This window comes from Pogona vitticeps, chromosome 3, assembly GCF_051106095.1.
Source record: "Pogona vitticeps strain Pit_001003342236 chromosome 3, PviZW2.1, whole genome shotgun sequence".
In the NCBI taxonomy this organism is placed as follows: domain Eukaryota; kingdom Metazoa; phylum Chordata; class Lepidosauria; order Squamata; family Agamidae; genus Pogona; species Pogona vitticeps.
Window position 1 is genome coordinate 67,523,697 of NC_135785.1, and position 144,179 is coordinate 67,667,875.

Sequence of the window (144,179 nt, forward strand, 5' to 3'; positions counted from 1 at the left end):
TAGATCTTACATTCCAGGTTCCTATGCAGTATTTTTCTTTGCAGCATTGGACTTTCCTTTCACTTCCAGGCATGTCCACAGCTGAGCGTCCTTTTGGCTTTGGCCCAACCACTTCATTAGCTCTGGAGCTACTTGTACTTGTCCTCTGCTCTTCCTCAGTAGCATGTTGGACGCCTTCCGACCTGAGGGTCCCATCTTCCAGCGTCATATCTTTTAGCCTTTTGTTTCTGATCATGGGGCGTTCTTGGCAAAGATACTGGAGTGGCATTGCCATTTCCTACTCCAGGTGGATTGCGTTTAGTCGGAACTCCACTATGTCTTGTCCGTCTTGGGTGTCCCTGCATGGCATAGCCCATAGCTTCTCTGAGTTACTCAAGCCCCTTTGCCACGACAAGGCAGCAATCCATGAAGGAGATTTTCTGCATTAGGAATGAGCAAACATCAAGCTTGGGAGGTCTACTTTGGCTTTCTTTTTTGACTAGAGATCCACCAACTGGAGCCTGAAAGAGAACTCTTAGGCCAGAATACTTCCACCTATTCATTAAATCAATGAGATTTGTGGAAGTGTTGACTCCTTATCCAACAACCGATTCAACGAGCCTGCTCTACATGAACCTAGCAATAAGATTCTGGCCTAACTAAAGAATTCTAAAGTGAAGACTGTAGTAAAGACCACAAAATGTGAATGGAATTCACAGTCCTTTCCAACAGAAGTGCACTCCTTCCTTCATTTCAGGATGGCAATGCAAATAATTTGGGGTGGGGGAGGGTTATCTGCTGTTGTTTAGCAACTGAAAGATTAAAATAATTTTTATCTACTGCAGATTATTCAAGTCTATCCAGTAGATCTATCTTCTGTCCACTCTGTCTCCATGTGGTATTTTACTCACATTTTAGTTATGCAGCCCAAAGTACTTTGGAAGGGAGGGAATAAAAATGCCACAAACAAAACACTAATAAACTTGGGCACGCAGGGATTTTTAAAAAAAATTAACAGGACTAGTGACATCATCTTCTTTTACTTCTTTAGCGAGCTGCAATGTAACTAGTTAAAATAATGTAGTTACCTGTATCTAGACATTTTGGGGAAAACAGACAATGTAAGTAACTAACAGCTACAGTGCTGAGTTTTTAGCTTTAACATTATATATAATATTATATCTAATAGTACTTACATGCAGTTATTTTTAAAGAATATTTTCAGGAATGTTAAGGGGCAGAATCTGGAATTTTCCAGTTTCATGCATTCTGACATCAATCCTAAATAAAAGAGAAGTATTGTTTAATCTATGATGTTTCCATACTTCAGTTGATGGTTTTCTTCTTGAGCTATGTATGTTACACTTTAAGAATTTTTTTTTCAAAATCACTTGAAGTGCTGTTGTCCTATATATAGACAGCACCGGACAGGTCCTCTAACTAGAAGCTGACATTTATGCATTGTCCTTGTTAGGCTCAAATATTTATAGCAAACCTTTTTATAAAATTCCCAAAGCAGTAACAAATCTCAGGTAAAGAATATTTGAAGAGCACTTCCTCATCACAAGAGATGCCTGTTAGTAGAATCAAGTGTTCCATTCCTTTGGATGATTTCATGTAGAATTAATTAATTAAGTCCCATTTGTTTCTGTTCAGCAATAACTATGACCTTCAGGGATTACAAGACTTTAGATGATCAGAAGAGACTATAAAATAACTTCACATCTTTCAATTTCCTTGCTACACTCTGTTGTGCTATTTCCCAAGACAATGCCTATGTCTGTCATTCACATGCTTTAATGGCAGAGTTGGCAGGTTTTATTAAGTGTTCACAAAGAGATGTGACATTGTAACATGGCTCTGTAAACCACAAAGGTGTTTCAGGCCCTCTTCTTGCTTTATGGGCTGCCATTTTTTTCCCAGATCAATTTCAAAGTGTTGGTTATGGACTAGAAAGGCCTGCATGGCTTGGGTTTCAGTCATCTGAAGGACCACATTTCCCCCATTTTTTATTTTTATTTTTTGTGCCAAACAGTGCCATCAGAGATCCATATTTCATAATTGTATGTCAGTGTGGACAGGCTCTAAGCCTCCCCAGGTTTAAGATATTTCAGGGAAGTCTTCCTGTCAGTTCTGCAACCATGTCTGGTAAGGACAACACCTTGCTGAAGGAGGCTAGATTAGGTTCTCCCAGTTCCCCTCTCCACTAGTAAACAAAGCCCTTTCTCTTCAGACGGGTGTTTGGTAACAAAGTGTGCGTCTGAACAAGGGAATGTTGTTCTCTTCTGATGGGCTTTTAAATTGCTTGAAGTCAGTACTTCTTTCAATATGACAATAGCCAATATCCAATTGCTTAGTCCCAAATAAAGTAGATCACTTGACCCAATGAAATTTACATAACTTTTGACTTACCATTTGGCAAGTGATTCAAAAAGTCTACTCTTTAACTAAAACTATCATTACTATATTAATACGTTTAGCTGAGTTTTAAAGCTATAACATATTGTGGGCTGAGCTGTATCTATTGCTAACCATTATGCAAGTCAAATTGAGTACCCATACTGGGAGAAAAGCTTAATGTTAAATAATTATACATATATATAATTCAGTGTTGGGGGCATGGTATTTACGCCTACCAGTTCGTGGAATAAGGAGAGAGCTGAATGCTAGACAATGTCCTGTTGTATAGCCCCACCTGTGCAACAAAAATTATGTCACCAGCCACAGCAGATTTCCACTAATTAAAGAGTTCCTTTTTTAATTTGGGTGCTTGCAACTTTGCATCATTGCATACAGGTTCTGCATACACTGAAATGGACAAATGTTTGTATGGCTGTTTGCTGCAGTCAGTGACATCACTCCCATCGCGTTACAATAGGACAGTAACTATTGTGTTTTAGAAGAGGTAGCCATGTTAATATGTGCAAGCATATCAGGCCAAAAAAAAAAAAAAAAGACAAAAATTTAGGTGTCTGTAAAGTCTGAGTCCAACACCTGTAACTCCCAGAAAGGTGAATTATGGGATTTGTGGCCCAAAAAATCCAAAATGCACATTCCCCAGTAAGTATGCTCACACAGTGCTAATATATCTGTGGAACTGAGTCAAGAGGTAAAGTGACATGTCATGTTATACTAATAGATATAAATTATGCAGCTTTCTTTCATTTTTCATTATTTTAAGTTTATTATTTCTTTGACCAGTCTCCTCACACACATGTACAAAAATTGCCCCTCCACACAAACACAAATAGTGCAATTGCTACAGTAATAATGATCATCATCATCATCATCAAGGTGGCTTTCATGTCCCTTCTCAGTATCATCTTCTCCAGGCTTAACATATACTGTCATTTCAACACTTCCCCATGAGACTTATTTTCCATACTTCTGACAATCTCTCTTGATCTCTTGCGATTTGCATTAGGATGGGCAAAGTGCAGCTCTCCAGATATTATGGAACTGCAATTTTTTAAGCCCTAGCCCTTATAGATGATGAAGAAGACTGCTAAAAGTTATCATGCATCATTTGGCCAACCGTTGTTTGCCTATCCCAGTTTCACATTCTTCTTAAACTGTGATACTGTAAACTGAAAGCAGTACTCCAGATGATTTTTGGCTATTGCAGCATAAACAGTTGATTTTTCTACTTAGAAACTATACTTCTGTTAATATAGTATCTTGTTTTTGCTACCTTCTATTGCAGAGTTTTGCATTTCTGAGCACAAAGATCCACAGAGAAGAATAGCTACAGGTTCTCCAGAGTCCACCTCTTTAACTTCTTAGTAACTCACTCAAATACATTCGTCAGAGAAAGAATTTTAAAAAATTCTTTTAATTACAGCTCCTTGAAATGACAGATTTGTGAATGCTGCTTTCTTTACTGTACATATATTAGCAACCAACTAAACAGATCAACAGCAACAAACAGCTGCCACCAACTGGCAAAAGAGAAGGACAGAACACTCAGCAGAAAGGCTCTGTTTGAATTTCAAAAGCTGGAAGGAATGATTGGATAATGCTGGATAAATAATCAACGCAGCCCAGAGAAATCCCTCCCAGTCACTGAGACTAAAGCATGTGAGCTGTAAATAAAATTCCAACACTTTCTACATGCCTTACTGCTAAGAGGCACTCTGTAGTCCAAGGAGGAGGGTAGAAGGCAACTTTCACCCCCACATTAGTGAGGGAACTTGCCCCCAGCTTAAACCATAAATCTCCTTATATGTCTGTTGGTCTATCTAATCTATCTTTAATTCATAAATTATGTGTCATCAAGAAATTTCCAACTTAGAGTGATCTTTTCCAGGGTTTTCTACATTCAGAGTACTCAGAAGTGGTTTACCGTTCCCTGGAATGGTGCTGCTTCCCCGAGGCTGCACAGCCCGGCTCTTCTCCTGGAAGTCACAATGAGAAACGAACTCCCAACCTTTTTCCCACAGACAGACACCTAACTCACTGAGCTATCCAAAGTGTACATAACTATCCAAAGCCTATATACACAGACATAAATACACGTGGCTAATTTACCCTGAACATAGAGCATTGCATTTGTCTTTACTGAATCAGCCCAGCTTTTGTCTATATGGATCTAGTGAAGTCATATATATTAACAGGCCTTCTGGCTCTCAAGAACTCTTTTGGTTATACTTTTAAACAATGAATTCCAAGTCTATTTGTGCCTGAGATCTTTTACCTTGACTGGTTCCACTTGGAGCATCACAAGAGTCCCCGTGGAACCCAAACGGTCATGTTACACTGATAGAATCTTTACCACGACCCCACCACACGTGGGGCATTTGAATTAGCATCCACAGAGGTCTGAAATGAACAGCAGCAATTGCTCCCACTTTAAGCATTAAACTTCCCAGAAATACTCCAAGGGTCTCGTTTTCACAGAGGACAAATCAATAAAATGAAATTCGGAGTTTATTGCCCAATTTCTTTTTCCATTTAGTCTTTTTAAAGAGGATTTCCAAAGACTTTTTAAAAAGCAAACTTAAACAGCCAAAGTGAGAAGATAAAAGGGGGGGGGGGGAAGAGAAGGGATTAAGACTAGAGCATTCATTGTTCTAAGGATTTTGGGGGTTATAAATTTTGAGTGCCTTGAACACTTTGAAACTGGGGGCCAAACTGCACACTACATTAGAAGAGGGAATTCCTGATTGTCACTGCAGGAACCTTTCTCACCTTCTTTAATCTGCAAATGTTGTGTTTTCTGACTGCTCATCAGGAGCTAAATACAGGCCACATTTGATTTAGATGTGGGCACAAACCGCCAGTCTGATGACTTCTGCCAGTCTGGCAGATGGCCAAACAGCTGTTCTGCGGTTTGGTGCCCCGCCCCCTCCAGCACATGCCCACCCCGAGGAGGTGAGACAGGGGAGCTGGGTGCTGCTTCCAAATGGATGCCTGCCAGAGGGGGCAGGGCACTGAACCACGGCACACCTGTTCGGACACTTGACAAACCAGCATGAACCACTGAACTGGCAGTTCATGCCCATCTCTAGTTTGATTGCTCAGTCATAAGGTCTGCCTGAATCACATCTCTGGAATACTAATATTTCAGCGTCTTATAATGATCTGTAATGTATAATGTGACCCTAAAACACTGTAGAAACCATCTCTGTTGCATTTATGATTTAAAATATGGATGGCAACCTGTTGGGTGTGAAGAAGGCCCCTATTATAGCTGCACGATCTTTTGGGGACCACACAGCAGGGCAGGGCTCCCAGTGGGTGTGGCCAGTACATATGTCATCCATTCATTCATACAGTACCTTTGCTTGAAGGATTACTAGAATGCAGAGCAGAGTTAGTCTCCAATCTGTCTAGCAAGATCCCCTTTTCCCCACTGCCAATGGCAGAACAGAAACAACTTCAGGGATCAGCAGAGGAAAGTGGGTGGGTCTCTGAGGAATGCCCTGTGTTATATGGTAATGGTAAGCTCACTCATACCTGCCTTCATACTGAGGCCTCCACGAGTGCACATGTGACTGCTGCTGGGTGTGTATGTATAACATTCTAGAGGTTGTTAGGTGGTTAAGCCAGGTCTGGAGGCCATCCACATGTCAATTGGGGCCAGGGATGGTATTGGGATCTTGCTGGATTACCGCGCTTTCTGCAACCCAGCCATTTCCCTACCAGAGCTGGCCGACTTTGTCTCCGCAGCATTGCTGGGGTCCCCGAGGCCGCCATTTTGTCTAGCGGAATGCCTCGTCCCACTTAGATCTACTTGACTCACTCATTCTAACCAGGAAGGGTGGCTGAGGGGCCTAACGCCGAGGGAGGCCCGGAGAGAAAGAACAAGAAACCGGGACTTCTCGGCAGTGGCCCCTCGCCTTTGGAACAGCCTCCCTTCAGAGATCTGTCTGGCTCCCTCGCTGGGTGTTTTCAAGAGCAAACTGAAGACCTGGCTCTTTAGCCAGGCTTTCCCTCCTGTTATCACTTGAATATCTTTTCCCCATCTTGAACTATATTACTATTTTTTTAAAAAAAATATTATATTGTTTTTATTCTGTTTAGCCACCCAGAGTAGACTTTGGTCTAGATGGGCGGGGTATAAATAAATAAATAAAATAATAAAGTAAGTAAGTAAGTAAGTATGCCCCTGTGATGTGAACACCCATTTTTGTTCTAGCTCCACCCTATATTTGTTGATATGTTTTTTGCTCCACCAGCTGCAACAGACATCAGCCACCACATCCTTCCATACAAGGTAGCATCAGATTTAAGCCCAGGACTGGGGAGACACAGGTTCAAACCTCTACTCCACCTTGAGGTTCATAGATGATTGGAGGTCACTCATCAGAGCCTGGAAAAGTTACATTCTTGGGACTACACATCCTAGAATCCCACAGTCGGTGATGAGCATTGAACCTGCTGCCTGGGGCATTCTGGGAATTGCAGTCTCAAATGTAACCTTTTAAAACTATGGCAATATTCCACAGCCTATCCCACCCCACAGGGTTATTGTGAGGCTGAAATGGAGGGATGGAGAAGAGGATAATATGCCTGTCCTTTTTGGAAGGAAGAAGAGGTTGGGATGTAATCAGTAAAATAAAACGGAGCTGCTGCAGGCCAGAGCCCATACAGACCACTGTGGTAGACCAGCAGAGACCTGAAATCCCCTGTTTTGAGCTAGTTGGTCTGATCGGCTTTCTTGTAACAGGACGGTCTTTTTTCCCCACATTTGTGGACTGACATCCACATATAGAACTTGTCACCCAGCTGCGCTCCAGCTATGTTTGTGAAATAAATCCACAACAACTGGCTCTTAAATAAAGGATGCCTTTGGAATTTCAATTTCTGAAAGCCTACTTGGGGTTTCATCTCAACAGAATACAGTATATGAATATCTCTGCCACTTCCACTTTATCCCTCAAGCTATCTGAGTTATAATATCCTCTAGGATTTTTTTTTTAAAAAAGAGTATTTTCATGACAAACATTAGTTTCTAGGTTGCAGTCATTTCACAACAATGTTGCTCAGACTGATAAGATGAAATTCCATTAACCTTTTAAAACCTATGTTTGTGGCTTTCATTTATAAGGCAGCAAATTGGATCAGCTATAAAACAGATGCAGTGGTGTGTGTTGAAAAACAAATACACTTTTGTTATGTATCTGGGAAGTGAGTTGAACTTAATTGGGCTCAACATTCCTTTTTACTTGTGAGAATTTATTTTAAAAATTATCTACATTTGCATTAGGAACTGATTACTAGGAATGAACAAGTCTAGTTTGTCTAGATTCCTTTAAAAGAATTCAGGGTACGAAAAGAATTGAATACAATTAAACAGGAAATATTAAAAAATGAGTTTTTCATATATTGAAATGAAACAAAAATATAATTTTTATTCCACGTATAAAGCTTCCTTCTGTATGTTTGTGTGTGTGTTTGCATGCATGCTGTCATGTCAATTCTGACTTTTGGCAACCCTTTCCAGGGTTTTCTAGGTACAGAATGCACAGAAGTGGTTTACCATTCCTTTCTTCTGGAGGCACCCTAGGTCTGTGCAGCTTGCCCATGACCACACAGGCTGGCTTTTCTCTCTGGAGGCACAGTGGGGTATTGAACCCCCAACCTCTGGCTCCGCAGCCAGATACCTAAACCACTGACCTAAGCCTTTGTTACCAATCTGCAATTACAGGTTGCCAGTGTGATGATGACAGCCATATAGGGCTATTGAAATTTCAGGGTAGGATTTGGGGGCAGGTGTGTGTTATATATATGCTGCCAAGTTGAAACCAACTAATAGCAACTGCAAGAGAGCTTTCCAGGTAACGGAGATATTTAAAGTGTGACTTTACCGGTGCCACACACACAGCCTACCAATGAGTTTTCATGGCTGAATGGGGATTTCAATCTAGATCTCTTGAGTTCTAGTCTGTCCCTCTGCCCACTAAATCACATTGAACAGGAGTTCATTCAACAGAACAAGACGGAAAGCTCTTGAAAACAGCAGACATATTTCGAAGTAAGGGAAATAATGTACACCACCATCAAAGGCCAGTGGGCTGTACCCAATCATGTCTATCTATTCACCATCAGAATAGACATTGCTTGAGAATAGACATTGCATTCCTGCCTCTTGGTAACTCCTCCAGGGGAGATTTTGTGGGTCAAGAGATATGGGAGAGGAGAGGCAGGGGAATCCTATTACAATATACAAGATGGCATTGGATGTAGCTAATAAAATCCAGAGTCTAAAATTACTTAGCTTTAACATTGATGAGCTACACTAATAAACAGCAACTGAAATGGGGCAGATTACCCAGTGGTGCTGTTAGCAATGTGGCAGTAGAGAGGCTTTCAGGGGCTTGTTTCAATGAAAGTTCATCATCACAATACCTAAGCAGCAGAGACCATGTCCTCCTCTCATGGTCCTTGGTGCTATGTTATAGTCTTCAACAGTTGACATCTCCTCCTCCTCCTCCTCCTTTATTAGCCCATCAACATCTAGTGTTGGATATAGGCTTCCCCTTTTTGCCTCCATAAATTCCTGTTTCATACTATTCTGCTCTTTTCTGATCCATTTGGCAGTGGGGACGGATGAATAAACGAAACAGCTCTCCTCTCCATTCAGCACTTTTGGTGGCACCCAATAATTGCACTGTAACCTCTTTTGAACCAAGAAAGTGAAAGCAAGGAAGCTTGTTTCTTCATCTACATGGACTGTTCAGCCGCAACTGAAGTAAGACATCCAGGCAACACTCAGAGAAGCCCAAACAGTGTTGTCATTTCCTGGTTGTCTCCAACTCAATACAAAATTGGAATGCTAAAGTGGCAGTGGAACTCATCAGTTCAAAGTCAGAAGGAATCACTATCCAAGTTAAGCAGCATTGATGCCCATTGGCTTTATTGGGAAAGTATCCGTGAGGAACTCTCTTGACTACCCACAAAAAGAAAAGAAGTGGAAGCAGAAGCATTGTGTCTCTATAACTCTCTGTTGTTGTTTAGTTGTTAAGTCGTGTCCGACTCTTCGTGAACCCATGGACCAGAGCACGCCAGGTCCTCCTGTCTTCCACTGCCTCCCAGAGTTGGGTCAAATTCATGTTGGTCGCTTCGTTGACACTGTCCGGCCATCTCGTCCTCTGTTGTCCCCTTCTTCTCTTGCCTTCATACTTTCCCAATATCAGGGTCTTTTCCAGGGAGTCTTACCATGTTTTAAGCTTAGTCTGTACACCACTGATACTCAGTGGGTGTGTTATCAACAGCTCCCATCTTCTCCAGACACCAAACACTATTGGTCATGTTTGCTGAAAACAGTGGGAGTTATAATATCACACATGAGTTTGGAGAATGCTGCTTTGAGCTGCAGCAAACCAAATCTTCACTTAAGCTAAAACACAGCCCATTGCTTGTAATGGGCTACATATTCCCCTCCCCCCCCCCAGTTTGTTGACCTTGGAAGGATAGAAGGCTGAGTCAACCTTGAGCCGGCTACCTGGGATTGAACCCCAGGTCGTGAGCACAGTTTTGGCTGAAGTACAGAAGTTTAACCACTGTGCCATGAGGCTCCTCACAAGGTCTTCCTTTAATTTCTCAATAACATGCAATGCCCCTTTCTTAATACATAATTGATCTGCTTTTGAAACTTGCACATTCATTTTGTATAAATTTATCTACTGGATGGATAGCTCAATGGTTTAGGTATCTGGCTGTGGAGCCAGAGATTGGGAATTTCGTTCCCCACTGGGCCTCCTGGGAGAAGACCCAGCCTGTGTGGCCTTGGGCAAGCTGTACAATCCCAGGACACCCCAGAAGAAAGGAATGGCAAACTATTTCTGTGTATTGTCTACCTAGGAAAACCTGAAAAGGATCACCATAGGTCATAAATGACTTGACACAATTATTAATTCATCTATTTGTCCTTAATGTTCTTTATGTCTACATTTAACAAGGCACTGAGTCAAAAGAAAACGTCTGATGACGTTTGAGTTGGTCCAATATCTGTAAGTCTCATTTTTCGTCCCATTTCCAGCATAATCAGCTTGGACACACTACATTCTCTATGGGATTCACTAACACAAGACCACCAACTCTGCATCAAACTAGACAAAACAGACAGTGTATCATCCAAAGCTGAAAGGAAGTTAGTATCCCAGTGGCCCAGTGCTCACCAACCTTTGCGCTTGAGCAATCAAGCTTGCAATCAACCCATCTGTTTACCTCCCACTGACCCATTACAAAAAACCCAAGCTCATTTGTAAGCTATAGGAGATGAGAAAAGCTTGTTATGGGACAACCAGTCCTCTATCAGCACTTAAGAAATACTTACCACTAATTACAAGCTAACTATATTGTCTAGATCAGTTTTTAGATGGCTTTAAAAAGAGTTTAGACAATATAGTGGAAGATAAGGCTATTCATAACTACTAGTCATTCTGATTTCATGCTTCTGGGTTCAGAGACACCATTTCGCTGAATTAATGGGGAGCAATAGCAATGGAACTGCCATGTCCTCCTTGTGGACTTCCCACAGACATCTGGATGGCCTATCAATATTCTGGACTAATCAGGTCTTCGTTGTGGTCCATCAAATCTCTTTGTATGTCTAAGTCCTTATGCATCTCATTTACCATATGTCAGCTTATTAATTTAGAATATGGGCATAGAAAAGTAGTGGAATAATATTCTTTAATATTCCCGTATGCCCATATGCCCACCTACTTTTTTTGTCCCTGCACATCAGCAGTCCTACAACTATCAGTATTAATGACCTATTTATATTTCTTAGACAGGTGTTTCATTATGATGAATCTTTAAGTTACTGTATATTCTTTACACTGCTTCTCATGTATCAGAAAAGATCCTGGAACAAATCTTTATTTTCTTAACTCTGCTACTATTATGCCAAAGTTCATTCACTTCCCAATAGACTGTAAATCAATACTTATGTAAATGGAAAAAGACAGTAGGACAAGTGCAGCTGTAACATATTCAGGCTAACAAAAGAACAGAGATAATTCCAGAGACTTCTGTTTACATTGGCATGGGCACAATTGGGGAACAAGGATCATCTCCAATATGAGTGCATGAATGCTGTCTGATTCTATCTGTATCCTAATATTTGGAATAGAGAGGGGAACCCATCCATGTCAAGCTGATTTAAAAATGACCTGAACCTATTTGTTCTCAGGCTGATGCAGAGATTTATATACATATATATGGTTCCAATTTGTGAGCAACCCCCCACCTCACCCCGAAAACATGGAAAATAATGGCCTGTGACCTGGGACAGGGTGTGCTAAACAACACCACCAATTTCTAGAATGTGAGAGACCTTTAGTTTGTAAACAGCCTCCTACCAACCCCTTGTTTGTGTGGAGAAGAAATAGACCCCAGTGAGTTCATTGCAGCGTTCCCAAAGGTTTAATGATTGGAGTTTTCCAGGAGACATTTTGCTTTCATTGGGGTTCCAGCTGTCAATCTTCTTCTGCTTTGGCACATCCTTCTTTTGCTACCACAACTGGTGCCAAGTATTCTTGTTTAAATCTCAGCATTGTCTACCTCCAAAATGCCGGAGAAAACTTCAGTGGATTGTAGGGACACGTAACCCATCTGAATGCAAGAACCACTTTTTGAACCACCTTGTATTTGCCCATCAAATCCAAGTTAAAGAAAATCTTACATTGCTCTTCCTTTCCAAGTGGTTGATTCTACTCAGGATAGCTCTGCTTATTTTGGACAACAGCTTCTGGAGGAATCAACCTATAACTGAAGAGTGTGTTTCAGTATACAGGCACATGTACACAGATATGCACATGCACACAAGTACACCCAAATAACATGCACTGTTAAAGTAACGTGAATCTATTCTAATGTTTTTACTGTGGAGCAGGGCAACTTGTGGTCTTCTAGTTATCACTGGCTTGCAAGCCCCATTATCGCCCACTACTGATGGGAGCTGCAGTCCATGAGCATCTGGAGGACCACGGACTGACTGTCCCCATTTAACTGCACAGTTCCTTCTATTTTCAGCAGAGGCAGGATGGTTTCGCCTCTGCTCTCTCTTCTCTAAGTACTTCTTTTACATTGTTTGATATTTCAGTTGATTAAAGCTCAATAGCACACAGTAATCTGTATTTAATTACAAGGGCCACTTGTGTCAAGGCTTGGAATCAAGGTTGTCCTAGCAACAGAAAATTTCACCTCTGAAAGAGAAGTCTGAGCCCACTCTGCACTGGAAGGCAACCAGTTGATCATAGTATTTTTGTATATATTGTAAATGGCCTTTACAATAGATATAAATGTTTCAGAACTGTTTTGGCCTTCTTGGTCTCTGATATGCTGCATCCTAGAAAGCTGCACAGTTTCAAAGTATCCCCAGAAGAATGGAATGGAAAAGCACTTTATACCTAGAAACCCCTAGCAAAAGTCACCCTAGGTCAGAATCAACTCGACAGCACATGATTATTCATTATTAAGGAGGAAACAGGGAGCACTCCAGTATTGCGGGGTACAGTGGAGTTAGCCACAGGGCCCTTGATTCTGTGCTCTATCTCATCCAGCAAGCATGTTTGTTATCTCTGTGCCATGTTCCGGAAACTACATACACCTATATTACAAAACAATTAAGTGGAATTAAAATAAAAGCTTTTGCCATGTTTGGAATATAGAAAGTGGCTTGATACTTGAAATAATTGTTTCTTTAACATAAGAGAAGGTATAATTTTAAACCAGTAATTGTTAAATTAGCATTAAGGCAAGTTTTTTTAAAAAAAACACTAAAAACCTAAGCAACTGGTAGAGAGGAAAAGTCTTACTTTGTCGCAAGTAGGTTGTAAGACTGATTGCATTGATTAAGGCTGCAATTCCCTGCATGCTTAACAGGGAGGAAAAACCCATTCAACACAGCAGGAATTCTTCTGGAGTAAAATGCACAGGCCTGTGTTGTCCCTTCACGGCCATTTCAGAGGTTCGTCAAAGCCAGATACACTGCCAGTGATTTGGAGCACAAAGGGCACCAGGACAAGCAAACTGGAGTAAGCAGTTTCTCATCTAGACCAAGCCTTTTCTTGGGGTGGAAGGAAGGCAAACTAGGCTCTAATTCCAGATTTCCCAGTGCTTCTAGTAGATCAGCTAGTAGATTTTGAACAGCGAGTAACTGAACAATAGCAGCAACAAAATGGCTCCTGAAAGCACTGTCTTCACTAGAAAATATGCTGCTAGAATGAAGAAAGCTTGCATTGACTGTCTGTGTCTGTGTGAGCTGCATTCAGTTCTAATATGTTACTCAAAATAAACCCCTAGATTCAGAAGTAGGCAAAGTGTGATTCTGGGGAACACACAGCCCCCAGGTTGTTTTTTGTGGCTTTCAGCCTCCCCTATTCTGTCCCACCTTTTGTGTGTGTGTGTGCGTGTGTGTAAAAATAGGTAAATTACACCTCAAGGATGCCTTCATTCATCACAATTCACCTTCCGGATTGGTCGCAGATTCCTCGGCTTTCAAGTATTCTTGGCATTTTAGGCTTTTTATGTGGAGTGACTAGGGGCAGAAAAAAAGGCCCCCGGGCTTGTAAGTTGCAATCTAAGTGTATGGCCTTTTGCCAGTAGTTCCAGTTTTAAAAAAAATCCAAGGAAACCCGGTAAGTAGATCCCATAAGCTTGACATCTATGAACCCTGCCCACCCCCAAAAATACCACTCTAAATGATGTGGCTCTGGCTTATACAGTCATAAAACACAAGTTGTAATGTTCATATTTATTTGCCTCAGGTCAGGTACACTGAATCACCAAAGGAAAAAAATGATAGACCTGTAGTCATTGTGCCTGTGAAACTGAAAATGTCTTTACAGGCCTAAGATTGTAAGAAATATATCTGGAATGTATTTATATTTGCAGTATGTATTGTGTGAGAGAACTACACACACAGTTCACCAACCCTTTGGAAAGATAAAGGTTCTCCCAGTGCAGTTTGAGATCAAGTTGCATTGACTTCTGTGAAGGTGTACATTTGGACTGGGGAATTATGGGAAATTATAACACAAACACAGCCTGACGTGATCACTTTTTAGCAGTGGTCCATCAGATCCACTCTGTGTCTGAATCAAGTGGGCTAGTTTATCCTCACTGATGCTGATTTGACGCGGCCCTTCTGCTGAGAAAACTCCACAGTCAGGGATAAGAGGGCAGGACTTCTTATGAATTGAGAATTGGTTGAGAACCAAGAAACGGAGAGTAGGTCTCAATGGGCAATTTTCAAAATGGAGAGAGATAAAAAGCGGTGTGCCCCAGGGATCTGTCCTGGGACTGATGCCTTTCAACCTGTTTATAAATGACCTGGAAACAAGGATAAGCAGTGAGGTGGCCAAGTTTGCAGATGACCCAAAACTTTTCCGGGTGGTGAAGGCCTGAAGGGATTGTGAACAATTCCAGAAGCATCACTCCAAACTGGGAGAATGGGTGGCAAAATGGCAAGTGTGTTTCAATATAAGAAAATGTAAAGTAAAATTGGGGCAAAAAATTCAAAGCTTTAGTTATCGGCTAATGGGTTCTGAGCTGTCCGTGAAGGATCAGGAAAGAGATCTTGGTGTGCTGGTGGACAGCTTGATGAAAGTGTCAACCCAGTGTGCAGTGGCAGTGAAGAAGGCCAATGCCATGCTCGTCGTCGTTTAGTCGTGTCTGACTCTTCGTGATCCCATGGACCGGAGCATGCCAGGCCCTCCTATCTTCCACTGCCTCCCGTAGTTGTGTCAACTTCATGTTGGTTGCTTCAATGACACTGTCCAGCCATCTCATCCTCTGTCGTCCCCTTCTCCTCTTGCCTTCACACTTTCCTAACATTAGGGTCTTTTCCAAGGAGTCTTCTCTTCTCATGAGATGGCCAAAGCATTGGAGCCTCAGCTTCAGGATCTGTCCTTCCAGTGAGCACTCAGGGTTGATTTCCTTTAGAATTGATAGGTTTGTTCTCCTTGCAGTCCAACTGAGTGTTGGGAGAGTGAGAATAGACCAAAAAAAGTATTTCTTTACCCAGACAGTTGCTCGTCTGTGGAACTCCTTGCCACAGGATGTGGTGAGGGAGTCTGGCCTAGATGCCTTCAAAAGGGGAAGGAAGGTACCTCCAAATGCCAGATACAGGGGAGAGGCATCAGGAGACAAGTGTCTAGTTGTCTCATGTGGTCCCAGAGGCATCTGGTGGGGCCACTGTGAGACACAGGAAACTGGGCTAAATGGGCGCTTGGCCTGACCCAGCAGGGCTCTTCTTAAATTCTTAATTTATGCTAGGTGCCACCAGTCAAATGTAGAATAATATCCCAGCTGTCATGAACTGGAAAAGGTACGGTACTGACAATGACATGCAAGAGGACTACCTTTTATTACAAAGCATCACTTTTCTCAACATGAGCAAAGAGGCCTAAATTGATCAAGCAATCCTCTCATCTGCATAACCTGGTACTCCAGGTGTGTGTGCAATCATATGGAAATACTTTTTATTTACTTTAGATAAATACTTTTTATTTACTTTAGATAAATATCTTCATGAGTAGGCAGATGCTGGTAGGGCAAGGTTTTGACTAAATGTAAAAGAACACAGGATTCTGGTACCTTTAAATAAGCATGTAGAACAGGTTGAGCTGGCTGAATAGCTCAGTGAGTTGGACATCTGACTACAGAGGAGATTAGGCGTTCAGTTCTCCACTGTGCATCCTAGAAGAGCCAACTTCCATGGCCTTGGGCAAGCTGCATAGTCCCACGCCACCCCGAGAAGAAGGGAATGGGAAACCACTTCTGAATACTCTACCTAAAAAAAAAACCCTATTCTAATAATAATTGTGTACCAACATGTCAATTCTGACTTACAGCAGACAATTGTTATTAGAACAGGATGGGTAACCATCACACGCCGCTCTCTGACCAATTGTGAAAATTCTCTGCAAGCAATCACTTCAGATATTCAGCGTGATTTGGTCTCCTCCAGCAGCCTCTTGCACTAGAAGGGAAAACAGAGAAGGGAAAAAAGAGACAGTAAGGTGAAGAGGGAGAGAGGAAAAGAGAGGGGAGGAGAAAGAGAAAGGGATGCTTCACTCACTGTTGGCTGTGGCTCCACACATCCCTAATTCAAGCTTTTCAACGTGTGGTTTTGCTGACAGAGCTCAGTTGGTTGGAGTGCCAGTCCAAGAGTTAGGAGTTAGGAATTCCTGTGCCTCCTGGAAGAAGGGCCAGAGGAGATCACCCAGGGCATGTGTGGTTGATGAGATGATGTGCCCTTCTACCTGTGTGGCTTTGAGCAAGCTGAACCCTCCCAAGGACCAATGACTGATATACCACTCCTGTGTACTTTATACCTAGGTTCTATAGATTTTATACCTAAATTCAAACTATGAGTTAGAATCAACTTGATGGTATCTAGCTATTATTTGTCCAGTGCACAACCAACATATTGTCCCAATGGAAAAGAGATCCTACTGCTGTAGAAGGTTTTAATGTAGTTTCCAATTTGTCATGTGAAAAAGGAAAGCGACCTAAAAGGAAGTCACGGAGTGAACTGCAGAAGATGAGAGACAAGGAGAACCAAGTCTCAAAGGATCAGTTGTATTTTATCATGTCCAGCACGTTTGAAATTTAGAGTACTTTCCCTCAGGCTGTTCTTACCACAAATTTATGATAATTCCTTCATCATTTCTTGCTCTCGCTAGGTTGTGATAACAGAGGAAAGTGTGGTGAAGGAATTATAAAAAGAGTTGTGGGCTCTCGTGTAATGAAGCCTGTACCTGACGAAATTCCATCTCGAATATAGTGGTTTGAAAACAATAGAGTCTTGATCAGACCTGGCACCGGATTACTTACACTTCTTATTCTTTCTTGTATCTTTGACCATGTTAAATGGTTGAATTGCTGGGGCTGAGGATGCACCTTGATGGCAACTCATGAGGAAGTTTATAAGTAAGAAAATGGGGTGTAGTAAACTGGGGCTCCGTCAGTTAAGAAAAGCAAACATCATCCTCTTGTGCTTCCATTTAACAGACTCTTAATATGTATCGACCGTGCTTGAAAGAGGAGGTAAAAGAATAATACCATAGATACACATCCTCCTTTTTCTAAACAGTGGAACATGATTGTTCTTCTGAATTTTATTTAATTTTGAGAATACATGCTCAGGGCCTGTGTTCCCCAGATTTCCCTCTTGTATTTGCCTCGAACATATAGCTAGTGTGTTTCTCATTAATAAGGGAATAAATGGGGATCATTGTAAGGAGAGCCCTCTCAGCCTTGCAGATCTTGATCTGTATGGGGAGAAACAGAAGTTTCCCTACAAACTTTGCAAACTACACACAAATGAAGTCTGGCACTGCCATAAGATGTAGTAATGCCTTTACATTTGAACATTGGATATGAGAATGTAAAGAGAGCCATCCTGGATTAGACTTTCTGTTCACACTGGTCAGCTAGTATCCAATGGGAAGCCCACAAACGGGACATGAGTATGACTGCACCCACCATCATATTTTTCCCAGCAATCAATATATGCATGTATTTATTTATTTATTTATTTATTTATTTATTTGTTTGTTTGTTTGTTTGTTTGTTTGTTTGTTTGTTTATATTTTATTAGATTTCTACCCCGCCCATCTATACCAAAGGTCTACTCTGGGCAGCATTACAAATTTAAAAACAATAAGACCAATAAACATATACACATTAATCCAAGATGGCAAAAATATAGAATTTAAGATACAGCAGGACGGAAAGCCTGCCCAAATAACCAGGTCTTAACTTTACTCCTGAAGACACCCAAAGAGGGAGCCAGCCACAGGCAAGTTGTTCCAGAGGCAACGGGCCACTGCCAAGAAGGACCTGTTCCTTGTTCTTTCCTTCCAGACCTCCCTCGGCATTAGGCCCCTCAGCCACCCGGCCTGGCTGGAACAAGTGGCTCTGGCAGAAATGGGTGGGAGGAGATGCTCTGCCAGATATCAAGGTCCTAAACCATTTAGGGCTTTATATGTCATTGTTAGGACTTTGAAATCAACATGGAAGCCAATGGGCAGCCAATGCAAGGCAGCCAGAGTGGGGGAAATATGTTAGTACCTTTTCACCCCTGTAAGAAGTCTTGCCACCGTATTCTGCACCATCTGGAGTTTCCACATCAGTCTCAAAGGCAGCCCCACGTAGAGCACATTACAGTAGTCTAGTCTCGAGACTATGAGCACATGGACCAAAGTGGTGAGTGCCCCCACATCAAGATAGGGACACAGTTGGGCAATCCGCTAAAGATGGAAGTGTGCAGAATGGACCACTGATGCCACCTGAGTTTCCATGGTGAATGCCGGGTCCAGATGTACACCCAAGCTGCAAATCTCACTCTTGGTGTAAGAGTCACATACATACCTCCCCCCAAAAGAGGGAATTTCTCAAACCATTGATGTCTGGGTCACCCACCCTCAGGACCTCTGTCTTGCCCGGATTCAGCCTCAGTCCATTCTCCTGCATCCATTGCTGAAGGGCCCCCAGGCAGCGCTCAAGGGACAAAACAGCATCCACTGTTGTTGAAAAAAAGGAGATGTAGAGCTGAGTATCATCTGCATACTGATGACACAAAGAGGCATACTGCCTCTACTCTGTTTCCCCGAAAATAAGACCTATCCTGAAAATAAGCCCTAGTAGGATTTTTCAGGATGCTCGTAATATAAGCCCTACCCCAAAAATAAGCGAAACTCCGCCCTCCACCATTGTGCAGCAACCAGAATATGACATGACTGTATCTGAATAAATGTAGATTGTTGTACATGAGAACAATAAGATATCCCCTGAAAATAAGCCCTACTGTGTTTTCTGGAGCAAAAATTAATATAAGACCCTGTCTTATCTTGGGGAAAACAGGGTATATAGCACAACTGGGGGTGGGTCATCAGGGGGTGTGGAGCGATGTGCCATCAATATGCGGATGACACGCAGCTCTACATCTCCTTTTTTCCAACTGCAGGAGATGCCGTTCTGTCCCTTCAGCGTTGCCTGGGGACCGTATTGGAATGGATGCAGGAGAACGGGCTGAGGCTGAACCCGGACAAGACGGAGGTACTAAGGGTGGGCGCTCCCACAGTTGGGGACTTGGGAAACTCCCTCACTTTTGGGGGTGTGACTCTGCCCGCCAGGGATGGGGTCCGCAGCTTGGGGATCCATCTGGACCCGGCGCTCACTATGGAATCTCAGGTGGCGTCTGTGGTCCGTACCGCTTTTTTCCATCTTAGGCGGATAGCCCAGCTGCGACCCTACCTTGATGTGGGGGCGCTTACTACCTTGGTGCATGCGCTCGTAATCTCAAGATTAGACCACTGTAATGCGCTCTACGTGGGGCTACCTTTGAGGTTGCTGCGGAAACTACAGGTGGTGCAGAATGCTGCGGCCAGATTACTTAGTGGAGTGAGAAGATTCCAACATATCTCGCCCACTCTGGCCGCACTGCATTGGCTGCCCATCCGATTCCGCATCGACTTCAAAGTGTTGATGCTTACCTATAAAGCCCTAAACGGTTTAGGACCTCGATACTTGGTGGAACGCCTTCTCCCACCAAGATCTACCCGTGTCACTCGTGCGAGCCAGGAGGTGAGGCTGAGGAGCCTAACGCCAAGAGAGGCCCGGAAGGAGAAGACCAGAAATCGGGCCTTCTCGGCGGTGGCTCCTCGTCTCTGGAACAACTTACCTCCTGAGATTCGCGTGGCTCCCTCGCTGGACATTTTTAAGAAACAACTAAAAACATTGATGTATAGGCAGGCTTTCCCAACAGAAAACTCCTGACGATTTTTCTTTTCTTATATCTTTCTTTGATTTCTATCTTAGTCTAGGTGCAATGTTTTAAAATTATATTGTTTCTTTTATTGTAAGCCGCCTAGAGTGGGCTAATATGTCCAGATAGGCGGGATAGAAATAAAATAAATAAATAAATAAATAAATAAACTACATGTGCCAGATATTGTGAAGGGAATTTGCAGCAACTTTGGTTGCACAGGACACAAACCTTGATGCAGTTTCTAAAAATATGCAATGGTGCACATCAGGGACGTGGTGGCGCTGTGGGCTAAACCGCAGAAGCCTGTGCTGCAGGGTCAGAAGACCAAGCAGTCGTAAGATCGAATCCACACGACGGAGTGAGCGCCCGTTGCTTGTCCCGGCTCCCGCCAACCTAGCGGTTCGAAAGCATGCAAATGCGAGTAGATAAATAGGTACCATCTCGGTGGGAAGGTAAACAGCGTTCCGTGTCTAAATCACACTGGCCATGTGACCACGGAAAGATTGTCTTCGGACAAACGCTGGCTCTATGGCTTGAAGAGCGGGATGAGCGCCGCCCCCTAGAGTCGGACACGACTGGACAAAAATTGTCAAGGGGAACCTTTACCTTTACCTGCACATCAGGGCTTCCCTCAGCACTGGCCAACTGGTGATATTGTTCTAGCTAGGGGACAGGAGCTCCAGTGGCTCCATTTTTGCCACATGTCAAGTGGACCAGCTGCTGCCCAGTCCTAGCGCTGTTGGTAGGAGTGGGAAACCTCCCCATACGGGCCCACTGGACAGTTGGTGGCTGCTCCATGTCCAGCTCTAATGTGAGGAATCACATTAAAGCAGGTTGTGTAACAGAGGCAGTTTCTGACACATACTGTACATTTTAAATATCAGAGTATTGAACCATGAAGACTGGCCACTCTGATTAGGACTGCCATTCAGTGATGTCCACAGAAATAAACATGCACTCTGTGTGTGTGCAAAGACACCAATCCAATATACAGTGGTGCCTCATTTAGTGATGTTAATTCGTTCCGAAAAAATCGCTGTTAAGCGATTTCATCGCTAAGCGAAACACGGTTTCCCATTGAAATGCATTGAAAACTGGATAATCTGTTCCAATAGGAACAAATTGCCATCCTTAAGTGAAAATCGCCATAGGAAACATCGCTAAGCGAAACGCGGTTCCCCAATTGAAATGCATTGAAACCTATTCAATGCATCTCAATGGGGGGAAAATACAATAACAAATTTAAAAAGAGTCAGAACAAAGTCAAATTTGGTTAACAAAGGGTTTATTAAGTGCACTTTATGATTTCAAACATTTTAAACAGTAAACTTTAACTTTATAAATAACAGAAAAACATTTAAAAAACAGCAAACATGAGGCTGTTTAAGCCATCGTTAAGCAAAACAGGGGACCCAAAATTTAATCGCTATGCGAAGCATGGTCCCAACCATGGCTAAGTGAAAATCGCCCATAGGGACCATCGCTAAACGAAGCGCAAAATGCTCCAAAAAAGTCATCGCTACGCGATTTCGTCACTAAACGGAGCACCTGTTAAGCGAGGCACCACTGTATTTAATATTTTCATGTATTTGGATTGTTATGCTGCTCAATGGGTCTGGGTTTAGGGATAATTCATCTAGGACAGCAAGAACTTCAGGGCAGACCATCCTCGTCCCCTGACGGTATAGTAAGACATACTGTATCACACCGGGATATCTCCAGTAATGGAGTAGAGGGCAATACTGTCTCTGTCCCCCCCCCCCCCGAGCAGACTTCTGTGCCTTCTTCTTTGAGGCCGAGCCCAAGGGAGGCTTCAGTGTTGATATCGTAGCCATCAACCTCGAGCCCAAGGAAGACACATGGGGCTTAGGTGCCATTTTAGAAGATTTTGAAGTATTCGAAGGAGGCGGCGAATGTGAAAGTGGAGACCAACCCACTGCCTGAGAGGACTCCATAGTGATCCCTTAAGAAGGAGATAGAGATTCTCCCAGAGAAAGGAGCAGAGATGTTGAAGCCTCAACTTCAAGGCAGGTTTAGTAAAATTTTTGCATACTGAATAGAGAGCGGGTTGGTGTTCTTTCCCTAAGCAGAACAAACAGTGAGAATGCCTGTCGGAGAGAGCTATCTTATTGGGGCAGGTCTCACACCTCTTGAAGAGGCCTGAAGTGGCCATAAACAATGCTCCGGTTCACAAAAAGGAGAACTAACAGTCCAGTTTTATTCTTTTCTTTTAAACTCATAGTTGAGATTATATGTCACGCGGTCAGAGTCAGAAGCCAGGGAGGTCCAGAAATTAAGGTATGGGTTTGTTTGTTTCTTGGTTTGTTTTGAAAGAAGCACGGAAGTTCCTAATGAAGCTGCTGCAGTGGTAGCAAGAAAGGAACTGAGGCATTCGGTGCCAGGGGCGGGGTTATAGCCAGCATGTGGGAGGTCCCGGGCCCATGTGCTCGAGTTCTGGAAAGTTCCGAGGTTGCTCTGTGCAGGAGCAGATTAACCAATTAGTGTGCATTCACAGAGACCATGAAGAAGAACCAAAGATGTGTTTGGATTGTTACGCTGCTCATCAAATAACAAGAAGTGTCTGGGTATAGGGATAACTCATCTAGGACAGCAAGAACTCCTGGACCAACACTGTACAGACATTTGCAAATGAGTACAGACATTTGCAAATGCACACCTAATACCTGAGAATCCCATATCTCTCCCATTCAACCCACAGAGATTTTCCAGGCACCTCCACAGCAAATGCATAGGGAAAACTGGGAGCTGGAGGGAGTATTCCCAACACAGACAAGAGAAGCTGCACTCCTGGTGGTATGTGTATGCATGTCTGCATATGCAAACTCTTTGCTTTGTGTGTATTGCTTTTCTCTCCCATTTTAAATATCAGAGTACTGAACCATGAAGAGTGGCTGCTCTGATTAGGACTGCCATTCAGTGATGTCCCCTGAAATAAACATGCACGGGGTGGGTGCCTGTGCAAAATCTATTGGCTTGTTGGTGATATCCAGTGTGGTGCAATGAATGGAGTGACAGACTAGGACTCAGGAGACTTGGGTCCAAATGCCTGGCAATGAAGAATTGGTAAAACCACTCTTTGAATAAAACCACTCCTTGAATATCTTTGAATAAAACCACTCCTTGAATATCTTTCATTGAAACCCGTTATGGTCATTGCATGTTGATTCGCACTTGATGGGAAAACACTAGCATTGTTGACCTTTCTCCAGTTTTTATCTGGGTACATTTTAAAAGAAATACCAAGCTTTGGATGTAGGGTAGGGTGCTCTCCCTTGCTCTCACCAGCAGACGCCATAGCTGCCACCCTTTTATAAGGTGAAAAAAAAAGTGTTGTGGCTTTAAGAGCCGTATAAAAGGAAGTGATCCACAGGTGATGTTTTTTTCTCCATCCCGTTTCTTCCAGGGCAGGACGCTTCACCTGTTGATTTCCACCTGTCATAACGGAGGTGGGTAGGTCCATTTCTGCCCTGAGGCGATGAATACTGAGGGAGCTCGCGCCCTGCGCCTTCTCTGACTGACTACTCTGGGAAGGACCAGAAGGGTACAGGAAAAGTCAACCGCGCCAAACCTCGACGCCCTCGAGTTTGTGGCTCCTCAACAGCAAAAAGAAAACAAACCCTGCCACTAGCACCATCCTCTCCCGCCCCGTCGTCCCCAAAAGTTGAGCCTTTATTTTTTCACTTTGCAAAAAACAACAACAACAACAAAAACAAGAGGCAATGGGGGTAACGACCAGCTTGCCGGCGATGCCTCCCAAACCCTGGCAGCCCTTCTCTCCCCCGGACTCGGGATCAAAGCCTCTCTCTCCGAATCTCCGCCATCAGCGCCCAGCTGTCAGGCATGAAAAGTTCATAAACCTCAACCAGCCAATACCAGGCGGCGGGGACGGCGGGCCAGCTTTGGCTGCTGGCCAATTAGAGCGCAGCCTTTCCCCCCCCCTCCCCGTTTTTCCCTCCCGCCTCTCCTCTGGTGTATCTATTTCAGCAGCTGCAAGCCCTAAAAGCCTGGCAGAAGAGGAGGAGTCGGGCGGGGGTGGCTTCGGCCGGCGGCTGGTTCGCTCGCTCGCTCGCTCGCTCTCCCTTTTGCGCTGCAAGTGCGGGCGGGCGGGCGCTCGCTTTCTCCTTCCTTGCCTGCCTAGAGGACAGGGCGCGCGCTCCTGGGGGTGGTTTGGAGGCGCGGGAGCGTTGTTGTTTTCCCCCCCATGGAGACTTTCCACCCCAGCAAGCTGGAGAAGCATCACCCGCATCACTACCATCACCACCACCACCACCAGCCCGTGGAGTTCTTGCCAGGCGCCAGCCGGTACGGCGCGAAGGGTCACCACCACCACGGCGGCGGCGGCGCTTACGGGAACGCGTTTAATTCCTGGAACGACTACCTGGGGCTGGCCACCCTGATCACCAAGGCGGTCGGCCAGGACAAGGGCTACCGGAGCGGGCCCTCCTCGGTGGTGGTGGCGGCCACGGTCCAGCAAGTCCAGGCTGCCGAGGAAGGGGAGGACGACGAGGAGGAGGAAGAGGAGGAGGAGGAAGAAGAGGAAGAGGAGGAAGGGACCCCTTATTTTGAAAACTCTCTGGATTTGCACGACTTCGCCTTGTGCGGCCACCACCATCACCACCACCTCAGCCCCGGCGAGAGCCTGCTGGAGGAGCGCTTCGCCGATTTCAGCCCCTTCTCGGGCCGTTCCAGCCCGGCCTCGGTGGTGTTCAATTGCTCGCCCGAGCATCTGGAGCGAGACCGGTCCCCCCACGCTTGGGGCGGCCCACGCTTGGTGGTGGATGGCCGGCTGCAGGCGGCCCCGAGGAGCGGCGGCTCGCGGCTCTTGAAGCCAGAATTGCAAGTCTGCGTCTTCTGCCGGAATAATAAGGAAGCCGTGGCTCTGTACACCACGCACATCCTCAAGGGACCCGACGGCCGCGTCTTGTGCCCGGTGCTGCGGAGATACACGTGCCCGCTGTGCGGCGCGAGCGGGGACAACGCGCACACGATCAAATATTGCCCCTTGTCCAAAATGCACGGCGGCGCCCCCGCCAAACAGCCGCTCAAAAATGCCCGGCACATCCTCGGCAAGAAGCTCCGCTAGGGGGCGCTGTCGGGTTTGGCCGGCCTGCGGACAACGGGGGGGGGGGGGAGCAAGACGCACTCGTTCGTTCCCTTTAATTTTGGTGGGTGGGTTTTTCTTTGCGCGCACGTGTGCCCCCTACCGGGGGAAAAAGGCGCTTCCTGGGATTTTTTTTTTTAAAAAAACAACAACTAATAATGACGTTTAATTGAATGATGTTTCCTCTTAATATATTTGAACACGAAGACGGTAGAATGTATAGCGAGAAATGTTCTTGATTTATGTATCAGAATTACCGAGTATAGTTTCTAGTTTGTATAAGTAGTAGCCAGGAAGCCTGGCCCCTGAATTAACTCTATTAAGAATTATAACATACCGTTTAGAGGTACTGTATTTGTCTACTGTAAAACATATCTAATTTTTAAATGGAATTAAGGATATATCCTTTAAGAGTCTGCTCCAACTGATGTAGCTTTCTTTAAGATTAATTCTTGGCTGGGAAGGGAGCACTCTTTTAAAAGAGAACTTTTAAACAGAGCCAGAATAGAACCATGCAACGTGACTTCGGCTTGATGTATCATACCTAAATGAAGATTATTATTATTATTATTATTGCTCTTATTATTTAGGTGTGTTTCAATAGGGCAGTGCTTTCGTGGCTAAGCAGAAAGACTTGAAAGGGCACCAATGAACGCAATGTACCGAACTGGTGTTTGTTTTTTCACTGAGGTCTTCACTTGTCTTCAAGCAATATTACTTTCTAAAAGTTGACCATGGGAGTTTACAGTCTATGTTGAAAAGATTTCCTATGATATAGAATCACTTTTGTTTAACCTCTTTATATTCAAGTTTTGTTTGGAGTGCTTGTTTGTATGTTTTGCCATTCAAAAAAAGTTTTAATACATTACCTCCTTATCTTTGCCTTTCTTTAAATGCGAATTATCTCCCTGTAGCCCAGCCGAGATGACTTGGTTGGTTTTATAAAGTGAAAGTAAAGATGTTGCAAAGACCTGGACTTTCAGCCTATTTTTTCCTCCTGTGCCTCGTACACTCTTGTGTCTCTAAGACCAATGCGGAGCAAACTAAGTACTGAGTAGTAATGGTCTTGATGGCTTGTTTTGATTGGTAAAGTGTGTGTCTTTGAAACAACAATCATTATGGCCTACTGTGGATGTCTTTCAGGTGAGTGATCAGTTTTCCTTCCTGTTTGTTTATGGACATATAGCAAAAATTAACTTTCTAACAAAAACAAGTTGATTTGACCCTTCTTGCCCAATCTCTTTAACACTAAGAAGAGTCAGTTATTCACTGCAAAAAGTAAGAGTGCATAGAATGTACTTGTGAATCTTAAAGCATTTAAATTATGCTTGTAACATTCTAAGATACCTAAACATAGTAGCCCAAAGCATACTGGAAGAAGGCTTACGATGGAACTGTTTCATCCCATGCATGTCAGCCAACCCATGCATCTCAATAAGATGAAAGATACTTGTTTAAATATTGAGACAAAACAAAGTGTACATTCTACTAAAACTTATGATTATAGCATTACGAAGTTCACTGTTTGTGTGTATGTGTGATAATCCTGCCACTTGAATGGCTTTATGAGAGTAAACCTCTAGCTGCTGTGTTCAGCCTTCTAGTAGTGTGGTTCATGGCCTGGTTCTCCTAATGTTTTGGAAGGCTGCTTATAGACAGTGTGCTCATTTTAAATTCACATGCTCCTGTCCCAATGACTAAAAGTTCATCTATAAGTGAATACATACATGACAATCAAAATGAAAACCAATGCTTAAGTAGTGAAGTTGCAAAAATGTGAGAGGAACAGCACTTTACTGTAGGAGATAATAAAATCTTCCCTTCCCAATTTGCAAAGGTGCTCTAAAAGCTGCTTTTTAATGTGGTGGTAAGAAAACAGACAGAATTTTCAGAGAAATTCTAGAACATCTGGATTTCTACTGCAAAGTCCTTAGTAGAGATTTTTAAGTTTCTGCATGAAAGATTTTGAGGGCAACTCAGAATGAGAGGCTTCTTGCAATAATTGAAAAACGGCTCTGACAATTGCTTTGTGCTTGGGTGAAGATTAGTTAATGGATGAAGAAAGGAGTCTGCTTTTGAGATTTTCCTTTGCATACTGTCACATTGTGAATGGTAGTGAGAAGTGGAAGGTATCCACTTTGACTGCTGCCATTGGTGTTATCAACATTCAGGCTGCCCTTTGCTATGTAAAGCTTGGCATCCTTTTTCTGCTGGCAATGTGGACATGAAATTGTACAGCTATATCAGGCCGTTTCCTCACATCTTTGAATCATGGATGCAGAAGCACAATATCCCACATAAACTGGAGGTGTTTTTTTTTAAAGAATTGAATATGTGATTTCATCAAATGCTTTGATGGTTGGATAACTGGGGTTTCTTCTCCATTTTTTTCCAGAAGTATTCTTTCTTTAATTCAACTGGCAAGAAATTTTTTAATTTATTTATTAAATTTATACCCCACCCATCTAGACCAAAGTCTACTCTGAGCAGCTTTCTCTGGTGATGCTTTCAACGCAGATGTTTTCTCAACTCAGTGGAGATTAATGCCCTGTTTAGATACAGGCATCATGAGGTGATGTCTCTTCACCCTAGTTATGTATTCACAAAAGGGGAAGAAAGCTTGAAATAACTCTTAAGTCCACCCTCACTTGAAATTCAAGTTTTTGTTTTTTAAAAAATAACCCAAAGTATTCAAGAAACGCATATCATCACTATAGCACATGCACAACTGGATGATTACATGAATTACCAGAATCCTATTACATGTTTATACTGCTGTAGGTCCATTAGCATTGATTTCAGTAGTGATTTGTCAAGAATGAAGAACTCTGTATAGGTCTTTGCTTTTGCAGACTGATTCACACATGTGACAGCAAATGCCCACGCCAATTTATCTTGCCTGCAGTTTGCTGCACAAATTCATCTGTTTTGATAGGCAAAATGAATAGGATTCTGGCTGCTTTTTGAAAGAAGTCAGTGATCAAATAGCCACCTGCTACCTCACTAGCAACAAGTCAGCTGATCTGCATTCTTCAATTTCATGATCAGTAACTATGGTAACTTGACTATCCTCAGGACCTTCCATTACAGCTGCAGTTTATATAGTGCTGAAGTTCAAATGTCTTGGTTTGCAAAATGAGTGTGATACAGTACTGGCAGTAACTATTTCCTAAAGGATTTCAAATCTTGTCCAGCTGAACAGATTAAAGGGTTTCACTATCTGGTTGAATAACTCGGTAGTTCTAAGAATCTAGCTGAGGAGCACAGTCCCCAGGTGCCCCCAGGAGAAGGGAATGATACATCATTTCTGAGAATTCTCTACCAAGGAAAACATGAAAAGGGTTGCCATGAGTCAGAATTAACTTGACGGCACATTATGATCATTGATGATAATGTAGTATTACACATCGCAAACCTGACCTGTTTTCCTCTTCTTCACTGGTTGACAGTTGTAAAAAAGCAAATCCCACTATATCATGTCTGGTAGCATTTGTCCAGTACATATCAAAGCAGCTGTGTGTATATTCAGATCTTTACAATGGACTTCATGAAGTTGAGGCACCAAGTCCTTTAGAACTAATTCTGATGCAGTTTGTTCAGGTGTTTCTTTTTAGCATTTTATAATCAGGAGAATGCTAATCTTTCATCCATTTTAAGAGCTAGTTTAGCACTGTGTCTGTTTGCATCAAATAATATATAGGGAAGACAGCGATTCTTAGTTATTCTCATCTTTTGCTGTGTGTATGAAACATTGTTCAGTAGCAAGAACAGTCTTTTTCAATAAACATACAATTTTGTTATGTTTTTTCTTCACAGCTTGTTGCACTTATGCATAAGGAAAGGTTGACAACTTTTGTCAGATTTTTGCATGAATAAAGCCCATCTCATATGGGCTTCATTTGTAAATAAAGCTCATATGAGCATGACATCCAAGTTTTAGAAATAATTTATTTTCTTTCAGAAATACACCCAAGCAGCAAACCTGTTTTCAGGGAGAGTGTAGCCCCATCGAACATTATTCCCAGACTTGCCTTATGACTAGCCACTTCTGTCTTATCAAGATTTACTTCAAATTAATCCTAATCCACTCCATTACAGAGATGAGGCACCAGTTTGGAGACAAGAGAGCTTCCTTTGAATTAAATGGAAAAAGAGAGCTGTGCGTCATCTGCACGCTGATAACATTGAATCCTGAAACTCCAGATGACCTCTCCCAGGGGTTTGGAAGGAAAGGCCTTACTGCCTCTCTTAGTACACATTAGCTAATGTACTAAAGTTGGATTTAATGGATGGTGTCTACAGATTTTTGTCTACGTATCTGTGAACACACAGCCCTATATGCAGGGGCTATGTAGTCACATCATTCACACTGAGAGGTTGCTTTGCATTTTGTGTCAGTAGACCCCAAAACTTTAGAGCAAACATTTATTGCCACAATATTAAGATTTTAGTTCTTACTCAGTTACACATCTGTTGACCAGTCTGACCAATGATTACTTGGGACTCTTTTGTAGACACCTTGATGTATACTATAGGTAATCAATTAATTCTGATGAATTCAGAAAAACGGAGAGACCCTGTATTGCTTGTAAAAACCCATTCAAGTATCAATTTTTGGTTGTTCTGAGGTTTCCAAGATGGTGGACAAGCTGGAAGAACCCATTCTAGCACCTACACATTTCTTAATTATGGAATCTCCTGTAAAATTCATTTCCCAAGTTTCAGCAGTCATTTCCTGACAGTAGAGCTCAATGATAGGATATATTTCACCTTGAGACCATCATATAGTGGCTGTTCTTCCTAATCAAATTCTACAGCTTTTAGCCCAAATAAAGAAATAAATTGCCATTATCTATTATAGTCTAGGAGCTATAATAGTAACTGTGTACTATCAAATATTTCTGACTCCTGGTGACCTTTTTCAGTTTTTTTTTTAAAGAGTACTCAGAAGTGGTTTACCATTTCCTTTTTCTGGTGGCATCCTGGGACTGTGCATCTTGCCAAGGCCACTCAGACTAGCTCTTCTGAGGTGCACAGTGGGCCACTGAAACTCTTAACCTTCGAGTCCACAGCTTAACTCACTGAGCTATCCAGTCAGCACAAGAGCTGTATCTTCATGGGTATTTTTTTCAGTCTTAATTCCAGAAATCAACATTTGCTAATCCAGTATCTCCTGTCATAATGCTGGGACTGTTTTCCAAGCCTATTAAGTATTCATGTTATGTTTATAGTCATCCAAGTAAGATGTATCAAGAGTGCAAAGGCAGCCATTTGATGATAAAGCAGCCTTCCAGGTTCTGTACTGCAAGTCTTGTATACTAAGGTGTTTCTGACATTCTTTATGGAACAAAAGGTTAACTTAAGTTTTGAGCAGGATCTATGGTAAGATGACTAGTAGAAGCTTTATTCAACTGCTGCTACGTCAGGCTCTCTCTGTATACTGGCCTATTTTCCCTATTAGAGGGACACTGGAAGTACCAGAGAGATCAAGAGTAGAAGGGCAATGTTTCCAACTATTTTTACCATGGCTTACCCTTCAAGACTCCTCACTGCTACATATGAACAAATACAATTGTAGCATCATGCCTGCTTTTGCCTTCAAGCTAAAACCTAATAACACGGTACTCCCTTTGACCTTGAGGGTAGAAAATGAGCAAACCTGAATTAACCCACTTTATAAGCAGAAGCAAAGTTCCCAGCTGTAGGCAAAACTCTTATTTTAAAGTCATTTAATTTGTACTTCAAGCTAAACTTAACATAATGTCAGCTGTGGTTAATAAAATGGGTTAGCTTGGTGAAAACAGCAGATCTACAGCAACCTAGGGCAATCTGAGTTCATTTAGTCTCTATCCAAACATTAACCCAGCTATTCAAGAGAGCACTGATTCTCTGAATTACAGGAAATCAGCAGGTCATGATTCCTTCCACTTCCTATAAGTTTGGAAGTCATGTGTCCTTAAATCACGCCAATGTAATGGATTGGAAACTACTCCAGATAGATTACATTTACACAAGGCTGCAATGAAGAAACCACCACAACAAAATCGTCTTATTTTGTTAAGTTTATTTATCACTGAAATTTAACACATAGCAGCAAGTCCTGTGTTGGCTTCAATTGAAAACAATCACTAACTTTACTAATTCAATCCCCCAAATTGAAGTCAACCAGCCCTTACTACAAAGCACTTGGTTTAAAGGTAAAGCACTTACTCTGAAGACAAGAAATTGGGAAATAAAGGAAGAGTGAGCATTTCCTCCAACCACACACTTGAAATAGGACATTATAATATAAATGCTTGGAAAAGGCATGAATTATCCGTAACAGAAAAAAGCAGAGTCTATATGCAGTGGGGGGGGGGAGCCCTCAGTGGTGTTCATTCAAATGCTTTCAAATTGTCATTGGTTGTTTTGACACTGCAGTAGCATTCACTGTGAAAACTGGTATTGTAAAATGGCTTGATAAGTATATGAATTCAAGTAGAGTCTACAAAAATGTCCCAGTGTAGCTGAACATCAGTAATATTTACTGTATGTAATTCAAATTAAAACATACTGAATTCACAGAATACTAGCAGTGAAAACCTCTTGCCAACAAAATACCCCAAGTAGGAAGTGTTTATGCTTACCACTATGGCCTCACAAAATTATCATTTTTAAGTACTAAAAATGTAATTCCAAACATACTTATTTCCAGATGAAAAGCTACTTAAAATAAATTTCAATTGTGTTTTTAACAGAGATATACTTGCCACTCAAACAGAAGTACAGAGTCCAATGTTTTATTTCTTACCACCAAGTGATCTGTGACATACACAACATTTGAAATTTCAGATAACCAGTATTTAATTTCCAACTTTTAGTTGCAAGTTCTATGCATGATCAGGTTACATACAAGTAAGAGTTTCATGCCTTCACATTACCTAGAAAATTTTGTTAAAGAATTCCAATTCAGAGTGTTAAAGCACCAATATTATAATCTGTTATCAAACTGATGCTAAACACCAACTTAAAACCATTTAGGCTTTGAACTTAACGCCGCACGGTGGTCCAACCATCTTCATCTGTTTCATTTTTAGTGCGACGAAGGGCTTCCCGTTCTTTTTCTGTTCTCCAGGCACCTTTCTCCTTCTCACCATCTTTTTCTCGCTCTTTGGAAACAGAAGTTGCAGAAGGAGGAGCTACAGCAAGTGGTCTTCGAACAGTTTCACGTTCTTCACGTTCCTCCTTTCTTTCCTCACCACGTCTCCAAGAGCTCACTGAAAAACAAGCAAGGGTATTGTTTCAACTGTGGCTTATTTGCTTCCTTGTACCATGATCCAATACAGAACAATTGAGTTATATTGGAATGCAAAACAATCTTAGGGCAAATCAGAAGAAACAGACACTTTAGCATATTATTTTTTGCACTGTATAAACTCACAGTCCTAAAATAGAGCATTTTATTTTTTTAAAAGGTCACCAAGTACAAATCTTGGAACAGAACTACAGAATGAGAAGCAAATAGGACATATATGTTTGATTAGGTGGTACATTTTGGAATTTAAGACTAGAATGGAAAAAATACTTTTTGAAGCCAACAGTATTTAAAGATTGAGGCTACATAGCCGGTACACAACTAAAAGACATACACTTTGTATTGCTGTAACTATAAAAGTACTTTGGAAGTAAAACAGCAAAAGTACGAGGGGATGCTGGTAAGTATTGAGCCTTTCCCAGAAAAAAATGAGCTAGGAAGCTATAAATTGAGGGCATATTGGCCAATGTGTCTGTATTCAATGGTGAAAAAAATCAATTACCTATGATTTTAACTTTCATTTTCTGGTCCAAAGTGAACATGGTGGCACCTTCAGAAAAGTTCAATGTGGAAGAGCATAGGACCATAATCAACTTCCTGTTTCTCCAAGGGAAAGGTGCAAAGCAGATCCATGATGAAATGTCACAAACTCTGGGAAACAGTGGCCCTTCATATCAACAGTTAAATGTTGAGTTGTCAATTTTTAAACTGGCCATTTCGGTGTTGAAAGTGAGAAACCCAGTGGAAGGCCTGTTTGTCTCTGTGCTTGCAAATGTGAAAGCCATCCATGACATGATCATGGAGGACCGCCTAATATCAGCCAAAAGTATTGCTATATATCTGAGAATATCATGTGAGAGAGTTGGTGCCATTATCCACAACTACTTGGAAATGAGAAAGCTGACAGCAAAGTGGATCCCCAAAGTTTGGACAACCAAACAAAAGAGGAAACGTGTGGAGTCATCGGTGGCTATTTTGGAACATTTTTCAAGAAATAAGTCAGATTTCCTGGGCAAAGTGGTAACTGATGATGTTAGTTATCAGTCTAAAGGAACAGCCTAAGGGATGGAGGCACAGTGATTTCCCCAGGCCAAAGGACTTCCACGTGCAAAGGTCAGTGCAGAAGCAAATGGCAACAGTTTTTTTGGGATAAGAAGGGAGTTCTGCTGGTGGACTACATCCAACAGAGTTCAACCATCAATGCAAAATATTACTGTGCTTTATTGACAAAGCTGAAGCAAAACATCAAGGAAAAATGTCGAGGAAAGCTCTCCAAAGGTGTCATCCTGTTGTATGACAATGCCTAGTCACACACTGCAGGCGGAACAATGGCAAAACTGATGTCCTTAGGCTTTCAAGTGATGCCCCATCCACCCTATTCTCCTGACCTGGCTCCTTCTGACTATTATCTATTCCCCAAACTCAAAAAAACACCTAAAGGGACAACGATTTGGGAGTGTTCTGGAGGCAACTAATGCTGCAAATGAGTGGTTACACCAGCAGTTGGAAGAATTTTATTTGCAGGGACTTAAGAAGCTGCAGGACAGATGTTGCATGTGAATTGACTTCCTGGGGGAATATGTAGAATACTGTGGCACTTACAGCTTCCTAGCTCAATTTTTTCTGGGAAAGGCTCAATACTAATCAGCACCCCCTCGTATTCACATCTGCAAAGAACTATCAAGCACTAAATAGTCTAACTCCACAATGGAAGAACATCCTACTTGGATATTCCTTAGCATAGTACTGACTTACATTTTAAAAGTATACGGTTAAAAGGCCGAAAGTTCTATAGATTTACAGGCCAACTATATATTTAGATAAAAGATAATCCTTCTTAATGTTTTCCTGAAAGGGTGTTATGATTGAGGAAAAGAATAGTAGAACTCCAGTTTACCTTCCTCTCTGTCTGCCCTGGGAGGTGGCCCTCTTCTTTCCCTTTCTTCGCCACGCCGATCTCGAAGATCACGACCCCGGTCATCTCTAGAGTCACGGCCACCTCTGTCCCATTCATCACGACGGCCGGAGTCCCTCCAGCTTGAAGCCTCCTCAGCTGGTCCTCTTCTCCAGCCACCATCATCCCTTTAGTAACAGAAGCATATTTTAGTAATAAGAAAAAGCTGTAACTGTAGCCTTTGCTGCAAGGGAAATGCAAAATAAAATTCAGACCAAGCCATTTTATTGCAAACTCACCACAACCTGATTTTAAAACAAAAACTGCTATTCTTTCTGAATGTACTAAAAGCACTCTTAAATGTTTATGGTTACATAAACTGCCAACTCTTCTATGACTTCTTCTTGCAATAATCAATGTACTCTTTAATTTAAATCTGTGACAGAATTAACAAAAATTAATTCTGTGTTAAAAATGGTAACCAACTAGAAACTACATCTGCATTTCAAAATACAGTACTGATGTCGTATATCTCACAATCGTACTGAAGTGAAATACCTAATCCCACAATAATTTAAGACATTTTATTAAGATGTATGAAAAATATTTTTATATGGAGAAAAACAGAGAGGGAGACATTAAAATCCAACCTAGAACGCCTGAAACGGTCTTCCCGATCAAAATCACGGTCTTTGTCAAATTCTCGGTCCTTTTCATTCTCATCACGATCTTTATCTCTATCCCATTCACGATCTTCTGAAGGTCTGGAGTCTCTGGGAGGTCCCCAGCTGTCCTCTCGAGCCTTTTCTCGTTCTCTCCATCCACCTGCCAAAAGAAAATAATTCCATTTTTCTAAATAAAAATTTCAACAGTAAAAAAAAATGCAGAGCTTCCATTTATTCAGTTATTTCTGTCCAATGTCATCTAGTCATCAGAACAGTATTCCATATAGGAATGGGACTTTTGTATTTAATGGTCTTCCTACCTGATAATTCAGGGGGAACTCCCCAAGCCGAATTATGGGAGTGAAACCCCAAAACAGCGTAAGGTAAAACAGCTCCTCTACTTGTGTTCAGTTCCCACAACGATCCTCTGGTAAGCAGGGGGAAAAGCATCCTGCTGCGCAGCAGGAACAATTTCCAGAGTGCAACAGGATGCTCTTCTCCCCATCAAATTACAGGGATAAAGTCCATTAAATACAAAAAGTCCCAGCTGTAATCCCTTATGATATCCACACATTTGCAGAAGCTGTCAGATTTGTTTTGATGGGCACAGAGGGATGCTTAGAAAGAAAGGGAGGAAAAGTGTCCTTTATCCAGTTTCAAGTCTGCATCTGAGCAACTCTATCTTTATAGACAGCAGTTAAAATAATGTTTATACATACTGGCAGAATGCAAGATGTAAGAAGTTAGAGATTTGGGGGGAAAAGTAACATAAATTAAACAAAGCACATGAAGCAGATTTTACTGAGCTCCCTGGGGAAAAAAAACATTTTGTAATGTAATGTGAACATTACAATCTGTGGAGGACAATCACAATGAACACTACTGAAGAAACCCTAACTACTAAGCTGCTTAGAAATTTGATGTCGGTGTTGAAGAATGCAAAATACTTGCTATCTCTGGCGAAGCTGAACTCTACCCACAAAAAGCAGGTGTTCCTAGAAAGCATGAATGGCAACTTGTTTCAAGTGGCCACATATTATATAACTTGCTGAGACCTTTTCGTGTCAGGAAATGATATATTTCTTCCAATTAGCACACTTACATTCAACTCATTTTGGTATAACTGAGTTATATTACTATTTTGATCATCTTCATTTAAGAATCTTTGTTCACACATCTCTTTACTCACCAACAGAAATCAAAGTACACAAATTTCACTTTGGCAAACTCCTTATCAGGTTCACATCAATTTGATACAGAAATTTTATAAATTAACATATTTTTTTCAATACAGACTTATACAGAATAAATGCTGACTATTAGACATGGGCATTTGCTATTCATTTCCCCATTCCACTTCTACATTGAAGTGGATGGCTATGTGGGGAGGTGGAGAAGGGCCAGCTGGGCTCCTTCCAGGATTGGTGCAACAAGGATGATGACAGAGCCGAGTGCTGTGCGAGTCCAGTAAGTGCCCTACCCATTTCTGGGGGCGGGACTGAGTCACCACAGCACCCGTGAGACCTCTGGGTAGAGTGGGTGGCATATAAGTTAAATAAATAAATAAAATAAAATAAATAAATTTGTTTCTCCAGGGAAACGAATACAATGTGCCCAGGTATAATGGCTACTCTTCAGAAATACAGAGTGAACAGTTCCAATCTATGTGAATCAGCTTACCTGGTTTACCAAATGGTCTCCAAGGACCAGGTCTGGAATCATCTCCCCGTCTAGGACCTCTATCATCATCAACACGTCTCAGTCCACGATCATCATCACGCCTTGACATTCTGTCATCGTCTAAGCCACGCTTTGGACCCCTATCTTCATCTGTGGTTCTCCAACTTGGCCTGTCATCATCCAAGCCACGCCTGGGGCCCCGGTCGTCATCCAAGCCACGCCTGGGACCCCTGTCGTCATCCAAGCCACGCCTGGGACCCCTGTCGTCATCCAAGCCACGCCTGGGACCCCTGTCGTCATCCAAGCCACGCCTGGGACCCCGGTCGTCATCCAAGCCACGCCTGGGACCCCTGTCATCATCCAAGCCACGCCTAGGACCCCTATCTTCATCCAAGCCACGCCTGGGACCCCTGTCATCATCCAATCCACGCCTGGGAGCCCTGTCATCGTCTGTGTTGCGCCAACTGGGTCTGTCATCGTCCAGGCCGCGCCTGGGTCCCCGGTCGTCATCCAGGCCGCGCCTGGGTCCCCGGTCGTCATCCAGGCCGCGCCTGGGCCCCCGGTCGTCGTCCAGGCCACGCCTGGGCCCCCGGTCGTCGTCCAGGCCGCGCCTGAGTCCCCGGTCGTCGTCCAGGCCTCGTCTGGGCCCCCGGTCGTCGTCCAGGCCACGCCTGGGCCCCCTGTCGTCGTCCAGGCCACGTCTGGGCCCCCTGTCGTCGTCCAGGCCGCGCCTGGGGCCTCTGCTATCTTCCAGGCTGCGCTTGGGGACCCTATCTTCGTCTAGGCCACGCCTGGGGCCCCTGTCATCACCTGGTGAGCGCCAACTTGTTCTATCATCATCTAGGATTTTTCTAGGACCTTTATCTTCATCAAGATCATGCTTCAAGGCTTTGTCATCTGGTGCTTCATCAGGAGACTGATCTCTGTCTTCTGATGTAGCCCGTGTATTCGAATCATCTTTTTGAATAGGTTTTTCATCATCCTGTGCTTCTCCACGACGCCACTCTCTATTAAGGCATAAACACCATGAATGCTGAATAAATAAATTTTTCAGTTGTCTAAAAGCCAGCTGATACTGTACATTATTCTCATACATATGCACTACTAATATACCAGTTCACATTATTTCCTGCATAGCAAGTGTACAAAGCAGTCCTGCTGGTGGTACAGATTTTATGAAACTCAGTGAGATGAACTATCCAATATGAACATCACGAAAGTATTGAAATCAACTGCTAAGTTTAATATCTCAGCACATTCCATATCCAAACGGAGTATTTTGTTATTGCAGATATATACTTGCAAAGTATTTAGAATACAGATATGCACCCCCATTACTACCATGGAGTTAGTCTGAACCAAATGCCAACGGATCAGAACTCACACCTAAGGTTTTTTCACTTTGATGCTCAGCAACTAGCATTCTGCTTGCTGAGCCCATACCCATCAAACGTGGAGTTTACTGTTGCTTGCTTTCAACTCTCACTCAACTCCCACAGAACAGCAAGACATGTTCTGGGGAAATGAATATTTGCCCAGAATTAGAGAGATGTCCACATATTTACCAGGTGAGCTTCTCTATGAATGGAATTCCAACTGGGCACCCTTACCAAAATCAACATTTTATTTGCTTATTATGTAATGAATAAGAGAGCAAAGGATCAGATGTAATTCATAGGACTGATTTATTACAAGATGATCCTCTGAGCAATTAAGTTCTTATCAACTTAAAAGTATTTAGAAAGAGACCAGCAAACAGTGAAGGCAAATAAATATTGCTAAAATAAGATTCCCACTGCTAATATCAATTGCTAATTGATCAACTGAAGTTTAAGAGCCTTTAAAGCAGGGGTGTCCAACCTTTCACCTTCCCTGGGCCACATTAGAAGATGAAAATTTGGTTTGGGCCACACATACATTTGGTTTGGGCTGCATGGGGGGGCAGCCCTAGCCATCCTCCGCAGCCCCGCTCCAAGCGCGCTTACCAGCAGCTGCGATCTCAGACAGCAGAGGCTGCCAGCTTCAACTCCGGCGGCTTTATGGGGCCGGGAGGCGGTCCACCTATTGACGGCGACAGCACAATGTAGTCACGCAGCCCCCCTCTCCCCTACCCTCCCACTCCTTCCTTCCTTCCCTCTCTCCCCCTCTACTGTTGTGACATGCCCCGGCCACATTCCGGCCACACGCGCCGGCAGTGTAACTTGAAACTTTGGAATTTCTTAAAAAATAAAAAATTGCACTGGGCTGCATTGCGAGCTGACCTGGGCCGCATGCGGCCCTTGGGCCGCAGGTTGGACAAGCCTGCTTTAAAGGAAGACATATCACAACGGTACAACTTACTAGATATATATCAGGGTACAAATATATGTGGCTGTGTTATTTTCAAGTGGAGATGCAACTGATGCATCAAGTTTAGCTATAAAATTCCATCTTGGCCTCCACTAATGGTGATGGACTTATCACTAGCTTTTGACCAGTTCAATTGCTTACAAAATAGACAGAATCTTGTCTCCTGATTCAAATGAAGCCTCCTCAAATGTATTTATTATTAATTTATTTAAAGTATTTTTATCCCACCTTTCTCCTAAAAGGTAAAGGTTCCCCTTGACAATTTTTGTCCAGTCGTGTTCGACTCTAGGGGGCGGTGCTCATCCCAGTTTCCAAGCCACAGAGCCAGCGTTTGTCCGAAGACAATCTTCTGTGGTCACATGGCCAGTGCAACTTAGACACGGAACGCTGTTACCTTCCCACCGAGATGGTCCCTATTTATCTACTTGTATTTGCATGCTTTCGAACTGCTAGGTTGGCGGGAGCTGGGACAAGTGACGGGCACTCACTCCGTCACGTGGATTCGATCTTACAGCTGAAGATCTTCAGGCCTTACAGCACAGAGGCTTCTGTGGTTTAACTCACAGCGCCACCACATCTCCTAAGAAACACCCAAAGTGGCTTACACATAATTAAAACACAAAATTAAAGCTAGAGCAGTACTAATGCATTCGAAGAAGTCTAAAACTTTAAATATATGAAAGCAACAATATTACAGTACTGTTTCCTAGACTGAGCTTTAGGTACTGGCCTTCAGCCAATCAACTACTGCTTCCAAACACACTCATCACTTCCCAGACACCCAATAAAAAGATGACCTCATATCCAGCCTCTCAAGGATACACTGGTTAATGATATCAAAAAATTCTGAGAGGTCCATGAAAGTGTCTTCCTGTTAGCACTGGTAATTTATCAGAGCAACCAGGAGGTTGGCAAAGCTGTCCTGGACCAACACTGAGACAGCTGTCAGGCAATGTGAAAGTTTAAATAATTGGTTATTTAGCCAAATAATCAGTGATCACTGAATTCCCCATATCTAATGGCAGAATCTTCTATATTTCCATTCATAATGTCCTCTTGCCTGCATGTCATAGTTCTAAACCAGGACTAAGTGACATGAATGAGTCTGAAGACCATTTTTCCAGATTCTGTGGCCGTGAAAGGGCCACAAATTGGAGGAAAATGTCCAAAGAAGTAAATTTTTAAAATTGTTTTAAGATATATGAAAAAACTAGTGCAACTTTTTAAATGAATTTTTAATTAATAAAAAATTGAAGTTGCTTTGTTATAGTTCGACTTTGTTATAGTTTGCCTCGCCTCTGGAACAATCTCCCTGCGGAGGTTTGTGCAGCCCTTTCACTGCGTATTTTAAAAAATCAATTAAAAACATGGATGTCCAGGCAGGCCTTCCGTCCAGTTAATATCTGATTCTTTTCTATTTATTTTTATTTGCTTTTTATTTTCTCTTTGCCATCTTGAAGAACTGGTTATTTAATGTAATAATTTATTTTTGTTTATATTTATTTGTTGTTTTATGTGTCTGTAAGCCGCCTAGAGTGGTCGCAAGACCAGATAGGCGGGATATGAGTAGAATAAATAAATAAATAAATAAAGTTAATTTTGTATTATGTATATTTTATATTATTATTATTATTATTATTATTATTATTATTATTAGTAGTAGTAGTAGTAGTAGTAGTAGTAGTAGTAGTAGTAATACTAATACTAATACTAATAATACTAATACTAATAATACTAATAATAATACTAATACTAATAATAATACTAATACTACTACTACTACTACTACTACTACTACTACTACTACTACTACTAATAATAATAATAATAATAATAATAATAATAATAATAATAATAATAATAATAATAATAATAATTTGTTGTCATTGTAAGTATATACACATACAACGAAATTCACAGACACCCAGAGACCAGACAGATGAACACACATAAAATTCCCCAAACACTCCCCACCCACTAAAAGTCCCCCACTAAAAATACAAACATCTACACCGCAGGCCAAGTAACACAGTCCAACTAATTATTCACTACTGGTGGTCTTTAAGCTCATTATTAATTGCAATTATAGCTCTGGGATAAAAACTATTGAGAAAATGTGTGGTCCAAGTCTTAATAGTTCTACATCTTCTGCCAGATGGTAACAGTTCAAAAAAGTTATAAGCAGGATGGGAAGAGTCTCTCAGGATGCTATGTGATTTCCTTAGACAGCGGGATGTGAAGATGTCATCCAGGGTTGGTAGCTGGAGCCCTATGATATTCTGGGCAATTTTAATGGTTCTCTGTAGAGCTTTTTTATCCGCTACAGAGCTACTCCCAAACCATGCCAGAATGCCATAGGTTAGGACACTCTCAATGGTGCTACGATAGTATGACAGAAGTAAATGCTGAGATAAATGTAACTTGCCGAGCATTCTCAGGAAATACAGCCTCTTCTGTGCCTTCTTCATTACCATGTTGGCATTTATAGTCCATGAGAGGTCCTCTGAGATGTAAGTACCCAGAAATTTAAAACTACCAACTCTCTCCACTTCCTCACCGTTTATGTACAGTGGTAAATGTACATTTCTCTTCCTCCAAAAATCAATTATGAGTTCTTTAGTTTTTTTATGTTAAGTGTGAGATGATTTTCTTTACACCAAAGTATCAACCTTTGTACTTCCTTTCTATAAGCAGACTCATTTTTCTTATTTATGAGCCCCACCACTGTCGTATCATCCGCAAATTTAATAATTGCATTGGTGTTATACAGTGGGGTGCAATCATGTGTGTACAGGGAATAGAGGAAGGGACTTAGCACACAGCCCTGGGGAGCTCCTGTATTTTGCTTTAACAGCAATTTTGATCAGGCGCTCTCTCTTGTTAAAGAGAAACTATGGGAGTCCGAGTATATCCATCTGGTCTCCAGTATCAACCAAATATGCTCTCCTATCCACTATGGTATCTTCCCTACCTTTGGCTCTGGATATTTTTACTTACAGTCCCTGCTGAACCCCCTAACCAGGAGGGCTTTTATGCTAGCGCGGCTGAATATTTTCCCCTCCGAGGTCCTCAAGGGGAGATATGCCCGAGTACCCTACGAAAAAAGAACTTGTAACCTCTGCGGATTAGAACCCGATTCAGTTTCGCATATTCTGTGTCACTGCCCCAAGTTTAGAGCTCTCCGAGACCGAATTCTAGGTCCAATCATCTCAGGCTTCTCTGGTCCCCCCCAGCTTCTGACAGGTTTCCTCCTCCATGACTTTTCTCTGGAAACTATGACTCCAGTAGCTGAGTTCCTCGCTAAGGTGCTCACTCTTCAAACCTCAAAAAAACTAACCTAACTTCTCCTACTACTTTAATTTATTATCGGATTGTATGTTTTAACTGTTTTATGCCAATAAAGGTTGCTTTGCTTTGTATTTAGTACCAGGGTACAAGAATGGTGAGATCCCATCCTTACTGACTGTGGCCTATCTGTCAGAAAATCCTTTATCCACATGCAGATCTTCTGAGGTAATCCCAGGTTGATCATAAATAAATAAATCATAAATAAAATATACATTCATAAATAAATTTATATTTTATATAAAATTTGGTTTTTTTAAAATACTTTGTTGTAGTTAATTTCATATTATTTATATTTTATATAAATTAAAAATAAATAATTTATAAATAAAATATAAACTCATTAAAATATATATTTTATATAAAATTTGGGTTTTTAAAATTTCTGTTGAACACTGCCCAGAATAGCAATTTGCAAGATGGGTGGTACACAAAACAAATAAATAGTTTCAAGTTAAGAAAAATTATTTTAACAGAATAAGCCTCCTTAATACTCTGCAGTGACCAACATTTTTGTAAAAAAGAATCATACGCAGGGATAATGTGGCATCCTGAAATCCTGGCAAAATCTCCCCCACCTCTCCTTAGGGGGCACAAGGAGGCTTTAAAAGGGAAAAAAAGGGATGCAGGCAGAGTTAGAGAGCACCAGAGGTGCTTAGAGCACACAAATGCTTGGTGGTGGGGGAGGAGGAACATTTTGCCTTCTCTTATTCAAAACCTTTTAAATCCTGAAGCAACTCAATTTCCTTAGATATACTGCTCTCCTGTCCTAATCAAAACAGAAAGAAGAAACGAGTGCAAAGCCAAGAATGCTAGAAATAAAAATAGCTTCTAATGAGGCTGTATTGCTTTTGTAGGAATAACTTTCCTTCTTTTAACCTACACTTGAAAGAACCATACACTGCACCTCCCAATTAAATACAAGAAGATTAGTAACTGAAGATTTGAATAAGAGCCCAAGTGGCGCAGAAATCCATAGTCAAACCGGAGCGCAACGTCTGTATTTTCAATCTCTAGGCATGAGGGTTCCGCAGATATGAAATCTGTAACAGTAGTACACTCTGAATTGGCTGTTATATACTGCCCTTTAGGAGACATGTATGTACTGTGATAAAATAATAGGCCTATTTTAATGTGACTTACTATGCTCAGCAACAGGATTTCAGCCATTGTCTTCGTGATGCATTTATTACCATCACAAATATACTTCACTTTGGTATTCAGTTTTGATGATATGTATACCATATAAGCTCTCTGGCTTTCCCTTTGCAGATCCTAGAACATATGTGCACAGAAGCACCAAACACTAATCTTGTGTCCGTGCTCTGTATATTAATCTCTACCATAAAGGAAAGATGGGCCAAGCTTCTGGGATTATTCTTTTTACTAGAACCCCAACATCCACCAATCTCAATCAAGAGCCCCATAGAGGCTGAGCAGAAGGTCAGAGGAATATACTTGAAATTAAGAAACATTTGTAAAGCATCAAGAACATGAATAAGTGATTTCTCAGTATCTCAAGATAACAAAAAAGTATAATAATCTTTAGACTATGCAATTAAATACCAAAGAGAGAAAAGAGAATGGGGAAGTTGAGAGATAAAAGCGACTGATTTCCACAAGTGTGTTTCACCCTGCCACCAGCCTAGTTTAGAATGAAAATGTATGCTAGACATTTAATTTGGGTTGAAAAAAACTATTTCAAACACAGAACAATTTGATTTTGAATGTATAAACAACTGGATCCGGCATTGCACAAACTGTCACCTAAACAGTTCTTATCACTTTTGTTGATGTTTAGTTGTTAAGTCATGTCCGACTCTTCGTGACCCCATGGACCAGAGCATGCCAGGCCCTCCTGTCTTCTTACCACTAACAACGGTGTTTTAAAGTCTGTTGCATTCTTACACAAGGCACCCAAATATTGGGGAAAATATTAACTACTTTAAACTTTATTGTAATAATTACCTTTCAGGCGCTGGGCGTCTCCATTCTGACTCCGGTTCAGCACTTCTTCTCCAGGTACTTTCACCATCTCGATCACCCCAACGGGATTCCTACATTTAAAGAAAAGTTTTTTAAAAAGCAAACAAACCTTACAAGCCATTATGCAACTGGATATGATTCATGTTTTCACTTCCATACATTATAATAGCACAACTGTAACATCCACACCTGACTTTAAGAAAATTTCCAACATCCAATTTTAATATTTGGGAGATTTTTCAGTTCGGCCATCCATCCAACTGATGCAACTAGAGATTTTTATGTTTTGAACTGATCTTGTCCCTTTCTTTTCATCCCTGGAAATTTGTGCTTTCATCCTAGTTTTGTTCCTTCAAATACATGCCAGTATTAGCTTTCACCATTTATTTAAAGATTCACTTATTGTGACTGGAAGAAGCTAAACTAATTTTTTTTCACTTTCAATAGATTCAGTTCCACCATTGGTCTATTACAGAACTAGTTTCCTACACAATGGTTCACAGCATTTGGCAAAATATTTTTCAGATTTGCTTCTGTTAGGTGCCTAACTAGTTTTGTAACTCAATAACCACCTTGTAGAGTGTCTTGGTTACCTTTATAATTTTAAATATTTTTTAAACAGCTCTGAACTTTGTAATATTTGTTTTGAACTAATAACTGATCCTAAACATCTAGTTTTTCAAAGATGGTAAAGGCCTTGTCACTATAATGGCAGTATCATATGCATACGAACACTTACAAATCTATTTATTTATAAATATTTTTAAAATTTTAGTCCAGTGATGACATTATTGATTATATGGGCAAGAAAACAAGTGGCAAATATGCCAAGAACAGTACATGTACAGTCGTGCCCCGCTTAACGATTACCCCGTATAACGACGAATCCACTTCATGACGATGTTTTTGCGATTGCAAAACTATGTTTTAATGGTGTTTTTTTTTTTTTTTTTTTTTTTTTTTTTTTTTTTTGCTTTGCGACGATCGGTTCCCTGCTTCGGGAACCGATTCTTCCCATTACGATGATCAAAACAGCTGATTGTCCGGTTTTCAAAATGGCAGCCGGCTGCACAAAATGGATCCCTGCTGTGTTTTGGGACGGATTCCTCACTTTACAGGCACCGAAAATGGCTGCCCCTATGGAGGATCTTCGCTGGATGGTGAGTTATTCAGCCCATTGGAACACATTGAATGGTTTTCAATGCATTTCAATGGGCTTTTTTATTTCGCTTTATGACGTTTTCACTCTACAGTGATTTCGCTGGAACGAATTAACTTCGTCAAGCGAGGCACCACTGTATCATAGTTCAGAAATCCTAACACAATTTCAAATGTTTGCTTGTATCTATATACTTTTAAAACAAATACAGAAAAGGTAAACAGACTTTTAATTTTTTGCCATAATTTACATCTGAGGACTTGACTGCATTTTTCCCCTTCACACAAGGAAGGCATTTACCTTCCTTGACAGTGGATCATCAAGATGTCTCCTCTCTTCTTCTCGGCGACGTTCTCTCTCTTCAATCTCCAGTTCTCTTTGCCGCTTCTTTCTCTCCACCTCTTCTAATTTTCTGACACGTTCCTGATATTCACGCATTTCTTGCTCACGTTTTTCACGTTCAGCACGTTCTTTTTCTTCTTGTTCTGTTCAAATAATTTAAGTAGATATATAAAGCATCATTCTATATTGGCTTTGAAAAGCTAACTACTTCCCCACATTTTTTCACTCTTTACAAACAACATTTTGTGCAAGTAAAATCTACTATTATTTTCAGGCTCAGTAAACCCAGTTCTACTGGTTACAGTCACAGCATACCTCAGAGGAGAAAAGCTCCTCATCCACTATTTGGGATGAGGAGTCTTATTTGGGAACATAAAGGTAAAGGTTCCCCTTGACAATTTTTTGTCCAGTTGTGTTCGACTCTAGGGGGCAGTGCTCATCTCTGTTTCCAAGACATAGAGCCAGCATTTTGTCCGAAGACAATCTTCCATGGTCACATGGCCAGTGCGACTTAGAAACGGAACGCCGAGGTGGTCCCTATTTATCTACTCGCATTTGCATGCTTTCGAACCGCTAGGTTGGCGGGAATTTGGGAACATAAGACTATACAATTAAGAATGAAACATCAGCATATGCTTTCATTAAGAGGCTCCCATTATGTACCTTTAAGCAACTTTTCCTCTCGCAATCGTTGTTCTTCCTCCTCTTTCTCCTGATAATAAGCAATGCGCCTTTCCTCTTTGCGCTGTCTCTTGCGTTCCTCTAAACGGTTATGCTTTTCCTCTGCTAGTCTTTCTTCGAACTGTTTAAGTTTTTCCTATAACACATGTATACATGTACACATGAACGGTAATACTAACAGTGAACTCCAGAGATAGTAAAAGAACTGACAGACCAGTGGTCAGACATGGGCCTTGAAATACCTGGACACTCGGACAAGATTTGTACATTTAACGCTTCCTCTAATCCTAAATCCCTTATTAACATCCAATACACTAGAATTCCAATGGGATCAGAAAATACCATGGAGCTCAATGAATCCACATTTTTATCCATATATATGACAGTCAGAGGACTACAGCCTGTCAGCTCATTCATAAGTCAACACACAAGAAGCTCTATTTACATGGGAAGCTGGTCATTGGCCAAACAGAAAGATAAATATTATATATATATTATTGCACCAACATACAAATATAAAGTAGCAGTTACATAGCAAAGCATGGTCAGATGCTATGGACCTCTGTACACATGTGGAGGCTTTTAAGAAACTAACATGCTATGAATAGCCTTATGTGGTAGTGGTAAGAATATAGTAGCCTTGTCTTTCAAATTTGCACAAACATTACAATAAATAAGTGCATTGCACATGTAGTTTCACATTCTGTTTTTATGAAGTTCTATCCTATAATCCAGGGGTTTCCAAATTATGGCCCTCGGGCTACATCCAGCCTGCATGGCCTTTTTATCCAGCCCATGCCTCTGTGTCTGCGTGCATATGCGCGCTCTTCTTCAGCCCTTGAAAATACCACAAGTATATTATGTGGCGCTCTGTGTGAAAAGCTTGGAGATCACTGCTATAATCAAACAGGCACAATCCTACATGTGCAAGTGTGAACAACAGAAAAATCTGATTTACCTCATAAACAGATCGTCTTGCTGTTTTGAGCTTAGTTATAAATGTATGACGGTCCTCTACCATCCTTGACAACCTTTTCTTATGTTCAAGGGCCTTTTCTCGTTCCATCTGCATATTTGTGATCTGAAATATATGCAAAAAACCAAGTCAACATCAGACTGATCTGTACGACTTATGTTTTGAATGTTTTTAATAGGCCTCAAACCCTTTTTCTTTCTTGTTTAGATAACAGTACTAGCTAAAATCAGCCAAGCCAGTTAAAAACTGAAGAAAACAACAGTGAGCCTATTACTGTATTTGTTACACAGTAATATGAAGAAATATGACAGTTTGCAAAGCAAGCCTTAATTACAGTAACTGATGCGCCCTGCCACAGCCTCAGTCCTGCCCGTCCTGCCAATGGCACCCGGAACTCCACTCTCTTCCTGCTCAGCTGGCCACTCCAGGCAGGAGGACAAGTCTCCCCGCATGGTTGCTGAGTGGTCAGCTAAGCATGAAGTCAGCAGAGCTCCAGGCGCCATTGTCAGGATGAGTGGAACCGATGCTGCGCAGGACATGTGAGTGGACGTTCTGGTTCTGGCAGCCAAACCCTTGTTGGGTCCAGCTGCATTAGGGATATTCATATACAAATACAAATATCCCAATTTCTACTCTGCATCAATTACATAATTTTCCAGTTAAAAACTTGTTCTCTGACTGCAAAACTCGTAAGTAGCAAAGACTGGAATTATTTGATAGCTATGTTTCTAAACACCGTTCATTATTCATTACCACATATACAATAACTTTTGCCCTCAAAAAGATTATTAAATACACTGCCTATAAAAAGAATTACAATAAGCTGAATCTTACTTTAAAAACAAATGGAGAGGAAAAAAATGAACAAAATTACTTTTATACCAATTTCTTCCAAATACCTTACCCTTTCTTCTTCTTGCTGTTCCCAAAGATCCATATCTCTGATTCTTTGCTCTTCATAGGCACTCTTAATCAATGGAATTTCTTCTAAACGTTTTGCTCGTTCAAAATAGTCAATCTAAATAAAATTGAAAATGTTCATTTTTCTAACTGAAGTGGAAAGGGGGAAAAATCTTTATTAGAAAAACGTATTATCTTTTTCTTATACCTTTTTCTCCTGATTCTTCAAACGTTCTTGGAGTTCTTTTTTTTCTTTTTCCAGCTGTTCAACTTGTTTTGCCATAATGAAATCTGGGTCCAATTCTTCAAGATCCTGCAATCAAACAATCCTGTTAATCCTGTTTTGAAATATTCCACAACTTCCCATTGGATGAAAATCTACTTTTTTCTCAGTCCTTTGGAGCATTTTTGAAATCTTTTAATATTCAGAAACTGACTACATTTATTCCAATAAGTTTAGGAAAAACTGTTAAACTTAGGATGGTCATTCAAGACAAGATAAAGGTGTATGATTGTTCAACTGGGATTGACCATTCACTCATAAATCAGGTTTTTAGACTAGGCATGCTTTCACTCTTGACTACGAATACCTAAGGAGCACTGATGGCTTGAAGTTACTTTCACCAAGTAAGAACTAATGTGCCAGCTGCAGCCAATCAGATATAGAAATGCCTAGCCAGTTCTTTCTTGTTCCGTTAATATGAATGAGAGCAACACAAAGAATTTCCACTGTCTCTGATAACAAATAAAAATGGCTAAAAAGCCCACAGAGAAAAGGAACATGTTTCTTACTTCAATATCAATATCTTTGAAGGCCTTTGCTCCCAGCTCAGTTTTCTTGATCTGCTCCAAACGTTCACGAACAGTTTTCTTTTTGATTTGCTCATGTTCCTGAAGAATGCGCTCTTTTTCTCGCTCTTTTGCTTCCTGCCGCAATCTCTCCTCTTCAGCTTTGCGAACCTTTTGGAGTTCAGCTTCACGCTGTTCTAACTCTTCTTTTTCACGCTGAATGTTCAGACTTTCAAGACGTTCTTTCCTTTCCTCAATAGTTTGCCGGCGAGCAAGAATACGCAGATGTTCTTTCCTTGAATTTTTTAAGTAAGCTGTAACAGCCTGTTGGTGTTGCTCTTCCTTCTCTAGCTATATAAAATGAGAGGCACAATATTATACTCTGTAAAATGCAAATGTCAGGAGAAATAAAACCACAGAACTACTAAAGCAGTTTTTTGTGATGTACTCATGGCTGAATAGGTACCCAGTGTGATGTAGTGGATAGAGTGATGGAGTAGGACTCTGTGGAGACCAGGGTCTGAATCTTCACTTGGCCACAGAAATTCACTAAGGAAGTGGAACTGGTAAAACCACTCCTTAAATATCTCACTTTGGAAGCACTATTAGGATCACTATAAGTTGGTTCTGACTTGATAGCACAAAACCATGGCTGATTATTACGACAAATTAAATAGTTATAATATCCCAGAACAAAGAAATACTTCAACATTTATTTAAGACGGCAACATCAAAAATTGTGACTTCGAAGAAACTGGAACATACTGCAATAAATCTGTCAGTTTATTTGTTTATTTGTTTATTTATTAAATTTTTACCCCACCCCTCTAGACCACGTCTACTCGGGGCGGCTTACAGCATAAAATAGATCAATATAAAAAATGTAAAAATACAATTACAATATTAATTAAGGCAATTAATTTAAAAAAGGAGTACCAAAATGGGATAGAATAAGAGGAGAAAAAAAAAGACTTAGCTGACTGGAGGGAAGGCCTGCTTAAATAGCCAAGTTTTTAACTGGCTTTTAAAAACACCCAGCGAGGGTGCCAGCCGAATTTCTGTTGGGAGGGCATTTCACAGCCGAGGGGCCACTGCCGAGAAGGCCCGGTTTCTAGTTTTTTCCTTCCGAGCCTCTCTCGGCGTCAGACCCCTCAGCCGTCCCTGCTGGCAATGATGGGTGATTCGGGTAGATCTGGGTGGAAGAAGACGATCTGCCAAATATTGAGGTCCCAAACCGTTTAGGGCTTTATAAGTGATCATTAGCACTTTGAAGTCGACGCGGAAACGGATGGGCAACCAGTGCAGAGCAGCCAGAGTAGGGGAGATATGTTGGTGTTTTCTCACCCCACTAAGGAGCCTGGCTGCCGCATTCTGGACCATCTGAAGTTTCCGCGTCAGCCTCGAAGGCAGCTCCATGTAGAATGCGTTACAATGGTCTAATCTCGAGATTACGAGCGCATGGACTATAGTGAGGGCCCCCCGATCAAGATATGGATGCAGCTGGGCAATCTGTCATAGATGAAAATAGGCGGAGCGGACCACGGACGCCACCTGGGTTTCCATGGTTAGCGGCGGGTCCAGATGTACCCCCAAGCTGCGGACCTCATTCTTTGCGGCAAGGGTCGTCCCCCCGAAAGAAAGGGAGTTACCTATACCACTGACGGAAGGCCCACCCACCCTCAAGACCTCCGTCTTGTCCGGGTTAAATTACAATACAAAAGTGACAAGTATACTAGGAGATAGCAGGGTTCTCATACCCAGAAAAACCCATACATTAGTATCTAGAAGTGACGAGGAATGCAAACATAATTTTTTAAATGTCTGGTAAATTTCTCTGTGGAATTAATAGAGAACATGTGGGAATTCATGCTAGATTATACACATTGAGAAACCTCAAAATGGGATCAGTACTTTTTATCAGTATGCAAAACTTCTAAAAACCCTACTTACATAAGACTCAGCATAGATACTCTCTCTCTCTCTCTCTCTCTCCAATGTTTCTCTGAAGAGTTTTTTGTTTAAAAGTAAAAAACTGTCATGTCAGAACTGAAGCTAAAATGTCACATTGAAAAGAAAATGTATTTCTCCAACAAGGCATCTTTCAATTGCTTTATTCCTTCAAATATTCCTCTTAATCAGCTGAACAGAGAAAAAAGAGGCCTCAGTGCCAGAAACAATATAAACTAGAGAACTTGATTACACTTCATGCCATTTGTCCCTTTCTCTCCTCTCTGCTAGTGACAAAGCCCTACTACTTTTGTTATTCAGGAGTCACAACTGATAGGGACGGTTATGGTTAAAGAGGAAAAAACATTTTGTATATGCTCTACAGATAATTTTTTATATAACTGAATGTGCAATTGCTCATGAAGACATTTCTTGTATTTTGGTGCAACTGTTATGTAGGAAATAAAGTGAAACAGAACTTGTAACAATAAAAATTCAATACCTTTGAAGTAATTATAAGAATAAGAAATATATTCAGAAATAAAGTATGATGATTAATAACAGTTGCTCTTTTCAATTATTATTATAATATATATTCAATACAAAAATTACTTTGCAGTATATGAACTGTAAGATTTAAGAAGACCTCTGTTAACTGTCTCATAAGAGTTTTGAACAACTTAGAAAGTATATTGAAGCATTCTGAAATGTGTTCTCAATTTAGTTCAGTGACAAAATGACTCACAACAGCCCTCACTGGCATAACACAATGTTCAATGGGTTCAGATTATGATATCTGCACCCAACACTTCTCTTTTAATCATCATACATCTCCTTCATAAAATCTTCTCCATTTCTTCTTTTAAAAATGATGCATTTCAACAAGATGGGAGTTAAATATACCATGGAGGAAAAAAGGAGTACTTTAAATCATGACTAAATATACAAGGCTTCTGGTGTGGTGCAATGGCTAGTGATGAACTAGGACTCTGGAGAATAGGGTCTGAATCCTCGCTCCACCATGGAAACTGCCTAGGGGAGCAAAACTGGTAAAACCACTCCTTAAATATCTCACTTACCTTGGAAACTCTGTTAGGGTCACTGTATGTCAGTTCCAACTTGACAGAACATAACGGCAACAAAAGTACATTAAAGAGCCCCAAGAAGCATCAATATTCTTTGAAGGTATACCTAAAGGCTGTAACTTACCAACAAGTGAGGTGGTTTAATCACTTCAAGTGCTTTAGCAAGGGCTGAAGACATAGCTGTCAATTGGTTCCTAATCTGCTCCGAAGGCATGCTTTGCAACTGAGGCCCAAGAGGAGCATCTTCCCGAGTACAGTAATTCAAATCTGATCCAAAACTCAATGTTCGTGTGGTATGATCAATACGAACCTTTTAAAATGAAAGGCAAATTAAATTCAGTACATTATTTATTCTCGAGGACATGTGGAACATTTTTATTCTTTTTTATATACTTTCCCCAATCAATTATTATCCTTTTATACTACTGCAACTAAACTCTGAAAGTAATAGTATGGCCAGCATCCTGTTGAAATCCTGATGGCAATGCTAGCAGTAAGCTGCTGTTTTTCTATTTGGAGGTCAGCAAGACTCATGATAAAATAAAGTCACATGCATGCTGAAATTGAAGAAGGAAGTTATTAAGTTATTCATCTACTGCTGACAGATAAGTCATCCCAGTGAAGATTCAGAGCTGTGCAAAAAATACTGGTCAATATACAATTGAAGAGTTCTTCTGAAATGAAATTATAAAGTGTAAGATAAAGTAATACCTACATGAAACAAGAAAACGATTTCCCTTCTACTGGAAAGCTCTTGTCTAAAGACATCTTAGATGGTTAATCATGAAGTTTCATTCATGAAATCACAAATATCTACATAAAACTGAACTAGAGAAAAAAGGGATTCTAAAACACAAGATACAATCTATTTTAAAGTCCCATCTTTTAGATTAGGCATCCTTCAGTTTCGAGAGACGATGGTAACATGCTCTGAACAGAGGACTTGGAACAGTGTCTAGTGTGGCTGAGAAGGCCAATTAGAGAGAGACAATCCTTTTCACACTGAAGACAAATACAATCTGTCCCCTGTCCAGCTTTTAAAGTCCGATCTAATAAATGGTATTTCACTTTTCCTACATATAAATAGAATGTCTGTTCTAAGACAGAGCTTGTCATCTGTAGTACAGTATCCGTCAATCAACTGTACTATAAGCAATGTTTTAAGAATCTATCATCAAGTTAACAGGCAGCACATATTAACTGATCAATCAAATAAATGTTGGGACTCCCACTTCTAGCAGTATTGCCAGAAATGTAGCTTTCGTACACCAACAGTCAACTTGGAAAAGAAAAGCAATTGTTCCACAAAAGGAAGTGTCAGGTTTTAAGGGCAAAAGTCAGGTTGATATTGACATGAGTATATATAAACAACAGTAACTTCACTGTGGTGCTTACTTGTAAATCGCAATGTCTAGCCGCATCTACTATTGCACGTTCCAGTTGGAAAGCATCCACAAAAGGAACCAGAGTAGTGAGATGAGAAAATTCAATGCTTTGGTAAATCTGAGCCACCTGCATAACACATGAATATACAACTGTTTTCAATCAATTAAATGGGTGAAGTATTAAGAACTCTGGACTACTTAATCAACAGCTGAAACCATGTTAATGTTTATGGAAAATTTAGTACCTTCTGTCAATATTTATTCAAATGAACTGTTCATTGCTGAGGAACAGCTATGTATGAAGGAGACTGGCAGCAATCACTACATACAGCAAAGCTGCTAATTAGCCTTCAGCAGTTTATTTAGCACACGAGAAATAACGCTGCTTACTAATACAAAAGTAGCAGGTCAATGTTATGTGCACAAGGAAAAACCTAAACACCTTTAAATGAAATACATCTGCATAGGCAAAGCATGAACGGTTTCAATAATAAGATATTTAGCCCTACAACTAGATAAAGCCTATCATCTCCTACAAGTTGTTCAGAATACAACACAGTTGCTTAATCAGTTTATACCATTTACCATTATGTGTTAGAAGCACTGTTCAGGTAACTGATACACCCAAAACATGGAAAAAGGATAAACATGGCAGCAGGCACCCTCACACAATTTAACTATATTCACTGTTTCGTATGTACAATTCCAAAAAAAGTGTATATTAGCTGCAAATGCTTCATGGAAGCTTGGTTATTCAGCTTTGCCAGCAGCCATATACAAAGCCTATGCTTGCAACCATATGCAAGTAGAAAGACTGTAGAAATAGTATAATGAGCATATAGATGGGGAAGAGAGATTTTTAAGGCAAACCACATTCCCTCCCACTGTTGTTCACTTGTTAGTTAGGCATCCTTCAGTCTCGAAAGACTATAGTAACTTGCTCTGTATGGAGGACTTGGAACAGCTTCTAGTGTGGCTGAGTAGTGTGGCTCAAATACAATCTGTATCCCGCCTAGCTCCCTGATTTTGCTGCTTTCGTGACTGCCTCTTTGCCTCGGCCTGCTGGACAAGTATCTCTTCAATTTGGGAGAGGCCGTGATGCACTGCCTGCCTCCAGGCTGAATGCTCAGATGCCAGGGTTTGCCATCTGTTGATGTCCATTCCTAAGGCCTTCAGATCCCGCTTGCAGATGTCCTTGTTCACTTGTATATGCTACAAAAGCAGCTTGTAGCAGTCATTCATTACTGTGGCATTATCCACAGTGGCAAAAATGCTATCAAAACACTCCCTAATGCTGCCTAAAACATATGTTAATTACAGGGAAAACCGTGTAATTACGTTACTTTACTAAGGAAAAAAGCAGAGAAGGGGCTTTCAGATTTGCAGAACTCCAATTCCCAGATTTCACCATGAATTTCTACAACCAGAAACCTGGGAGATACAACCAAAATCTAGAAGTTTACAGACTGGCTTTTCTTACCTACATAGGTGCCTCTACCTGCATGATTTTCCTTTTCAAAAAATAGGAAACTACTTCCTGGGTGTTGCAAAGGTTCCTGGGATTTGTGGGGCTTTATGGGAAAGGTAGTTTTGGGGGAGCCTAAGCAACAGCAAGACTACTCCCCCCCCCGAAGCTGCTTGATATCCTAAGCAATTAGCAAGAGAAGGCTGACTGTCAGGATCTCCTGTATAGAAATACAGTTAAAACAAGGCCATCCTTTAGGTTTCACTAACATTTAACACAGATAAAGGGAAAAAATCTCACAGCACTTTACTGATTAAAAAGCTGAAGAATTCAGGAAGATTTACTGTAAAAGTACATTCTACTTCGAAGTATTTGTTTTATAACAATACCTGCTGAAGCAATCTAAGGATGGTGTTGTTTTGCAGATGAGGAATATACAGCTGCAGTTCTGGTTCCTTTTCAGACTGGTCTCTTACCCAGTTTAAAACCTGTACAGAACAACAAATACAGACAAACTGGTTTCTACAAACTATAATATCAAACTTCCCAGAAGTAAAGTTGCAAAAGCTGGTATAACTTGTCAGAAATGTTAACTCTAATAAAAATTTCCAAATAAGAGATACATTTTTTGATTTACAATAAAATGAGAATGTCTGCTGTCAAGAAATGTAAGTTTTTTATTTGATACACTACAGTGACTTGTATAAACATTCAATGTATTAGATATATTCATTAAGAAATACATGGCAAAGCTCCTACAACTGAAATATAATCTAAAATACTTTTTTCAACTTCAGATATTCCCAAGCCCTTACATTACATTCAATGGTTAATGTGCTCCTTTTCAATATTTAACAAGGCATATATCAAGTTAAATATTGTTTGAAGATAACTGACAATGATTATGTTTGTCACACTGTTAATTTACCTTCCTGTATTATTAACACATGAGAAGTACCTTCTCTCACACAGGTATATAAACTACAATGACACATGTCTCAGTTAGTACAATGCAGAAGAATTACTTCCACTGACATTACAATACTAAACAAATTTGCTAAGATATATGATCCCAAATACTTCTCAGTAAACATGCACAGAACTGCACTGCAACAGTCAAGTTATTCTTTTTACCGGATTTACACACCACCTCAATAAACAAAATTCAAACTGAGACACTTCTTGTTATTCTTTCTTATGAAGTACCAATATAGGGGACCCACTATGGGGCAGCTTTTAATTTATGCAAACAGGCCATTTTAAATTTACAGAGTTTAAATACAATGACCAAAATCATATTAGTTACATATGCCAACATAACATAATCAGTATAAATCTTGGCACTCAAACAATCACAAGGTAAGAAGTCATTTTTGCAGATGCACAATGATCTGCATGACTGAGCCTACAACAGAAAATACAGTACTGGCTCAACTTGATATAATTCGCTGCTGTGATTTACACCAACTCTATTATGTTAGCAATAGGATTTTGACTAATATGAATAGACACAGATGGGAATGCTAGTCCATGATACAAACTTGTATATGAAGCACATGTTCAGAAGAGTTAGCATTTCATCAGCAGCTTCACTAGTACTGTAAAAGATTTCACAAAGTTCCCCCGAAATTCCAATCAAGAACTGAGGGAGGGAGGGAGGGAGGAAGATCTCACAGAAATAATCAACATACAACTGCTTAACATTTTAAAAAATCACATTTGCTATGGAATATTTATATATGTGTACCTTGCATACACGACCACATAACTTCAGGGGATGAAAATCTACTTCAAGCCAGTTATAAAGCTCCTTTACTTCTGGAACAACGTGCTGTACCACATTAAATCTCACCTAGGAGACAGGATATTTTTTTAAAAAACGTAACTAAACAATCTGCAGGACTAATAATTAATTCCAACAGATTTGCTTAAACATAAAGACTGCAACTTAAAATAGCCAAAATAAATGGCTAAGAAATACAGAAACATACTTCTCATGTGCAACCAATGTAACACAGCATATATCTCCACAAGCTGTAATAGCTGCAATGCCACACTGTAACAACATGTATTATTGGGAATTGCTAGACAAAAATCATTAAATCAAAAGCATGAAGTGCACCCCTTGCAGGTAGATAACATTAAAGGATCGGAATGATATTGCAGGAAGAAAATAGCATCTGTGAGGTAATGAATGAAACATTCAGCTTCCACTGGTATTATATACTCCGCACATTTTACAGTACTTGTTTCTTTCAACCAAGGATATTAGGCTGTCTTGCTCTGACCCAAATAAACAAACAAAACCCTGTACGTTTATAAAATTTTGTAAATAAAGCGATGCCAACTACAAAAAAGGTACACAAAATATTATTTACCATATCATTAATAAGAGTTATCCGTGTAGGTGGGGCTTGGAGGCCCAACAGTGTTGCCAATCGCCGCTGCTTCTCAACAATTATGCCATCCATGTCCAGAAGTCGAGCAATGTCAGTTCTTTCAGGAGTTATTGGAATCGAGAGAGTGGCCAAAAGAACTCTTGTTGACATCCTTTGGACAGAAGATTGGAAGCAATAAACTCTGAATATTATCCCTTTGGCCATTTTTAAACAATCACCTTACTCTCCATTCAACATGGCCTAACTTTTAACTTATAAATACAACTCCCAAACTACTATCTGTAACACTCAATGTATTTCAAACATTAAGGCAAAACCATACATTTGCTCACCTCTGCATCTCTTCCTGTGTGAGGTTCTTTCGCATTTCCCTTGAAAGGTGATATAGACGATGAAGTGTGGATGCATGAAAAAGTGCATTTCCTGATTTCCAAAATACAGTAGAAACTTTATGATAATAGTTTGCCATCAACTGGGGCTTGGGTGGCTTTTTTGATAAGGAGAACAATCCATGTATATCCTCCACAGCTTTGAAGGCTTCCTGAAAGGAAATAATTATATGTTATACCATAAATAAGAAAACATTGGCAAATACAAATTACTGACCTGTTTGAGACATACAGTGGTGCTCCGCATAGCGAGGATAATCCATTTCGGAAAAATCGTCGCTATCTGGATTCATCGCTATCCGGGGCAAAAAAAAGCCCATAGGAATGCATTAAAACGCAGGTCAAAAACTCACCTTATGCGAAAATCCTCCATAGGCACGGCCATTTTCAGTGCCTCTAAATCGAGGCAACACAGCGGGCGGCCATTTTGGAACCGCCAATTAGCTGTGCGAAAATGGGGCCTTTGGGAGGACTGTGGGGGTGGGCTCCCCCGCGGTCCTCCCAAAGCCCCCGCCGGCATTTTTGCCCAGCTGACCAGCGGAGGCTTCGGAAGGACCTCGGGGGAGCCCTCCCCCGCGGTCCTCGCAAAGCCCCAGCCGGCATTTCCCTCAGCTGACCGGCGGGAGCTTCGGAAGGATGGCGCAGGGAACACCCGGGCCTTGACTTGCCTCCCGTCTCTTCCCCAGCCACCCCCTCAACCCCGTTGCCGCCACTGCCGGCGGGAGGAGGGCCGCCAGGAACACCCACGCCTTGCCCTGCCTCCCGGCTCTCCCCCAGCCACCCCCTCACCCCCATTGCCGCCGCCAGGAGGAGGGCCGCCGGGAACACCCGGGCCTAACCCTGCCTCCCGGCTCTCCCCCAGCCACCCTCTCACCCCCGTCGCTGCCGGGAGGAGGGCCGCCAGGAACACCCGGGCCTAGCCCTGCCTCCAGGCTCTCCCCCAGCCACCCCTTCACCCCCGTCGCCATCGCTGGGAGGGCCGCCGGGAACACCCGGGCCTAGCCCTGCCTCCAGGCTCTCCCCCAGCCACCCCTTCACCCCCATCGCCAGGAGGAGGGCCGCCGGGAACACCCGGGCCTTGCCCTGCCTCCCGGCTCTCCCCCAGCCACCCCCTCACCCCCGTCGCTGCTGGGAGGAGGGCCGCCGGGAACACCTGGTCCTTCCAAAGCCCCTGCCGGTCAGCTGGGGGAAAATGGGGCCTATGGGGAAAAATCGCTTTGCGATTTTTCCCCATAGGGAACATCGCAATGCGATCACAAAATCTTCATCGCTATGCGGATTTGTCGTTAAACGGGGCGCCCGTTAAGCGAGGCACCACTGTATAAGTATATATTCACTACACCAACTTATAAACCAACTGTACTAAATAGCAAGGCTGCACTAAGTACATCAAAGTGTATTCATCACTGTTGTACAAACATACCACAAACCCCTAAGATTAGTGAAAGCTTAATGAATGTGAAAGAGGAAACTGGGGAAAATAGCAGATGATGATTGTGTAAGTACATACCTGCCATAGTTCCATGCTAATAGCACTATCTAACTGTACAAGCCTGGTCTCCAAATGCATTGATTGACTCTCTGGATTATTGAGGTTGATAGCCGTACTTTGATTGTGATGACGCTGGATCTGTCCCAAATGCATTCTTAAGTTGTCACAGAGTTTGCGAAACTCAGCCTTACGGGTATATTGCAAACAGAACTTGAAAGCTGGAAGATTATATTATGTTATATTCTTATGTTAAAGATTACAGTCAATAACGAATAAATTATTCTAAAATTCCAAGCCTACTAATATCTAAAAACTTAAGTTATCTTGATGCTGGTGAAGAGTTCAGTGTTTCCATCTAGTCCCTTAATAGGAAGTCAGGTATAACTCAAGTTGATGTTATTTTCAGCATATTTTTAAAACTAAGAAGCATCCTGATTTGATTCGAGGGAGAAAATATTCACCTATTTAGCCCTCAGAAACAGATAGCCAATAAGAGATTCCAACATTTTAAATTTATTGCTTAGAAATACTGTACAAGTCTCACAGTAATTACAATTTTACCTTGCTGTGCAATATCATGGTAAAGTCGTTCCACTCTAGAATTGTTCCTAAGAAGATCCAAACACTGTCTGTATGATTCCCACAGAAATTTAACCCAAGGAGTCAGAAGTAACCGATCAGTACGATCCTGGGTGTCTTCCCCACTTACAGCACTTAGAAGAACACTACAGTAAAAAACAACAAAATAGAAAACAAAAAAAGGGTTGTTACTCTGTACCATGTTTTCTCATGTTTCTTTTGAAAGGATGGCACAATGAGTATTAATGAGAAACATAACATAGTTTGGGAGCATCTTTCAAGGTCATGTGAATGCTCCTTTCTTCTTTTAACTACATCCATGTTACACTGAAAGCTGATCAAAGCTAAACACAACACTAAAGAAGACTCAACTTGGTAAACATTTTCATAAGTTAGGACATAGACTATGAATTAGCTGGACCATTTTTCCCAATATGTACTTAAGCAATATTTTTTTAAAATTTAAAAAAATTAAAGAAAAGTCCTTTTTACCTCTCTGGAGTCTGAATATTATCCAGGTCCTCTATATCTAGTACCATCTGTTGGGACTCTTCTTTAGCAGCTTCAGTTTTCTCTTCTGCCAATTTTAAATAAGCCCGAACTACATCCTCCAGTGACTTGATATTCACCTGTATCAAAATAAGAACAGCTAAAGTTGTTTTTCTTAAAATACAGAATAGCATTTATATAGTTTATTGAAAAATTATTTCAAATAACAGAATGTAGCAATATATTTGAGAGCAAACATGTTTCCTTCTATTATTTTGTTTCTGGAAGGATCTACTGGCATTACAAAAATTTATTACACTAAAGTTGTCTAATTAGCTGAGAACTACCTTGTAGCTGAGTGACAATCCCACATATAGTGAGGGAGCAGCAAGCATACTTTTTCCCCAAAATGCACAACATTTTAAAAATTATTATTAAGATACTGGCTTTTAATTTCCTACTATTCAGATTTTCCAAAAAATTTACCTGTTGGCAGATGTTCTTGTACTGATATAGTCCTTCCTTTGCCAGGTGGCTCTTGCGAAGGTCCACACAGAGCTCCAAATACTTTAGCATAATTGGTTCGTGTATCTTTTGCCATGTTCGGTGTTTTTTACTTTTCATAACATCGTAGAGAACATCAAGAGCAGGTTGCTTCTTCCCAACCTCCAGAAATTCTGAAAAAAAAAAGTTAATTGGGATATAAGACTCACTCTAAAAAATTACAAGACATTACTTTTATGTAAAGAAAAGTCTTGACAAAGGAAAACTATAATATTCAAGTTCAGGCTTTGAAACAGCCACTCAAACAACCCACTGGGGACCAAAGGCCACTTACGACAATTAAAATCATGCAATAATAAGTTTAAAATGTCACACAAAATCAAACATTAGTCAGGATTAAAAATCAAAATTGAAAACATTTTAAAAAACATTTTAAAATATTGTAATTTCAAAAGATAAGTGTTCCCTAGACATTTATCACATAAAGGACTGCCTGAAAAGAAAGGTCTTTACCTGACAATGGAAAAAAAGGGAGAAGGCAATCTGGCTTCTTAGGGCAACACATTCTGAAGCCTGGATGAAGCCACTAAGAAAGACCCTCTTTCATTTCCTCACCAAACAAGCTTAGGAAACCGGTGGAACTGAGAAACGGGCCTCTCCAGGAGATCTTCGAAGCCTAGTAGGCTCATATGGGGTGATACAGTCCTTCAAACAGACTGAACTGAACCATCAACAACCCCCCCAAACTATCTCACCCAGTGGTTTCGTGTAAATGTTGAATAATATGGGGGACAGAGCTGAACCTTAGGGAACACCACAGGCCAGTGGCTGGTGTATCGAACTGGAATTTCCCAATACCACCTTCTGAGCTGAGCCATCCAGGAAGGATTGAAACCACTGTAAGAGCCATCCCAGAAAGGTAACCCAGATAGATACCACAGTTAATGCTAACAAAAGCTGCTGAGAGATCAGCAGAACCAACAAGGGCACACTTTCCCAATCCCAGCACAGGTTGTCTACCAAGGTGACCAAAGCTATCACTGTTCCATAATCAGGCCTGAAGCCAGATTGAAATGGCTATAGATTATCTGCTTCATCCAGAAACCTCTGGAGATGCAACAGCATGTTCCAAGACCTTGCCCAAAACTGAAAGATTGGAAATTGGTCAGTAATGATCCAAGACAGTGGGATTCAATTAGGGCTTTTAAAAACAAAGATCTTACTATTGACTCTTTTACACATTATGGTACCTTGCCTTGTTGCAAGGAGGCATTCACCACTTCCATAGCCAATTCAGACAGACCCCCCTCTGGCTGCTTTTATAACCCAGGAAGGCCAAGTGTTCAGCACATGTGAAATGGCTTTCACCTGTCCAAAGATCCTGTCCACTTCTTCAGGCTGCACCAACTGAAACATATCCATTATAACAGGATACACAAGGGCCAAAGTTACCTCAAGATGACTTGCATCAATCACAGCCTTTAAGTCAGAACAGATCTGAGCGACTTTCTCTGAAAAGTGCCATGAAAAATCTTCACAGTGGACAGCGGTCTTCTCTTGGGGCCATCTGTGCAACAGGCCTTTGACCACCCAGAAGAGCTCTGCTGGACTGCACTGTTTAGATGCAATGGTGGTGCAGAATAGTTTCTCCAGATTACACATACAAATGGACTCTAGCCTGTGTTTGATCAGAGCTACTCTGGGTTTTCCACCATTATTGCTCTAGTCTCCATTCCACTCGTTTCACTATCCTCAGCTCCTTAGTAAACCAACGAGCAGGTGTGACTGCGCTCCATGGGTAGGGACGTTTAGGAGAGCATTTTAACAGCTCCATGTTCCAGAGATCACCAAGGGCTCGAGAGGACTGTCTGCCAAGTTAGCCAGAAATTCCCCAAGAAACCATTTGGATCCACCAGTTCTAGGGCAGACCATTTTAACTGACCTTCCAACCCTGCAGACGCTCGGTTCTAATAAGCCTAAATCCTACCAGGAAGTAATCTGTCCATGACAATGGAACTACTGAGTATTTCTCCACACCCAGATCACCATCATCCTACCCAATTCAGAAAACCAGGTCAAGAGTATGTCCTGCAACGTGAGGCCAGATACCACTTGGGATAGCCTCATGATTGTCATGATAAACATGAAATCCTGAGCTGCTTCTGATAAACTGGTCTCTATATGTTGAAGAACTTTTTTCCTTTATAGTCCTTTTTTCCTTCATAAGATACAATCTATCACGTAGGTCTATGCCTCTTTCATTCTATCCTTGCAACAACCCTGCAATGTAGCTGACAGTGACTGGCCTAGCTTTCCAAGCTAACCAAAATTACATATTACCGTTACTCATTACAGTTGAGTAATGATTTCAAGCTGGGTCTCCGAAATCTTAGTCCAGAAGATTTGGACTAGGCTGTCCAAATCACACAGGCTGTCAATAACTCACATTGGATACTCATTAGTCTATTTGCGTGTGTGGGGGGGGGGACCAGAAAAATCTGACTCACCCCTAACCAGAAATAATACAGTGGAACCTTAACTTATGAACATCTCTACTTATGAGCATTTCAACTTATGAACAGTTCTGTTCGCAAAATTTTGCATCAACTTGTGAACTTCGACATACGAACGGAAAAAGGCAGGGGAAAAGGGTGGGAAATTCAAACCGTTAGTGGCGAAGAGGCTGCTTCTTTGTAGGTCTTTTGCCCCAACGGTTAGAGCAGGGCATCAAGGAACTTTTCTACTCCTGGAGTGCAGGAGGAAGGAGAGGTGGGGTGGCTCCGGATCGCTGCTGGGCGCGGGAAGATGGTGCGCTCCTTACATATCCCTGGCAGAGGTCTACTTCGTGAGTCTACTCACGGATAAGTGCCACCAAAAGCACGGGTCAACTCATGAGTAAGCGCCACTGAAGGTCCTGGGCAGGACACGCAGGTCGGAGAGGCTCCATGGACAGGGGTGTGGGAGGAGAAGGAAAGAGAAATGCTTTGGAAGCCCAGGAATACTCCGCAGAGGCTTCAGACTGGCAAGGTGCTGCTTTTTCCTTTTAAAAAAGTTGTTCTGGGTGGGTTTTGAAGGGTAGGTTTGGGCTGTGGGGGTTATGTTTCTGTGTTGTTTTGTCTTTTGGCAACTTTCTTTTTTGCAGTCCCAGCGTGGAATTTGCTCCAATGTTTATTTTTGGGTGTGTGGTGGTTTTTTTTTTGGTTTTTTTTTGCAGTCTCAGCGTGGGACTTGCAGTGTTTTATTTTTAATTTTTTAGGTATTTTTTTCTTTGGCCAGAACGGATTAATTGGTTTTCAATGTATTCCTATGGGAAATGGTGCTTCGACTTATGAACATTTCAACTTACAAACAACATTCCAATATGGATTAAGTTCGTAAGTCAAGGTACCACTGTATTTTGTTGCTAAAGACATACAGATTCCAATGCTAAAGGTTTTTAATTATTGTATGCTTTTTTAGTTGTGTAACAATCCTAGGTAAAGGTTCCCCTTGACATTGTCCCCTTTTCCAGCTGTGTCCGACTCATCTCTGTTTCCAAGTCATAGACCCAGTGTTTGTCCGAAGACAGTTTCCGTGGTCATGTGGCCAGCGCGACTAGACACAGAACGCTGTTACCTTCCCACTGAGGTGGTACCTATTTATCTACTAATATTTTTACATGCTTTCGAACTGCTAGGTTGGCAGGAGCTGGGACAAGCAGCGGGATCTCACTCCGTTGCGTGGATTCGATCTTATGATTGCTGGTCTTCTGACCTTGTAGCACAGAGGCTTCTGCAGTTTAACCCACAGTGCCAGTACGTAGTAAAGATCCTATTTAACTGTAACTCAATAGGACAGACCTAGAAAATCATATGAAAGAGCAAACTTCTTAAAATCAAATATCTGATCAGAAGATGTATTGAACATGGCCAAGTCTATATTTACAGTGGTGCCTCACATAGCGATTGTTTCGGATAATGATGAAATCGCTTTGCGATGAAGATTTTGAGATCGCTTTTGCGATCACTTTGCGATGTTCCCTATGGGGGAATTTCGCTTTCCGATGATCAGTTCCCTGCTTGGGGAACCGATCATAGCAAAGCAATGCTTGTAAAATATCTGATCGGCGCCACAAGCAAGGCTTTTTAAACAGCTGATAGGTGCTGCACTACCCCCCCAGCTCCTGCATAAATAGGGGACAGAGGGAGGGGGGAGCGGGGGCGCTCTGGATAGGTGCCTCGGGAGGAGGGAGAGAAGGAGGGGTGAAGGGCCTGGCCCGATCCCCGCACGCACCCCTGGGGCGCCGAGCCAGAGCAGTCGCGCCGGGGATCGGGATCAGGGCGGCAGCAGCTGGACGGGGGGACGGTGCACCAGAGACCCCCTCCTCACCCCATCTGCGCCCCACCAAGGAGACCGGGCATCCAGGGTTGGCTAGCTGGTGGTGGATGGCCCGCCCCTTCCCGCCCTGGGCGGTTGCCTCCGAGCCCTTGCTCGCCCGCCGCCCAAGGACACCCGGTGTCTCCCGGGCTGGCTGGCTGGTGGTGCTTTGCCATGATCAGTTCCCTGCTTGGGGAACCAATCATGGCAAAGCAATGATTTTTAACAGCTGATCGGCGGTTTCAAAATGGCCACCCGCTGTTTTCTGGACAGATTCTTCGCTTAAGAGGAACCGAAAATGGCCGCCCTTATGGAGGATCTTCGCTGAACGGTGAGTTTTTGCCCCATAGGAACACATTAAACAGGGTTTAATGCGTTCCTATGGGGTTTTTTGTTCTGTTTAGAGATGTTTCTGGATAGCAACGTTAATCCTGGAACAGATTAACGTCGCTATGCGGGGCACCACTGTATGTTATAATACATATTTTTCTGTAGAAGATTAAGAAACTGAAAATGGAAAAAATTAATGCAAGCCAATGAATCTTTTTCTTGATTTTTAAGTCACATATCTCATTTTGAAATTCTGTTTATATTTATTTAATGTGTGTTACTTAAATGTATCTACTTAAGATATTCTGTCTCAACAAAAATGAGCATAATAAAACTGGATTTCATGATAACTTCAAGATATAGCAATTTATTCTTGAAAGTAATTTGTAGTATCAATTAGCATTTAAAACAACATACTGTTGCTGTAAATTCTATCAATCTATACAAATAACTTCTGATCAGCTACTGGGAACCTATAGCACTTCCCATAAGTTCTGTAATCTCTGACCCAATCATCCTATACCAGTATTTCTCCATCAGTTAACTGCACTGCACTTTCTTGTATTAACTATGTAATTTTGCACTATTTAACATTTTATTATTATTTTAAAGAATTGTTAATTTAAAAAATTAGGATATGAATGTGAATAATACGAAGCACTATACAAATGCTATAAATAAATAAGCAAAAAATGTCTGTAGTTCAGACTCCGCAGGCCAACAGATTTGCCATTATTTCCTAGAGTTTAAATGGCAGTTGTGTTTAAACCCCTGGAGGAGTGGAGACTCCCAGGAAATTCTAATTTTTCCAACAGAAAAATATAGATATGTAAGGGAGCAATTTGTATCAGAAGGAGGGAATCATATGTTCCATTTAATATTTTGGAAATGTGAAATGCTTTTTGAAAATGCTGTTACTCAGTCAAAATGATTACAATTCATGTAAAAATCTATATCATAAGAAAATGATAATTCTGGTATATGCTACAGATTCCACCTCAATAATGATGGTGGTGGTATCAGTAACTGCATGCCATCAAATTGTTTCCAACTTATGGCAACCCTTTCCAGAGTTTTCTAAGCAGACAATACTCAGAAGAGGTTTATCATTCCCTTCTTCTGAGGATTCTTTGGGACTATGCAGTTTGCCCAAAACCACAGAAGCAAACTATTCTGCCAGGAAGCAAAGTGGGGAATTGAACATTCAACCAGATACTTATACTACTAAGCAATACAGTGGGGTCTTGACTTAAGAACGGCCCGAGTTAAGAACATTTTGACTTAAGAACTCCTCTCATAGGAAAATATTGACTTGACTTAAGTACTTAGATTTGAGTTACAAACTGAAAAAAACCCACGTGGGAGGCAGGGAAAGTGCAAAATGTGAACTTTCAGTTAACTGTTGGCCAGTGAAAAGAGTGCCTGTCTGCTTCCTCACTCCTCCCAGCGTTTAGAGAGTGGATTGGGAGACAGTCTTCGGACTGCCTGGTACTGTACTGCCTGGACTGTATTTTCCCTGCCTTCCCTGAACCTTTCTTGACCTAAGAAAAAAAGAAACAAAATATCCCCCTCTAGTGGTCGACGGCGGAATAGCAGCTTCCCATTAGTTTCTATGGACGGAAAAGAGCAGATACAGATCAAATGGTTTTCAATGCATTCCTATGGGAAATGCAGATTTGACCTGAGAACTTTTTGACTTGAGAACCGCCTTCCAATACGGATTCAGTTCTCAAGTCAAGACCCCACTGTACAGCTAGCCACCTCATATATGGATGTTATAAATTTCCAAAGTAGGTATTTTAGGGTGTCCCATCATGTTAGCAAAATTAAAGGGACAAAAAAAGAAAACAAGATTGAATATTGTGATAATTTAAAAATCTGCTTATTTATTTTATTCTAAGCTTCCATGGATCAAAATCCATTTCTTCAGACACTTTGAGTAAAAATACTATCTTTTGCCTTTATTTATGTCCCTTGTTGGTAGGAGTCTGACTGTGGCGGAAATACAGACAAAAAATTAACAATGCATAGTTAATACAAGACAACTACCTCAATGCCAAATACTTGAAATTTCAAACCATAAATGCAATAAGTTGCATGGCAGATAGACTACTAATCCATATAAAACCTCTGTATAAACACACATTATGTGATTCACTCCTTCACTGAAATCCAGTAACATAAATTTATGCTGTGCAAGTCTGATTTTGTCATCAGCTATGGCCATATTTTGCTAATTCAACATTTTCTATTCCCACCCTCTAAGTTCCCAGGCTGTCTTAGGATCCCTTTGATCCTGAGGAAAGCCTTTGGAGGGCTGCAGAATGGGGTGGGAAATCTTAAATATCTGAAAATCGCTGTCAGCACTTCCTTTTAATTTTGACAGCATGACATTATAGTCTTGTTTGTATCTGTATTCATCAGTACTCTAACCCAACAATAAGATATTGCTGAAATAAACACCTGGCTGGGTTTCTACAAAAAAACCCGAGTTTGATTTTCAACTTTCATTTCCCTCAGTATCTCAGATAACATTAACCAGGATTCATTTACTTCAGCACATAGCATGAAGATGTCTGAAACTTTCCCTCCTCTGCAGTACCAGGTATATTCACAATTTTGTATTTATAACACTTGACACTGAAGTCATATATCCACTTACTCAGAAATAAGCCCAATCTAAATTCTATGCACTTTCTTTCTGAGTATGTATATATAGAGCTGTACTGTTAGATGTTATGTTTATGGGGACATAGGTCTATACAAATTGGATAAAAATCTAAAAATCAATGATTTTTTAAAAATCAATTTGATTTAAATCAAATTTACTCTGGTCCTATGTGGCTTATCTACGATCATGCAACACTAAATGAAGATACTCTACTTCTATTTTATGCAAATTACAAATACTTAAATAAAACCATTCTGTAAATTCCTCAAATATGTCAAATAGTACAATTTTATAAGTGAAAAAATTTAAAATGATATATTTTGTTGGTAAAATAAGTCTATTTTATAAGAAAGTACTCTGTAGATAGGTGAGAAGCAAAAGTGAAAGGGGACAGAAATAGGATCAGAATCTTGGATATAGCTTTTTAACACTAAACCATATATTGGTGTACGTTCAAATTCTCTTAGCACTAGACTCTCTTAGGTCCTACTGTTCCACTTAGAACATGGTTTAACCAGCAATTTTGTTTATTAAGCTGACTTTGAAAAGTAGGTGTGTTTGCTTCAGTACTTATAAGTTGTGCTACTGGAATTGTCAGTACTTCATATAAGAGTGGCAGGAAGGCAGCAATGCACTTTCTAGCTACTGTATAATTAAACTTATATTACTGAATTCTGTCTTCCTCGTCTATTATGCACTTGAAGAACACAATGGCTGAAATTGTGTTACTTGTTGTAGTAAGTCACAACTAGAGAAGGCCCATTTCAATCAATGGAACTTATGGATGAGTTGACTCACCAAATCCCCACTGATTCAATAGGTCTACTCTAGTGCAATTTACTACACCAAGCAAGAAGATGTCAGCCAATGTATTTCACATTACCAGATACATAATGTCAAGACTGTATCAATCAGCCCAGGTTTCTGAGTCTTAAAAAAATGTTTCAAGATTTCAAAATGGGGGCAAGGGTGGCGAGAAAGAATCCTTCCTTTCTTTCCCACTATCGCTGAGAAAATTAAGGGCGAGCACACTACAAACCAGCACAGGTCAAAAGGACGTGTATGTTTTAAAGGTGACTGCTCGAACGTGTTTTGCAGATGAATACAGAATGGGATTTTATTTCTTCTAGGTATAAATGCTCTCTCTTACACACACACAAACATGTGAGTAGAAGACGCTCCATAAGGGTGGGCGTATGACACGTTTGAACCTTTCCGTATACGTCCTATAACCAGTACAACATTGCTCACGCAAACACAGAAAAAGCAGGTGTTTTATTTGCATCGCTAACAATGCACACGGCTTGCCTAACCCCTCTCCCTTTTTCCAAGGTAACTCGCGAGTTTAACAGGGCAGGACACGAGTTACGAGAGGCACCGGCCATGGTAAGAGGCAAAAACCACCTTATATATATATAAAAATACTGGCGAGGTTCTTGTCCCATCAGAGGGTCTCCTCGGGTAGCCGACTGGGCAGCGAGCACTTCGCTTCCCCATCAAGAAGACGAAGGGAGTGGCTACACGCCGAGCGCGGCGGGAGGGTAGGCCTCAGACTCCATTACGGAGCAGAACGACGCCTCGCCCGGACGTGGGAAGAAGACATAAAAGAAGGAAGGGGGGGAAGGCCTCTCTCCAGGAGACGAGCGGCCCATGAACGCCCGCACTCACCATTCGCCCGCTTTAGGGCGTTCTCGGGCCGCTGGAAATAGACCGGCATGATGGCGACGGGTTCCCCTCACGCGGCAACGAGCCTCAAGGAGCGCCCAGTCAGGCACCAAGCGAAGCCGGAAAGGGAGGCCGCCACGTGACCAGCGCGCACGGACGTGTCCGGAAGTGGAGGCGGCCGCCAGGGGGCGACTTCTGCGCTCCGGCTTGAAGAGCGCTTGCGCCAGAAATCTTCCCCGTAGTCCAAAAGCGTTGCGGTTCGGGGCGGGAGCGGCTTTGACGCTTTCTGCCCGGGGGCTTCGGGAGTCCAGACCCAGCTGCGTACGTGGGCCTGTTTTCCTGTGAAGTACAACCCGCTCTATTCATTTCAGCCTGTTTGTTAGTAAGCGTAGTTTTGGGATCCCAGCTCCAGTTCCTACCTGTTTTCATGAGTGTTCATTTTTTTATTTCGCCTTTGTCCTTGAAAAGGATCCAAGGCGGCTTACGACAGTGAAAGACAATATTTAAAGTTGGGAACAATTAGTATACAACGATGGTTAGCATCATTAAAGCTAAAAACAGAGTAAGGAGACATCCTACATCATTCAAAGACAATGTTTAAGCTAAGAATAAGCAGCGTGACATCAAATTAAAACCCTACTCTAGAGTTTTATTACAGTTGGCCAGTGAGGGAGAGGCACTTTTCTAGCCCTGCCACCAGCCCTCTGGCTTCCCCACATTACTCCAGAAGTGTAACCAGAACAAGCTTAACCAGTTTTTAGTTTTCATATGCTAGAAAACTAAAAACAAGTTGGTCTTAACAGGTGCTCCGTGACTACTGTTTCCTCTTTTGTTCCAACAGACCAGCATGTATTTGACCAGCTAGATCAGTGGTTCTTAACCTTTTTGAAAGAAACGCCCCCTTGAGCCAATGAGGAAGTTATCATCGCCCCCCTCCCCACGGTGATATCTTATTTATTTATTTATTTATTTATTTATTTATTTATTTATTTATTTATTTATTTATTTATTTAAGACACTTAAATCCAATAACCCCTGAAAACAAAATTCAATTCCAAGAAAAAAAGTAACATTTAATGATTTAGTTGCAAACGAATTTTAAGACGCAAAAAGAAATATAAAAAGGGCATAAAAACAATGCAGGAACTAAAAATTTCAAGACAAAAACTCTGAAACTAAATTAAGATTGGAGGAAAATATATATTCATGCACACTGTAAAAAGGCTGCAGCCATCTTCACAGGTTTGGCTTGCTCCAGCGCCCCCCTACCGCCCCCTTCTGCTCCAGCGCCCCCACACCGCCCCTTTTCGTTCTACCACCCCCCTGAAAAATGAAATCACCCCCTGGGGGGCATTATCGCCCACGTTAAGAACCACTGAGCTAGATTACCTCTCAAAGTGTGCAGCCATTGGCAGAAGGAAGGTTCACTATATGTTACTTCTGTTTTCATACAAAGAATTTAAATTAATGGTCTTGAAATTTACCTTGTGTCCACTGATGTATTTAGACTGGGATTGTGGAAAAAAGCCATTTTTTACACAAAACTTTAAAATTGGCGTGTTTTCCCTGTATGTCAGGGGTCTCAAACTCAATTTACCTAGGTGCCAGTGGAAGCAGAATCTGGGTGAGGCTGGGCTGCATCAGATTTTTTGCCAAGTGGAGCAAGAGCCCCAGGAAGCCTCCCAGGAATTTCTTTAGCCCAGCTGGGGCTCCGAGGAGGAGGGGGGCGAGAGCCCTCGTCACCGGCCACAACACCCTCCGTCTCCTCCTTCACTACCACCAGCAGCAGCAGGGAGCGCTGGTGACCGCCTGGGACACCCACTGGCTGGGCTAGTGCTGGGGGTGCCAAGAGAGAAAGAGCCAGAGAGCCGCCTCCCTGGAAGAGGCGGCTGTAGCTGCTGTTGGCGGCGCTATTGGCGGGCCAGCTGGCAGGCTGCAGTTCTGGATGGAGGGTAGAAGAGGCGCTATCTTGGGAGAGAGCTGGCAAGCGAGGCAAGGCTTTTTTTTTACTCTTGACAGCAGTGGATGTGTGGGTGCTTCAAAGGGGGCTGGCAAGGTGGGGGCCGCAAACTATCATTCGGTGGGCCGCAAATGGCCCCCAGGCCGCATGTTTGAGACCCTTGCTGTATGTAGTGTAATCTAAAAGAAACAGTATTTCCACGTTTTTGTGTTACCTTTATGTGTAGTTGTACAAACACATTTTATAGAACAAATTCAACTCCAAAACACAGCAATATATAAATTGCTAACTTCCTTCCTATAATTAAGTTTAATTAGTTATTTAAATAAGCAACAACAAATAGGTAGCTTACTTTGTTAGTTTCATTGGTTATTTAAATAAATAATGATTCTGTATTTCTATTACTGTACAAATGCAAGTAGATAAATAGGTACCACCTCGGTGGGAAGGTAACGGTGTTCCGTGTCTTGTCGCACTGGCCACGTGACAACAGAAACTGTCTTTGGACAAACGCTGGCTTTATGGCTTGGAAACTGAGATGAGCACTGTGCCCTAGAGCCAGACACGACTGAACTAAATGTCAAGGGGAACCTATTTCTATTACACAGATGTAATAATTTCTGTTACACAGATGTAATGATTCTGTATTTCTATTACACAGATTTAATTAACTGTGACTTTAATTCACAGTGAATTAAAAACTCAACTCTTTGAGTGGGCTTGAATGTTTATTTCAACTTATATACTGCCCCATAATTAAACACACTCTGGGCAGTTTAGAGCAAAGCATGCAAAGAAATAATAAATACACAGCAATATACAAATACATATCGACCAACAATAAAATGAATAAAACCACTGAGCTAGTTAATCCATCTTTAGATAAATAATTTAGAATTATATCACAGATAAAATCACTAAATATAGGCAGTGTTAAATGATTCAGTTTTTATTAACTTCATAAAAGCTGCATGTGAAGACCTGGCGAACCTCTGCTGGCAGTTTATTCCAAAGATGAGAGGTTAAAACTGAAAAAGCCCAGTTCTTGATGCTCACTCTTTCAGCCTCCTGTGGTGTTATTGTCTGTGACATCCTGGACTGCAAAGAGTAAGTGGGATGGATAGCTGTTTTGTAGGAGAGATGTTCTGACAGGTATTGAGCTCCTAAACCATTTAGGCCTTTATATGTGATGACCAGCACCTTGAATTGAGCAGAGAAATTAACGGAGCTATGGAGACATGCCACAACTGGAGATATATGGTCATATCTGCTGGTACCTGAGATCAATCTAGCCACCGTATTTTGGACCTGCTGAAGTTTCCATACTGACTTCAAGGGCATTCCTACATAGAGAACATTATAGTCTATTTTGGAGATCACCAAAGCATAAACCACTATTGTTAGGCATGTTTGGTGGATATGCCACCTTGACACACATCTCCGATTTGCCAATAGGATGAAAGAAACAGGTTTTTCACTATCAATTCATTTCTCCTGATTAAGAAATGAAAAGCCAATACAGGTATGACTTTTTGAGTTCTATTTGTTCTCACCAGTGATTGCTACAGGCATGCATTTGAGAACATCATTGTTATGACTGTTACAGACATACATTCTAAAACATCACAGTTTCAACATCAGATGAAAAGCTAAATTGTGTGTCATACTGATTCCCAGTATACTAGATAACTTCCTTTACAGGGTCTGTGTGTTGAAAAGCAAACCCCGAGCACCTTGCAGGATGATTCCCATGGAAAAGAATTACAGTTTTTCTATATCAGATTCTAGAGCCTATTTGAAAAAAAAAATGCAGGCTCTGCCTCAATTCTTCACCTTCAATCCAGAAAACTAGAGGTTATTGTGATGAATGGTATTAAAACGTGTTGAGAGTTAGGAGAATTAATAAAAGCACTCTATCTTTATTCCAAAGCAGAGATCCTCAAACCAGGTACAGTAATCAGTCCTGAAACGAGGCTGAAATGGGCCTAGATCAGAGGTTTGAAGCTTTGGTCCTCTGGATGGTTTGGTCTTCCAACTCTCAGAAACTCCAGTCAGCAATAACAAGTAACAGATTTTGTGAGTTGTCCAGAAATAGTTTGTCATCCAGGTTTCAGATACTGTAATTCATACAGAAAATACCTGGTTCCTTTTTTTATTAAAAAAACAAAAGACAACATACTATTGAATTCCTCTTTTGATGATCAGGTTTACTTTTGGTTATTGTGCTTACAATTACAGTATGTTCCTCAAATTGTCATTTGGTAAGCGAGATGGATGATTTGGTCAAAATGCCAATGGGATCCCTGTGATACTAGAAACCCAATGAGGACTTGTTGAAAGAGTAAGATGTATTTAGCTTGAAGAAGGTGGAGACATAAGAGCACTTTTCAAGTACAGTATTTTAAGGTCTGTGGTGCAGAAGATGGATTGAGTTTGTTCTCTCACGTTCCAGGGGGGCAGGACTGGAGCAAACAGGAGGAACCTGATTTTTCCTAAACATTAGGGGAAACTTCTTAAATGGTAAGAGGTGTTCAACAGCAGAACAGACTGCTTCAGTTTTTTTACTTGAAGACATTCAAGCATTGCAAATCTTGCATCCTGCATTGCAAATCTTGCACCAAGCAAGAAACTGGACTAGGTCAGTGGTTCTCTATCCTGGCTACCACCTAGGCATTCGTGCCCTTCAATTCCCAGAAGCCTCAGGAATTTGATAGGTAAAATTTAATATCTGGGGACCCTACAATGGACACCGCTGGATTACACGACTTCCAATTCTGTAAAAAAAAAAATCCCTCAGGTCTCAAGATGCATCTAGGTTAACGACCACGTCCGTTACCGTTTTTCAAACACTGTAAAGCCCAAAAGCAACTCCTCCCTGCCAAGCTCAGCTGAAAGGAGCCCGCCCGCCCGCCTACGGATACCCTGCTCGGTCTCCACTCTGCAAAATGGAGTTTCCTCGATCAAACCGGAAGCCGGGAGGCGTGTGTTGCTCAATTTTCTTTTCACGAAGAGGGCCTGGATGGGGCCCGGCTGGGCGCTCAGGAAATAGGCGGGGACCGGGAGGAGGGAGCGGAGGAAGATGGCAGAGTCAGAGGCTCAGCTGCTCCTGGGCGTGGGGCTGATCGGTAAGCACACCGCCGGTTGTCCCCTGCTCCGCCCGGCAGGGAAGCGGAGGGGAGGGGCCGCCTCGTCTCCTTCGTTTTCCTCCCCGCCACCCCACTGGAAATGCCCTCTCCCTCCTTTGAGAATAGTGGTTAGTTCGTGCGGTGACGGAGCAACGGGAAAGGGGGACTCTTCTTCCCTGCTCAGGCGGGATGAATAATTTCCAGCCCTTTGCTTTGACTGGGATAATCAAGGATACACAGGCGAGGATGGTTTCATCCTTTTATTTCAATCTGTGCTTAGGGCTGGAGGCTGGTGGAGATTGGAGAGACAGCTGTTCGGGATTAATTAACATTGATTCAGGGGTTGCGAGTTTCTGTATGTTCCGTTATGCTGCCGAAGAATACTCATCAAGACAGCCAGAAGAGATTCCCTCGTATTAATAATCTTAGAACTGCCGAGCTGGAAGGGACCCTATGGATTACCAAATCGAGCCCCTGTCAAGGAGGCACAGTAGGGGATTGAACTCTCAACCTTCTGGCTCTGCAGCCAGAGACCTGAACCACTGACCTATCCAGCAGTTCTGTTGTCAGTCCTACCTGTAATATTTGTTAATGCCTTTCAGACTGCTACCCCACGTCTTCACTGTTGGCTTTCAAAAAACTTCCTTTCTCTATACCTGTTAAGAGTCATTACTTTGTAGAAGTATCTTTTGCACCATTCTTGTGAGCATACTATTTATGTATTAGATTTATTTAATACATTTGTGCATCCTTTTTAGCCAATAAAAGGTCACATGTAACTTAGAATGCAGGCAGTAAAATAGTCCCTGTCCTTAGGAGTGCAGTCTAAAAAGTCAGACAAGGAACAAGGGATGTGGAGAGTGAAAGTAGGAAATGGGTTCCTGTATGTGTAGAATCTGTCTCAGGAGGCTCATAACAGCTGTTCAACAGCAGATCAAAAATAGGCATTAATTCATACAAGCAAAGTTCTTGGTTAGGCAATACCTTGCTTAATTATTGTTAGTTAATTACTGCCTAACCCGTAATTTTGTTTCTAGGAAGGGATCACATGGCCATTTTTATAAAAACAGGCTCATTGGCAGCAGAGCATGGTGACATTTATTGTACACAACAGGGCTGTTTGAGAAACTGTAGTTTGAATTTCACAGGTTTCTGTAGTTTTCAGTGAAGCAGCTGTGTTAATCTTTGTAGGCATGTTGACACAATCAAAGGGGAAGAGAAATGGGGGTGGGAAGCAAAGGGCAAAATGTTGTGACATCTTAAGGAGGAATAGATATGTTTCAGTTTTGCTCAGCCAAAGCTCACACTGAGACAAACCTGTTAGTCTTTAAAGTGCCATAATATTTTGCCCTTTTATTATTATTTTTAGTATGTCCCCCCCCTTAACATTTGTCAGCATAACTATGTTTGTGTAAATAATACATAGAGGTTATAACACAAAACTGTGATGCACAGTGGTTAAAGGGTTTGGACCAGGATCCAGATCTGGAAGTTCACATCCCTACTTGGCCATGAAGTTTGCTTAGTGATTTTGGGGCAGTGACACACTCTCTCAGCCCAACCCAGGGTTGTTGTGAGGATAAAAAGGAAGGAAGAGAGCCACATGCATCCCCTTGAGTGTGTTGGATGAAAGGGGTGATGTATCTTAACAAATACTGTAAGTGTATCCCATTAAATTGCAAGTTTAGGGGGAAAGCAATATCTCTCTGTGTGTAAAATGCAAGTATATTAAGGTGATTCCCACAAATAGATCTGATTAACCAATCAATTTACTTCCTTGCTGCTGTTGGCATTCTCACAGTCAACATCTTTCCACCATAGAAAAAGATACGAATGGAGATGCTCTGTGGGTTTGGTGTTACCCTTCTACAACGATTGAACTAAGGGATCTCTTATTGAGGAAATGCTGCCTTACAGATGAAAGCAAACAGCTGCATACATTCATATTTGGTCAGTACAGACTGACATGGTTTTATATTTCAACCATAGAAGTTCCAGATCCGTCACCCTTGAAAAAGGTAGGTTTGAAACTCAAGGAGGAGGCTGAAATCAAATGCTCTTATCCTGCACATTGTTCAGAAATGGTCCTGATCTTAGTAACATGAGAAAAAATGGGGTTTGTCAATGTTTGCTAAACAAGAGAAATTCAACATTGCCTTAATTCTTTATATGTTTAACTGTTTACTGTATATATCTGTAAGGCAAGGTATATTCTGTAAATGCACAGATAACAGGTTTATTAAAAACACAAAAGGAAGAGTCATGTTATTCCACGTTTGAAATGTACCCCAGTGTTCAAGGTGGGTGAGGGAGGATGCTATTTTTCTAGTCTTTGTTGATTTCAGTGAGTCTGTTGCAAAGCATGATTGTAGCTGGTTCCAACCTGATATATACATCAAAGCACCTTTATTATATGAAGATGGAGCAAAATAAAATCTACTGATACTGTCTTATTTAGTGACTGAAATCCTGTTGCTTAATGTCGTAAGACCCAATTACAGTATTAAATCTGTGGAAATTTAGTCAATTCCTCTGTATTTCCCATTGCTTCACTGGCCCTACTCTAGTTGCATGTAGTTGGTAAGCAACAGGATTTAGTTACTGTATTTCAAAGAGATTTGGTGGATTTTTTTCTTCTGGTATTGGTATGTTTTATATGCTTATACTGTAGTAATAAAGACAGATATTGCCATATAAAGCTATTTTTTTCTTCTTGTGTATTTGATAGGTGACCCATTTTTCTATTATCCTGACTACCAAAGACTTTAATCCAGAGAAATATGCAGCCTTCACTAGGATTCTTTGTAGGTATGTATCACTGATATGTTTTATTGTACACTGGCAAAGGTTAGTGGATGGGTTAAAACCTTTTAAAGAGCCAGAAATATGGTCCCAATTCAAAGGCCCGTTGTCTTCTGCAAAAATAGTTAATTGTCACTGTTTAAAAGATACATACTTTTAAAAAAAATGCACATGGCTGTTACCATCCTGGTAGAGGCATTCTACCTGTTTTCATATAGAAAGTTGTGCAGGAATGTGTCTATAAATATGCAGATGCCAGCTATAATCAAAGGATCTGTTTTCATGAGAACAAATTGCTCTATTTCAATTCAGAATCAGGTTATGACAGTTGATCAGATAAAATCAATATGATTGATCGGTCAATATATTTCTTTTATTTCTCTAATACCAATGATACCAGGAACACTTTTGAGAACATTTGGTTGGTTAATCCACTTGTTGTTCTGAATGGAGAAAGCAGATTTACACATGGTTGTTCATGTCCCTGTAGATATACATTTTGGATTATATTAATATTCCCTGTGTGAAAAAATCTTAGAAGAGTGTTTGAGAACTTCAGTTGGTCTAGAATGGAGCTGAGTATCTAGCATAAGGTGTTATGATCCTATTATTCCTGTTTCAGCTGAGTTGACTACTGATTTGCTTTTAAGTGTAATTAGGAGTGCTGATCTTAGGCTTTTAAACACCTAATGAGAGTTAGGAATTTTTGTCTCTCTGGACCTCCCGCAGACCATACCAGCCTTTCCCCCCCCCACACAAAAAAGCAACAACCTAGAAGTCATTTGAAGTTTCTTGTTGAATGACCTCCCTTCCTTGTGTGGAAGAAGCTTTCTAAGAATAATGCATCTTATTGAAGAAGGAATAATTACTCATGGGCCAGTTCATCCCTACTAAACTAAATGATCTAGATATAGGATATTTTGGGCCAAGCAGAAAGTAGATCAGGATCTAGTGCCAAATGACTGGCTCATTTAAATAGATTTCTGTAAGGAATTTTCATTCTCAGTTGCTTTACAATAGCAGGCAGAAAAGACTCACCCTAAATTGTATTGTTGCAATGAGGAAATTGGGATTTTGTGGGTATGGAAAAAACTGTGAGATCCATTCAGTGCTGATAGTCAAGACAAATTCCTAGGCTCAGGATAATTTAATTCAAATTTTGTTATGAAACCTTTTCCCACCTCTGAGTGTGCTTCATCTTTCTCTTAAACAGTTGAGAGCGTGTTCTATAAAACTAATTTTTTTTTTTGAATTCACGACAGGGTTTCTAAGCTATGGCACCTAGAATGTGGTGTTACTGCCCTGGAATGCCCATAGGATAAATAATTCCTTGCATTAATTTTATTTTCTGTACCAGGCATCTTGTTTGACTGTTTTAAAACTTTTTTGTTGCTGTGCAAACGTATCTTACGAAAATTTTAAAACTGATTGTGTTTACATTTTATGTTGTAAGCTGCCTTGAAGGTCTCTTGACAGAAAGGTGGGAAATAAATGATTTAATAATATTTTGAATCAGCTGTAAAAAACAAGCAAGTTTGTGTAAAAATGTTTTAGGTTTAAATGAACCATGAATGTTTCTTAAATTAGTGGTCCTAGAGAAAACTATTTTCCCTTAATTTTGTTTGCTTTTTTTTTACAAAGTCAAAAGATGGAGACGTGTCATCTTTTTCAGAATATACATGAAGTATGGGAGTCCAGTAAAAATGATGGAGAGTTATATATCCGTCCTTACAAAGGGGATCTGCCAGAGTGAAGAGAATGGCTCTTTCCTGAGCAAAGACTTTGATGTCAGAAAAGCTTACCTTGCAGGCTCAATCAAAGGTGTGGAGATTTTATTTTTCAAAACCTGTTGCTTCTGTTCAACCCCCGGTACAGTGGTGCCTCACTTAATGATGTTAATTCATTCCAGCAAAATCGCTGTAGAGCGAAAACGTCGTAAAGCGAAAATAAAAAACCCATTGAAACACATTAAAACCCGGTTAGGGCATTCCAGTGGGCTAAAAACTCACCGTCCAGCGAAGATCCTCCATATGGCGGCCATTTTCGGTGCCTGTATAGCGAGGAATCCGTCCCTAAGCACAGTGGGGAGCCATTTTGAGCACCCGGTGGCCATTTTGAAAACCCAGTGATCAGCTGTTTTGATTGTCATAATGTGAAGAATCGGTTCCCGAAGCAGGGAACCAATCTTCGCAATGCAAAAAAACCCCATTTAAAACATTGTTTTTCGATTGCAAAAAGATTGTCGTAAAGTGGATTCATCGTAATGCGGGGCAATTGTTAAGCAGGGCATGACTGTACATCGAAGTAAGTGTGAATTGTGCCTAAGTATTTATTAATTTATTCTTTTTGTGTCTCACTCTTTCTGTGGTAAGCTTTGAGGCAATATCCGTGACAGTCCTCCCAATTTTAATCCTCACAACACCCTAATGATGTAGATCAGATTGACTAGCCTAAGCTGCCCTGGCAGCTCAGGGGGATCTTGTGAAATTGATAATGTTGCTACATCCAGCTTCTGTCCCCCTGAAAAGTCCTTGAGAAACTGTTACAGGAGAGAGGGGTCTCCCAATCATAAATCTGGAGTGCTAGCTTCCTGTTTTATCTGCCTCTCAGCCATGAACACCTTTCCTCTCATGCAATAAACAACTCAACAGTATTGCAGCTGCCCATCCTGGCCCTTAAGATGGAAGAGAGACAGCTGCAGCCTTATTCTTCTTAGCATTATTTTAAACTGAACGGTACTCCCATATTTTACGAAGACACAGATGAAACTCATTATTGCTGATTTTAAAATGAAAAATCTGAGAGGATATAAAGGACTTCTTCTACAAATGTAATATAAACTCTATCTTTCCAAACTCCAGAAAAGATTCCACTGTTGCTAAGTGTTGAACAAATTTCCTACCCCTTTGATAAAAGAACTCTCCCATAACATGTTATTCAATTTGAATTACTGCAAATATTTTTTCTTTGTGTTATTGTCACTATCAGCAGTCTGCTGTATTAAAATCCTGCTTCCCCTCCTCCTTTCTGTTCTAGATATAATATCTCAGTTTGGTATGGAAACGGTCATCTTATATACTGCTCTCATGTTAAAGAAAAGAATTGTAGTATACCACCCCAGAATTGAAGCTGTCCAGGAGTTTACAAGGTACAGCACATATCTAGAAATAAAAATTCACCAAATATGCTCAGTTTTCTTTTTTGGTCTCACTTAGCCATACACATTCCTGTACTCAACATATTTAATTCTCGGTTTATAATCCCAACCAGAGGAGATAAATTGGAAAAAATTGTGATTTGTTGCAATTTGTCATTTATCAGAATTGATGAATGGGTGAATCAATGGAGCACCACATTTAGCAATGAATTGACCCTGTTTTCCCTTCCTGCAGGCTGCTTGTCAGTGTCCTGACCATCACCTGGACAATTGACAAGCAGGCTGGCTGCAGGAACTGAAACTCAGGCTTGCCTTCCCACAGCTAGCCTGCTTGTCAATGTCCCAACCATCAGCTGATTGGTGGGACATTAAAAAGCAGGCTGGCTGCAAGTTTCCATTCCAGCAGCCAGCCTGCACAAAGGGACGAATAAAAATGGGTAAATATTTGTCACTTCATATTCTCCAGTCTCCAGACCTGTCAAATACAAAGGGACAAATATCCCATGAGTCAGCAATATTTCATGAATATCATAATTTGTTTTTTATTCATCTCCATATTAGTCACCTATAAGATTCACTGTTATGATGTTTAGATCCTTTGTGCTTGAGGAAATAGTAATAAAAGTGGAATTACTACTACTACTTCCACTTTTATCAGTAAGGTAAAGGTTCCCCTTGACATTTAGTCCAGTCGTGTCCAACTCTAGGGTGTGGTGCTCATCCCCATCTCCAAGCCGTGCTGTTAATGCAAACACTCTGAAAGGATTACAACACATCAAGTAATCATTACTGTATTGCAAGGATATTGGGAAAACTTTAGCTCTGTTCTTGATATCATCGATTCTAGATACTGATTATCCTTAACAAGGAATAAGGTTTTCTGTGTGGCAACCCATTCTTGAAAACTCTATGTCATAAAATCTTGAATTGTTGCTTTTTTGATTTACTAAGCTTTCGTGATTTTTTGTTGTTGCTGCTCCTGCTTTTTTGTTAACGTAAAATTGCGGAAATCAGTAGAATCAGCAGAGTAATGTCCAGTCCAGGCAGTCCAAATAAATCACACACACGCAGACAGCTTCTCCCAACACCAATCATGTATTTACAGGATATATACAGCAGTGCAGTCTGGCAGCATAACAGGATAGCATTCATCACATAACAGGAAGATACATCTACTGTACAGGCTTACACATATATACTTAAACACATCTGCCTGTGGCCAATCACATTAGACGTTGCATCATGTATGTGTCAGCGCTCATTAGTCATCATGACTCAGCATTACTACACACCTGTTCATCATGGCAGCTCATTAATACAGCTTGTTCTGCTCAGGCCTGGAAATTATTCTTGACATTTTTTTCTTTTCTTTCAAATTTATTCAATTGGAAAGGTTGGTCTAATTCACAAATAATGCTAAACTGTGGTTTAGCACTATATGTACGGACTGTGATAATCCCAAATGGACTCTTATGCAGCCTTCTTCCACTCTTCCCACATAGCCAGGTGGAGATCTCTGGCCACTTTCTATTTCTTTCCCATCGAATCCTGCCTTGTTCTTGCACACAAATCAGATATTGAGTTTTTTTAACAAACACTTTGTTTAAAAAGATAGCTATATGACTTGTGATTTTGGCATGTTTTGAAAAATTCAGGTTATCTGCTTCTAGCTTAATTTATGGTGAATTTAAAACATGCCATCTTTAAACCATGACTTTTGAAGCTGTTCTGTTCATCCAACTCACACAATTGCAAACATTTCAGGGGGGAGTACATTAATAATATTCTTGAAAGTAACTACATTGCTAAAAAATAATGTCGATTTTTTTTAAAGGGCTCTACCAGCTTTAGTGTGGCATCGGCAAGACTGGTCAATCCTTCATTCATACGTACATCTGAATGATGGTGAACTGGAAGCATTAAAAATGTGTCCAGGTACTGATAATAAATGGCGCCATTCACCACTACTTAACACAGTGACTATATTTTGTCTTGTTAAGACCACATAGTATCAAATAACAAAGCTATAAGCTTTGTAGCTCATGGAGGTTTAACTGGCACTAGCATTATATGTTTTCCCAGTCATTTTAAACTAAAACTTGCTGTTGATTTACATTCATTTGTTTTTCACGTTTATTGTGGTTTTCCCCCCCTGTGTTTGGATTTTGGGGGAAAAATGTGTACTAACCTGGTATTGCAAGATGAAGGACAGGATAAAAATATTTTTCATAAATAATTTAAAATCTTTCTGCTATATTTTGCAGATGTTCTACTTTTCTAATACACAGTGCAAATATTTTAATCCATAACCACTGAAATAACATTCATCATTTGTGTCCCTTAATTGCACATTGCCAAACAGACTTATGACTCAGTCACTATCCTGTGATTTTCTGAGGTGTACCAAGCCAGCCTCTGGAAATCTCAGTCATGGAGGAATATCTCCTTATCTCTCTATCGTGAAGAGCAATCAATTGTTTTTAACTATATCTCCTCCCCATCCTGGAAGAATTGAGGGGACAGGAAACCTTTCCAAAATATTTTAATGGATGATACATATGACCATAATTGATATATTCCTAGGATCTTCCTGTGGAACAGAGGTTGGCATGATGCAGTCTCTTGAGCCAATTTTTGCATCTTCAAATATTCCTTAACGTCCTTCTCTCTCTCCTCCCACCTCTCTTCCATAAACAGGAGATACAATCCATTGCTGAAAATTAATAGCACCACTTTTCAGTTGGTTTTTGTGCTTTGTGCTATTTTATGTTTATGTTTATTTCTGTTAATTTATGCAGTGGCTAGACATATCATATTTTTCCATGTATAATACCGCCCACTTTTCTAACCCAAACTTTCTTTCATCAGAAGAAAGTGGAGGGGGAAAGCAGGAATCACCAGTGCAGTTCATCAAAGTGATTCCTGCTTTCCCCCTCCACTTTCTTCCAAATAAAGTGGAGGGGGAAAGCACCTTCTTGTGTGGAAAGTGGAGGGGGAAAGCACTTTCCTCACAAGAAAGTAAAGCATTTTCCTTGCAAGAAAGCACTTTATTGTGAGGAAAGTGCTTTCCCAGTTTCCTCACAAGAAAGCACTTTGAAGAAAGTGGAGGGGGAAAGCAGGGATCAAAGTGCTTTGATCCCTCCCCCTCCTTCCGTGTATAAGATGACCCTAAATTTTTAATCTAAATATTTTAGAGAAAAGTATTGTCTTATACATGGAAAAATACAGTAATTTATAGCTTCTTTTTAATGAAGAATTACATTCCTGTATCTTAATTGCCTTAATTGATTAAGGAAAACTTGGCTCAAAATGATTACTTCCTGGTTTCCAACTACCAAATAAATGGGATGGAAGCCAGGAAATACTTAATCGAAGTGAATATGTGTTCATATAATTAAGGCACGGAACTACTGTTTTAAACAAAAATAAAAAGTGTAAACTCTGTTTAACCACTACATAAGATATAAAAACATTTAAATAAGCAATAAATAGGCACAGAGAAATGAGGAAAGCAACTTTAAGAGTGGCTTTGTGGGGGGCAGGTGTGGTTCAGGACTGCAGACCAAATTAGAAGATGGCCATCAGCCAACCTGCAATTTCCCACCTCTGCTGTAGAGTCTATGGTTAGTATCTTTAGGATGGAATTGTATCTATGTATTTCCTCTTCTGAAAGCAGGAATGTCGGTTTTTATTAAAGCACTTCCAGTTAGGATGCTCTTGCTCAGTAATCATGATATTTTGTCCTGATCAGGTTACATTGCTGGATTTACCAATTCAGAAGTGAGCAACAGGCCAGATCTGTATGATGTTTATGTGAATTTGGCTGAAAGTGAAATCACTGTTTCGCAGCAAGCAAAAGGTTTGTTGGCAACGTCCTGTATCTTTTTTCATATTTTCCATTGGTACTTTGACAGAAGTATGTTAAAGAAAAATTTAGTGGAGCTGACTAATCTTAAAGGGGGAAAGTTGCACAGTATAATCTATGATAATCTTGGAACTACAGAGCTGGAAAGGACTCTACGGATCATAAAGTCTAGCCCCTGTTAAGGAGGCAGAGTGGAGAGTTGAACTCCCATCCTCTGGCTCTCCACGCCAGGTGCTGAAACCCCAGAGTTATCCCACTCTTAAACTATCTTGGTCTCAAAATAAGATCTATCCTATTCCTCTCCCCAAACATATTTATCGCATTGCAGTAACAATGCACAGTAAAAGGCAGTTGCTTTTGCTGCCAAAACTAATTCCCAGCTAAAGCGAAAATTGCAAAAGTTGTGTCAGAATGACCCAAGCAAGATGCTTAGAAAAAGATGCAGGTAAACTTAGTAGAAGGCAGAGCTAATGAAGATTACCCCCCAAAAAAGGCGGGGGGCAGGGATTGAGTTTTTTGAAAGTATATTTTTTTCTAATCCTGGTTAGTAACTTAGAAAGCATCACAACTAAGATAGCGTTAGGTGCAAGAAGATGGTAGCGAAAAGGGTTCTGCAAACCTAATTGTATTGGGACACTAAAAGCATGGTGAAACTTTGCAACCGCGTAATTGTGAATTTTCAGACTTGAAAGATTGGAATTAATTACAGCACTGTCTTTCTTTCCTCACCCCCACCCCCAGAGGCAATGACAATGGGGAAACTGCACAAAGACATCGGTCAACTCATTGTTCAGTCTGCAGAAGATCCGGACAAACCTAACAGTCAAGTTGTTAAGGTGAAGTTTCTCATCTTTGGAAAATTTCAATGTTCTGAGGTTTTGTTGCTTAAAATACTGTGATCTTAAGAAAATGCTGATACTAAAGGTGACTGAAGGCAGAGCTAGGGAAACTGCAGTCCCCCAGATGTCAGGAACACAGGAAGTTACCTTGGTCTATCAAGCTCACTATTGTCAATTCTGACTGGCCCCAATTCTGCAGGTTGTCAAGGAGGAATCATTCCTGGCCCTATCTAGAGATTGTTGGGGATCTCCAAGTACAGTGGTGCCTCGCTTAGCGAATGCCTCGTTTAACGATGAATTCGCATAGCGAGGGGTTTTCCCGGGGAAATTGGTGCCTCGTATAGCGAGGCTGTCTATGGAGGAAACTCGCATAGCGATGTTTCCCCCATAGGCCCCCGGCGGGCGCTTCGGAGCGGCCGCGGGAGAGGTCTCCCCGCGGCCGCTCCGAAGCGCCCGCCCAGAGAATGCCTGCAGGCTGGCCGGCGCTTCGGAGGGGCCGCGGGACACCTCTCCCGCGGCCCCTCAGAAGCGCCGGCCAGCCTGCAGGCATTCTCCGGGCGGGCGCTTCGGAGCGGCCGCGGGGAGACTTCTCCCGCGGCCCCTCCGAAGCGCCGGCCAGCCTGCAGGCATTCTCCGGGCGGGCGCTTCGGAGGGGCTGCGGGAGAGGTCTCCCCGCGGCCCCTCCGAAGCGCCAGCCAGCCTGCAGGCATTCTCCGGGCGGGCGCTTCGGAGGGGCTGCGGGAGAGGTCTCCCCGCGGCCCCTCCGAAGCGCCGGCCAGCCTGCAGGCATTCTCCGGGCGGGCGCTTCGGAGGAGCCACGGGGAGACCTCTCCCGCGGCCCCTCCGAAGCGCTGGCCAGCCTGCAGGCATTCTCCGGGCGGGCGCTTCGGAGGGGCTGCGGGAGAGGTCTCCCCGCGGCCCCTCCGAAGCGCCGGCCAGCCTGCAGGCATTCTCCGGGCGGGCGCTTCGGAGGAGCCACGGGGAGACCTCTCCCGCGGCCCCTCCGAAGCGCCAGCCAGCCCCAGCTGGTAGCCTATCCGCGCCGCCTACCCGAGCCGTTCCCAGCAGCGGGGACAGGGTGGGGGGGTATCCGGAAGGTTTCCAGGCAAAAGCCTGGAAACCTTCCGGACACCCCACCCCACCCTGCAGCCGCCGCTTGAAGCCTGCCCGGGCCGCCTACCCGAGCCGTTCTCGGACGCCTGGACGTCCGAGAACGGCTGGGGAAAGCAGCGCAGGGAGGCTTCAAGCGGCGGCTGCAGGGTGGGGGGGGTGTCCGCTCCCAGCGTCCCCCCACGGCTTGGATCCAAGCTGTGGGGGCAGGCTGGGAGGGTGGTGGGATTGGGATGCCTTTCAGGCATCCCGGGCTTGGATCCCACCCGCCGCCGGTTACCCTAACCGGCGGCGGGTGGGATCCAAGCCCGGGATGCCTGAAAGGCATCCCAATCCCACCACCCTCCCCCGTGCGGCTTGGATCCGAGCCGTAGCGGCTACCCCAGCCATGGCCGGACTCTAGGGAGTCCAGCCACGGCTGAGGTAGCCACCGGGGGTCAGATCCAAGCCACGTGGGGGGGGGGGGAGAAAACCAGATAATCCGTTCCTATTGGAACGGATTATCCGGTTTTCAATGCATTCCTATGGGAAATGGTGTTTCGCATAGCGATGGTTTCACATAGCAATGTTTTTTTTTTAACGAATTAACATCGCTATGCGAGGCACCACTGTACTAACGAGGCCTCACCTGGCTTAGGTTCTGAAATCAGAGAAAACCAAGTGTATTGAAGTCAAATCCCATCAGCCCCTACCAGTATGAGCTGTGCTCAAGTATAATGGGAGTTGTAGTTCAACACCATGTGGATTCCTGGCACTGTGTGCATGGTTTTAAAACATAATGCCTGAATAAGGCTACTGCGACAAGAAGCTGGATTGCCATCTTCTTTTCTCAACCTGGTGCTGCAGTGGCTCTATTAAGAAGCTAAAGCTCATCTGTGACATAATGGTGAATGCTTCAAGTTGCCACTATGAATGAGAGGTCTCACTGGAACTGGGAAAAAACAACTCAGTCCTATGTGCAGTTTTCTCGGAGTAAGCACTTTGGGGCTTTTTCTGTGCTTTAGCTGCCTTTCTCTCTTTCTCTCTGTGTTAATCAACTGTTTATGCTTTGTAGTTGTTTCTAGCGGCAAATGAGTTATACAGATTTTTAACTACCGGGGGTCCAGTGCTCCTAACCTCAGCATTGTTGAAGGGTGAAGTAAGGTTCTGTTGCTGTTTTGAGAGCTGAATCTATAAGGTGGTGAAGGTACTTCTGAAAACGTCTTCACATTATGCCTCAAAGAATAATGAGAAGCTTCTTTAGACTTGGTAAGGCAATACTTACCTGCTAATATTTAAATGGTAGGGGAAGTACCTAGCTCTGCCCTTCTTGTCATCACTTTCTTTATGTGGCAAGCAATGTATCTGTAGAGGAGAAGTTCCTGCAGATGTGGTGTCTGTCTGTGTAAACAAGGGCTGTAGCTTTCCAGTGTTCTTGCTTGTATGGAGTCTCCACATGAACAGGAACCTCTCTTCTTCAAACTCAATGCTTTCTATGTGCAGAAAGTAACAATGGAGGAGGCAGGGCTAACATGCTCACATCATTGCATTTTCGCTAAATGAGGTGAGTAATGACATTTGGCATACCAACTTGTTTTTTTAACTTCAACATTGTTCTTATTTGCAGGACATTTCACTGAAGACGAAAGAAATTTTGACAAGCCTAGCCTCATTCACAGAAGTCCTGTGTGATGGTGAGAAGCCATCACTTAACTTTGAAGCACTGAAACAGAAGCGATTTCCACCAGCGACTGAAAATTTCCTTTATCATTTGGCAGCTGCTGAACAAATGCTTAAAATCTGAACAAATGTTTTAAGAGCTGATGTTTTAAATGAACTTCAGTATAATGCATCAAAAGGAACCTTCTGTTTACTGTACTTTAAATTGTCCGAAATCTTTGTAAAGCATTCAGTGAAGTACACAGCTTTTTTAAAAAAACTCTTGGAATGGGCAAGGCTAATACAGAATTGAGATGAAGTCCCTAAGTGTATAGAAGGATTTTTTTACTTAATTTTTTTTACAAATGGGATAGATTTTTAAGATAAAGGATAGCCAACACCTGCTATTCTTTATCTGCAAAGGATGTGAGGGTGAATTTGTTTTGAGCTGGATCTTTGATACATGTAGGTGAAATGTAGTATTTGAGAAACACTTTAAACTTCATAATGGCCACAAACCTGTTGGATATTTACACATGTACAGTAGGAATTGTAAGCTAGTGTGGCTAATTGATGGTGTTGGTCATGCGCTGTATCACATACCCAGGATGTACTGACACTTTGTCAGTTAGCTGCAATTACTCACAGCAACTTCCTTGATTTTGCTTGCAAAAGTATCTAGTAGGATTTTGACCAATATCAACAAACAGAATACTATGAAAATCTGAAAGCCATTAAAATTGAAAAAATAAGTTGCCTTATGCAGTCAAGAGTCAGTCTAAAGCCAAGACACAACTGCTCCTCCAAGTTCCTTTGGCAGTCACTTAATGAAGGGCATGTGCAACTCTATTTATTTAGTAATCACCCACCCACATCCACTTGCAATGTTGTGGGTCTGCTGGCAGCTATAATTTTAGGATTAATGAACAAAAGGACAACTCCTGCCCTGGGCTTCCAGACATAAGAGTAGTCACGTGTCTACAAGTGTACAGTACATGTGTAGTGCACTTTCCAATTAATGCTCTTTGCATGTTTTTTTGGAGTCTGTGAGCATGATCAGACTGGTCTGCCTTGTATGTGGGGGGCAGGGGCGTATATAGGCGTCAACTCTGTACCCAACATTCAGGGCAAACGTCATTGCTAAACTGCATATATGAATATTCCCAATGGCTGATTTCTTGAAGAGGAAACTAGTTCCAAGAGGAAATTAATTCCAAGAGGAAATGTTATTTCTGTCAGCAAGGGGAGGTTCAACTCTTTCCCCTTTCCTGTTGTTTTTCTGTAGCTGCTCCATCTGGCTAGCAAACATGTTTACCAACAATAAGCCTCAGCCTGGACCTGGGGAAAGGAAGAGCATTGTATACACACTCTACATAGCCTACCCCCCCTCCCCGGAATCAACCCAAGTGAAGCCACTTTTCCTTTAAAGCAGCCCTTGAGATTTGCACATATGGTATCGTTTGGCCTGTTGACTCAAAAATAAAGATTTTACAAAGCAAGAGAGTTGAAGAAATCTGAGAGCTATTGAGGAGCTTCTGGTATAGCACTTTGCTATAATTAAAATTCATTTATGATCTTTGCCCTTCATAAATATTTGTCTTGGCATGGGGCAGAGGTTATATACTTTTTAATCAGTAATCCTTATTTCCTTACCCAATAGATATTCAGTTGTTTAATAGAAATAATTGTGTTTTAGCAATATTAACTTGAGAATCATTTGTCTTCTAACTTGTATTATAAAAAATTTGAGTTTTCACTTGCAGTATGGAGAAAATGAGCAACGACTGTAAAAATCAGATTAGCCCGTTTGTGAGCATGACTGCTGTTCCCCTATTTTCCCCCTAAGGGGTCTGTGTGTCATTCTCTTTTGTACATAAATATATGTCAATCTTAACATATGTACGTCAAAAAGTTAATTTGCTACATTTTTCTTACTCAACATTGTTCTGACCTCTTCATTACCATTTGGTGTGTTACTGTGCCAATGCAGATGAAGCATGCATTTCTCCCCTTGTTCCCTGCGTATACACTTATTACAACTGTTCACTCAAACACTTAACTTGGTAGCCCAAGGTGGCAAGAAATGGTTTGTTTGCAACTGAGTGGGGTAGCTTGTGTATTGTTTAAACTAGGACTTTGCTCATGCAGCCATATTTTAAGTGAAACAGCTGACCGTGCTAAGAGCCAGTTGTGTGTGTTTTTTGTTGAATTTGAAAATCCATCCTGCCCAAATATGGCATGGAATTCCTAACAGCACGGTCCATGTCATTTATCTCCTATAGATCTGCAACAGATAACTTTATAGGCATACACAGACAGTACCTTTTATTCAACACGCAGTTTCAGCTTAAAAGGCAACTCTGGATCAAATTTAGTACTCCCCATAACTTACAGTAAGATGTGGAAGAGATCAAAGTCCAACAATGCCAATAGAGCTTGTTCCCTATGTGTCTTGCCTAAACTATTCCACTAGCAACAAACAAAACAACCTCTCTCCTAGCATTACTGGCTGGAAGTGGTAAGGAATGAAGGCCATCTCCATTCCAAACTATTGAGGGTTATACGTATTCATAGAGTTAGCCTATATCACTTTACCTACTTATGAGTAGATCATACAAGACCGCTCAGTACAATTGATTCCTTCTTCAGTGGACACAGCTGCAACATACTCACTTGTGGTTTTGATATCTAGCTTTGGGTAGAATGGACTGTGAGATCAAATGGATAATGCAACACGAGAGTAAATAATAACCAGCACAATCTTCTGTCCCTTGGAAATGAAAGATGACAGGGCAAATTACAACTTTAGAAAGACTGTTGGACATAAAGCTTTCAGGGGTGTTTGCCCACATGTATTACATGTCCCACAATTTAAAAAATTCCTTTTAAAGTCAGCAGTCTCATATCCCACTACGTCTGTACGTACAGTACTACCTTCCCAGAGGAAGTTGCATAATGGTAGTTGGCCATAATTCATATGCCTATCATGCGCCACTACAACACACCCACACATTTTCCATTTTGACACATGCTTTCATCCCTAGTATATTCAGTGACACTGACTGATTGCCAGGCAGTGTGGATAGGAAATCTTCAGAATTTTTCAATACTGACATGGAAAACAAGAGGGATCATTGAGTGGAGTGAACAAACAGAGAACATAATGTGCTGAGTATTTTTCTGGCACCATTGTCCTTATTGTAACACAGATGACAAAATAACATATTAAGATATGACTTGCTTCATTTTGGAACACCCAGTAGAAAGAAGAGGGATATGTGGGCATTATATTTAGCCATGGGAGGAGAAACTGATATGCTTGGACACACTGGGGAGTCTAGGAATGCTTGGACTGTTTAATTTCATCATTATCAACCTGCTTAGATTATTGTAAAATAGCTTTTGCATTACTCGGATACTATTTGTACATACTGTACAACTTTTCAAATTGCATCTTTTGTTTATAAAGAAAACCGCTGGTAGTTCCAGAGGACAAGGCCACCATTTTTGGCAGCCTGGGAACAAGCACCACCAAGACTGGTCAGTTTGATCTCTGCATAATCTATACTAGATTAGTGGTTTCCCAGATAGTAATTCTGATGTCTGGAAGATGTCTTTCTCCTCATCGCCCCAGTTTCCTTCACTACATGTAATGGCACTCCAATTATGCATTTAACAACAATGGATTTCTTTGTTTTTATATCCAAACAAAGGCATATTGCATTGGGTTTATATAATCATATTTCTAAGAGTGTCTACATCTTGTAAAAATTAGGACAAGCAGCATGATTAGAACACATACACACACAAAACCCATTTCTCTGGACTATTTGCTGGGCCAGCAAGACTCTCCTCCAGAACAATGCAGATACACTGAGTCTGGCAATTTGACTCTTCATAGAGTAGTGCTCAATCCAAACCTGTTTGCGTTACAACAAAATACGGATTTCATAGGGGATGAATCTCTTGCAGGCAGCCCTGAAAAGGACTACTCTGGTTTTAGTTTTCCTTATCTTAAGCAGCAGACAGTTGAAGGAAGAGGAAATTATGTTAGTAAGGGGGAAAGCAAGCAAAAGCTGCTTCTTAGAAAAGTAAAAAAGCACAAGTCACCATGAAAACTTTCTCCTCTCCATTGTATTTGGCATAGTATGATTTACATGATGCTTCTGAAGGTTAGCAAGGATTAATTTCAACCTAATTGAATCCTAATTTCAAGGATTAATTTCAATCACAGCAGCTTCAATCCATTCAGAAATTGTGACTGCCTAGTCTTTTCTTCCATTGAAGTTGGAAGAAAACTTTGCAGTCAAGCATCAACATGGGGCAAAACTTCTAATTATCTTTCTTTGTGGATGCTCAATTGCTACAGATAACTGGGTGATGAAATTAAATCCTTTCCCAGTGATAGAATGTGGGGTGGGGATGAATAAAATTCAGTCATTGTCTATATTCACAATTGCATTAAAGTCTAGAGAAATGTACAGAGAATTGGTTTGATTTGATATTTCAGTAAACCATCACATAATCTGGATTTCATTTTGCCAGGAACAGTGTTGACAAATACTCAAATTATTAAATTCCTCTGTAGTAAAACAATTCTGATTCTTCAGTGGAGGAGACTATTTCAGGCTCAAGTTCATTTCGTTTTATCTGAAACATAAAGACAAGACACTTTTACTATATCAGTCCATTATTGGCTTCTTTGTATCACTTTATTCCTTGTATTTATTAATTCACAAATACACATCTAGTAAAGGAAGACAATTTTGCAACAGATTACAGGATGATGTGTTGCCACTCACATGCAAATGTACACACTTTCTGAAGTATTAGCACTAAAGACAAGACTTCCACCAATAAAGCATATTGTAGCCATTCCGACCCCATACTTCAAATATGTAACCAATTACCTTGAAATTAACAAAAATATTTAGGAATTTAGTGATTCTGTACTTAGCACTGTTTTGTGTCTTTCTTTTGGGATGTGTCACATTTTCTACTGGTGATAGTCTTATGCCAAATCTACATGATCACACGGACCCACCCAGGGCCTGTGCATCTCCAGGTTTTCATCTGCCTTCATTCTATAAGAGCCTCCATTCTAATCAAGCAAATTGCAAGCCAATGGTTTCATGCTGGGAGCTGCTATGAGAAATCCCAAGAAATTTTGCATCTGAAAAACCCAGTTTAGGTAGATGTGACTCTTCCTTGGTTGTTGAGCATCCTTGCATTGCCACTGCCCTTAAGATAGCCTGTACACACTCCAAGCAAACACTGAAGACTTACCTTATTAAGTTGTGGCATCCAGCTAAATGAAACAGGTATCATAGTTGCAAGGACTACAACGATTGTAGCCCATCTTATTAGAGTAAAAGAAAATGGATTTTGAAGCAAAATGCTTCTGCTGGAAAAGATAGGAAGGGCAGATTACTGAACAGCAAGGAACAGACTAGTACACATAATCAATCAAGAAAAATTTGGAAGAACAAACTAGTTAGTGCAGGAAAGATTTATGGACTGGTTCCCTAAGCAGAACACTAGAAGAATGGTTGGACGTTTTGGACATATCAGTAGGTATTCTATAAGACATGAAATTTTCACTGAGCCTCCCTCTCCTCACTCTACGTTCTCTGGTTAATTTTGTAGCATTGCTAAAGGCTCAATTCTTTAGTCTCCTAAAAAAAATCCCGTGATTACCTAATGTTGTAGGAATAAAGATGCAGAGGATTTCAAGAAGCACAACCCAGCTTGCAAAATCTCTCTAAAGAGCCATTTGTAGGACCACAGATCATCCTGCAAAATTGTGAGGATTTGTTTGTGGTTCTCATGGTTGCTACACAGAGAGGGATGTCACGTTAAAACATAAAAGTTGTCAAGAGATGAATATACCCATCAGATTTGAATAAATGAATACATAATATTATTTTGATTGCAGATTTTTAAATAGAAGACACATTATGTAGAATCAATCAAATCAAACAGTATTAAAAATCTAAACAAGATAAAATTGGATGGAACTAGTCTTCTGGTTAGCTTCTTATAGTCTGATTGCAAAACATTTTAAACTAGAGATTCAATTATCATAGAAATGCTCAGTTTCACGAGAAAAGGAACATTCTGCAGATGACTATAATCTGCTTTTATAAATGGAGAAATTAAGCTTAGGTTTCCCATGAAAATGAATTTCAAAAGCACATTTATTTATTTAAAATATTTTTACCACACCTTTCTCCTAAAAAAGGATCCAAGGCAGCTTACATCACTAAAAACACAGTAATAAAATCTAAAAACAGTAACCTATTCAAAAATTAAAAAAGAATTAATAAATAATATTATTTTACAACATCAGGTAAAAGCATTATGAAAAGCAGATTTATAAGCAACAAAATGTAAATCATTCCATTTACTGTCTACTAGACAATCCGTCACTAAGGAAAAACCTGCCTGAAGTGAAAGATCTTTGCCTGCTTGCAAAAGGACAGCAAAGATGAGGCCAGTCTGGCCTTCTGTGGGAGGGAGTTCCAGGGGCTGGGAGCAACAAGAGAGAAGGTGCTCTCCCGTGTCATCACCAAGCAAACCTGTGAGGTGGTGGGACACAGAGAAAGGGCTCCCTTAATGATATCCACATCAGGCTCATCAAGGCATGGTCCTTTAGTAGCTTGGACCCAAGCCATTTAGGGCTTTACAGCAGCGGTCCCTAACCTCTTTGGGACCGCAGACTGGCTGAGGAAGGCGGAACACTCCCCCGCGCTCTTGCGCATGGGCTCTTGCGCACGCCAGTGCGCATGCAATCACTCCCCCCTTTGCACATGCGCAGGAGCACCCACGCATGCTCTCCCACCCCTATGTGCATGCGTCAGAGTGCCTGCGCAACCCCACGCCTTCGTACAGGCACTCTGGTGCATGAATGAAGGAGTGGGAAAACGCTCACACCAGTGCTGGCATGCGTGTGTGCATGCAAACAGCTGTGGGGAGGAGTGGGGGGGAGGTCTGTCTTTGCGGCCTGGTCTGGCTCAGGCCACGGGCCACAAACCAGGGGTTGACGACCTCTGCTTTACAGGTTAAAACCAACACTTTGAATTGTGCCTGCAAACAGACTGGCAGCCAGTTGGACTACTGTAATGGGGGTTATGTTATCCTTGTGACCAGCCCCAGTCAGTAATTTCCCTGCCACATTTTGGACCTATTGAAGTTTCTGAGCACTTTCTAAAGGCAGCCCCATGTAGAGTGTGTTACAATGTTCTAGCCAGGATGTAACTGAAGCATATGTCACAGTGGCCAGATCCAATCTCTCAAAAAACAGACATAGCTCATGCACTAGTTTTAACTGTGCAAAGGCACTTCTGGCCACACTGTGCATCCAGGCTTAGAGGCAAATCCAGGAGCACATCCAAGCTGCAATCCTGTGTTTCCAGAGGAAGTGTAACCCCATCCAGTACAAGCTAAATCCCTACCCCTTGATCTGCCTGAAACTTGAATGAGAGTTTCGGTTTACCTCAAAACACAAGCTCAAAGTATTTCAAGGTGTGAAATATTCATAAATCTGCCTTTCACCACTGCAAAGGGAAATACGTTAAAACTGGTACATGAAAAACCCTTCCTTTTTCCTTTTCAGTATTCGTTTTGCTCAGAGACCTACAGTGGCAATGTCTTACCGTTTTAAAAAGTGTAAAGTCAAGTCTGGGACAAACAGTACAGTACCAAAGAGTGCTGCCCTGGATAGTGCTGTCTCATTCACAGCCTAGGGGAATGAAAACAGAACAGACATGCACTGAAACGAAGCTGAGGATAAATTCTGAAAATTCTGTGGCATTCTTTTTAATGATCCTGGATTTTCACACACAAAAAACCCCCAATAATTTAGTTAAGCTTGTTTTAAAAGAGACTCCAAATGGTCCAACCCAGCCTAATGAGAAATGGTTGCCCACCATATCAATTACTGTGGTCTGATTGTTTAAACCATTTAATTCATTCACTTATTGTTACAAATTAATTATCAAGACAGAGGTGGGCATCATGCAGTTTGCAGCCTGCATGTGCCTGCCAGATCACCCTTGAGCTACAAATACTCTCACACCCCTCCCCATGTTATATTTTTTGGGAAAATACTGCCAGCTTGAAAAGTCCCCTTTTGACTTCTAGAAATGTTGGGGGCTCTTTTAACAGCCCCCAACACTTGTACACCTTCCCAAAATTTGTAAAAACATTTATGGCTACTAAAGGGCACAAACAACTATTTAAAAAAACACCTATAAGGAAAAAACCTAATTCGTTTGAAATGTGGTGCTGGAGGTGAGCTTTGAGGATACCCAGGACTGCCAGAAATACAGACGAGTGGGTCCTAGAGCAAATCAAGCCTGAACTATATCTGGAGGCAAACATGTTGAAACTGAGACTGTCCTGCTTCAGGCACATCATGAGAAGGCAGGAATCTCTGGAAAAGACAAGAATGCTGGGGAAGGGGGAAGGCAGCAGGAAAAGAGGAATACTCCCTAAAGGAAATTACAGGTTTGAGTTTACAGGAGCTGAATGAGGCAGTTTAGGGTAGGACATTTTGGAGATTGCTCATTCATAGAGTTGCTGTAAGTTGAAGGCAACTTGATGGCACACAACAACAAAAACAACATAAGAAAAATAATTGCGCTCAAGGTTCCAGAAGTAGCCCTGCAAGCTCCAGAGATTGGTATATATAGCTCCCAAACCTCTGGAAGTTGCCACCCTATCCTAACTTTGGAACTCTTTTGCCATATGTACTGGAATATGAGAGGCCCTGCTACTTAGGCTTCCATTATATAGGTTATATATCATGACTGTTTTGATGTATATGCTGTAATGATTTACTAGATGTTGAAATAGAAAGTTGAAAAGTCACCATATGGGACAGCATTGAAGCTATAATTTCTCTCCCAAACCAGCATGTTTAGCAAATGGCCAACAAAGACCTCCAGGAAAACTACCCCAAAGTCCCAAGCTTCTCATTGGACACTGAGCTCACACAAGACTTCATCCTTGTTGGAAATGCAGGGAAATAATAAGGCAATGAGAAAAAGCGGGCTTCTATTAAAAGCAGGATTGGGGGCAGAGGAAGCTGAGGAAATGTCCCTAGGAACTATGGATGGAAAGAGGAGAACAAACAATCCAGTAAGAGATATTTCCTCAATGATGATATCATAAGGAACAACTCAAAAACAGTAATAAGGAGTATGTTGCTGATTGTGCATGGCAGTTTTGGGGGCTATCTTTCCAACCAAATGAATTAATGAAACAGGAACAAAAATGTGCTGTTTGGTTGGTGATTTACTTCAGTGCAGACAACTGTAGACAGGAGGGAAGGCAGGAATAAAGCTACCAAAAAGAAATGTTGCTTCACTTACCTTTTCTCCGGCCTTCTTAGAAACTCCAACGACGTTACCTTTGCTATCCATTACCTGAATTCCCTCCTCAGCCTCTCTGTTTCTAACAACACACAGGCTAAGTGCACAGACGGTAGCTGTACGTTAAAGAAAGTGTAAGCTTCTTAAAGAATACACATAAATTGCTTATCTAGCAGTAGACCTTTAATTACTTTTACAATCATATGTAATACATACTTGCAGTATCCAACTGAATATTTGATGTAAGTGCAATGGTGAACTATGAATAACCACTAATTAACAATTCCTGACTAGATTGCTAGTCATGCAGTAATTGTGGACACAAACAGACATTCAGATGACTCATTAATTAGCAGCTATTCACTGTTTCAGGTTATTTCACACCACTTCCATGAGCAAAAATATTCAATTGAATTCTAGCCATCTGTTATTGTATCTGATATTCAACAATTCTGGCTACGAATACCAAGTCCTGACATTGTGAGATAAGTGGGGTAAAAATACATTTCCAACAAGATTACAGTACAGTGGTGCCTCGCTTAACGATTGCCTCGTTTAGCGATGAATTCGCATAACGATGTGTTTTTTTAGAAAATAATATGCCCCGTATAACGATGTTTCCTATGGGCGATTTTCGCTTAGCGAAGTTTGGGACCATGCTTCGCATAACGAATGCGATTTTAGGTCCCCTGCTTCACTTAACGATGTTTCTGTTTTCATTTTAAAAAGTGTCTTAGAAGGGTCAAAAACGGTTCTAAATGCTTGGATTCGTTAGCCATGTGCAAACCTGATTTGGCTTTGATCTGACTTTTCGTTAATTTATGGTTAATGTTTTTTTCCGGCCCATAGGAATCAATGGACCTGTCAAAATCTGACAGCTCCATGTTTTCCTATGGGGGAGAAAACAATTCGCCATAAATTAACGAAAGTTCAGATCAAAGCCAAATCAGGTTTGCACACGACTTAGGGGGTCCTCTAACGAACCCAAGCATTTAGAACAGTTGCTGAGTCTTCGCTAATTTTTTGTGAATTTTTTCTTCCCCCATAGGAAAGCATGGACCTGTCAAAATCTGACAGGTCCATGCTTTCCTATGGGGGAAGAATAAATTCACCATAAATTAACGAGGCCTCAGCAACTGTTCTAAATGGTTGGGTTCGTTAGAGGACCCCCTAAGTCGTGTGCAAACCTGATTTGGCTTTGATCAGAACTTTCGTTATTTTTTTGTGAATTTTTTCTTCCCCCATAGGAAAGCATGGACCTGTCAGATTTTGACAGCTGTCAAAAGTTGGGGGGAAAAAATTCACCATTAATTAACGAAAAGTCAGATCAAAGCCAAATTAACTTTTGCATCCGTTTTAGAGGGTGCAGAAGCTAATCCAAGCATTTAAAACCATTTTTGACCCTTTTATGACACACTTAATTTTGCAAAAATTGACTTCGCAAAGCCATTGGAATGTATTGAGTCAGCTACAATACATTCCAATGGAGGAAACATTGTATCGTATAACGATGTTTCCTATGGGTTTTTTCGCTTAAGGACGGCAATCCGTGCCTATTGGAACGGATTAACCGGTTTCCAATGCATTCCTATGGAAAATGGTGTTTCGCATAACGATGTTTCGCATAACGTTTTTTTTTGAACCAATTAAAATCGTTATGCGAGGCACCACTGTACTTGTAGGCTTTAGGCCTACAACCATTAAAAAGCCTGTTGCTGCTACACCTTTCTTCTTTGACCTGGTGGCCCACAGACACGCTGGGCTGAATCCGGTCCGACTGAGGAAGGCTGAGCTACACATTAATAAAATTCATTTTCCCCTTCCACAAATGTATGTGTAGATGTGCACATTCAATTGAACAACTTCTATGGACTACAGTTCTCATTTCATCATATTCAAACTCTTTTGGAGAATCATACAGAATGGAGTATTGTTCACTACTCTGGCTTTTTCCCCACAGAAAAATCCCCCTCTTTTTTTAACAGTTAGGGGATTTGACACTGTTAGGTCTGCCTCTGGCCACAGGAAGAATGGGAGAATGCTGTGTAAACCATGTCATGTTGAACCTTAGCACAATGAAGTGCATAGGAAACTTCTCTTTGTGTAAGAAGGTCTCCACAAAAATAAATCTTTGGCACAGGATAGACTATACATTCATTAAGCAAACCACCACACTGTTAACTTGACTTAAATAACTACACATGCAGAAGAATTCTGGTAAAGATTACCTAAATATGTGATGGTGCATCACTGCTTCCTCAGCAGAAACAGAGACGTACAGAGATTAAAACATATTTTAAAGGATCATGATGCTGACTGGAACTAAGCAAATATCACTGGCAAACACCAATGGTGATTCTTAATCCTAACTGTTCAGGAGAACAGAGTCTGGAAAAATTACTTTTTTTGGAAGCATAATTCCTAGAAGAAAGCAGGCACGCAGAAAGGAAAAAACTGGAACTTGGCCTACAAAAAAATTAACCAACCTAGACCAAAATAATAATCATCTACCTCAAGACACTTGAGTTCATTTAATTCACTTACCTGTGAGTGGACCTGGAATAAGATTCCTGAAGAGAAATTGCACAGAAGGACGCTGTGGTTTATAGCGATTTATAAAAAAGTGAGGAAGTGTCTAGAAAGAACATACATTAAATTTGTTAAATACATTAACAAATTTAAAGGTTTCTCCTGCAAACCGTAAATGTATCTATCTTTTGTATCAATCATTCACTATTCTACAGACTCAGAGCAGCTCATGGCAGTTTTTCTAAATTTTAATAGAGATGTTCCCAGCAGGTTCACAGCTTAAATTAAAATCATTTATTAAAAGAAAAGCTCAGAGAAGATTTAGGAAAGACTGTATTTCCCTTAAAAAATACCTCAGCTCTCTCCATCTCTCAGGCCCCATCATAGATTCTGTGCTGCTTTTGGAATGTTAGCAAATATTTATTTATTTGTCTCATTTATAAGCTGCCTTTCTCCCAACTCAAGGCAGCACACGAGGTTAAAAAATATAATTAAGAATACAATATGTTATACATTTCAAAAGTTAAACTATCATAGTAATTAAAAATCTACTGGTTGAAAACATTTAAAAGATTTGGTTACTTATGTAACTATGGTTTTTTGAGTGGTGATCCATGTATCCACACAAAGGGGTTCTGTGTCTGCACAGACCTCGGTTTGGAAAGTTCCAGAGCCTCAAAGATGAAAATGCCTCTCTATCTATACCGCATGTGCATAGCCCCACTTTCCTCAGTCCCAACTGTCTGCCCCTAGAAAAAAACTGGAAGGGCGAAACAAGACGGACGGTGGGCGGGATGTGTGGATACATAGATCACCACTCAAAGAACCATAGTTACATAAGTAACCAAATCTTCTTCGTTGTGGTGTCTGTGTATGCACACATAGGGTTGATTAGCAAGTTAGAGTTCTGGAGGTAGGAGTTACTCCAGAACAGATGATAGAACAACCCTACCAAAAGCAGAATCTCTCTGAGCCCTGAGGTCTAGTCCAGTGGTGTCCAACCTTGAGCCTCCAGATGTTCTTAGACTGCAGCTCCCAGAAGCCTTCACCACCACTTCTGCTGGCCAGGATTTCTAGGAGTTGAAATCCAAGAACATCTGGAGGGCCAAGGTTGGACACCACTGGTCTAGTCTATAGATCACTATATCTAGTGTGGCAAAGGTTAAGGGCTGGGACCATGCGGCTGCTTGACAGATATCCTGGATTTCTACACCTTGCTTAAAGGCAGTAGAGGAGGAGATTCTTCTAGTAGAGTGGCTGCAGAAAGCCCGAGGAGCGGGGGGGGGGGCTTGCTTGCAAGTTCATAGGCCAAGGCACAGCTAGGGAGATTCATTTGGAGAAGTGCTGGAAGGAAATAGGTTGTCCTTTTGGGGAGGCGAGGGATTGTTCCAGGTCATTCTGCAGAGATAGGTAGAAGATATGTAGGTCATATGATAAGCTGAGACATGTGAAAATGAGACACTACTTTGGGGAGGAAGATAACGTCAGTGTGGAGAGTGACCTTGTTGCAGGAGAAAATTACGTAGGATGAGTCACACTGAAGAGCTGTAAGCTCTGTTGCCCAACGTGCTGATGTGAGCGCTACCAAGAGTGTGACCTTCAAAGATAGAAGGCAGAGATCCATTGTAGCCAGCAGTTCAAAGCGAGGCTTGATAAGTTGGGAAAGAACTAGTGATAGGGATCAGGGGTCCTGTCTATAGAGATTTTTAATTCTGCTAGATGCTAGCAGAATCGAGGACGGGTTTTGCCAAGACTGGCTGATGAGGTCAGTCGAAGTCTCAAGCATGGCCATTTCAACAGGGATGTTTACCTTTTTGTAGATGCAAGCAAAGACGGTGTCCTTTGCTGGTGGCACTGGTTTGAAGACAGGTAACCGCAATTATTTTGCCATTTTCTCTATTCGGTTATTATAAGAAGAGAGGTCTTCTGACAGTGCGAGTAGAGAATCACCCTGGACATCAGAAGTGGGTGAGGATCCGGGTGCAGTTGATGGTACTGTCAGCAAATAATAGGAATTGTGCGGTAACCACAAGATAAGTAAAGCACTGGTATCAGAAGAGTGTAAAAGAGGCGGGGATTATGCTGGTTGAAGAGCCAAAGCTTAAGATGATGACTGAGACAATCCCAGTTGCTGGTGCTGTCCATGTGGGAGGCAAACAGTGGTGGATCAGTGGGGAGACTGAGATCGATTTTGAGAGTCCTGCCTTGGTTGTGGGACCTGCTTTGGTTGTGGGATCGGTATCAACTTCTATACGATTGGGATGGCTATGCCATGTCCCCATACATGAAGCAAGGGGGGGCAGAAGAAATGAGCATAGTAATGGTCCTCATGATACCAGGAGCCCACTGAAGGGGACCACAAGTAATGGTTGGAAATGATGTGTGGAGACTGTGAGATCGATCTCTATGTAGGTCTTCTATCCTCCCTGTAGCATTGTCTTGGTTGCAGAAACTGTTGGGTAAGGGAGAGGGAACTCGATCTCAATATTCGCCCTCCTTCCAATGGAGGACAATAGCTCTTGTAAAGGAGAAGGCAGTCTTTGTGAGTCTTTGGATGACACTCTGCACAGAGGATCTTAAGCATTCACCCCCTGAAACCGAGACTGTGTATGGGGTGTTGGCAGGAGCAGAGGTAGGCTCTCAGATCGGTAGGTGGGGATCCAAGGTAGCTGCAATGACACCACGGGTTGTTGTTATTTTTCTTTCTTTTGGTCACCTTGATATTGGAGGCTACCTGTCGTTTTTTAGCACTGCACTCTGATTTCTTCATCAACTTCAAAGACGTTTTCGAGAAAGACGAGGGCGTGGGCTCGGGTTACAGGGGTTTTCCAGTAGAGTTGTCTGGTCCATCCGTGGACTGAGATTTGCCTTAGAAGGGGGATCCGCAGCTCAGAGGGATTGTTTCCAGAGGAAGGATCAGAGTCGAGACTGCCAATTCTTAAGTGTAAGAGCAGTGAAACTTTTGCAAATTCTGCAAGATTGAACTAAGTGGCTTTCTCCCAGGCAAAAAAGGCAAATGCCGTGTCCATCCAATTGTGGGATCTTCTCACCACAAGTGGAACACTTTTTCATCAAAGCAGCAGTCATAAATTGTTAGGGGCAAAGGGAGCAGCAGAGTGGTGGGGGCTCCCTCTAAGTGCCTAAATCTCCCCTTTTTTAAGGTAAAGGAAGGAAGAAAGGAGGGAGGGAGGGAGCAAGGAAAGTCAGAAAACTTATCAAAATGACAGTAAGTAAGGTGCAGGCTCCAGAGCAGCCCTTTGCAAGCTGTTGCAGTGGCGGACAAAATGGACTGAGGAAAGTGGGGCCACGCACTATAGACAGAGAGGCGCTTTCATTTTTGAGGCTCTAGAACTTTCCAAAGCAAGGTATATGCAGGTGCAGAACCCCTATGTGTGCATACATAGACACTACGGCAAAGAACTTGAAAAACAATGGATTCAATTATGGTTATTAAAATCCACGTATACCAGTGGTGGGCCACTTATGGTTCTTCAGATGTTGGAGTGCAACTTCTGTAATTCCTCACCACTGGTTTATTGGCTAGGGTGGATTAGAGATGCAATACAACAACCTCTGAAGGGCCTGAAGTTGTACACACCTTGACAAATACAAACCATTGCACAACAACATGCTGTGAGATATTTCTTAGTTTTGTAATTAGTGCCACCAACAATTCTTTGTGACATGAGCCATTGTAGGCAAAGGGCATCTATATGTGGCATGTATAGTTTCATTGAGCTAAAAGGAAGCTACGACCATGACAACAAAATATAAAGCTGACACAGAGAAACAGGGTGTGATTGAGTTTAAATTAACTGGCCTAGATCCTTTTATGTGCCAGGTCTCATACTGAGCATTACACACTAAGCAGGAAAACCTGAAGAAGATCCTTGATGAATGCGGGTGAATCCTCCCTGAGACTAACACCCTTCTGTGATCAAGGCTGTTAATCACATGAAAATTCTAAGTGTGTTTCCCACACTAACTCACATAGGCTAAAACCCAGTAAAGGTGCAACCAGAATAGGCCCAATGAATCAATCAGTGGGGACTTGGTGAATCATCTTCTATGTAAGTTTCATTGATTCAGCAGGCCTACTCTAGTTGCAACTTACTACTTAATTTCAGCTGCAGACTCCCTCAGAAGAGGGATATTCAACAAAGAGTGAAGTGAAGCAGCCCCTGCACTCAGGAATGATGATACAGCATTATCTCGCTCCATTGTTAAGAGTACCCTTCAAGAACATAAGAGGAATCAACTTAGTTCTAAATCAAAGCCAAAGTTCATCCTTTCTGTTTACCATTCTGTGGCAGTTAAGATTGGCACTAAAAGATCACAAGGTGACTTTTTTTACTCCTTATCTGGTAAAGTGGTCTTCTCAATACACTTCACATACATTACGATTACTTCTTCCCACATGCCCCGAAGAGGTTCAAAACATCCACTGTACATGAGTAAGTCAAGTTAAAATCACAGAATACTGTCACTGTAAGGTATGCTAATATGCGTATCAAGATAGGCAACCTGTAGTCTTAGGACCACAGCTGTTCTTTGGCCCAATCTCAGGAAGTCTTTGGCCAAATTTCAAAAACCCTCTGAAAGCAACCAGAGCTTCAGATCTTGATAAGTGCAGTCATTCTGTTCCCCAATAGGATGGAAAAAGAAATAATAAAGATATGTTTACATCTGGCTCTGTCCCCATTCATTACTAGTTTCAGCCCCCTCCCTAGATAGTACCTGAGAGATTATCCCCGAAGGAATATGCTCTTCCACAGGGAAAACTAAACAACACACAGTTGCCCACTCCTGGCATATGCGCAGACCACTTGGTGATTCTGCCTCCAGTCCACTAAACCAAGGACAAGTCACCCAGGATAGGAGAAACAAGGAAGAATATCATAGGCCTGAGTCATTACTGAAAAATGCCCACATGGCCCTCCCCAATCTATCCATCAGCATCCCACCTGTTCCCCCTATGGTTTTCAGATTTCCTGAAGTTATATTCCAGTCTAAAATGCAATAATTGAAATACAAACTCAGAGGAGATCCAGAAATACTCACTCCCATAAGACTTGAATAGGTAACTGCCACAAAGACAGGGAAAATATTCTGGACGAAAAGCTTCTGGAAAAAAAATGCAGAGCAAATATGAGTGAGATCATCCTCTACAATGCATAGACTATTCATGACACAATGCTTTAAAAAATTAATATATACCTTGACGTCTTCTGTTCCAGCCTCATTTGTTCTTATTCTGCAGTTCCCATTTTCTAAGCCAAATCCATTAACGTATGCATGGAATGCAGTCTGCAAATTTTTGAGATTGCACAAGCACATAATCTTAGCCTCAGAGAATATATTAACTGTCAAATATGATTGCATTAAAACAAAATGGATTGCTTGGTACCTGTGACAGAAATGTGTGGAGTACGTTTCGGTTCATTAACGTAGAGGTAATCACCTGTGAATGATAATCTCATGAGGGAAAAGTGAATGGCCATGATCACAAAAGTATTATCAACATAAGGAACTGAGACAACGTAGGTGGCAAATTTATTTTTTGCCGTATCATCTAAAAGAGTGCCAAAACCTTCTCGAGCATTGTGGTACAGGGGTTAAACTGCAGTACTGCAGTTAAGACTGCTCCTGACCTGAGTTTGATCCCGACAGGCTCAGATAGCCAGCTCAAGGCTGACTCAGCCTTCCATCCTTCTGAGGTTGGTAAAATAAGTATCCTGATTGTTGTGCGGGGCAATGTGTAGCTTAGAGTACTTTAAGCACTTTGAGGTGGTATATACGAAACCTGCTTTGCTTTGCTTTTTGCCCTAAGGATACATATAATGCTGGCTCAGAGGCAGACAGAGACCCATGGTCCTCTTTCCACACTGGAGAAATTTGTCTCCACTTTATTGCAGAGTGAGAAAAAATTGATCTCCAGGGGAGAGAATGGAAAGCTTTTTCTCCCCAGCTCCACTATCTATCTGGAAACAAATTGCTTTGTTCACTGCAAGCAACTAGGAGAAAAGAGCAAATTGTATGAAATCAATGGGAAATGGGTCGGGTGGGAAATTAATAGGGTCAGGGTATCCATGGAGGGTTGCATTCAAGACCCAGGGGGGAGCAGTTTGTGTAATCCTTGCCTAAAGGGATGAGAATGCAGAAGCAATGGGCAATGCCAGAATCTGTCTCAAGGCCAGTTACAGGACTGCCATGAGACCACTGTGACGCAGCTGCTCCAACACCACTTCTATTAATGTCTGAAGGAAGGAGACCATATGTGTAGGCTGACATGGCTACCCCTCATGTCAGTGACATCTCACCTTGTGGCCCACGGTACTCACTGGCAACACAATGCTACAAGAGTGTTATGTCAGCCACATTGCTTCCAGTAGCAAACAAACTGAATGTCAGCTGTGGCTATTCAGACACTACAAGTGCATGACAGAAATTTGCATAAATCTGGTGCCTATAACTGTTTCGAGTATGCCCAGGCATCCCTATGCTACACAAAGACTCTCAGAGTGAGCTTACAGCTAGTGAAGCCCTAAAGCAAAATACCGATGAGCGGAATTGAGCGGAATGCTTTTATTCTGCAATCCAGACATTTCATTCCACTTCTGCTCTACCTGTCTCCTTTCTTCCCTTCCCCATCCCTATTCCCAATCCCAATCATCAGTCAGTATTCCATACCCAACAATGACAACTGATATTTTGGCAGAGTAGACACTCATCCCTGATCCCAGCTACATGTGTTTTTCTACTGGGATCTATGAACAGCTCTTACATTTACCTCATGGTATGTTTAAAAAAAACATTCCACTGCAGACCTGGAAATAATGTCACCAAACACTGAGATAGCTCAGACTTTGCTTTATGTCTGCAGGTTCACTTTTCTCTTCTTGTTTCCAGTCCCTCTATTACTGCCCCTTTCCTTATGCGGTCATTTCCTCCTCTCTTTGAGCTACTAGCCTTCTGGGCCACTGGATTATCTATCACTAGTCTGGCTGGGAGAGGAGCAACCACTGAGTTTATTTTCATTATATATTTTCATTCCCTACAAATTTTAGGATTATTCCAAATCTGCTAGTATCTGCTTCTTATACAAAGTGGTTCTTTTCTGGCTACATCTGTGGAATGGCAAATACGAATCAGTACAGGAAGAAGTTATGGTGCTGATGGTACAGATATATTGCTGTTGTATTGTTTATGCTACACTGCAGCCATGGACTAATAGATTAAATCTGTTAAACTGGGTCAGGAAAGAGAGTGGTGGGTGCAGTGACTTTTCAGGCAAACGAGTCAGCTAGATTTCTTTCTCAGTCCATTCAAAGTTTTCAGTACAGAATCCTATGGAACTACACATAACACAGGACACCTGGCAACTTCACTGCACACAGACATTCCGGAAACTTTCATCATTACTCACCAAGGGAAAAGTGCAAAGCGTGAAAGCTTTAAAAGAGAGAAAAAGGGGAAAAGAACTGTTTAATAAAAATCAACTGTTCTTGGTAAACTAACAAGAGAAACAAACAATGTCTACTAGAATCTCATATAATAACTGAATACTGATTTCTCTCTAGGCAGAGGTTGATGGAATTTAAATGCACAATTCAGCTCAAAGGCCAACATGACACTTCCAGTCATTCTTAGCAACATATCAAATGGTGAGCTTTGAGGACAATTCTGTTTAATGTGATTTATAGTAAAAGAAACAAAAGGTTATACCAGGTAAGTGAAAAGGAAGGCCTATATAAAAAGTATCCTGTGGACAACTGGGCTCTGAGTTATGTTGGCTCTATATAACTCTGAGATTTGGTGGGTCTATATTTCAAGAACACGAACAAAATTTAACCACCAAAAGTGAATCCAAATGGCATACAGTACAGCAGCAAAATTTGACAGAATGAAGTATCTGGCAGTAAGCCTGTTTCAAGTATAAAATAAATGTAGGAATGTGTAAAGCAAATGCAGTGTCCTAGGAGGAAAAAAAAACCCATTGATTCATCGGAATAGTCTAAACCCAACTGTTAGACCCAACTAGAGCTGACCCACTGAATCAATTTTATGTCGGCTCTATATGCCTATGAGCTAAGTAAATACATAAGGGAATTCTATATGAAATTAAAATATTATTGAAGAAAGGAAAGGATCTTGAAAAATAAAGCACTCTGGCTTATTTGTTCAGATCTACATTAGTTCATTATAAACTAACTGGAACAGTTTATGAGGCTCTATGAAATTATCATATGCAAAAGAAAAAAATGGAAGTGCTTCAGAGAATCAAAACCACATGAAAGTTGCAAGTTTAGAAATGAATTGTTTCTGCAGGGAAACTATTCAACAAAGTGTTGATTCTTTTCTGCAGTCAGTACACTAGAAGGAAATAGCTGCTATTCAAGGACTGGCAACCCCAAATCTTCCAAACAATAGCCAGGCCTTAAAAATCATTATATAGAACTTTTTTTAAAAAAGTTATCCCACGGAAAACAATACAATAACTACATCATTTCAAAACTTGTCATTTCACTGCCTGTGAAATACAGTGCTTTTATATTCTTAATCAATCACAGTAACAACGAAGACCAGAAATGTTTCAATTGAAACACAAATCTTTATATCCTAGTACAGTGGTGCCTCGCAAGACGAACGCCTCACTGGACGAAAAACCTGCAAGACAAATGGTTTTTGCGATCGCTGTGGTGCCTCGCAAGAAGGCTTCTTCTATGGCTGTGCTTCTCAAGATGAAAATAATTCATTCGTCTTGCGAGGTTCCCATAGGAATGCACTGCAATGCATTCCTATGGGAAACTGCTTTTCGCAAGATGAAAATTTTGCAAGACAGCGCTACTCGTGGAACGAATTACTTTCGTCTTGCGAGACACCACTGTATATGTTCCTGGAATGCATCAAAATGCTTCCAGATTGTGTGCTACTCTTCAAAAAGAAGTTTAAGTAACAAACAGCATGACTTCGATTGCTAGGATTCCCCAGCCGACCAGTATTAACATTATTCAGAGTAATGTGTCACACAGGCACATTAGTTTAGTTTTCTGTAAACAATATATGGAAACCTACCTGGTGGTCTAAAGATGGCAGGCATTATCTCACCACTGATAGGATTCACGGAAGCCTTGAGGGAAAACACAATACTCCAAGGGATTAGAAAATCTTCAACAAGATAGGGAAGTGGGATAATAAGCTTTTAAAAGCCAAAGTAATGCATTAAAACTTACCACACTTAGCATCCAGGCTTTTTTCATCTATACAATTGAAAATCAAATTGTCAGAAACATTCCATAATAAGCTTTACAGCTGAATATGTCTTACATGTTTTTGTTGATTAAGATTTTCAAGGAATAACTCTAGAGACTATCTGTAATATTTTCCCAACCATAGCCAACAATCTCTACCATATCATGACCTAACATTCAAGACCAAAACCTGGAAATAACAAGCTGCAAGTACTGTAACTAAGTGCTTTTAAAAAATCACTTTTGAAAAATCACTAGTGTCTATTAAGTCAATTCAAAACAAATTATAACTTATTTACTAGCCATTTAATACAAGGATTTGCTTTTACAACTGGTTATCTTTCCAAGAATAAAGAGGAATGACAGGTTACTCACCTGTAATTGTAGTTCTTCAAGTGGACCTCTGTGATTCACACCCTGGGTATTCTGTGTCTGCGTGGAGCCTTGTCAGAAGATTCTATAGCTTCTGCGGTAGCAAAAACCCACATTCGTGTAGACCCCTCCCCCTCCGTATATGTACCTTGGCGCCAAGACTCTCCCTCCAGTTAGGCCAACTGCCACATATTAGAGCTGCATGGCATGACAGTGGGGAGGCCGGGTCGGGATGTGTGAATCACAGAGGTCCACTTGAAGAACTACAACTACAAATTAGTAACCTGTTGTTCTTCTTTGTGGCCTCTGTGAACCACACCCTGGGTAACTAACAAGCAGTCTTACCCAGAGGAGGGTCTCATGCCAAGGTAGAAGCTAGCACAGCACATCCAAAGGTTGCATCAGATTTTTGTCGGACATCCGACCTATAGTGCTTGATGAATGCGGACGGCTGTGACCAGGTGGCAGAGGCACAGATGTCCAGAAGAGGAACACCGCGAAGAAACACCATGGAAGCTGCCACTGCCCTGGTGGAGTGAGGGTGAATCACCTGAGAAGCTAGCCTTTGAGCAAGCTGGTATGTCTGGTGGATGATAGAAGCAACCCATTTGGAGATTCTTTGTGATGTTACCTGTAAAACCCTTTGTAGGGGGCTGGGAGCGGACAAAAACTCGAGCTGAATGTCCAAAGAGTTGTGTGCAGACTAAATAAAATGCTAAAGCCCATCTGACATCCAGAGTATGGAAGATTCTTTCTTGAGTAGTAGATGGAGATGGAAAAAAGGATTGGAGAACCAACGGTTGGAACATATAAAATTGGGAAACAACCTTGGGGAGAAAGGAAATACCTACAACAATTTGACCTTATCTGGATAAAACTGGAGATAAGAATAATCATGATGCAAGGCTGCAAGTTCACTGGCACGACGAGCAGATGTGATAGCAACGAGGAACGCTGTTTTAAAGGTAAGTAGTTAAGATCAACAAAAGCTAAGGGCTCAAATGGGACCTTGGTGAGTTGCTGCAGGACTATTGTTAAAGACAATTGAGGGGAAAGTGGATGCACATCCTTCAGGAAATGCTTCAGAGTAGGGTATCTGAAGAACTGAGCTGCTAGGGAGGTTGGTGGTTGATAGGAAACAATTGCAGAGAGGTAAACCCTCAAGGAAGAAAGGGAAAGGCCCTTGGCTTTAAGATGAAGCAGAAAATGAAGGACGGTGGAGAGAGAGGCTTCAATAAAGGTAGGGTAGAAGCTTCAGTAAGACTGAATTTTTTTCCACTTGTACAGATAAGCTGTCCTAGTTGAGGGTTTCCTCGCCTGATGGAGGACATTCATCAGGGAGGCAGAATCCTCCACGCTGCCAGGTGCAGAGTAGGAAAGTCCGGGTGAAGAATTTGAGTTTTGCCTTGCATGAGCAGGTGAGGCAGGAGGTGGATATCTGATGACAGATTGTGTAGAACCGGGAACCAGGGCTGTCGTGGCCACCATGGAGCTATCAGGATAGTATTGGGTTTGTCCTGTTGGAGCTGGACTACTATTTGTGGAGGAACGGAAATGGTGGGACAAGGTAAGGAAGGGTCCTGAGCCATCGGCCTACGAATGTGTCTCCACATGAGTGCTTGCCAACTCCTGCGCGGGAGCAGTAACGTTTGCACTTCTGATTTGTCCGGGAGGCAAAGAGGTCGATGGTGGGTGTGCCCCAGCGTTTGCAGGGAAGGAGAAAGACAGAACTGGTCTTGCTCCCATCCATGAGCTTGGGATTCCTTGTGACTGAGGAGATCTGCCAGATTGTTGTTTTGGCTGGCTATGTGTAATGCTGTGAGGCAGATATGATGTGACAGACCACCATTCCCAGAGGTTGACTACGAGATACAGGAGGCTTGGAGAATGGGTGCCTCCTTGCTTGAGAATATAATATATTGCTGTAGTGTTGTCGCTAGCGATTTGCACCATCTTGCTTGCGAGATGGTCTCTGAAAGCCTTGCACGCTTTTATCACTGCTAACAGCTCTAGATCATTGATGTGGAGCAATTTCTCCCTTTCTGACCATTGGGCATGAATTTTTAAGGATTTGCCATGAGCGCCCCAGCCTTTGAGGCTGGTGTTGGTAGTGACTTGTACTTGAGGACGTGGTTGTTGGAAAGGTCATCCCATTGTAAGGTTTTGGGTACAGCACCACCAAGACAGTTGGGGAAAGTAACTGGTTGATAGTTCTTGGCACGCTTTCCTGCTGATCACTGACTGGGGCAAATGGCTACCCGATAATGGTGCTGGGCATGGGTCAACACCGCACGCAGAGGCATGTGCGCTTGATGATGTGTCAGAGGCTAAGGTGGTAGGCCTGCTGGGACGAAGTAGGGCATGGTATCAGGTCACATTTCTATCCCTTGTATATCAGGTGAAGCAACCATAGAGGGCTCACTAGGGGAGCTGGATTGTTGGGGGCTGGCGGGAGAGGATGTAAGTTGATCCACCCGCTCTTCCCATTCTGGTGATTGTGAAAAGTATGGTTGATGGGATGGGGGCCCTTCTTTGTCTGAGGGTGAACCCATGCAAATTAAATCCTCGGACTCCAAGGGCTGCGAAGAAGTAATCTCAGGGGATTTCACCTTCGAAGATTTGGACTTTTTCATTGGCGAGGGATCCGGAACTGAAGAGGTGTTGGTGGGCGGCTTTCTTTTTGTGGTTGCTTTCAATGGCAAAGACTTCAACGACTTAATTTTCTGCCCTTTTGTTTGCTTGGATGACGTTGAGGGGGCATCAGAATGGGGTGGGCTGGCCGAAGGGCGTTGTTTCGCCGTCTCTGAGATAGCTTTTTCCATGGCTTTAGCTTGTGAGGTGGTTTTACAAGAAGGCTGAGCCATAGTTTTTGCAGGTTGAAGGGATTGTTCCCAAAGCTGAAGCTTAAGCCTAGAAAGGCGGAGAACTCCATGCTTGAAGTTCTTATAGTGAGGGCATGAGAAGGTTTGGTGAGCCTCACCAAGACAGAACAAATATTTAGTGTGGCCATCCGAAAGTGGGATCTTATTGTCACACACCACACAATGTTTAAACAGGCCCAAGGGTGTCATGAAATATGGATAAAATAAGAAAAATGGGGGTGGGGCTTAGGCCCTGGGGCTGGAACAAAAAGAAGAAATCTCTTTTTAAAAATCAATAATAAGGTTTAAAGAAAACTTAAAGGAATCAAGATTAAATTCTCTTTCGCTTTTAGACTCACAGAAGCAACAAATGTGAGGCGCTCAACACAGCGGTTGAAAGAAAACTGAAGGGAGAGTCTTGGCGCCAAGGTACATATACAGAGGGGGAGGGGTCTACACAAATGTGTTTTTTTGCTACCGCAGAAGCTCTAGAATCTTCTGATGAGGCTCCACGCAAGCGCAGAATACCCGTGGTCTGATTCACAGAGACATGAAGATCTTAAAATCCTAGCCACCTTTTGAGAATCATTTTCCACTTTGGGGAGTCTAATAGTCTCTTTAGAGATACAGGCACTCCTTTTCCATTCCATACATCCTCACAGTATCACAAGTATATCTATTATTCAAATTCAGACTGCAAGATTTTTACACTTCTAATTTGTCGCCAACTCTTATGTTCTTTTAAAAAAATGCTCCCCCTCAAGAAGCCCAGCTTTTCCCCATATATTAGCTGATGCTTTCCATTCCATAATGATGCAAACACACTTGGCAAGATCAGGTCCATTCATCAACCCTATTTACATTTCTCTGTGCACAAGGCAACCACAGTGAAGGAAAAGAAAGGCCATGTTTCTGGTCTAGCTTCTCATATCTCATACAACACATCTGGGATAGCCTCGCCTTGTACTCAGGAGTTGACAATGGATATCTGAAAAGAAACCCCTCTCTGTGAACAGCAGAATAACTTGAGTCTATGGGTTTCACATGATTGATATATGTGCCTGGTCTAGTAACCTGATCATGTGGAGTCCTCACACATGAGCAGTTGTTGTTCTTTGTGGGTTCCATTTCAGATGTTGGCATTCAACTTGCAGACATAGGGAGGATAGTCCAGGGATGCAATGTGAGGGGTGGCGACACCAGTTTCTACATACAACTGCCCTAAACATAAGTTATGCATGAATAAAAATAGGGTTGAACTTCACCTGTGCAGATATAGCTTCAAAATAATACAGTGGCCAAAATCCTGTTGCTTTGCATAGTAAACCACACTAGAATAAGGCCACTGAATCAAAAGGAATTTGATCAGTCAACTCCTCTCTAGGTTCCATTGATTAGTCATACTCTAACTGTGGCTTACTGAGATACAATTTCTTTGTTTTAATGAGATGGAAAAGCAATCCATAGCAAAATTGCTGGGCCCACTTGACTCTCATAACTTTTTCATATGGGCTGCTGATGTGTAGGTATGTAGCCAACTTGAGGAACAAGATGTTGTTGAATTGGTGCATGTGTGTGCACCAGGAATTGGAAAAATCGTGAGAGCAGAACTGGAAGCTAAGAAATCAGAGTGGGAAGATAAAGGAAGGGAAGGCATAGCCAACATCCTTCAAAAAGTGGGAGGTTATTTTATGTCCCTGCACAGTTGACTAGAAAGTATACAACTTGTTCACAACAAGATAGTGAATAGTGGCAAAATATTTATTTATTTATTTATTTATTTATTTATTTATTTATTTATTTATTTATTTATTTATTTATTTAATTTATATGCCGCCCACACTACCCAAAGGTCTCTGGGCGGCTTACAGCATTTAAAATACAATAAAGATATGTACAATTAAAATACAATTAATATGCTCTCAGGTTCCAGGTTGCTGGTCTGGTAGCAAATCATGTGGATTTAGATAAGATGCTCCAGAAATGGATGAGGATACCACATCTTTGTAGTATGAAGGAATAAGGCATAGTATCAAGTGCACGATGAAGCCAGTGAAAAGGACACAGAATATTGCAGAAGTTCTGGATGAAGCTAAAGGAGCAGAGAGACTTGTACTGCAGAGTAATCATAAGGAAAGAGATAAGAAGCAAAAATGTAAAATAGAGTAGTGAAATCATTCTGTCTGTGTGTGTCTGTGTGTGAGCGAGAGAGAGAGAGAATAAGGAAGGTGTAGTATCTCTCAGAAGGATTAGCCTATTTCATTGTAAAAACTAAAACTTCTCTCAAAATCAAGGCAAGCTAAGGCTTAAAGGCCTCACAGCAGTCAAACTCTGCAAAAGTAAAGATTATATGAGAAAAAATGAACTGAGAAGCATCTGTGTGAGCATGAATATGAATGTGAATAAATGTGACTCTGAGCCCCAAGCAACAATTTTTTTTTTTGCTTCACTGATGCCCCTAGTTTTCCTCCATTCAGGCTGATTACTTTCAGCTCTAAAATTCATTTTTGCATTGGTAGATGGCAAAATGAGAGAAAATGTGCATTACACCATTTTTTCTTTATTCCCAGGAAGTAAATCACCCCTTTGTCCTGAGGCACATGATGTGACCATAGCATTTATCAAAATACATTCTAGGTCTTGAGCCACTGAAAATATTCAACCTTGCAGCCTGTCCATACTGTTCCACTATCTTCCACCTCAGCCAGAGCCTTGCTGCCACAGCAGTCATGTATCTGTCCCTTTTTCATTCAGTCCATCATGCAAAAGTCCAGATTGGAATGACTCCTCAGCCCTTTTTGCCGACAGGAAACAATCAATTGTGCTGTGTATGAAGCAAACCAAAGATTTCCTCAATGACATTCCATAGGCAGGCAATTCCATAGGTCAGTAGTCCATTCCATGGGCCATATATCTGCAGGCCAGTTCAGTCCATATGTTCACAGGCCTTTTGTCCAGTGTACCCTTGTACCATAAATGCAGAACCTGATTAACAGTATACTAAATGAGAGTAGGTTCATTTGAATCAAATGAACTTACATAGGAGGTGACTCACATTGATTCAATGGGTCCACTCCAGTGCAATTTGAGCAACAGGATTTTGGCCTTTATATACGAACTCTTCAGGAAAACATGAAACTAACTGACAGAATGAGAAAAAGAAGAGTCCAAGTATTTGCACACTAAAACCACACTTATTACAATTATATACAAAATACAAAGATGAGAAACACTTGTTTTCCCAACTATACCTACCAGAAAGATAGGTTACGTACCGGAACTATGGTTTTTCGAGTGGATCTCTGTGAATTCACACAAATGGGTTAACTTCCTTGCATGTGAGTCTCGGAACCTTCTGGAGCTTAGAAAAGAGAGGTTGTTCAAGTCCCCACCCTCCCACATTGCTTCCCGGTGCCTCTAACGGTCTTCCCTCAGTTCCTGAGACACCATGTGGACACCTGCGAGGCAGGTGTGTGCATGTGGGAGGGAGAATGCATGTGCACGCCCCTGCTCCTTCGGCCCTCAAAAATGTTGGAAATATCTGGTGTGGCCATCAGGGTCAAAGGTTTGGAGACCCCTGCTGCAGGCTGTCGAAGAGGAGATCACTGTGGTAGAGTGTGCCTATAGTACAGTAGGCCTCTAACAACCTCTCTTTTCTAAGCTCTATAAGATTCTGAGAGTCATGCATGCATGGAAGTTAGCCCATTTGTGTGCATTCATGGAGACCACAAAAAAGAAGTTCACAATAACTATTCTGGTGGTTGTAGATTTTTTTAAACTCTATGTGTGTGTATACACAAATATTTCTCAGCTCTGGCAAAATATTTTTATTAGGACATAAATGTCAGTTACCTTTTCATCCTGTAAGGAGTCTGTATTATTTTTTCTAGCATCCAGCAAAAGCATTCTTGCATTGTCAATTTTCTTCTATATATAAATATGGGAGAAAACAGTGAAAAAACTACGTCATCTTTTTTCTATGAACATCCACAGGTCTTTCCTTATTCAAACCTCCTGCAGCAGTCAATCTTCAGTTTTAGGCTTTGTAAATAGAAAACTTACACCACTCCCATTAACTACCTGTACCACACTTAAATTTGCTTTAAACAGGGGACTAGGAGATTTGAAATAAATTCAGAAAAACAACAGTTTAATCCTCTCGCCTACTACTCAATTCAAAATTATTTCAGTCTTTTTCTAGCATGTTTGTCCAATACTAACTGGATGCTGCTGCTTTCCTCCCAATGGTGCATAGTACTGTACTTGAAACACAGCAAGTGTAGCACTGCACTTCTGAAAACAGTAGTCCCCTCAGACTTACATCCCCTTAAATGTGGATATGATAGTCATGCATTATTCTGACTATATTTCCCAATCGGTATTTAGTGTTCCAGTCTCAAATCAGCCCCATTTTTTGATCAAGATAAATGAGCAAGCTACTTACTTTTGATGTAAATACGTAAAATGGGTTCAAGATGTCTATCCAACAACAAAATCTTTGAAAGCAAGTCTAAAGGAAGAAATGCACTTTTTAAAATATGTTAGATTTACCAGTCCCATGTGGCCATAATCTCCTAAAGTTGAGCATTAATCTAGGTCTACCAAATACTGTACAGCAAACCTTCTTTTATTTCGACACCTTATGTCAGCCTCCCATATAATGAGAGTCTTTTCCACTTGTGAGAAAATTTGGGCATTTCTCTTGCTGAAAGTCATAGTTCTAACAACTTTTCTGAAACACTGTACTCTTCATCCTTTTATCCTGCTGCTGGATCAATGTATACTTTCTGCATGGATACTTGAGTGATTTCAACTTGATTTTCCTCCAGTTCAGGCAACTGCCCTAAGTCCACACTTGTGCGGACATGCTCACAGCAAGCATTATCTCTGGGTCCAAAAATAAGCTAACTCAGGTTAAAGTTTGCAAGCCTGGATGCTAATTCTAAGGAGGCTGGTAGGAGACAGTGAGCTTCATCTCACCCACCATCAAGCAGCCTGCTGCAATTCCAGGTTGGTTTTCAAGAAGGACTGTCCCTCTTCTGGCACCACATCTGGTCTCTACAAGGGAGCAGAGAAAATACTTTCTCTCTCTTCCATCAGCCTGCATGCTCTGCCTGCTTACGATTCCATATGCTTTGTCCCCTGCATGGCTACCATCAGGCTAGTTTCAATACAATGGTGAATTACTTTATATTAGACTTTTGTTTTCAGAATGAACTCAGCTAAATATCTCTTTTAAGGAGCTGTAAGGGAGGAGGCCCGGAGAGAAAGAACAAGAAACCGGGCCCTCTCGGCTGTGGCCCCTCACCTTTGGAACAATCTGTCCCCAGAGATCTGTCTGGCTCCCCTGCTGGGTGTTTTCAAGAGCTCTTTAGGCAGGCTTTCCCTCCTGTCTTCACTTGAATATTTTTCCCATCTTGAGCTATATTACTACTGTTGTTTTTTATTATATTATATTGTTTTATTTTATCTATTATTGTTAGCCGCCCAGAGTAGACTTTGGTTTAGATGGGCGGAGTATTAAATAAATAAATAAATAGATAGATAGATAGATAGATAGATAGATAGATAGATAGATAGATAGATAGACAGACAGACAGACAGACAGACAGACAGACAGACAGACAGACAGAAAGTGCAGCTATACTAAGAACCTCAACACCAAGCAACTTTTAAAGAGTTCTTATAAGGAGGGCAGCAAGGAGAAAAACGACTCATAAAGCAGAGATTCCAAAATATGTGGAGAATCTCATCATGCCTTATCTATCGTCTTGTCAGAAACACGTGGGCTCTATCGTCTTGTCAGAAACACGTGGGCGCAACTGAAGATATCTGTGCTGTAGGCCTTTTTCAAATATTTAGCATCCACTTGTCTCTGAGATGAATGCAAAATCTCACAATCCAAACCCACATTACCTTCCTTTAACTCTGAAAAAGAAAGGCATGAAGGATGCAACTGTATATACCAGAAATGGGAAACCTTTGGCCCTCCAAAGGTTTTGGATGTCACTTCCAATAATCCCTGACAACTGGCAATGTAGAGAGGGGATCTGATGGGAGCTTAAATACAAAACATCAGACCTACCTCCGCTATATCCGCTTACATGCATGTTTATTCCCATTGAAAGCAATGGGAATTTGCAAGGGGAAAATGTACAGTTACACTGCTCAGTCTGAGCTTGGGAAAGTTCGACTTTTTGCACCACACACCCCAGAGACGTATGGTCCAAAAACATACCTTTTTCAAGCCCTGTGATTTATAAAACAGTTGGGCTGGATTTGAGATATATCAGATAAAAAATGAGACAGATCTTTAACGCGCTTGCTGTACGTCCTCCCCCCCCACCCGTATCTAAAAATTAGCTGCACGCACCAAAACAGCGTATTTATGGGGGACTGCAAAGCAGTACAAGCCGGCAAGCAACATTCAGCGGCCGTCCTCCTCCGTTTACAAGTCATTCAGTCCTCCCTGACCTTCGCGGACTCAGCCCCCTTTCCTTTAACCATCGGAGACCTCGGCAGGCCTCCCTTCTCCTCTCTTAGACCTCAGCAAGCAAGCGCCCGCGGCCCGCCCCCCGCCGCCCCATCCCCGCTTGCCCTACGGAGGGCGCTTCTGCAGCCATACTTCGCCCTCGCTGCGCCAGAACTTCAAATTCGGATCCATGACGCTCAGCTTGTGCAGCACCAAAAAGGGGCCGGGCCGGAAAACTCTGGCGGACGCACCCGTTTAAACGTCACGGGAATGGCGTGACGCTCGACTCGTAACGGGTTGCCGCTTTTCCTTAGATGAAAGTGGATGGTTAATGTTCAGTTTCAGGAAAGACCCTTGGAGCGAACCCTCCTGCCTCGTTTCGCTGCTCTTTGCTGAGAGGGAGGGGAGGGGAGGGGAGGGGAGAGGTAGTCAGTCGCCAAATCCGCTTGGCGTCCGAAAAGCCTCCTGTTGCTAAATGCCCTCAAGTCGCCTCCGACTTTAGGGCGACCCTATGAACCAGTGGCCTCCAAAATGTGTTATTTACAGCCCCGCTCGGCTGTTGTGAAGTCAGGGCTCTTACTTGTACTGAGTCAATCCATCTCACATTCTGATCTTCCTCTTTTTCTGCTGCCTTCAACTTTTCCTAGCATTATGCTCTTTTCCAGGAAGACTTGCCTTCTTGTGGTGTAGCCAAATTAGGACAGCCTCAGTTTTGTCATTTTTGCTTCTGGAGTGTTCTCTGAAGCACTAGATATGTTACTTCTCCTGCCTTGATTTTAGAAACGAAGTGGAACCTACTGGCATCCACACAGGTCTGCAATGTTCTACCATTTACATACTTGGGGAGCAAGTCCGCAGCTTCGAATAAGCATGCTGGGCACTTGCTTGCTGATTTCTGCTGATCCTGCAGGCTGAATGGCACTGTGCATCTTCACAAGGACAGGCCAAAATGTTTTCCTGCTGTGAAAGTGCAGAGTAGAGGTTCCTTTCATTTTTGCCATGCAGCAGTTCAAGGCTGCATGGCATCCAGTTGATGCTGGATATCTCAGCCCCAGATTATAAGATTATTAAAGTATTACTGTATATGCTGTCAGTTTATTACATCCTCCAGATGAGTCATTCATGCCAGAGCTGTGCTCTCCGTCATCACCAATGGGTAAGCCTCCAGCAGAGGTTTGCAGGTCTTAGCGGATACATTCCCCCAAACACAAGTTTTTCCAAACCAAACCTGGACTTCTGGCATCTTCCAGGTTTTTTTGGCTCTCCTTGTAATCTCCAGAGGTTTGGTTCTGGATCTGCTAAAGATGCCCACACCAATTTATGCCAAGGATGGGCAAGTTGTGGCCCTTCACATTCTCACTATCATAGTCAATGAAAAGGATATGGGTTGCATTCTACAAAATTGGGTTGGGTTGCATTCTACAAAATTCAGAGCATCACAAGTCATCCACACTTTATGCAATTCACTTTTCCTTTTACACACCTATAGTACACTGAGAAACAGCAGAGGCAGAGGGCAGGTGATTTTGATTTTTTTCCTCTCTGGAAACTTTGCCAAAAGAAGCTAAGATTGCCCCTTCTCTGCTGTCCTTCCACTGGAAGGCAATTACATTTTTTATTTAGGCACACCTCCAGCAATTAACCGTCATCCATGGGGTTGTGGCTGACATGCTAGTTTTCACTATTAAATTTTCAAGTAAGAGATTTTTAAGCTGCTTTAATTATAATTGTATTTTAACAATATAATAAATTTCTATTTTAATATTTGCATTCTTTTTAAAATTACGTAAATTGTAAGCCATTTTAGGTCCCAGTTTGGGAAGAACAGTGGCATATAAAGAAAATATATAAATATATCACTACAGACCACTAGATTGAGACATACTACTAAGAGGAGTTCTGTATTTTAAAAGGACACTTACTAAAGAATACATGGTAGTAATGACACCTTCTCCCAATATATTTCTTCCATGTAATATATACTATTAGGAGCAACAAAGTGCATTAACACTGGAAGGGGACATGGCCTATTTAAATAAACTGATTGACCTGAATGGGGCAGTCATTACAGGGATCGGCACATACGCCGATCAATTCAAATGTTCAAGCATTTCATTCCAAAATACTGCAGTAAGTATCTTTAGCTAACCAGAACTTCGAAATGGTCTATGTCTTTAGACTACAACTCCCAGTATCCCCCCCCAACATGGCTACTAAACTTTTCAAACTCTGTGTCCGATACCTGTCTTTGAGAAACAAAATGATGGATTATAGTAGAACAAAAATGTTTTTTTCTGACACTTCCTTGATTTTAGTTGTGGTTTGATATGGATGCTCAAAGTAGTTTAAGAAATAAACTCTTAATTCACAGGCTCATTAATGAGTCTTCCATGTTTGTGCAGTTACACCGGCATAAATCCACAATAGGATTTGCCCTTTTTTCCCTTATGCAGAATAAATCGTTTCTTTCTTGCAGTTAGGAAAGCCTCCCCCAGCCCAAAAATTATACAGTGGTGCCTCGCTTAACGACGATAATCCGTTCGAGGAAAATCGATGTTAAGCGAAAACATCGTAAAGCAAAAATAAAAACCCAACTGAAACACATTGAAACCCGTTCAATGCGTTCCAATGGGGTAAGATCCTTCATATGGCGGCTATTTTCGCTGCCTGTATAGCAAGGAATACGTCCCTAAACACAGCGGGGAGCCATTTTAATTACCCGGTGGCCATTTTGAAACCGCCGATCAGCTGTTTAAAAAACATCATTTTGCAAAGAATCGGTTCCTGAAGCAGGGAACTGATCATCGCAAAGCACAATTCCCCCATTTAGACCATTGTTTTGTGATCGCAATTGCGATCGCAAAAAGATTGTCATAAAGCAGATTCGTTGTAATGTGGGGCATTCGTAAAACGATGCACCACTGTACTACAACTTCCAGAATCTATCAGCCAATGTATGTATGCCAGGAGCTACAGTCCAACCCCCTTCCCCCCAATATAATAAATTCAGGATCTGACTTCTCGTTTGTACACTTTTTTTTTGAGGCAAAGATGCAATGGAATGGAGTGGAATGGATCTCTCTGCTCACCGGTATACACACACACACTTCATTCCAGGGTGCTAGAGCAGGCGTTATTAGTTGGGATATTTAGAGGAGAATTTACAGCGCAGTCCTATACTTGTACAGTAGTGGGAACCCCCGTGGCAGAAACTTAAGGGTTGGGAGAGACGGAACTATTTGCCAGACAAGTGGCAAGAACTCCACTCTCAGGAGGTTTGGTAGAACAGGTATAACCAACGCCGAATCAGTCTTTCGCTCCCGGCTCCTCTGTTGTAATAAAATCTCATTTCAGGAGTTCAGACAGCCTGGCGGTCCAGAAACTCTCACCCATGATGGCTCAGCCAGCAGTGCAGCTCTGGATGGGGGAGGCGGCACTCACAGAGATTTGAAGACTGTCCCCCGGTCATGCCCAATGATTGAAGCACCATTGAGGACAGCAGTTTCCAACCTTGGCCAACCCAGGTGTTCTTGGACTGCCTTCACCACTGGGATTCTGGGAGTTGCAGTTTAAGAACACCTGGGTTACCCAGGAAACCACCAGTTTAGGGGAAAGGAAATAAAAGGGAGTTTGTTGTACTTAAAACAGATGTTGCAGTTGGTACGATGGAGTCAATGCGGCATCGTGCTTAGATCCATGGTTCCCACCCTTGGATCCCCAGATGTTCTTGGAGTGCAACTCCCAGGAATCCTGGCCAGCACAGCTAGTGGTGAAAGCCTCTGGGAGTTTTAGTTCAAAAGCATCTGGGGATCCAAGGTTGGGAACTGCTCAGTGAGAGCCTTGGACGTGGGAGATCTTAGTTACCCATTCCCACTGGTCTGTGAAATTCGCTTGGTGACCTTTGGCTAGTCCATCTTTTTTTACCTTAACCATCTTCATTTACTACTAGATGTGAAGGTTACTGGTTTATACGAATACTGGTTTATACAATTTCTCAGGCTTGCAGTTCCACAAGCTAAAGATCATCCCATTGAAAGCAATGGAGCTTCTACGTGTACAAGAGAGTGGTGAATATCCAAATGTCAAGAGGAAAAAAAGACAATCACGGACCATTGTTCACAGTGCAAATGAACAAGATTTTGGCTTTCGACCGGTTCAGGCTTTGGGCAATCAACACAGAAACCAGGAAGGTAAAGACTTCCATTTATCAAGACAGGGCATCTCTCCTGCTCAGTTATAGCCATTTGAGAACAACTGTACTGTTAACAGCTCAACCCAATAGAAGCCTGGGATTTATAATGTAATAAATTAATGTAACACTTGTTTAAATCTTTTAATATTTGCATACCTACCTTTTTAGCTTTTAAATATCTTTTTTTAAACGATGTAAGCCACCTTGAGTTCTTTTTAAGGAGAAAGGTGGGATAAAAATACTTTAAACAAACAAACATGTATCTCGCTAGTCTAATATTAGAAAATCTGCATTCAAAGCAGCACTAAACAAAGTCATTGGTAACAAAATTGCAGTAGGCATGGAAGTTGCTGTTGAGCAGTGCCAATAACAAAGGGCTTAATTTAACCATGAATTAATACTTCTATTTTGGGAATAAATACTTTTTTTCTATAAATATTAAAATATGTTTAATAGCCAATATTATGGAAGATGTCCATATATTTTAAAAGCTTCTTCACTGTAATTCGGAAGGACAATGAATTCAGTAGCATAATAGTTTTGCTTGAGGGAGAAGATGGCTGAAATATGTGGACAAAGTATATATACTATACAGTAGGACCTTGACTTACGAAGTCCCTAGCTACGAACATTTCAACTTATGAACAGCTCCGTTCGCAAAATCTGTATCGACTTGTGAACAGAGCCTCGACTTATGAATGAAAAAAAGGCAGGGGAAAAGGGCAGGAAATTCAAATTTCCCCTGCCTTTTTTTCGTTCCGTTCAAACCGTTGGTGGCGAAGATGCTGCTCTTTCGCCCCAACGGTTAGAAAAAGGGACACCCCCAGGAGGTCTCCAATGGCGGCAGGGACACCTTGGGAGCTTCCCCGCCACCATCGGAGACCTCCTGGGGGTCCGATCGTGGCAGTGGGGGAGCAATTTTAAATTTCCCGTGCTTTTCTGCCTCTGGCTTTCCTGGGGGGTAGATCTGTGAACATGATCTATCTGTGAATTTGTTCTACCCTACTAAACTGTGACCAATAAGGAGGAAGCATGGACAATAAAATGGGTAAAGTCTACCTTCATAAGATCAGTTTGTGTGGCCACTAGGTCACATCACATTTTATGAACAGGAATAGAGGGCCAATGCATGTCCGAAACTGGCAGAACATGTAAATGAGCTTTTGTGAAGCAGCCCTTCATTGAATAAGAATACACAGAAGAGATGTGCAAAAACTAGTTTTTCTGGTACTTCTTCCAAGTTATTCTGCCATATATTGAACCTATTAAATATTTTTGAAATGATAACTAGTTTCTCAAAGGAGAGAAACTTCACTATACAACACTATGAGCAAACCAAAAACATTAATACTTTGCAAGCTGAATATGGCAGGCAACAATTATTTCCTTCAGACAGCTGCCTTTTAAAATTTGAAGCATTTTTTTCTAGAGTTATTATACATGGGAACCACAGAAAACGTGAGCAATGCTAAAGTCTTGAGCCTTGAAGATTACTTTTTTATGCAATCCTGCAAAATACAGCAACATTACATCACAACAAATCTTAAAATAGTTGTGCATGTTTATTACAATCATTTGCTCTCACAGGATGTCAGTTGAAGAAATAGATACTATTATTAACTCCTTGTTCATGGCCTTATTTATTCAGTTTTGCAAAATATTCCTTTGATCCTTCTGGACTTGGCTTGATCTGCAAAGCAAAACGATCAAAACAGAAGATTAATACTGAATTATATATTCAATCAAGACCATAATTAAATACTATTAATAATCCACATCTTTCAAAACTAGGATCAGGTAAAGTGCAGCTCTGCAGCTATTTCTGTGCCCTCCCAGCCTCATTTCTCTGGCAAAAACCCCCCACTTTACTGGTTTAATAAATGACATTTTCTACTATCTTCAAAAGCTACTTTTAAGCAGCATCTAGCACTCCGAAGTATTTTAGACGTGTTTTGAGCATAGTTCTATGCCAGTCTCTTATCAGCCTAAACTTCTCCCCCATTCTCTTCTGTAACTGATAGTAATGGAAAAGTAACAAATACCACAATAAGTCATGTAAGACACTACTTTCTCAACAGTGTAATGAGAAAAGATAACCAGTTACTCTTCCAAAAATGCAATGAATAACAGGAATGAAATAATGCTCTATTTTTCTAAAATATTGTTTCAAACTCTGAATGTTCTACATGCACAGCTGAGACTACTGTACAATGATTTCTTTTTAAGTTAATCTCTGTAATCAGCAGTTTTCAGTTTGAATAAGCCCAGAATTGAACCTCTCTCCTATACTAAAAATAAAGGCTTGGAAGTTTTTATAGTTTAAAGACACAACTATCAGCAACATACCGTGGGAGAGTTTGGAGTCCAATTTGCTGGGCAGACTTCTCCATGTGTTTCTACAAACTGGAAGGCTTTTACCAGCCGAAGTGTTTCTTCTACGCTGCGACCAACTGGGAGGTCATTGATGCTCAAATGCTTGATGATGCCATTAGGATCAATGACAAATAGACCCCTTCAAAGAAATAAAGCAAATTATTTTTAAAAAATGTACACAAAAATGGTGAGCAAAGGAACAGGACCAGTTAAAGCTCCTTGTCAGACCTTTACTATCCACACTAGGAAGCCAAGAGAGGAGACCGCAAGGCTTAAGTTTGTGCCCCTGGCTCCCACTACACTCTTTCAGCATGTGACCCTTGAACATTGCATAGAATTGTATACTGCCAACAATACAGATTTTAAACCTGTAGAGAGCTAATACTGATCCTTGTATTTTGTACAACTATTTGTTCTTTTAAAGTAGTTGTTTTATGTTAGTTGGTTATCAACTCCCAAAGACTAACAATAAAAGTGCAATAAACTGGAATAAATATAGATGAGCAAATGATTTTTTATTCTTCAACAACATAAAGACACAGAATGCAGATAACCCCAGAAAAGTCCTTGTCTGAGTGACTCCGCCTCTTACCACACATGTAAAGTTGCTTTGTACTGCCTGACAGCCTTTCTTTAAATTGGTACAAACTAGTAACAAGTACTGTGAATTAAAGCACATTAATTTCTATGATAATATGATTTTATCTCAACCAGATAAAATTCACATTCAGATAGTATTCATGGATTGCACAATTAGGTGCACATAGGCAAGTAAAGGACGTGGTGGTGCTGCGGGTTAAACCACAGAAGCCTGTGCTGCAAGGTCAGAAGATGGAGTGAGCTGCTGTCACTTTTCCCAACTCCTGCCAACCTAACAGTTCGAAGGCATGTAAAAATGCAAGTAGATAAATAGGTACCACCATGGTGGGAAGGGAACAGTGTTACATGTCTAGTCGCGCTGGCTATGTGGCCACAGAAACTGCCTATGGACAAATGCTGGCTCTGCACCTTGGAGACGGGGACGAGCACCATGCCATAGAGTCGGACACGACTAGACTAAATGTCAAGGGGAACCTTTACCTAGGCAAGTATATTATAAAGTGAGCTCAGTTCTTAGAGCATAACACAGTCCTTTCTTTTGCTTATCTGTTTGTTAAAAGTGATTAAAATCACTGTTTCCTTGTTATGCAAGTCTGAATACAGTCCCAGAAGTCTGGATAACCTACAAACAGTTTTGCTGGCTCACATCCTTCCTCATTTCATTGTATTTATGCACGGAGGGTGCTTGCTTTTCCTCACAGGAGGATGCATTGGTTTTTATAATTCCCACAGCTGCAAAGCTAATATGGAAAACGTCATCTAGACAGAAATATCGAACACAGAACACGGCCAAAGAGCCCGAAAAACCCACAACAACCATTTATATCTGGTGCTTATACATTATTCTTACAATAAAGCAAAATAGAAACTCACCTACACCTTCAGTCTAGAGAACCTCAAGTTGTTTCAGTATTTCTATAAAGCTGAGGCTCTGTTGCAGTTCTTCCCTTAATAAAGGGCTTGCGATTATTCCCAAGTGTGCAGTCCTAAAGTGACATGTGTGTTCTAAGCCTTGCATTCTTGAAAGAGAGATGTCCTCAGGTTTATGAAAACCAGCACTGAAGGCATAGGCAAGTTTCTAGTTCGCTTTATTGTAAGAGTAATAACAACATCTAAAAAACTAGTATAAAACTATGTTTCTGTTCAGATAGTTTTCCATATTAGCTGTGCAGCTGTAGGAATTATAAAAACCAATGCATCTTCCTATGAGAAGAAATACATACCCACTCTGGATAGACAACGAAACAGGGACTCAAGCTGGACAAACTGTTGGGAGGTTATCCAGACTTCAGGGAGTGTATCCAAACTCACAAAGCAAGGAAACGACAGCTTTGATCACTTTCAACGAACTGATAAGCAAAATAAAGGACCGTGTAATGCTCTCTTATAAGAACCGAGTTTACTTTATATAAACCTGTGTATGCGTACCTAATTGTAACTGTAAAACATGAATACTATCTGAATGAGGTTAAGGCAAAACAATGTTATCATAGAAACTAATGCACTTTCATTTACGGTATTTATTACTAGTCTATAGAGTATTTCCGTGAATCTCTCTTCTTTCTAGTTAACTCCTTTAAATTGGAACAGGTATTCTGTGGCTCTCTAAATGTTATTAAACTACATATGCCATCAGCTCTAGCCAGCAGAGTCACTGGTGAGGGATTATGGTAGTTAAAGTGCAATATTAGCAGGGTTATATGATGTGCACTGTGGAAAATGCTCATGGAAGACCACCCCAGAAGACCACCTTCTAACACTGAATAATTTAATTTAATTCACCTCAGAAACATTAAAGGAAATAAATGGAAAATAATCTCCCACCTTAATGCAATGCCAGAGGCTTCCAAAAGCACACCATAATCTCGGGAGATCTGTTTTGTTATGTCTGAAAGAAGAGGGATATTCATATGGCCCAAGCCACCATTCTAATGAAAGAGAAAATGGATTAGGCTTTAAGTGGGGAAAGAGCCATATGAAGACTTTTTCTTTAAACAGAAAAAATTTGTGGTGGAAAGCCCATTGAATATAATATTTGAGAAAAACATTTTATGAGCAAGGAAAGATGCAATCAAATTTGGACAGAAGACAAATTTTCGTGACATGTTAACTTAGAATTAATTTACAATTTAACAACAACAACAACAACAATAATAAAGAGAGAAACACAAGGAACATCAGATGAACAAAGATTCTATCATGGTTCTTTAGCTAGTACTAGGACAGTCTTTATATAACTTAAGTTTAGTAAAGTACTCATTTTCTGGATTCCATATCTTTTCAACACTTAGCCCTATCCAGCAACAATGCATGTACGACTCAAAGGGTCCCAAAAATATATATAAGTTCATTCTCCATTTCCCCATCCTATGCTAAAGTCTTACTGACCTTCATGTACCTGTTCATAGATCTGGACAGGTACTATAAAACGCATTTGGCTCAACATTATTTACCACACTTACTGTATATAGAACTCTGAGCTGAACACACAAAGATCTGTGGGAATTCTGGTTGAGGTGCCCACATTTCATTCTGAGGCCTACACATTTTCAGGCTAAACACTTAAACAAGACTGCTGTCCAACTGACTTTTACTGAATGACATGTGAAATATCACGAGTAAAATATGTACAACGTCAAAATATTTACATGGGAATAAATAATAAGTAATGCAAATCTTAGGGTAATGTTTTAATAACCATTTAATAAGTAAATAAAATGTTCACAAATGATAAAACAGGAAGAGAACTTCCAGGTTTTGACAATATGAGAAGACACATAGCATCTGATCAACTACAGTGAAGATCTTCCTTTGAATTTCAGGTAGGCACTAGATTTTATGCCTGGTAAGTAAGAGAAATGCAGTCAATCTATAGAGTGCTATCCTTGCTTTTTGTCTATGACAGATCTAATTTTCAGCAAAAAGTAATACTATTGGGATTTGGTATGTGGCTATTCTAGCACTCTGTTGTGAAATAAAAATAGGAGGGTAACAATAGGTGTTTTTCTTCTAGGTTTAGCGATTCAAACAAATTAGCCAAAAATATAAGGTTTCAGCTGTTTGATTTTATATCTCAAGGGTGAAATCTCAGTATCATACTCTGCATAAGCTTCCCTGGCATTGCAAGGCTAGTTATTAGTATAGGCATGTGGCTCTATTGAATTTCACAGTATCTATTAAGTCAGGAAGATAAATAATCTATCCTTGAAACATGGCTGACAAGTCTCATTAGCCTTCAGAGACTGCCCAGGGTCAGTTTTTGAGCAACCTTGTTGTTAACTTGTACTTCAATTTTGCAAACACTTCCTGCAAGAGTTCACTTATTTCAAGGCTATCAGGCATGACACAAAGTGTAGCCTCATTTAAACTGATGGAATTGCCAAGCTAGTCCCCTCCCCATTAGAAACTAGAGAAATAAAGAATCTCTGCCTAATGGCCAACTCTTCCAAAACATGAGGTTGGATCATTAACACAGCAAAATTGCAAGTCCAATTGCTATAAATGCAATACTAAGTCCAAAGGATCCCTCGTTTAACAGGTCTATAGATGTTTTTTTTACCACAGGAAATATTCACAGATCCCAGGTGAAGGAAGACAATGGGTATGACATGGGAACAAAGATTCAAAGCTCTGGACCAAATTCTTTGAAGGAAGACAAAAACAAAATAAAGCATAGTTGCATCTTAAAGACTATTATATTTCAATGGGGGCTTTTTTGGACACATCTACTTCTTCAACATTTTAAAGGAAAATAAATCTTTCTGTAGTTTTATTTCACTCTAAAATATCTGAACAAGTGAATGTATCCATAAAAGCTTATACTGAAATGTAACAGATAGTCTTTAAGGTGCCACTCTGTTTTTATTTTATTTCCATGTTACATTATGTTTCTGTTTATGTTATATTTCTGTTTCTATCTGGATATTCTTGCACAGACAACACAGCTGTTCCTTTGAAAAAGAGATGGTAACAAGAATGATTAATTACGATGAGGGGAAGAAAAATCAGTGGCCAGAATCCTGCTGGGTTACCCAATTATAGAAAGGAAACTACTTATTCATTTTGCCAGCTGTCCAAAGTGCAATGCCTGTCTGCACAACAGCCAGTCAGTGAAATGTCAAAACTGGTTGTGTGACTGGCCAAAATGATTGATTTTCACCATGTGTGAATGCCAATGCCTTAAATCAACAAAAGGCAAAAATAATTCATATTCCCCCCACTAATATGTCTTCATGCACTTCATAAACGATTTCAATCTTAAGCTAACTTATAAGATTACTATTAAACTGCATTAATTTGCAAGTAAAATATTATTTACAGTTTTATTCTTACCATAAGGCCTCACATTTCCTTTAGAAAGGCATCCATTAACTCAGTATATGTAGCAAAGGTATTGCTTTGGTCACTAAAAAGAACTGTTGAGCTAATATACATACTGTATATCTAGATTTAATGGTAAGATAGCCATTATCTAAGAGAAATGTCATATTTATAATTTTAAAGCAATTTTAAAAATCAGATTTTATTTTTAAACAATCAATTATGAGCTATTTTTTCCCCAAATAAACTATTCCATTTATTTATTTTTTTTGTCAAATTCTCCCTTCTGAATAGCAGAGTTCCTCTGAAAGACAAATACTTTTTCTAAAAAAAAAAAAAGAAAAAAAAAAGTCCATCCTCTACCTTTCGTGGTGTATTTATCCAGGCCAGGTGACAAAAGTGTGAATCCACAGACACACCAACAACCTCACAGTTCACATCATGGAATTCATTTGCTTTGTCGCTGAAAGCAATAATTTCTGTTGGGCATACGAAAGTGCTAGTGGAAAGAAATGCAACCAGAATGTAAAGGAGGAAACATACAACCCTATTTTAAAAATATAATTCCTTCCCCGACACAACTGGTTTCAGTAGAGAAACCTGGGTCACAGGCTATTTCACCTGGAAAGTACACAGAGAAATGGAGCATCAAAACTGGAACTCTTACTTCCCAGTTTCCATTTCAGAGGATCTGTCATCTCCTTTTTTAGGAACCTTGAACTCATATTCCAAAGGAACCCCATGAGATCCAGGCACCAACCTCTACAATTGGCACCTTATTTAGTTAGTTATATGCAGCAACCAACTCACAACAATCCTTACAGGGCTTTCAAGTTACGTGAGATAGCTAAAGAATAGTTTTACCAGTTCCATGACCCCCATGATTCTCCACAGTAGTAGAGATTCAAACCCTGGTCTCCGGAGTCCTAATCTTTCACTGTACATCACACTAGATAATCTGGCACCTTAGAGACCAACAGGTTTTATTTCAATGCCTGTTTGCCTGCCTGCTGAGGCAATACCCCATGCGTCTGTACAAGACTACAAGTCCAGAAGTCTATCCCACCTAAAACCTGCCATTCATTAAGGTATTAGAAAACTTGATTGCTAAAACTAGGAATGGCAATGTAACCCACAATATAAACTGCTAGCAGAAAAAACATTTGTTTTAATATAGTAACATCTCACCCTCAACTCTGTAGCACATAATGTATCCTCCATCTTAATTCTGTTAGAAAGACTATTAGTAAACTTATTGCCAGCTGTTACTTTGCTGCTAAACATAGGATATCGGCACCACAGGTGCCTGGGAAAACAGTGTCCTCCTCCTGGCTGTGTGTGCTGCGCAGTGAGTGGTACGTAGACCTGCTGGTTTTGGAGGGAGCGTTCGGTTTTCTCAGACACGCATGGTGCCAATATTCGTATTTGTATCCCCAGCAATATGAATATGAATATCCCATTTCTATTTGCTGCTCTACAACAACTCAGCATTGCACTGCCTTACAGGTTCCATCTCAACCTGAAATACTTAAGTGGCTGCAATTCAAAGCTCTGTTGCATAGTTTAGACAGCAACCTAAGACTCCCCATAACTTTGTCTTTATAAATATCCACTTCTTCCATTCTACATTTGCTGAATATGCCACTGCTGATTATTCACTACTGATAGAGAATATGTGGCCTTTCAGAAGCTATCAGACTACAACTCCTATCCGTCCTATACAGCATAGCTACTGGTGATGGATTATGTGAATTACAGTCCAGCAATATCTTAAACCATTCTTATATTCCTCATTCCTGATTTACATAACAAAACAACATCTAATTTTTTTCAACAACCAGATATTTTAAATTCTTCTGTATAGTTTAAACTCATAAACTTCTTCAGCAAGGCACTGATGAGACCACCTGCACTACAATTTTATCAATAATGCCATACAAAAAAAGGCACACCCACCCTATCATATAAAGACAGACAGAATATAAGTGAAAGCAACTAATCTACTGGAGGCCTTTATCTCCAGAAAACATTTGCCCCCTGAAAGGAGAGACCGTTTAAATGCTAACTTACAAATCCAAAGGGTAGAAGAAAAGAACCAGGTATTTCCCTTTGAAGTCATCCAAGCTCATTTCTTTGAAATCCCCATCAACCACAGCTGTACCTTTAAAATAAGGAGCATGCTGAGTGACAGCAGGAACAAATCTTGAGGGACCTAGGAAAAGACAGAAATGACACAGGTATTGTTAGATCTATACAACAAGCTTTTGAGAGGAAACAAGACAGACGCCCAATGACAGCTGAAGCCTATATATATATATCACACTTTCATTTTGCACTATTTATCCCAAATACATTTCCTACAGTCAGATCAATCTTTCCTGCCCTGATTACTGGCTGAACGTGTAACAGCATTTGAGAAGTGAGCACAAGAAACCGCTCTTACTATACTGCATATCTGAACAATTCGGTTAAGACAAATACCAAGCTATTTCAAAACATGCCCTGTGTATGCTCAACAGACCATGCTCTACAAATGTAGAATGTGCTTCCAGCCATTGAATTCAGCATGTGTCCCAGGGTGATGTCTGGGTTTCCATTTTTACAAAACAAGGTCCTACTCCCTAAGATTATGAAGACTGGCTAGACATTTTAGTGCAATTTGCACTAAAATCACAGATACTAAGAAAGAAGGATCTTAGTCCTTAAAAAAAAACCAGGGCCTCAAGGTGCTTCAACGGCCTGTATTATATCCTAAACCCCATGATTAGCTTAAGCAGAACAAGTTATCAAAAATGATGGTAGACTTATGCACAGTCTCTTCGTTAAATGTTCTAGTCGCACGGACAAATATGACTTGCTGCTACTAATGCTCGTACAACACAGCTTTTCATGGGTTTCAGGTGTCATTTCAAAATAGAATCTGCATTTCTGCTTGAGCACAGATCCTTAACTGCCACCAAGTCACCTGCAATTTAGGGTGACCCCAATAGAACATTTGAAGTATATGAGCTGTTCAAAAGGTATTTACCATAGCTGACAAAATTTCATGTCAAAATGTTGGTGACACCTTCCCAAAAAATCAGGGCTTTGCAGAGCTCCTTTCCTCCAGTGGTTCCCAACCTTAGGTAACCAAAGTGTTCTTGGACTGCAATTCCCAGAAATCCTGGCCAGCCCAGCTGGTGGAAAAGGCACAGCCAACTTCAGTGTAAACCTACACAGTTACAGCAGTTTGATTCCATTGTAATTGCTGTGGTTCCATCCTATGGAATCCTGCAACCTGTAGTTTGGTAATCAGAATTTTTGCGAAAGGGCTCCTGTGAAACACAGCAACATCTTATCAAACTTCAGATCCCAGGAATCTTCAGAAAGCAGTCAAGAGTGCTGAAGAGGAATCAAACTGATGTAACCAGGAACCAGTATTATTCACCACCGAGTTCAGAATATGGAGAAGAGTACTGCCAACAACTAATTTGGGAGGGGGGGGAGCTGGAGCTGGAGAGTTGAATGATCCCAGAGGAACGAGAGAAGGATGCTCTTATTACCATTCATTAGGGTTGCCAGACGTCCGGCAAAAGGAGGACATGTCCTACTTTTCAGGAGCATGTCCTCCGTCTGGCAGGCAAGACTAAAAAACTTCAAAATGTTTGGCTTTTCTATCTCACCCCACCCCTCCCTCTCCCCCACCCCCTGCAGCCAAACCTCTCCCTGTTACTTCCTTGGTTGAGGTAAATCCTCTGGTTCTTTCAGAGATCGGAGGGAGATAAGGTGGCTTGATTGTTTAGGGCTGTTCCAGCCCCCGAGTAATCAATCTCCGGCTTGTGGATGGCTGCTCCTGCCCAGAACTGAATAAGGCAGGAAGGAGCAAGAGAGGAAGAGATGGATGGAAACCTGGACAGGAGTGAAGTGAGTGCACTTGCTTGCCTGTTGGAGGGGAAGCTGGTCTGGGGTTTGGAGGGGGTGGCGATTCAAAGCCAGGAAAATAGGGGCCAGTCTGGTCCCTCCTTCCTCCTAAAGCTGGGGAACAGGAGGCACTTTTATCCCCCCTCTTCTGCCCTGACCCCCCCAACCCTGGGGCATGTGCAGAGTGTGTTTCCAGGTCCAGGAGCATATGCAGAGTTATCCCCTATGCTTGTGGGAGCTGGAACACACACATACACACACACAAGCGGATTTCTCTCAGCTTGAGAAATTGCAAAGGGTGGAGAAAATGGCTTTGTGTCTATCTGTCTGTCTGTCTGCAAATCCATTTTCTCCACCCTTTGCATTTCTCAAGCTGAGAGAAATCCACACTCTGTTTTTTTTCTGGTTTTAATAAAGTGTTTCAAATCTGTCACACAACTTTTTAAACTTTTTATTTCACTTTATTATGCTTTTATTAAAATAAAAAAGCAATAAATAAAACAAGGGGGATGGGTCTCCATTAAAGGAAGGAATAGGTTGTCTCCATTGGTCCTGGGAGCCCAGTAAGTGTATATGTAATTTGTTTTGTTTTTGTTTCTAAACTTTTTTAAAAACACAAAAACACAGTGGCCAGTGGATTCTGAGTTTTGTAGTCCAAAAAATGTAACTTTCCCAGTTTTGACCTTTCAAGACTGAGTAGGTTGAGTGGTTATGGTATTGCCCCATGATCAAAGAGCTATTCTCCCCAATACCTAATTCCAAAAGTGACATGTCCCCCACCCCACCCCGTGCACAGAGCCCCCCCCCAAAAATATGTCCTCCTTTTTGGCTTTCTATGTCCTCCTTTTCGTACACATGTATCTGGCAACCCTACCATTCATGAAACAACGGGGGACCATGATGTATGACTAAACAGAAGGAAAGCTTCTTGTTCTGGGTAACAATTCTCCAAATACGTACCTAGCAACCAGATATTGCCAGTGGTCACAAGATTTTGAGAGCAGTAGTCCAAAAAGGAACTTCTCCCATGTCTGTAAGTGACTACAGTACTACTGACTCATTTGTAAGCGGTGTGCAGATTTGTGTTTTGGGGCTGTAAACTCCCAGAATGCAGCCCGGGCAATCCTGGGAGTTGTCGTCCAAAACCACAAATCTGCACACCCCTACTTTTTTGACTAGGCACTTACTAGTACTGAAATGGAGCCGAGAAAACGGTGGAGTCGCGCCCGCAACACACTTCCGCCCGCCTGCAGGCGCCGCAAAATGCCTTCCGGCAGCCCCGCACGCCTTCCAAGAGAAAGCGGCCGTCCAAGTAGCCTGAAAAAGAAAAGAAAAACAGGCTACAGGCACCAGAAAAAGAGGAAAATTGCATTGGAACCCGCCCTTGGCAGAGAGATCTGGGTTTTTTTAAAAAGCCTAATAAAGAGTTGTACAAAATATAGGAGCAAAAAAAGGAGAGCACCACGAACAATGTGCGAAGAAGATTCCCAGGTTTGATAAAATCCGGACTGCTCCACATGAGCGTCCGGGGTGTGTGTGAAGGTGCCTACCCAGGGATCAGGACGGGGGAAAGCGACGTAGGAGGAATCCGTTACTGGAGTTACTTTTCACCGGCCTTTGTCCAAAGAGGCTTGGAGATTGGGACGAGGCTATAGAATGAGCCCATTTTACAGACAAGTTCAGGCGCCCGAATTAAAAACAAATAGATGATCCTTCCGACCAGGAGGGAGGGACATTTCTTGTAACTAAAGGGTAAGGCCAACCGTGGCCCCCTCTCGTCCATTTTTAAAAGATCTTGTCCCCGCTGCAGAAGAGAAAAAGGCAGAGAGGGAGGCGTGGATCAGGCCTTTGCTCGGACACGGGCAAAGTCCAGCCGCTGCAGATCTCGACAAAACAGCATGCAAGCAAAAAAAAAAAAAAAAAAGCACGCAACTGTTCAGTCTCGGCAAGGCAACGCGCGTCGCCTTGGTGCCCTTCACCTTCCCAGCAGCGGGTCCTCCGGAGCCCGCACTTACCGAGGGTTTCAGTAACCTTCGCAGCGCTCCAGCAGCAGCCATTTTCGGAGCTAGCAAGGAAGTGGAACCCGCCTGCGCTGCGCTTGGCTTAATACAGCGAGGGGGCCGGACCAAGAAATCGCGTCGCTCCGGGCGCCGAGGTTTTTTTCCTGGGCCCCGCCGTGGGAGGCGCGCCTCTCTTCACTCGTGCCAGCGGGAGGGTCTGGAAGTAAACGACGACGGCCAGTGAATGGTGTGTTTTACCAAGGTGCACTTTGTACCCTTGGAAACATCCCAGTCTGACCTTGATGGAAAACAACCAATGAAGATGCTTGATTTTAGCTTAAAGCTGTTCCTCCTCCCCCCCCCCCACAGACACACACTTTTAATCGGGATCAAACCCTCAGTGAATTCAGTGAGGCTAATTTACCAGCGCGCCTGTTTAGGGCTAGAGCGTTTGGCTGGATCGTGTGCTCGGTTTCTAAAAAATTAAGTGAAACGCCTGCAATCATTTAAATTCCAAGACTGTAAACAGACAAATAAAAAAAAACGGACCATGCGATGCAGTTGTAGCAACCAAGTCTGAGGCTAGACGATACCTTTATTGGATTACTATATAAGGAGCCATGAACCAGCTTTGGACTTTTCAAATGTACAGTACTGTACAGCCCATTGATCTCAGTGGTTCGTGTGTTCTCAGATAACGGTTTTAAAGCATCATGGGGTGAATCTATGGTTCTGAAAAGACATAAAAGGGAGCAAACCCCATGTTAAACACTGTGGAACTCCCTTCTGATAAAATATTCATCAGATTGCACTGTTAGGGACAGGAAAAAGAAGTATTGATAGCTTTGTTTCCCTGTACAGGTATCTGCTATTACCAACATTGTCAGCTAAATATCAACATAATGCAAAAAAACCCCATTGGAACCGTTTTGCAGTTAAGCAATTTTGACGTCATGTGAGGTAAGCGTCTAGCGGGGCACCACTGTATTTTATAAGAATGTGAGGCACTATGTATCAGGAACATGTACTAGAACTATAGTGCAGCATAGGAAATATACAGTACAGTATTTATAAATGCAATCGGATATAACAGTATCCCTATGGTTTAGTATTAGAAAAATAAGGCTAGCCTTCCTTCAGGGTTGCTTCTGATTCCATTTGAGATTTATAATAGTTTGCTACATAACTGGAATCCTAAAATCTGAACTATAGTTAAAAACAAACCAGCTTCAACATCATAGCCTAAGGAAGCCTTGTTTCTCCTACACACAGCTGGACTAAGCACAGCTTGTTTGCATTTAAAGGCCATGGCAAGCTGATACAAATGTAGCTAGCCTTGGTGGGCTGGCCTGATGGGAGCTGCAGTCCATCAATATCTGGAGAGCCACCCTTTCCCTTCTCTTGGCTTAGATCAGTGATGGTGAACCTTTTTGAGCCAGAGTGCCCAAACTGCAATAGAAAATCAACTTATTTATTTCAAAGTGCCGATACTTCAAATAAACCTGAATGCTGAGGTTTTAGTTTAGAAAAAGCAGCCGTTCCTGCACTGCAATGGTTAAATGCTTGTTTCCCCCCCCCATGGGCAGTATTAACAAATACTTACTTACTGGTGGGGCAAATCTGCCTTCCAGTGGGAGGGAGTTCCAAAGGCTGGGAGAATCTTTGAAACACAGCTGCATCTTTGATAGTGCAGGGATGGTGTTAAAATACTTGTATGTGTTTCAAAAACCTAGGTTGTTTTCTTAACAGGCTCCTTATAATATCTTTTTCATGGCAAGGGCAAGAAAAAAAAATGTCCAAAAAGAGGCCAAAGGGTCAAAGGCTTCATTGTGTGACTGTGCTCATCCTTATTCATTTATTACTTTCATTTTTTCCCTCTAGCTCAGAGCTTAGGAAAGTTCCTTTTGGTACAAATGCTGGAAGATAACTTTTTGGAGCACCAGCCTAGAATCCTGTCAAAAGGCCAACATGGGGAGATTTAACAATCAGAGGTGACAGGGGATACATTTACAGGCCACAAAAATCATGCAAAATGCAAGCTTTTGTGGATGAATCACATGATCAGAGGGATTGTTGACATCATCTTCAGGACTCAGCCAATCCAGAGGGTGCTGCTGTCACCTTGGGAACCCAAGCCCACTCTCCTGGGTCTTTGTGACCTCACAGAGCCCCACCTCTCTGCTGGCAGATAAAAGGGGCTTGCTGGGTAGGGCAGGAGACCAGAAGTGAGGCCAGTGGCCAGAGGGCAGTCTGGCAGAGAAAGTGGCAGGGGTTGCAGGGGACCCAGTCCTTCTGCCCAAGGCAACTTCTCTTGCAAAAGCAGATGAACTTGCTAAGTGGGCTTGTGAGTTAACAGCTTGAGGCTGGCGGAGATCTGTGGCTTGAAGCTGGTTGATATTGGTGATGGACCAGGGGAAAGTTGGCAGAGGCTGGCAGAGGTTGGCGGATGAAGACAGTGGACGTTAGCCTCCTGAAACCAGCTGCGGAAGCTTGGAGGATATCGGTGGATGGAAGCCCAGGCATGTGTGTGAATGGCTGGTGGAATGAAGGTGTGTGTGTCGGGGGTGTGGCTGTATGTGTGTGTGTGTGTGTGTGTGTGTGTGTGTGTGTGTGTGTGTGTGTGTGTGTGTGTGTGTGTGTGTGTGTGTGTGTGTGTGTGTGTGTGTGTGTGTGTGTGTGTGTGTGTGTGTGTGTGTGTGTGTGTGTGAATGGGCTGGCTGGCATTCCCGTGGGGATGTCGCCGGGGTCTGTGTGTTACCCAAGCATTTGGGAGCTGGCGGAGGCTGGCTTCAGAAGCGGAGTGGAAGGGATGAATGGGTGAATATTCCCGGTGGAAGCCAGTGGATGTTGGCAGGCGGAACTTCAGGATGAAGTTGCCAGAACATTGGTCGGTGGATACACTTGGGTTGAAGCTGGTTGATGGCGGTGGACGAGCTCACCCCTTAGTTGTTTTTTTCTCTCTCTTTCTCTTGCAGGGCCCGATGCGGCCTCTTCCCCAGGGGGATACGAGGGACCAGAAGGTAGGCGTCCTGCTGGAGCTGAACCAGGCCGTTGTCTCCACTGAGGATACCCGTTTAGCCTCTTTTCCAAAACCAATAAAAGAATTTTAGGAATGGTTTTGAAGTGCTGTCCTGTTTGTCAAGGGCTGTCATGGGATTATCTTCCCCATCCCTTCATTATATCTGGGGTGGGTCTTTGTGAAGTCATGGTGTGGGGCCTTGTGATGTCACAGGAATTGGGAACATAATATTTCTCAATGCATATGTGAGGGAGTCAGCTAGGCATTGTGGATTCTCTGTCTGAGCTAAGTGTAGGACCCGAACTCCGGGTCAAGAAGTGATGATGGGAGTGCCGTCCCGCCCAAAGGCGACTGTAGGAACCCAGACCGCTCCTCGTCCCTTCCCTCCCAAGCTGATACATCAAGCTGTGGACACCTTCGACTTGGAAGAGGGACTGAAAGGGTTATCAGTGGCAACTCAGACACCCCTGGTTTTGGCGGGAAAGGAGGGGGGAGGGCAGTAGCTGAGGTGGGAGCTGGTTGGTACTTGGGACGCCATCCCGGGGGGATGGGAATCTGTGTGGATGCAGGACCCATGGACTGGGAAGTGGGAACTGGCCCGTGTGCCTAAGCAAGAGGCGGAAAGCCGTAGAAAGAGGGGCTTGCCTCAGCGCCCATCCTATTGGGGAGAAACGGAGACCTGCGAGTGGTGGAGGAAATTGAAAGAAGAGAAAGCAGCTGTGGAAAGAGAACGTGAGGCGAAAAGGGCATGGCATTTGGAGGAGTTGAGAAGGATGGGGTATTGCCTGGGACATCCAGCTTGGTGAAGGGTCCCCATTCTGGGGATGGAGTGGGGATGAGGAGACCACCCCTCTATTGATTCCTGATCCCGAAGACGGGGTACCCCAAGAACCTGAAAGGGTTCAGGCTGGTCCATGGGCCCCTTTTGGTTGCCCATGTTGGAGCCGTTGCTCCCTCAGGAGAAGTTTGTTCCCAGTCTGTTTGACATTTCTGTACCTGTCCCTCTGTTAATAAATGAAGCTGAGTTTGTTAATTCGAAATCGTCTGTTGATTTATTAGAAATGGGGGAGGTGAAGACAAACGGACACTCACACTAAGCGAATGTATTATGTGTCGTGTTGGGCAGACACAGGAAACCAGTGTGCCCTAGTGCCATTCAGAGAGGGTTGGAGTTGGGTACCTGTCACACACCCTTAGTTCCCCTGTGTTTTTCCGCCCAACCCAAGTTCACTTTCAGGTGTGAAATTTATTTTTCAACCCTTTCCCGCTGCCACCAGGAGTCACTCCTCACTACATCAAATATGACTCTTAAATCAGTGTTATTCAATAAATCAATGTTTATTTAAGTGTTCATAAGCAAATCATATAAAGTTAATCATGGATGGTCTTATGTTATTCATTCAATCAACTGTGCTTTAATAACATTTATATTTGCTTATGTATAATCATGTTACTCAAGGTATTTATTCATTTCTTATCTTGTTCCTTATTTCCCTATTCTTCTCTAACACAAGACTGGTCCTAACTGCCTAAACTGCTTGCTTTTCTCCAACTCATATCCCTAACTCATCCCTTACTCTAACTGAAATCCTCTCTAACTAACTGCTCTTTAACTGTCATCCATTCTCTTATATATCTCTAGTCCCACCTTTTCAGTACAGCCATTGGCTCCTGAATCAGGGTTCCATTGTCATGGACAGGAGTGGTTACTGACCTGTCCGTCACAGTACCCAAATACTATGGCCACCCCGTAGCAATAAACAAGACTCGCTCCTTCCCTTCCACCACTGCTCCTCATATTTGCTTGCCTGGCCTGGAGATTCAGGGGAGCCCAGCCATTTCCTGGCACAGCAGCTCATTCCCTCTGGCAAGCCTCATCATGATCAACACCATGAGCACTCCATGGACAGCTCCTTGCAGAGTACAAGTGAGAAGAAAATATGCCCCTTCGAAGAAGCTTCCAGTCCATCCTCTCACGCCAGTGCCACAACTGAGGAAATGGCAAGAGCCTCGTGGCGTAGTGGTTAAAACGCTGTACTGCAGCTTAAACTGTGCTCACGACCTGGGGTTCAAATCCCAGGTAGCCGGCTCAAGGTTGACTCAGCCTTCCATCCTTCCGAGGTTGGTAAAATGAGTACCCAGCTTGCTGGGGGGGCAATGTGTAGCCTGTATAATTAAAATTGTAAACCGCCCGGAGAGTGCTTGTAGCGCTATGGGGCGGTATATAAGTCCAATAAATAAATAAATATAAATAAATAAATGGAGATGGGCAATGATTTGGAGATGTGCGTAGATTAAAATTCATGTGGATCTATGCCATGGATAGATGGCAAAAATACACTGGTACTGCAAAATCTGCTGCTTGAGGGCAGTGGCTGCCTCTGAGTGCCTCGTGCAGTGATGGTGAACCTTTTTTGAGCCCGAGTGCCCAAAGTGCAACACAAAATCAACATTTATTTCAAAGTGACAATACTGCAATTAAAACCCGAATGCTGAAGTTTTAGTTTAGAAAAAAAACAACTGCACCTGTATTGCCAGGGTTAAATGCTTGTTCCCCCCTCCCGAGCAGTATTAACAAATAAATACTTACTGGTCCTCCAATCCCCCATTGGGATAGACCGGTAATGGTCGCCATTGCACCCCTCCACTAGACCACTGCACCAGCAGAGAGGAGTGCCGAAATCCAGGATTGGAGGGCAGGTAAGTATTTATGGCGACTTATGGCTTGTGCCAGCTGTGGCACGCGTGCCATAGGTTCGCTATCACTGGTTTAGATGGTTCAAACATACTGCTTCAAATTCTGGCTGCTGTGAAGTACTGGAAAGAAAGGAGAGGCTAAGCATTTGGATGATTTTTTTAAAAAAATCTTCATTATAAACTTCTGAACTTCCATATGACACTATTTTCATTCAGGCTGCAATCTTATATCAACTTATCTGGAAGTAAATATAATTGAAGGCAGTGAACTTACTTCTGAGTGAATGTGTGGAAAAATTGTACCATTAACACTGCAGTTCTCCACACAATTATTTTATTTGTTTGTTTGTTTGTTTGATTTATACCCCGTCTATCTGGTCTACTCCACCACTCTAGGCAGCTTCCAGTATAGGATAAAACAATAAAACACAAGAACATTACATAATCATTTGATACAGTTACAATAAAATAGAGTGAGAATAAAATAAGAAGGAATAGAAAAGAAATCAGGTATTGACTGGAGGGAAGGCCTGGATGTAGAACCATGTTTTTAATTGGGTTTTAAAGATTCCCAGCTGCACGAATCTCTGAAGGGAGGTTGTTCCAGAGGCGAGGAGCCACCGCCGAGAAGGCCCGGTTTCGTGTCTTTTCCTTCTGGGCCTCTCTCAGCATCAGGCTCCTCAGCCTCACCTCCTGACTCGCACGGGTGATCCGGGTAGACCTTGGTGGGAGCAGGCGTTCCGCCAAGTATCGAGGTCCTAAACTGTTTGGGGCCTTGTAAGTAAGCATTAAGACTTTGAAGTCGACGCGGAAATGAATGGGCAGCCAATGCAATGCGGCCAGAGTTGGAGAAATATGTTGGTACTGTATTTTCTCAATTAGCAAGAAGTTCCACTTATTTCAATGGAGTCTACTTTTGAGTAAGCATATATTCCAGCTGGCTGGATAGTTCAGTAAGCTGAATACCTAGATATAGAGTCAGAGACTGGGAGCTTGATTCTCCACTGTGCCTCCTGGGAGTCTAGCCAGCCTTTGTAGCCTTGTATAAACTGTTCAGTCCCAGAGCACCTGCAGAAGAAAGTAATGGTAGACCACTTCAGAGTACTGTATACTTAGACAACTCCGGAAAAGTTTGCCATAAGTTAGAAGCGATTATATCTATTATTATGTACTGCTGAGTCTTTTTTATGGCAACCCAATGCAAATATGCATTGTATTTCATATTGATTATATTTCTACAAGGCATGCAACACATTTAAGCAGATTCATGTTGAAAAAGAATCACAGAGCAGCAAATCATTTCATTCCTTTCATCTGTAGAAGTCAGAGTGCAACTACACAGCAAGAGAAATACAAATGCACTCACTATGAAGTTGCACCAGGGAATTCAGTTTCTCCAGATTTGTTCATAATAACTGGCCACACAGGAAGAAGGGAAATTGCTAAACAGCCTTCTTTTCAACTTCTTAATGTAGCTTTCCTGTAGCTTTACAGGGGACACGGTAACATAACTACCCTAATAATCTGTAAACAAGGCTGTTCAGCCAATTTCCTGCCTGCCTGCCTGCCTGTCAGC

General features: G+C 41.6%; 5 protein-coding genes, 1 long non-coding RNA gene and 1 other non-coding gene across 20 annotated transcripts; 3 read left to right on the forward strand and 4 right to left on the reverse strand.

Moving 5' to 3' along the window:
• Positions 1 to 24,291: 24,291 nt before the first annotated feature.
• NANOS1 (nanos C2HC-type zinc finger 1) lies at positions 24,292 to 25,466 on the forward strand. Its single transcript, XM_020786527.3, has one exon. The coding sequence runs from the start codon at positions 24,432 to 24,434 to the stop codon at positions 25,311 to 25,313; it is 882 nt and encodes a 293-aa protein (XP_020642186.3). The 5' UTR covers positions 24,292 to 24,431; the 3' UTR covers positions 25,314 to 25,466.
• Positions 25,467 to 31,375: 5,909 nt separating this feature from the next.
• EIF3A (eukaryotic translation initiation factor 3 subunit A) lies at positions 31,376 to 70,300 on the reverse strand. The gene is made up of 22 exons (XM_072995483.2): positions 70,151 to 70,300; positions 61,108 to 61,298; positions 60,625 to 60,761; positions 60,115 to 60,278; positions 59,572 to 59,771; positions 58,005 to 58,213; positions 57,652 to 57,823; positions 57,021 to 57,125; positions 55,663 to 55,761; positions 53,819 to 53,935; positions 52,548 to 52,733; positions 49,395 to 49,742; positions 48,811 to 48,915; positions 48,607 to 48,720; positions 47,685 to 47,807; positions 46,709 to 46,862; positions 46,004 to 46,188; positions 44,527 to 44,615; positions 36,865 to 37,871; positions 35,170 to 35,344; positions 34,523 to 34,707; positions 31,376 to 32,587 (listed from the first exon to the last, which is right to left on the reverse strand). Exons 1-22 carry the CDS (start codon positions 70,197 to 70,199, stop codon positions 32,361 to 32,363), a joined length of 4,341 nt encoding a protein of 1,446 aa, XP_072851584.2. The 5' UTR covers positions 70,200 to 70,300; the 3' UTR covers positions 31,376 to 32,360.
• On the reverse strand, positions 54,101 to 54,232 carry LOC140706267 (small nucleolar RNA SNORA19). The gene has a single exon (XR_012085907.2). It is a non-coding gene; the product is annotated as a small nucleolar RNA SNORA19 (small nucleolar RNA).
• A 4,788-nt stretch (positions 70,301 to 75,088) lies between the features above and the next one.
• DENND10 (DENN domain containing 10) lies at positions 75,089 to 90,582 on the forward strand. Of its 7 annotated transcripts, none has more exons than XM_020786463.3 (9): positions 75,089 to 75,232; positions 77,054 to 77,250; positions 77,961 to 78,040; positions 79,707 to 79,855; positions 81,071 to 81,182; positions 83,026 to 83,126; positions 84,943 to 85,050; positions 85,798 to 85,892; positions 88,612 to 90,582. In XM_020786463.3, exons 1-9 carry the CDS (start codon positions 75,187 to 75,189, stop codon positions 88,786 to 88,788), a joined length of 1,065 nt encoding a protein of 354 aa, XP_020642122.2. In that variant the 5' UTR covers positions 75,089 to 75,186; the 3' UTR covers positions 88,789 to 90,582. The 7 variants fall into 7 exon arrangements, with proteins under 7 accessions (XP_020642122.2, XP_072851587.1, XP_078245738.1 ...); XM_078389612.1 differs by having other exon boundaries at positions 75,128 to 75,232; positions 79,676 to 79,855; XM_078389613.1 differs by having other exon boundaries at positions 75,141 to 75,232; positions 77,034 to 77,250.
• A 359-nt stretch (positions 90,583 to 90,941) lies between these two features.
• Positions 90,942 to 119,923, reverse strand: SFXN4 (sideroflexin 4). 7 transcript variants are annotated; one of them, XM_078389615.1, is made up of 14 exons: positions 119,656 to 119,923; positions 117,475 to 117,540; positions 116,883 to 116,957; positions 109,780 to 109,806; positions 109,622 to 109,676; positions 107,973 to 107,998; positions 105,954 to 106,007; positions 105,764 to 105,853; positions 105,608 to 105,667; positions 100,562 to 100,652; positions 98,018 to 98,133; positions 96,299 to 96,384; positions 93,930 to 94,047; positions 90,942 to 93,293 (listed from the first exon to the last, which is right to left on the reverse strand). In XM_078389615.1, exons 1-14 carry the CDS (start codon positions 119,692 to 119,694, stop codon positions 93,216 to 93,218), a joined length of 981 nt encoding a protein of 326 aa, XP_078245741.1. In that variant the 5' UTR covers positions 119,695 to 119,923; the 3' UTR covers positions 90,942 to 93,215. The 7 variants fall into 7 exon arrangements, with proteins under 7 accessions (XP_078245741.1, XP_078245742.1, XP_020642133.2 ...); XM_078389616.1 differs by having other exon boundaries at positions 93,930 to 94,044; positions 105,608 to 105,670; XM_020786474.3 differs by having other exon boundaries at positions 105,608 to 105,670.
• Positions 119,924 to 125,237: 5,314 nt separating this feature from the next.
• On the reverse strand, positions 125,238 to 137,061 carry PRDX3 (peroxiredoxin 3). 2 transcript variants are annotated; one of them, XM_020786451.3, is made up of 7 exons: positions 136,903 to 137,061; positions 136,075 to 136,204; positions 133,058 to 133,199; positions 131,351 to 131,486; positions 128,492 to 128,595; positions 126,041 to 126,206; positions 125,238 to 125,384 (listed from the first exon to the last, which is right to left on the reverse strand). In XM_020786451.3, exons 1-7 carry the CDS (start codon positions 136,942 to 136,944, stop codon positions 125,331 to 125,333), a joined length of 774 nt encoding a protein of 257 aa, XP_020642110.3. In that variant the 5' UTR covers positions 136,945 to 137,061; the 3' UTR covers positions 125,238 to 125,330. The 2 variants fall into 2 exon arrangements, with proteins under 2 accessions (XP_020642110.3, XP_078245743.1); XM_078389617.1 differs by lacking the exon at positions 136,075 to 136,204 and having other exon boundaries at positions 136,903 to 137,040.
• LOC140705958 (uncharacterized) lies at positions 136,999 to 140,002 on the forward strand. Its single transcript, XR_013543185.1, has 3 exons — positions 136,999 to 137,134; positions 137,749 to 137,847; positions 139,863 to 140,002. It is a non-coding gene; the product is annotated as an uncharacterized LOC140705958 (long non-coding RNA).
• The last annotated feature ends 4,177 nt before the right edge of the window (positions 140,003 to 144,179 follow it).

Coding starts and splice junctions, on each gene's coding strand:
- SFXN4 (XM_020786471.3), bottom strand. CDS start 119,457: ATGTTGCTTGCCGGCTTGTACTGCTTTGCAGTCCCCCATAAATACGCT. Junction 105,854..105,953: donor TCCACACATTTCTGTCACAG/GTACCAAGCAAT, acceptor AAAAATTTGCAG/ACTGCATTCCATGCATACGT. Junction 98,134..100,561: donor TATTCCAGGTCCACTCACAG/GTAAGTGAATTA, acceptor TTTAACGTACAG/CTACCGTCTGTGCACTTAGC.
- EIF3A (XM_072995483.2), bottom strand. CDS start 70,199: ATGCCGGTCTATTTCCAGCGGCCCGAGAACGCCCTAAAGCGGGCGAAT. Junction 60,279..60,624: donor AATATTCAGACTCCAGAGAG/GTAAAAAGGACT, acceptor TTTTTACTGTAG/TGTTCTTCTAAGTGCTGTAA. Junction 37,872..44,526: donor AGACGCCCAGCGCCTGAAAG/GTAATTATTACA, acceptor ATGCCTTAATAG/AGAGTGGCGTCGTGGAGAAG.
- DENND10 (XM_020786463.3), top strand. CDS start 75,187: ATGGCAGAGTCAGAGGCTCAGCTGCTCCTGGGCGTGGGGCTGATCG. Junction 75,233..77,053: donor CCTGGGCGTGGGGCTGATCG/GTAAGCACACCG, acceptor TTTCCACCATAG/AAAAAGATACGAATGGAGAT. Junction 77,251..77,960: donor ATCCGTCACCCTTGAAAAAG/GTAGGTTTGAAA, acceptor TGTATTTGATAG/GTGACCCATTTTTCTATTAT.
- PRDX3 (XM_020786451.3), bottom strand. CDS start 136,944: ATGGCTGCTGCTGGAGCGCTGCGAAGGTTACTGAAACCCTCG. Junction 131,487..133,057: donor TTCTTCTACCCTTTGGATTT/GTAAGTTAGCAT, acceptor TCTTTCCACTAG/CACTTTCGTATGCCCAACAG. Junction 126,207..128,491: donor GCCTCTGGCATTGCATTAAG/GTGGGAGATTAT, acceptor ATTTCTTTGAAG/GGGTCTATTTGTCATTGATC.
- NANOS1 (XM_020786527.3), top strand. CDS start 24,432: ATGGAGACTTTCCACCCCAGCAAGCTGGAGAAGCATCACCCGCATCAC.